Genomic DNA, 121,839 nt, shown 5'->3' with positions numbered 1-121,839 from the left:
TAGGTATGACATACAATCTAAAAAATGCCAAGAAGAGCTAATTATAATATTTTCCTGATATGCTGTAAGATATATACCATGTATAGTTAAAGTCGCTGGGTGGTGTATTTCCCACTTGGCAATTCAGATCTGCAGGTCCCTCAAAACTCAAAAGTGAATAAATTAATATGTACATGGGTAACATATTTTTTTGTCCTTTTTCATTTTTCCCCCTTTTAAATTGCTATATGTCTGCCCCATTGGGTATATAATAGAAAGTTGTGTAATAGTTTTTCAATGTAGCTCAGTCTTATTTTGCGTCCAACCACACTCTCTCTGTAATTCTTTTAGAGCTTGTCATGATATACGTGACATTTTTATCATTACTGTATTCTTTTCTTTTTTAATAATATTTCTTGGTTGAAATAATACAAACGAACAGTCGCGAACAGGATTGCATCTTTGTCTGTAGCACTTACAATTGTATCATGCTTTTAGAATTTTTGTATGCCGTGCATATATTTGTTCAATCCATTACCTCAAATTGAAAATGCGTGAATATTCTTCACAATGGCTAATTTCTCTCACATTTTCTCCATGTAAAATTCAAATTGCTTGCAATTTTACAGTGAATACAAATTATTGGATGACTTGCTTACAGCATCAATTCATTAATGGGACCTCTGATCACTGAATCTTATCGTCAAATTGAATTTTTTTTGTGAATCTGTTTTTTATGGAAACTACAGTCGCTAATTTGTGAATCTGTTTTTATAGAAACTAGTCATTAACATGTGCAATACACATAAATTTTGCATTAATGTAATAAGACATGCATTATAATTAAATAACATTTTTCCACTATCCAAAAGACTAAAAATCCAAGAAATGTTAAAGAATGAATACAAAAGAGATCTATTATTACAAGGTAAAAATCCTTTTATAACATGACACTCAATTTGTTCTAGAGCAAATTAAAAAAAAAAAATAAATAAAAAATTCCATAACAAGGATCTCAAATCTATACATGGAGAAACTCTATGATTAACTCTCAATGTGAGCATATTTGATAATTGCTACAATCATTTCTTAGAAATCTAAAACTACTACTTGCCTTTACATTTTTTGTATCACTTAAAAGTATTAGTTTTCTTGCTGGTGGACGGTGGATCAATTCTTGAAAAAAGACAATGTCTTAGACGAAGAATCCTTGATTAGGAAAGACCTATGTGAATGCAAATCTTAGTCATTGTTATGCTACTAATGACTAATATATTTTCTTGATCATAGGTTACTAAATTATGTGAAAAAAATATAGCTAACCTATTACTAGCCAATAAAGAGTAATGCATTATATTCAAAGTTATAATCCTTCTTTGTCAATTATATTAATACAATCATATTTTTATTAAAAAAAAATGTTAGAAATAAGCCAAAAATAGAACTAAAAAAAAAAAACTAATTTAAATGAAATAGACCAAAGTGGATTGAATTAGACTGATATGGACCGAAGTAGGCGGATATGGACTAAAATGGACTGAATAAACTGAATTGGACCGGATAAACCAAACTAAACATAAATGGACCGAATAGACTGAAAGGACCAAAGTGGACCGAAATATACTGAAAGGACAGAACTAGACTGAATTGGACTGAAATAGACCAATATAGTTTAACAGAAGTGCAACAACAATAGATTAGAACCAAAGCTAGCTAGTTACAGTAGCTAAGTTTGCAGATAGGGACTAGGGATTGTTTTGTTATGTAGACATGAACACAAACGTCGTTGTCTCCACCATGCTGACTACTTTGGCTATATCAATAACACATGATTGATGGAAGCTAGGTCAGTCAACCATTCAAACTTATTAGGGCATAACAATTTCCATAGTCAACTTGTTTTATTTATATTGGTTTTGTATTATGTATCAGATTTGCTATTTGGGGTCAGGTTTATTCGGGTAGCGTTGAGACTATTTGCTTTCGTAGAACGGTACTGTTTGGTGGATTGTGTAATGTGTTACGCAACAGCTTCATTGTGGGAGTGTGGCATACTGGCAATTGGCATTTACTATGTGCTTTGGTAGCGAATTTCAAGATGAAGGGGGTCGCCTCGCACCTTCCATTTCAATGTGAGGCACAATGGATACGTAATGAGTTTATGCGACCAAACAAAAAATTTTATCTCCTACTGAGAGTGATTTACTTCATACTCCTATTATAAATTTATAATATGTTATGTATTTATATATTTTTGCCTTTTATATATTTATGACAAAGGATTATTGAGAAGAGATTATTAGGTTTGACTCGTATTTGTTAGTAGGCCAATGAGTTGGGGCCTTTATGGCCGTAGTAAAGAGGATTAGAGAGGAGTGAAGTGCATCAGACAGAATAGAATAGAGCAAAGCTCATAAGACTGAGTATTTAATTAGAGTTTGTTTGTATTGGGTAAGGTTATTATATATCCACTGTTGTGACCCTATCTTCTGATATAGTGGATATATAATTAGTTGTTCCTATGGGCATAGGACACTGTTGAATTGCATAAATTCTTTTTGTTGATTTCTTTCTTCTATTTTCTTTAATTTTGCTTAAACCGATACTTTCACCATAGAGACATACGTTCCCTTGTAAATTATGATTACAAAGACCTCAATAGGCCCTCTTGGTAACAATTCTTGCAAAGTTGTTACTAAAAAGGTTTATGAGGGCAATGCGCCTTAACAACCCAAAGATGTCGCGTTTACAGCTATTGTTAAAATAAATTAGATATTTTAGGCCTTTTGAGAGTAACGTTGTTTCTTATTTATTATTATTTTTTGTGTGTGTGTGTGTGTATGTGTGTGAGGGGGGGGGGGGGGTTGTTGAGGAGGTGTGAATAAAGGGGGTAAAGAAGCAGCGAGCACCAATAAAAGGAAGTGGAAATTGAAATTCTACTTAGGTGTTAGTGTGTTACTATGGTAAGCCCTACTTTATTGTACAATCAATTCTTGAGCTAGGGCTCTTTCTTTTTCTTTTTCTTTTTTTTTTTTTAATTTTTTAATTTTTGAAAAATGGAGTCTCTCTGTAAATAAATAAATAAATAAATAAGTTCTCACACATGTGATCACTGTCCTTCACCTACATAAACTCTACTCGTGTATGGCATGAGACCGCCAAAGCAATAGTAGTGTTTGCCACTCTTCAAATCTACAAATTCTAAACTTGCAAGTGTGATGGTTCATAAGAGATTGTTTATCAATAAGACATGCCCCCTAAAAAGTAGGGTAAAGAAGTTGCAATGTTCCATCCCATATGGTTACCATAGCTTGAGGTCACTCAGGTAGGGTCCTAATAGCATTAATCAATGGACATCCCAAGTGAACAAACATCATGCAAATATTTGAGTTCAGAACGTTCACCTTAACCAAACAATATAGGAGTATATAAGCATTTGTTCTTAGACCACCGACCCTCTATATAGTACTAGAAGTTTTTATTCAATGGAAACTATTCCCATATGATATCAATACCGTCCGTCTATATCGAGCAATATTGGTTTTCTTTACCCAAACATTCAACAAAAAATGGCCGTTATATTGTTAATTAGTTCTATGATATTCACATTCTACATTGCATTAAGCCATACACAGTGACTAGAGCCATGACAATGGATTGGTCTACGTGAGACTCCACCATCAGAGTCAGCACTGTTGGAGAATGTGTGTTTCAGACACTTATCCTTTTGAAATCTTGTTTTGAAGATTTATCCTTTGAAAATTTGTTAAGAGATTTGTACTTTTGAAGATTTGATTTTAGGAGATTTTTTCTTTTTGAAAAATGTTTTAGGAGATTTATCATTTTGAAATTTTGTTTTAGAGATTTATCCTTTTAAAAATTTAGGAAATTTATCATTTGAAAAGTGTTTTTGAGATTTGTCATTTTGAAAATCTGTTTAGGAGATTCCTTTGAAAAGTTTGTTAGGAGATTTGTCCTTTGAAAATTTTATTTTAGGAGTTTTTTTTTTTTTCTTTTTTTTGCTTTTTGAAAAATATTTTAGGAGATTTATCATTTTGAAATTTTGTTAGGAGATTTGTTCTTTGAAAATTGAAGTTTAGGAGATTTTTCCTCTTTTAATTTCTTGCAAAAAGAACAAGAAACTGTGGTTATGTCCCACATTGGTTAGAAATGTATTTTCATTTATATTTATAAACCATAGCACATCTTAAATGATAGCTTGAAAGATAATGGGCTAAGGGTTAGAGATGAGGTTGGGTTGGATTTAGGCTTGTCCCAATCTCTCTTGAGCCTTCTTTTTCTTTTAGCCCAATTTGGTTCTGCCTGTTGGGCATTACCCAAGCAACCCATTGGGCATGCATAGTAACCGTTAGAGTAGCCCATGTCCTTTGCTTAATTAGCTTATAAAACCCTACAACTCACACTGTTCAATAGTCATATTTTTTTTCATCTTCTCCAGCCATATCTCCTCTCTGTTTGCTTTGGTTTGCTACGCAGAAATTTCAACTTCAAATTTTTTAATTTTTATTTTTTTAAGGAAAGGAAAGAAAATGCAAGTAAGGTTGTTACTGGACAAAATGGGCTTTTGCTCTTTTTAGGCAAATTAAATAGCTTTATATCCCTTTTCCCAAACTAATATTAGGGAAATGCCCATTTTTTAAAACTCGATTTGTGATAAATCGAGTTAGGCCTTTAGTGGCGTTTTTAAGGAGCTTATAGTAACGTTTTAAGGACCTATAGTGACGTTTTTTAACTCGGCCTCAATGAAATTGAGTTATAGGTAAAAAAATTGCCTATAACTCGATTTCATTGAAGTCGAGTTAAAAAACTCACTATAAGTTTTTAAAATGTCACTATAGGCTCCATAAAACGTCACTATAGGCTTCAGAATTTTTTTTTCCTAACTCAATTTATCATAAATCGAGTTTTAAAAAATGGACATTTCCCTAATTAGTTTGAGAAATGGGGTATAAAGTTATTTAATTTGCCCAAAAAAGGCAAAAGCCTATTTTTTCCAGTTGTTACTAGTTCTTCTTGTTTGAGTGTGTGATCAACTTGAAGAAATCATTATAGTCTAATCTTGGGGGTTGTTTATTTAGCCTTATTTTCCAACAAGCACATCGTGTCCTAGTCCTACTCCTGAGAAAGAGTGCTTTTGCCTTGCCTGCAAAATCCAAATCACAAAATCTTATATTGTTGATAGCAAAGTACGTTAACTTATAAACATTACGACATGATAGCTAAACTCACCTCTGCAACAAGTTCTCCCATGCTGTCGGTTATTTTAAAAGCTAATTCACCAGTGGAGATCTCTGGCATGTAACAACTTGCTTGAGCTTTTTCAGATAGCATGGTAACTTGATAGGACACTTCTCCTTTAGGAAATCTGAAAATTTTTCTTACTTGAAATAGTGGCTCCCCCTTGTTATACATTGAAGCATTATTGCATTTATATAAGTCCCAACGTCTAAAAACCCAAAGTTTCTGCACAAACAGTGAAACAGATGAATAAAAGTACATATGCATCAGCGCATATGCATTTCAGTTTATATAATGATTCACTAGCAAGGTCATATTCAAGTTATCCATTAATTAATTACAAACATATATAGTTTTAGATAACGTACCTTTCTAAGTATTGTAAAAAAAAACATTGCCTTGGAGATTCAAGATTCAGTTTGTTGCTGCATTTCTTGTCATAATTATCAATACGATAAACAATCTCGCCATTTTCGTTGAAAACAGTACATCCATTTCCCTGCATCACGAGAGATTTCATCCATATAGTGAATGCTTCTCTCTTTGAAGTAATATAAGAAGTAGAAGAAGCAACATTAATGGATGTGGGAACATGAATCTTGTCCATTTGAGAAAAAGTTGGACTTGAGCTATGAATAGAGCTTTAGGGCCAGCTCCAAGATACTTGGTGACTCCTGTTTAATAGTTAGGGTAGGTATATGGACGTGTGAGTGGTAGTCATGCGTAGAAAAACAAAATAATGAACATAAAAAAATAATATAACATTATTTGATCCAAACTAAGTATGGCCATACCTATTGGGTAATGGATATCCAACTCTATCCGATCCAAATATTTTGAATAATACCTGGTTCTTAATAAGTAGGAAGTAATTGGGTAGGGTTTGGATATTACTCAAAATTTTTGGGTAGGTTTTGGATATTACCCATTTATCCACTAATATTACTTATTTAACTAATTAAATCTAACTCAAACCCAATTCAACCAAATTATTATTGTAAACCTAAACCCCAACACACCCAATTACCCAATAATCAAAATTACTAAATTGCATCTAAAACTTAAAAATGACCAAAATACTCCAAAAATCTTCTAAAATTGCCGAAATGCATGCACCCTAAACTTAAAAAATGACCAAAATAACTACCGAAACATAAAAATTACCAAAATACTCTCAAACGTAAAAAATGATTGAAATATGCTTGAAACATAAAAATGACAAAATATCCCATAAACCTAAAAAGTAACTAAAATACCTTTGAAACCTAAAAAAAAGATTGAAATACCCCCGAAAACTAAAAAATAACCAAAATACCTCCTAAATCTATAAAATAACCAAAATACCCCTGAAACCTAAAAATGACCAAAATACCCCTGAAACCTATAAAATGACAATAATGCCCCTAAAACCTATAAGATGATAAATATACACCATAAACCTACAAAATTATCGAAATATCCTTGAAACCTAAAAATGACCAAAAGACTTTGAAACCTAAAAAATGAACGAAATACCCCTAAAACTTAAAAAATAACCGAAATACTCTTTAATCTAAAAAATAGCCAAAATACCCCAAAACCTAAAAAATTACCAAAATACACCCCAAACCTTATATTTACCCTTCGAAACCTAGAAAATTACTGAAATAGCCATAAAATATAAAAATTGCTAAAATACACCTAAAATCTAAAAAATGGAAAAAAAAATGCCATCGCAACCTAAAAATGACTGAAATACCCTTAGAATCTAAAAAATGACGAAAATAACCCCGAAACCTAAAAAATTACCGAAATTCCCTCAAAACCTACAAAATGACTCAAATATTCTTAGAACCTTTAATTTGACAAAAATACCCTCGAAACATCCAAAATATCACAAACGTCTATTTTGGTAATTTAATTAAGAGGTTTCAAGTGTATTTTGGTCATCTTACTGTTTAGGGGTATTTTGGTCACTTTAAAGGTTTCAATGGTATTTTGGTCATTTTAGATATTTTGAGGGGGTATTTTGGTCGCTTTAGAGGTTTAGGGCTATTTTGGTCGCTTGATAGGTTTCAGGGTATTTTTGGTAATTTTAGAGGTTTGGGGTTATTTTTGCTCATTTTAGATGTTTTGGGTGTATTTTGGTTATTTTAAAGGTTTAGGGGTATTTTGGTCATTTTATGGATTTAAGGGTATTTTGGTCATTTTATAGGTTTAGGGTGCATTTTTATCATTTTATAAATTGTAGGGGTATTTTAGTCATTTTATAGGTTTCAGAAGTATTTTAGTCATTTTTTAGTTTTCGGGGGTATTTAATTCATTTTTTAGTTTAGGGGGTATTTTGGTAATTTTTAAGTTTCGGGGGTATTTTGATTAGTTTTTAGGTTTTTGAGGAATTTTGGGCATTTTTTAAGTTAAGGGCTATTTTGGTTATTTTATATTTCAAGGGTATTTCAATCAAATTTTAGGTTTCGAGGGTATTCCAATAATTTTTTTAGGTTTGGGGGTATTTTGGTAATTTTTAGGTTTCAAGAGTATTTTGATCATTTTTTTTAGGTTTCGAAAGTATTTCAGTCACTTTTTAGGCTTTGGGGGTATTTTGGTAATTTTAAGTGATTTTTTTAGCATATTTGGTGATTTTCGGGGGTACTTTGGTCATTTTGAGATTTCATGGGTATTGTTGGTAAAACATAGTTTGTATCACATACAAAACATACGCAACAAAAAATTAACAGATTTACTTCATTCGCAATTGATAACATGTACTATGCAAATTTCAGAATTTAAGAACAAGAGAGCATACCTTGATGCAATGAAATTCAAAACTAAAGATTAGAAGTACTTGAGAACACTTTTAATCTTCACTCCAATTCCACTTATACCCAAAAAGTGTGGTCTTTCAATTAGTTTATATGTACGTGTTCAAGGGAGAATAAGAGAGTAGCTTACACTCACATACACATTATTTCATTCAAATTACAAAATTCTATATGTTTCTCTCCTTAGATATAAATAATTATCTAATTGGGCTAACTTTTTAGGCCATTCTAACTGAGTTTTAGTATGTGGCTTGGAGTGTGAACAAAAGGGACAAATAAGACACTAGCTCCAATGGATTTTGGGTCTTTTTGTCAACTCTTGACAAGCTCAAAATTATAATTAATTATATTTAATATCACTATATAGATATAATTGCACTCTAAACCTTATTAATAAATTATATCCGAAAAATTTTATTATACATTTAACCCCTTCATTAAGATATTCTTAGTAATATAAAGTCATGAATGTTGACTGCCACTTTGAAGATTACTATATCTTAATTATTGAGTATCCGGTTTAATCATTTAAGTTATTCATCATATATTTATGAAATCCAATTTCATAAATAAATATTTTAGTAGCTTCTTACTAAAGTGGTTAGGCCTAACACTTTAAATAACCAAACCCATTAAACTTATTTCAATGGAATATTTTATATCTTCGTTAAGATGTTATAAATTCCATCTTAAGAATATATTTTCCTACAACATTAAATGTGACTGCCTAACATATTGAGGCTTTGATCGTGACTTTAGATCTCACTTCTGATATATCAAAGTAATCTACACTTCATGATCATGTTCATTATTCTTTAAGGGTTGAGAGTTCATGTAAATAGAAGCTGTGAGATTTATTATTCACTTGACAATCATTGGTATAATAATAAATCTTACAGTGATCCAGTTTAATATCTCTTAACATTTAAAACATATTAACGAGAAGTCTCCACTTCCATGATCAAGACAAATCATCTTAGTTGATATGTTATAATCTTCGCATATGAAATGTCCAATTTCATTACTGACTACGAACTAAAATTCTAAGTTTACAAAGAACTTGTGATTTATATCTTCTATGACTAAATCACATAAATCACATATTATGCATCTCATAGACTATACAATAATACCCAAATATTTATGTTACTATTATTTTAGATAATAATAAAACAACTTTATTACATAGAATATAATGTCATTTATAATGTCATACATAACATTATACAATAGGATTTAAAAGGCATATATCCTAACAGGTATTTTGCTTATTTTAGAGATTTTGAGATATTTTGGTCAATTTAGTAGTTTTTTTAGCATGATTGATGATTTTAGAGATATCAGGGGTATTTTGGTCATTTAGAGGTTTTATGGGTATTTTGCTCATTTTAGATATTTTTAGGATATTTTGGTCATTTTAGTAGGTTTTGAGCATATTTGGTAATTTTATAAAAATCAGGTTTGGGTTGGGTATGGATATCCATGAATAAACAAACCAAGTAACAATTGGGTATGAATACTAATTGGGGAACAAAGTTTCTTTCCAAACTAGTTTGGAGAGAAATCCTTCAAACTTATCATATATTTTTATATTAAGTATGAATTTTGAAAATCTAATCGTTGGATTGCATATTCTTATTATATCCTTCATGCTTGCAAAATGTCAAGAAGATAAAAAATCAATTACTATGTCATCAAACAAATGTCAAAATTTCAAGTTTTTTTTTTTGTTCTAAAATTGTGTATAAAAAATAAGTTTATTAATTGAATAGTATATAACATCTTATTTAAACGGAATTTGATATACATGTTAAGAATATAAAGAACATGAAATATTTCAACGGTTAGATTTTCAAAATTCACACTTGAAAAAGAGATATATGATAAGTTTGAAGGGTTTTTCTCCAAACTAGTTTAGAGAGAAATTTTGTTCCTAATTGGTTAAGGTAATCAGATATCTATTGATAAATTAATTGGGTTGAGTCTGGGTATACCCTACCCACTGTTATCCCTAATCCAAACTTATAAACTTAAATTTTGAAGTAACATAGTATTTTTATATGTTATATTGGTCCCAATTCTCTTAAGAAATTGTTTCTACAATAAGTGATGTCAGACTTAAATAGTGAACTGAAAAATTAAAAGAAACTCAATCATTCAAATGGAATCTTCGGTTTTATGGATTAGTTTGGCCATAAGATATTCTGCCACGTTTATTACGTTTGCATGCAGATGGATGTCCAGAAAATTGTATCTACAATTATTTTATTAAGAGTAATGCTAAAGATCGTCGTTAGACATTGGTTTAGGAGCTATTTTTAAAAACATTTTATGGAATAATAAAATAATTAATATTATTAACAATTTTTTATATTTCTCATGAAACTGGTGTCAAAACTTTCCTATTGTAGTTTATGAACAATTGCCTTAAGGGCAGGGACAGACCAAGGTCCCTTGGGTCCAATTTATTTTAGTTATTAAATATTTCATTTTTGTAGTTGGGCTTCCTTCTAAAATCTTAGGCTCTCCTTCTCTCCAATTAACCTAGCTAGTCTAATCCAAATAGTAATTATCCAACCCAAAAACTTAATAAAAACAATAAAAACATTCACAATAGTAATTATATTTTAGTTAAAAAAAAAAAACTATTTTACCACAAAAGAATAAAAAAATCATGTGCTATTGGAGAAGCTAAAACTAAATTTTTTGCAACTACAATAAATTAGTATAAATTCCAATTGACTTGTATTAAAAAAAAAAAAAAAAAAAAACCAATTGACTATAGCAAGTTGTTAAAAATAAAAAAAAAAAAAAAAAAAAAAAAAAAAAAAAAAAAAAAAAAAAAAAAAAAAAAATCCTAACCAGCCTAGTATTAAAAAAAAGATTATTTTGTTTTTATTTTTTTCTTTGTTGATAGATAATTGTATCTTAATGTATTTAGAAACAAATATTTTGTGTAATTTTTTAATACCATATGGATGCTTGGATTATTATTATTATTATTATTATTATTGTAGACGACTAAATTTCTTAGTTCGAAATAAATCAAACAAGTAAAATAGTTGTACAAATGCGAATTTGTATTGATGATTGTGGTATAATTCTCTGTGATTACAAAAGAGTTATTTTTTGGTTCGATCTCCTTGCAAGACTTGTTAATTGAATTTGTGGTAATGTGATTTTGACTTAAACACAAAGTATCCTTCAATTTGGTTGAAGGATGGATCGAAGATTGCTGAAACGGAATTACAATGAATCTCTGGCTATGAGCTTGTTAGAAATCCTTTGTTCTTCACGTTCTTCGTGTTCTTCGTGTGTTCTTCGTGTTCTTGGATTTGTGGTGGAAGTTCTTCGAGGTTTTAGAGGCTTGAATCCGTAGAGCTTCACTGATTTGTGATTTGTTGATGTTTTCGGACACTTTAGGCTTGATTCCCGCAGATTTTTGGATCTAGGCGGATGATTTGGGTGATTTTCCTTCGAATGTTCTTCGTATTCGAAGTTGAAGTTCTTGAAGTTCTTGGAGGCTTTAGAGCTTGGTTCCGGTAAAGTTTCTGGACTTCTAAGTGCTTCAAATGGTTTTGATGTGTCCTCTCCAAATCTCTAGATCCCTCCAAATGCCTTAGGAAGGCTTCTATTTATAGGAGTTTTGGGGTAGGTAAGCGACACGTGACGGAGTCTGATTGGTGACACGTGGCAGAGTTTGATTGGTCCGCTTATGTCATCGCTTGCACATGCTGGATTGATTGTGTCATCGCTTACACGTGCTGGACTGATTGTGTCATCGCTTACACGTGCGAGCTTGCTTAGGTCATTGCTTACACGTGCGAGGCTGCTTATGTCATCGCTTGCACGAGCTGATGCATGATTGGTTCTTGTATGACACTTGGCAAATTTCTGTTGGCTCTTGAATAATAATAGTAAAACCTAGCAGCAGCATGTGGCGCTTTGTAATTGGCTGCATTTTGTGGACTTGGTAGTGTGACGTGTCAGCTTGTGATAGGTCGGGAATTTTCCTTCTCTACAATTATACTCCAGTCCTTACTAATTTAAAATCCTGAGTCCGTTTTAGTCTAAGGCTTCGTTTGAGAGTTCATAAGGGAATGGAATGGAATAATTATAAAGGAATAAAATGTACTTAAGTAAGTGAAATGAATGGAAAAGAATGGAATGAAATGGAATTAAGTAATCTTGATTGGATGTTGTAAAATAAAGGAATGGAAATGAATGAAAATAAATGGAATATAAGTAATCTTGTTTGAGAATAACATAAAGAGAATGGATTGAAATTATTTTATGACAATATTACTATTAAACCCCTATTTGAAAACAAATGGTTGAATATATAAGGGTATTTTAGGAGTTTTAATAAAAAATTCATTAAATCTAATTCCATTTCCTCCCATTCCTCTCAAGGGAATGAAAATTTGAGATTTTAAGGGAATAGAGAGTAATGAGTGTTCCATCCTATCCATTTCATTCTTTTCTACTTAAATTCCCAAATAAGGGAATTAACTTTTCATTTATTCCATTAAAATTCTCAAACAAAGGAACAAAAGAATATTTTAAAATTATTCTTTTCATTCATTTCTATTCCATTCCATTTCCTCCTCTCGAGGCCTAAGTGCATCTGTTAAGATGAGTTTTGTCTAATCTTTTCTACATTTTTTGACTTCTTCTAGAGTTCTAAGTATTACCAAATTACAATATAAAAATGAAGGAGATTTTCTTATTATTTTGAGGGTTTTGATGACTTGGGAACAGTAGACTTTCATCAATATCTTAAATTTGTATTGCTTGCTCCTCTTTCCAATAGATAGTTTATATAATCTTTTGCTTGATTGAACTTTATAGGTTCCGTTTCTGGACCGAATCCAGTGTCCATCAGTTAGTGTTGGTGACGAATTAGCTAGAGTCTGGGGATATGGGCAAAGCTGGCAGGGAAAAGTACCCCTTATCTTCTTTTTCTTGAAGTACCCCTTATCTTGTCTGTCCCCTTCTACCAAAAAAAATGAAAAAGGCTCCTTCCCCTATTTTATAAAAACAATAAAATTAATTTTGAATATAAAATTCGAATGACAAAATGGATTTCCAATAAAATAGAGAGAGAGGATACTTATTATAATTGAGGAAGATTGTATTTATTTTAACTAGTGAGTGAGGAGAAGTGACAACCAAACAAATATTCTTATATTCTTATGTTATTAAACGTGGGAATAACAATGATAGGCTGATAGCTCTTGTGCTGGCTTTACACAAATTCTTGATTATTGCAGAAAATTTATGAACCAAATCCCAACCTTGAAAATCAACCATTACTTTAGGGAAGAAAATACCTGCAGCTATGGTGATGTGCTTTACTAAGAAAGGATCTCGCCTTTAGCATAATTTTGTTATTCTGGATTTTTAACCTGTGCAGATTGCCCAGTTTTTAATTAGAGACTCATCGGTTTATTTTGTAGCAGACTTTGTTCTGACTTAGCAACCTTATCTGAGTAGTAGTTTGTTTGTTTATATATTTCCCTATTTTTACCCCCAAAAAAGAAAGAAAAAATTTTCATCTTCATTGGATATTGGAAGAATTGAATCATCCAATTCTACTTTCAATTGTTCGAAGGTAAAAAGATGTTTATTTTACATCTAGTTAATCACCAATCATTTATTACACGGTTAGAGCATTCTTATCAACTTTCTCATAAAAAATGTCATTTTGACACGCCAAAAACTTACTTTATCATTTTAGCACATCATTTTACAATATCTCATTTATTAGATGTTCTATTCTTCAATTTTATACATTAAAATAATATTTACTACACATTAAAATAATATATTATATCAAATCCCAGCCAATATACAAACACCTAACTTAATGGCAGTTGCCACCAACCAACGAACAACCACTGCTACAACCACCACCAACAGCACATCAACCGCCACAAACTACACCCACAATCACCGGATCTTCCAACAAATTCCAAATACAAAATCCTCAACCAAAAAAAAAAAAAAAAAAACTCAACCAGCCAAAAAAATAGAGAATAAAATCCCCAACCAAAAAAAAAAAAAAAAAAAACTCAACCAGCCAAAAAAATAGAGAATAAAACGCTGACCCAAACTCAACCAATGATCGGTGACGGCTATGAAGGTTGGCGGCGTGATTAGCGGCGAGGACTGGCGAGATCGGCGGCGAGAATTGGCGAGATCGCAGCGAGAACTAGCGAGATCGGCAGCGGCACTGGTGAGACCAAAGGAGTAATTGGTGGCAAGTTCAGAGGAGAGATCGACGAGATCGGACTTTAGGGGACGAGCGAGGATGGTGGTGGAGCTTGATTGGACGCTGGCGTGGTCTTGGTTCTTGATTGTCAATGTCCGGTTGGAAGGATTGATGGAGAGGATGAGAGGCTAAGAGGCTGAGAGAGTGAATCAGAGGTTGGGAGGATTGATGGAGAGGAAGAGAGGATGAGAGAGTGAATAAGATGTCACGGTGAGAGAAGAGAGAGAAAGATGAATAAAAAAATATTAAAAGCATATAGCATCTTCTTCCTTGGGCCTATAAAAGGAAGGGGACAACCGACACCCATTTGTACAACATTGTTCATTATATATTCCCAGATTTAGTAAGAGGTAGGCACTACAGGTTAGAACATTTTTCTGTACCTCATCATGATCCGTGATTTTTTAACCTTCTTGTCCGGCCAGAGAGTTTTTCCACGTTAAAAATCATGGTCTCTATTATTATTTTTTATTATTACCACTCTTGCCCTATTCACTCACACAGTCACACGCCATTTCTCAACAATATAATGACACTCGGATAATGGTGTCGTCAAAATTCTACTTCGAGTACCTTGTTTAACGGACCTCGTCAACCTAAGATCATAAGACTTCCTTTTAAAATTATACTCCATATTTTAAACAAATAATTTTATTTATAAGCATACAAAATTTTTAATTGGGATTTTAGAGGCTGTAAGTATGTATATAATATTGTTTTAAAATTTTGGGACCATCCATATATAAAAGTATGAAATATTTATGAATTTTTGTAAAAGTTTTGAAGCTAGCAACCATGACCGCTGTCCCTAAGATGGCTCCACCACTAAAATTCTTTTATACATTGGCTCTGTCACTTAAGAAAAGTCTGTACCTGAGTTATTGGCGGTGTGAGGTTCTAGATTAACATCAACAAAAACAATAATAAATAAAATAAAAACAAGAGGAGTTACTTTACGGGGAGGGAAAAAACTCTCAGTTAGTTTAAGAAAAACTTGTATGCACTAGACCCAAGTATTATCCTACCTCAACATTACAAGGGAGAAGAATCATTTATCGCTCTTGGGAACTTTCATTGGATATGCAAAAAATAATTGTCAAAAAAGTTAATTTTTTTTCTCATGAAAAGTTTTTAAAATTTCATAAAATCCGTCAACTTTTTTTTTTTTTTTTAATAATAAAAGTCTAGCCAAAAATAAAAAATAAAAATCAATTCAAGAGCCTGCTTCAGAAATTGAAACGTGCAGTCCTGCACACAATATTCTACTTGCCATCATTGGTAACGTGGACGAGAAATGGGATTTCCTTTTGGGATCTCAATCTTGACACCAAGATCAAGAAAAAAAAAAAATCCTCGCTACGAGCCACCGACTTCCTATAAGGAAAATTGAAATTATATATATATATATATATATCTAAATTATGTGATTTAATCATACGGTTAGAGCTTTTTACGAAGAAAAAAGAAATCAGAATAAAATAGTTATTCTTCTAAAAAAGAAAATAAAAGCACTAACATAATAATTTTTTTATTTTTTATTATTAATGGAAGACATAATGATACTGGTTGAATATTGGATAATATATTTTCCATACATGATACAACCATAAAGATTGGCGGAATCTATTTTATTTTATTTTATTTTATTTTTTAATTATAAAGAAAGATGACGGATGGAGTGAAGTGTAGAAGTATTCTTTATTATTAGATTGATGGTATCCGATTGATCACGTTTAAATTAAGCATGTAGACGGGATTTCCAGATACTGTATTTGTGTGTACTATATAATCACCTATAAGGCTATAACTAGGTACCTTAATTAAACTTTCGCTATACATATTTGACTTTTATTTATGGAAAATTCTATATTGATACTCTCACTTTTTTTTTTTTTTTTTTCTTTTTCTTTTTTGGGTATAATATGGTATTTCTAATATTTTTTTTTACTAGATAGAAATTCTACTCTATTTTAATTTAAATATATCGATGTGTGAAATTCCCTTCTGACCCAACAAATACTTATAATTGTGGAGTAACCATCGCGTCAAGAATACGTAATGGTAATACTTATAATAATTAATATCACTAAAACATCATATTCGATGGTAGTAATATCACTTTAAAATATTGAATAGCACTAATGTCAGATGCGATAGTAAAATATTATATTTGATTGTTGATTATATTAGATGATACCAACTTTCATTAGATAGTATTAACATCACATATGACCATAATTACATCATATGTTTTATATATATGTATGTATTAAAAAAAAAGGTGTCATATGTGATAGTAAAATATTATATTTGATTGTTGATTATATTAGATGATACCAACTTTCATTAGATAGTATTAACATCACATATGACAAAAATTACATTATTATATGTTTTATATATATATATATATATATGCATGTATTAAAAAAAAGGCTAACGTGCAAATTACACCCTCTAAATTTGGTAGAAATTCATTTCAATCTTTTAACTGTACTTTTGTTTAATTGAATCCTCAAAGTTTCAAATTTATTCAATTCATTCCTTCTATTTAATTTTGTCAAAAAATTTCCCTTAAAAAAAAATTATTTTCACATGAAAAAAAGCTATAAATTAATAAAAATATTTTATAGGTTTTTATGTTAGAATTAAAAAAAAAAAACATTTTTCATTAGTTAATTCCATACCTAAAGAATTTTTTTAATGAAATTGGACAAAAGACCTGTATTGAATAGCTTTTGAAATTGGAGGATTCAAANAGGAGGAACTCTCAGACTCACTACTTGAGCCTGAACCAAACACCTCGTCGTAGCCCGCTCCTTCGCGGACCGACGACTGATCACTCGACATCTACCTACAAGTGACGGGTGTAAACTAAGCACCTAGGATGACGACCTCACTTTAAAAAAGAAATTGAAAGCATGCGAGAAAGGAAGGGAAACTTACAAGTTCTGGAGTGACGGTTGAAAAAGCGACGGCAGGAACGTTGGTTGAACTGACGGAATGTGGGCGACGGACGTGCTCTCCAGGAATCAAGTGAATGAAATAGTGAAAATGAGGAGGGGGGCCACATATATATATATAAGTTAAACGCACGGAAGACGAAGCGACGCCCGCGTTCAGACACGGAGCCAATCCAAGCACGCCACCTGTCCTAGCATTTAATACTAAAAGTGTCAGCAGCAATAATTCTCTTGATCAAAGTGGCAGGTAGTGACGAATGCAAACTCCATAACCCGTCAGGTACAACCGACGGAGATATGGAGTAGGGGGCAACTGATATGGAAGAATTATAGCAGGTACCATGAGCCTAACCCGTCAGCTTCTGCTCTGGCTGACGGGTCCGTTATGATGAATGCTGTAGGCTAAGCGTCAAGGAATGCATGCTGACTAGATCAAGACAAAACCGACGGGCTGAAGTCCCCAAGTCTAACTGACGGCAATTTGGAGCCCCTAGGCTACTGAACGTAGCAAGAAGCTGACGCCAACTCAGCTGAAGGGGAAAGTGCCAGCTGACGGTTTTAAGGCCGACGGTTCTATGAAAACCATGACTTGGTCACCACGCATGGGTTTTAGGGAAATTGCTTGTATTCCACGCCCAGTATCAGAGTCCTATAAGGAAAGGATTCTGCAATCTACGCGCATAAGGATTCCTATAAGGAAAAGACTTCTACTCCAAGGAAGAAAGGTCCACCCTCTACTACTATAAAAACCCCAATACCCTCATAAGCCGAGGTACGCACAATTTACCCCTCTCTAGCACTCTAGAGTTGAAAGTTCTAACTTGACCTTCGGAGGGTATTTGGCCGGCACCACACCAGTGCTCTCTGTGAGGTCTTTTCCTTTTTGTTGTGCAGGTGTTGTTTTGAGCGTACAAGTGTCGTGCAACTCACTGGTGAGATTTTCGGCATCATCAGAATCATTCTTCAATGTCAAAGAAAAGGAAATGTTTATGGTTGTTCTCTAATTTAATTATGTGGGTAATTATAGAATATCTCAAGAATACAATATTTGCTTTTAATTATTATATTATCTCACATAAACATAATACTAAATCTCATTAACTTTTTTTTTTAATTTTTAATTTTTTTTTAGGGATAGTTTCAACCTATGACGTCCACTCTTGATAATAGCTTTTTATCATCAAACCAAGATACCAATCAATTTTTTGTATAGGTGAGAATTAAATTTCAAATTTCTTATTCAACCATCATTAATTAAATTCAAGGTAATATACAAAATTCATATGAGAAGAAAGAGTACACAATTATTATACTCTATAAGTATTCTATAATTTTCCTTGTATATATAATAAGTATTATATTTATTACTGTAGGGACTTAAATTGGATCGGACCCAGAATAGGAATGGGTTTCTAACCCAACAAGTCCAAACAATAAATTTTTAGAGAGTGGGTAAAAGAACTAGTTCCATTCAATAGAAAAGGTCATGATCATTGTGCAGCAAAGGATGCTTCAAACTAATCAAATGATAAAAACTCTCATCGGCTAGGTATTAGGGGATATCTTTCTGGCTTCTATCCTTTTTCTTCTTTTCTTTCTGTCCCCTCTAATGTCATCCATTTTCAGGTTATATACCACGTTCCTCACCCCATTCTCACCGTACACGTGTAGGTTCTATTCTGGGAACTCCTTTCTGTCCCATCCAGCACCTCCCGGAACCTTCGCTCAGCAGCCATAAGGCTGCTTGGTTACTGTTCAGGTATCACCTCCACATAAATGTGGCCAGAGAGTTAGTTGGAAAGCATTTAATGTGGAGGTATCAGCTTTAGAAGAAATTTGTTATCTCCCCCGGTTCCTCCTTTGTTCTATATTCACTTTTTAGTTCTAATACAACTTTGCGGGGTACCTTGAATAGTAAGATAGTTACATCCACCTTGGACTATGGTATCCAAGGTGGATCTTATCCTCGGACGCGTTTTGGGTCACTATATATGACTTCCATCTCTTTTACTTATACTAATCCCACAATATCTTTCTTAAACCATCCTCGGATAAGTGAATGTCCACGGACTGGGCCTTTGGGCCACAAGCCCATTTTCTACAATTTTCACATCATCTTTTTGGATAACCGACCCCACAATAGCCCCTCAAAATCTCGCTTTTTGTCACCTCGGAAAAAGGGAGATTTTGATATCTTGCCCTCACCCCTTTCGTGGACTTTCCTACTCTTCAGAACGTCTTTCTACCTGCCCAAGGCACGCTCCTGACGCTTCGGCATCAGGAGCACGCCATTGTAAATGATGACGGCTTCTTTGTCCCCCACGTTCAACAGTAAGATGTAAATCTAACAGTGGAGGATCTTCAGTATTTATGAACGGGACTTTTCCCGCTTACAATTTCTGCGCCACTATAAAGAGCTTTTCAAATCAACTTTCTTTTCAGTTACAAAAATCACACTAGCGTGTATTCATTGAACCTGTCTCTCTTTCTCACCTCTCCACGCTCTCATAAATACTGAGAGTCTGTCCGAGGACCTCCTTTTTTAAACCTGTAAGTTTCCTTAACCCTTCTTAGCCTTCAATCCTTTTTACTAATTTTTCTTCACGACTTTTAGAAAATGGGTAGGTTCAAGAGTTTGGTTGAGTCCGAAGAGGATATAGAGATATTTAGAGCTAAGTACAGGATTCCCCCAACAGTAGGCATGAGATATGCTTCCCCAGAAACGTGGGTAAACGATAGGAAAATGGGAGAAGTGGTCATCCTTATGATCGCCTTTATAGAGGGAGGGATGACTATTCCTATGGGTAATCTTACTAGAAGTTATCTTAGATTCTTTAGGTTATCTCCCACACAATGTGCTCCAAATATGTTCAGGGTGCTAGGGAGAATAGAAGCCCTAAATGCGAGGATGAATTTAGGTCTGACCCATCACGATGTGAACTGGATGTACAATCTTAATCATCTAAAGGGTTAGGGTTACTATCTTAAGTCTAGGCATCTTGAAGTAAGGTTAATCCAATACCTCCCTACATCGAATAAAGGATTAAGAGATGACTTTTTAATCTTTTCTGAGGAGTGGTATGATGGTTTACCCTATCCAACCTAAACTATAAGCCTATATAGTTTGGATTGTATTCTTTAATTCACGTTATCTCTATTTCTGACAAAATTTTCCTCCTGTTTTAATGATTTTGCAGACAAGCACGCTACCAGACCTCAATTCAGACTAGTCAACAAGGAGAGTTTAGACAGAATCTTGCGATCCGAGGTGTATGTGAACCCATCTGACGGCCAACTGAGGGCAGCACACATAATCCTTAGGTATAAACCTATTTCCAAAGCATTTCAAGCTCCCAAGTGCGTGATAAAGGCCAAAGATTCTCGGCTTCACCGCATTAGTGTAGCTTTTGAAGGATTTATTATTCCCGAGGACGTTCCGATTCATGAAGGTACCCCTTTTACTCAGCTGTTATTTGTGGCTACTCCTTCTATAGGAGCTTCGTCGTCGCACTCCATTCCTCAGGTTGGGAAGGAAGAAGAAGAAGAAGAAGAACAGACTTCAGAGGGATTCTACAGACAAATACACCTATCGAATAACTAAACTAATGGTACACTACTTCCTTCACTTCAAAGCTTATAAGGCAGCAAGTGGGGGGGTTTTCCTTCGATATGGGACTCCTAGGACACCATCCGAGGTGAATGCCAAGCATGCCTAGGTGAATGCCAAGCACTCCTAGGACGTTGCAAGGCCATCCGAGGACGGCCTAGGTGGTTGCCAAGCATGCCTAGGTAAGTGCCAAGCACGCCTAGCAGGCCTAGGACGTTGTGAAGCACGCCTAAAGTACCCACAATAAAAGGGGTACCTTAGGCGTGCTTCACAACGTCCTAGGCGTGCTTGGCACTCACCTAGGCATGCTTGGCAACTACCTAGGCCGTCCTCAGATGGCCTTGCAACGTCCTAGGAATGCTTGGCATTCACCTCGGACGGTGTTCTAGGAGTCCCACATCGAAGGAAAACCCCCCCACTTGTTGTCTTATAAGCTTTGAAGCGAAAGAAGTAATGTACCATTAGTTTATAGTTATTCGAATAACTATAAACTAATGGTACACTACTCCCTTCGCTTCACAGTTTATAAGGCAGCAAGTGGGGTGGTTTTCCTTCGATGTGGGACTCCTAGGACACCATCCGAGGTGAATGTCAAGCATGCCTAGGTGAATGCCAAGCACTCCTAGGACGTTGCAAGGCCATCCGAGGACGGCCTAGGTGGTTGCCAAGCATGCCTAGGTGAGTGCCAAGCATGCCTAGCAGGCCTAGGACGTTGTGAAGCACACTTAAGGTACCCACAATAAAAGAGGTACCTTAGGTGTGCTTCACAACATCCTAGGCATGCTTGGCACTCACCTAGGCATGCTTGACAACTACCTAGGCCGTCCTCGGATGGCCTTGCAACGTCCTAGGAGTACTTGGCATTCACCTCGGACAGTGTCCTAGGAGTCCCACATCGAAGGAAAACCCCCTCACTTGCTGCCTTATAAGCTTTGAAGCGAAGGAAGTAGTGTACCATTAGTTTATAGTTATTCGAATAACTAAACTAATAGAACACTACTCCTTTCGCTTCACAGCTTATAAGGCAGCAAGTGAGGGGGATTTTCCTTCGATGTGGGACTCCTAGGACACCGTCTGAGGTGAATGCCAAGCATGCCTAAGTGAATGCCAAGCACTCCTAGGACGTTGCAAGTCCATCCGAGGACGGCCTAAGTGGTTGCCAAGCATGCATAGGTGAGTGCCAAGCATGCCTAGCAGGCCTAAGACGTTATGAAGCACACCTAAGGTACCCACAATTACTTTTCGAACTTTGACTAGTTTTATTTTTCAATTTCGTGCTTACTTTTATGAAAACTCCAAATGATATAAAAAGTTGAGAGAGAGAGAGAGAGAGAGAGTTTTTCCTTCTAATATCCACCTTTCTGTTATAAACTAGCTTATAATTCCTGCATTCGCATCAATGCATTGAATAACAGTTATCATTTATCAATTTATATTTTTCATATAGAGTCAACTAGACAAACATTTGTAGATATTATAAATAAATGATTATATATATATATATATTTTTTTTTTCTTTTTTAAAGGCGTAATTATAATCATTTTGAATGAAAATTCATATATACCACTAAAACTATAGCCTCCACTCTTTTTCTTATTTTTTAGTTTTTAATTTTTTTTTCAATCTTCTTTTTGCTATAATCCAAATTTTAATTGCTCAAAAGAATAGAGAAAAAATGTTGAATTCAACATTATTTTTTAATAGCATTCAAGGCAATGAGGATACAAAATTGCTAATACATTTTTATACTCTTAACACTTTTATAATAATTTATTTTAAGAAATAAAATTGATTTTTTTAAACTCTATTTATTTATATTAATCTCCAAATTACATTAATATATATATATATATATTTGTGTATTTAGTTTGCTATTAATATCAATTATTATTTTTATATTAATTTTGACTTCAACATCGCCCCCCTAAATTGAATTTCTAACTTCGCCACTGATGACTGTTGTGGTTGAAAGTCATATAATTGATATATGGTGATTGCAAATGGCCATCGAAAAGTAATTCGGAGAATCATATATGTGAACAACTACAATTCATCAAATCAACTTGTTGTCTTACAGGAAAACTATACCATATGCAACAGACGTTGAATGCATCACTTGGTTTTCTGTTGTGCAAGAACTAGAAGGGGTTAACCAAAATTGGCCATCCAACCAGGAAAAAAATAAAAAAACAAAAAAAAGGAGGGGTTAACCATGTTTATTTATAAGAAGCTTACCTTTTTTCAACAAAAAATTAGCTCATGTGTAAAACTAAAAAATCTACGCTAGAACATTAGTGAAAGCCTGCTAACACTGTAATGATTTGTCGAAGTTGTAAAAAAGGTAGCTTTGACATCAACAACTTGAGCCTCTACAAAAAGACATAATTTTTTTCAATTTTACCTCTAAAAGTACAAGGCACAATCATACTTATTTTATCAAGCAGAATTGAAATCAATTATGAACAAAGATGGCAAAGCCAAAGTTATACATGCCATACTATAGTTAACAAGTGACAGTCATTGAAATTCCTCCACCAGAGTACTCTCTAACAAGTTCCTTATATAACCAAATGTTCCATCCAGCATACTGTAAAAATATGAGAATTAATTGCAAACTCTATCAAAGAAAACAAAGATTGTAGAGACTTGTAGATACTTGTCATGCTATAAGCAGACAATTGATAGTCACGGACATTCCTCCAGCAAAGTACTCCTTGACAAGTTCCTTATAAAACCAAATGTTGCATCCAGCATGCTGTAAAAATAAGACACAGATTATCAAGAGAAAGAAACACTGACTAAAAAAAATAAAAGAAAATTAATGAACATCCACCCATTGAGAATCATAATATATATATATATATATTATATATATTTGTGAATTATTAAAACATAAAATATAAATTTAAGAAAAAACAATAATAATACCTAGACCAAAAAAAAAAAAAAAAAACCTTAGAAAGTTCAGATGTCAAGTACATTAACAGAGAGGCGTACTCAATTTTTTGCTCCAGCCCTGCACAAGAGAAGCAAGCAAATTGTTAGTAATATAATTCATTCTAAAACAAGTTCACCAAATAAAGACAAGTGACGTCGCAGGAAAATGACACGTATAAAGGGCATACAACCTAGCACGACACATTTAAAATGTGGAAATGAGGTGGCAACATCAGGACTCGAATACAGAACTAGAACGTGAGGATCGCTATGGTTACAAAGATTTAAAACAAGAAGATAATTCCAGGAGAGTTATTGACAAGTATTATAGAAAGTTGAGGATGAAGCTTCACATGGAAACTGTTAAATTACCGATTGTCCCAAAAGTTTAAGCTGTTAAGAAATGGTGAATTTAATCACTTAACCATAATTCTAACAGAAACAATAAGCAACAAGACCAAAAGTATAAATAGATTCATAGAAGTAGTACACACGTCCAAAACACATTTCAATTGTTACTTGTTAGTTCATTTGTCAATCTCTAGCTTAGGATTCGGTGAAGTAGTTGTAATCTTTCAATTCAATACTGTAGCTGTTACTAATTTGCATTGATTCATAGAATGCTTTATTTCCTTGGTTGTTTCGTGGCTAAGTGTTTCCCATTGATTATAATTGTTACCTAGAATTTCCTTTGATATCCGACGTAGTTCAATCTTATTATCATTGATATTGATAAGGCAAAAGTCCTCTTAATTGAGACAAAACAAATCCATATCCTGCTCAAAACAAATTCAGATTATGAAATAAAAGCCTTATAAATTAAATTACGTACATAATCAAGATGCTATAACAAGATGATTATCAATTCATTTTTAAAATCTTGAGCTATCAATGAGCCACATCAAAGCCATACATCTGCTGCACACACCACAACTGACAGCAGCAATGTCTTACAATCCCTGTTAAATTCATTCACATCCCCTAGTTTAGAAAACAAAAACACTAGGATTTTAAGACACAAAACCAATCACAAATCTCATGGCAAAAGCTAGAAACTCATTTCGAAGAAAGTGATGGCCTAAAATATGTTTCCTAAATATAATTAGTACTTACTCCTTTAATCAAATTGAATATCAGCACTAAAATGTGAAAACTCTTGCATGCATGTAATCATGAGCCACTAAAGATGCCTAAGAACCACCACAACAATTAATATATGGCACAGTATATACACTCAGAATCTTTTTTTTTTTTTATATAGAAATGAATACACTAAGAATCTACATAAGACACTAGTAAACTGTATGATAAAGTAGATTTCAGAGTCACCTGTTAATCCTTCAAATTTCAAACATGAGACCATCTGATGGAATTTCATTTCTGGCAGGGAAAAAAAAAACACAAACCAACACATGTTAGAAACCAAGTCCCTGAATTTTCTTTTATAAATAACAAAATTTAAATTGGAAACCAGATCAAAGAATTAGATTGGAAAACAGATCATTTTACCTCGGATCAATCACATTATCACCATCAAGCAAAAGAAGGCTGCCGGTACAAATTGACGCTGTAAACCCACAAGGAAAACTCCGATTCTCTACCCTCTGGCCTGTTTTGTTTTCCATGTCATACCAAACAAGATTCATATAGTGCTCTCGTGCCTCCTCCAACAAGACCTCCTTGCCATTCTTGGAAAACATAACCGGCCAATACACAAAAATCCCAGGCACTTCACCTTGCCCAATTCTATAAATCTGTGTCCAGGAACTCTCTACCCCATATTCTTTCATCAGCCAAACTTCGTGATAAGTAGTGTCGTTATGATTCACAAGAACAGAATAACAGAGGTATCTTCCCAACACTTCCAAAGTAGGGAACACACGTTCTTCGTCGCCTGGTTGATCCGGCGCCTTATAGAACCGAAACTTCTCAGTGGCAAGGTCGAAAGCAATAAGCGACTCGATTTTAGATCGAGGAGCATCAACTAACCAATGCACAGCCCCATTCAGAGACGCAGAACCCGGATTAAACGAGAGTTTCTTGTCAGGCCATTGTTCTTCAACCTTTTTCCAAGACTGCGCCTTAAGACTATATACCTTGACTTCAAACTCCTTTAAACTCCTCTTAGCATTATAAAATTCTACGACCCTCAACACCTTATAGTCATCGTTCTGCGGATCATGGCCGAAAGCAAATGCCCTGGCGGAATGCTCGAAACCAGAAGGCTTCTGAACCGGTTCTCGAGGCAATTTCCTGTACTTTCTGATCAACGGGTTCCATATTGCGACCTCGTCTTTCTCGTCAGAGAGGCAAACCAAGCCGTCGCAATGGTGCAAGATGTGGAGCTGTAGGGCCGAGTGAATTTCAACGGCGTTTCCGAACTGGTTGTTGTCGTGTAAAGGAGCGAAGAGGAAACGTAAGAAATCAGAGTCATCGTAGTGCCGGAGGATGATGCCGCAGTCTCTGTTGGACTCGATGGAGAGCTTGAGATGCTTCTTGATGAAATCTTGGCTGCTGATTAGATGGCGCCATTGCTTAGAAATGCAGAGGAAGCGGACAAGAGATTTGACTGGTAAATGGTGTAGTATATTGAGGGTTAGCTCTAGCGGTATATGAGAATTGAAAGCGGAGGAGGATTCCATTGACAAAAGATTTTCTTGTTCAGAGAGAAGGATATGGGTTTTGGCAATTGTTTTCGCTGTTTGAGGATATGGTTTTTGCAATGAATAACCAATTTGTTTATATAAATAGTTTGTGCTAAATGGATAAGAAAGGTCAACAATAAAATTTGGAATAAACACGGCCTAAAAAAAATACACGTGATATAAAGAATTTGTCATTTAGTATTAGAAAACATGTGGACTTTAGAAGTTAGAATAGAAAGTCAAACCCATCCCCAAAAAAAAAAAAAAAAAGTAAGTAAAAACTTTTCATTTTTTANGTTTATTAGTAAGTTACTATACAAGAGCAATTAGTTAGATAATGATGTATAAAAGGCTATTTATTGTTGTGGGGACAGAGTACCCATTTTAGTCCGAGAGCACATTAATTCAGCTTTTCACATCAGTGTTGCTGCTTAATACTGTCATTTTCATTACTTGCCTAGCCCTTTCGCCCACTCTCTACAAAATTTATTGTTTTGGGCTCAGTGGGTTCCGAATCCATACCTCCTTGGGCATGGGCCGCAAAAACTGTCCCCACAATTGTAATTCAAAACTAAGCAACAAAGAATTAATTGAATTCCTCTCTTAATCTCTCAATTTTCGCTCTTTCTAAATTTTCTGCAGGTCCATAGAAACACCCTTTTTACAATTATCACATTAAGATCTTAACATGTATTCGAGGTTCTCTCTCTCCACTAGATGAATACAAACATAATCACAATAATTTCTATTAATAATTACCATAATTATCAATTTTATTAATTTTATTCTTATACACAAAATAAAAGAGAAAACAAGTAATATTTTGTTAAACTTTCTCATGCATCATACAAGTTATTAACTATATATAGAGTGTCTATTCAAATGGAATCATATACCTCATTATATTTGAGTTTGGCTCATTTAATAAACAATGTTATAAATAGGCTAAAGCTTGAGTTGTTGCTTAATCTATGCGAGGCAAAGCTTAAGTACTCTCCATTAGGTGTAATAGAAAAGTACTCTAAATAACTTCAAACACATAATTGCATTGACTAATGAAGCACAAGCAATACTATTTTTCTAAAGGATAATGAAATTCAATGCAACTGTATGTAATGTATTTTACATATGTTAATCATCTATATAATATAAAAAATGAAAAGTTTTTACTTACACAGGCTTAGGTGCTGGCCGTCGATCACCACGCTCAAACTTTTTCTTATAAAAAAGGCTAAGTGTTTCCTTACAAATAGGGGAATGCTCCTCGGCCTATGGCCGAGGAGGCCTTAAGGTTTTTCCCCCTCCCTTTGGCTTTACTAGTTCTTCTTTTATAGTTTTCATCTTCCTATCTCCTGCTTCCATCTGTTGATCGTCTATTTGCTTTTCTTCTGGTTGTCCGTCCCATCAGAGGCATTATCCGCACTCAAGTGGCTCACTCTAACCAACGTTATCCTGCCAAGGGGTTACCTCCCCATTAATGCGGCCAGGGGGGGTTGGTTGAGTGCATTCAATGCAATAGTGACAGCTTACTTTGGGGTTAACCTCTCCCCAAAATCACCTTTGTCAGGCCGAGGACAAGGTATCCTCGGCGTGGATCCAGGAGAATAAGCTTCCCCCCCTTCTCTTCAGGAATAGCTTGCGATCCTCGGCATGGGCCTTGGGCCTGCTATATGATGGGCCGAGGCCATCAGGCCCACGGACCCCACAGTGACCTTAGGAATTGCAAAGCTAATGTAGAAGAAGACATCATTAAGCCTTCCACCGATTTTGCAGACAAAGAAGATCAATTATGTGCTTCGATTACGATTATACCAAAAGGGATAAAGAAAAGGGAGATTTATCATAATAAAAAGTATAGGACGAAATCATGGATAGAAAATATGCCAAAGCCGAGTGGTGCTGGTGGCACCGTGATGGCGGGGCAAGAGAGAAAGTCGAAGAACCTTGGAGAAGAGAGTGAGAATCTGATCCAAACCACCCAAATTTGACCTATGGACCCCAAATTCGACCAAAAACCATAGCCACCTCCACCATAGCGAACCCATCCTCACCACCACCACCACCACCACCATCAAACCCACACATCCCACAACAAAAAATCAGCCACAAATCAAAAGCAACCACCATCGACTACCCACAAATCAGCCACAATACCCACAACAAAAAATCAAAGCAAAAAAGAAAACTCCAGCAACCCCACTCCACCACCGCCGCACTACACACCACCACCACCACTAGTAAACCTACCACTAAAAAAAAAAAAAATCATAGACACAATAAACCAGCATCACCACAGACCACCATAGACCCACCATGCAAAATACCCATACCAAACCCACCACCATAGCACTGCCGATCTCCATGGAACAAAACCAAGCCACCGATTTGATAGAGAGGGAGAAAGAGAGCAAACCATCGAATCGACAATGCTACCGATCTAAGAGAGAGGGAGAAGGTTTGTAGATGCGATACCCATTTGCTTCACAAAAAATGAAAAAAAAAAATGAAAACATATGGGAAGCAAACATTTTCTGTTGATCTGAGAAAGAGAGTTTGAAATATTCAGATGGTTTGGTGAGAGAGAAATTGTTGTTTGTCTGGTTGAGTTAAAGAGCCTGTAGTTTAAGTGTTGAACCCCAGTTAAGTGTGTTTAACATTTTAATTGACGTGACATGTTTCTGAGCGTTGATCATTTTCAAAAAAATCCCTACCGTGAACTGGACCCTCTCCATTTCAAAGGGAAATGGAGAGGATCCAGATCTGCACGGTATTGTTTGATATGTCCATGAAATGTGTTTTAAATTATAAGGATACTTTGGTGAAAAAAAAGGGAAGCCAACGTACACATACAAATTGGTGCTATTGTATATGGCCACACCTCCCATTTTGTTAGAAATATTATGAAGAAGGGGCATGAAACGCCTCTTGATTTTTCAAATATACTAAAAAAAAATAGCATGAATTTATAGTAAATTTAATTATGAAACAATATTTATGTATTGTTGAGGATTAAGACTTGAACAATGAAAGGGGGAAAAAAAAACTTTAATGATTTAGAGACACGGATGAATTCGTTATCTTGTCTAATGTTAATTAGAGAAACGACATAGAGATATTAATTAGAATATCATGACAAAAAAAGTACAAATTTGACTAATCTTAATGAGTTGTTGATGAGTTCATAAGAACTCATAATTAATCTCCATTTAATTGAGATTACAACTCAACACCCATTGTTTTGTTTTGCGTTTGGCAATAGCCCAAAATTATTATAAACTTATATTATTAAAAAAAATGTTAGGCCACGTCAGCACCATACTAAGCCACCTGTGTAGAATCTCCAACAAGCTGTCAATCCCTCATTGGTTTCAAACAAAAATAGTCCCTTCGTTGACAAAACGTGCACAAAATTCTAGCCAATAATCAAAGTACACGTGGCAACACAGTTTAGATTTGGCCCTATCTGATTGCCACACAACACCGCCCCCCAAAAAAAAAAAAAAAAAAAAAACTCTTTATAATCAGAACCCATCCAACACACTATCTGATTGCCACACAACACCGCCCCCCAAAAAAAAAAAAAAAAAAAAAAACTCTTTATAATCAGAACCCATCCAACACGAAAAAAGCAAGAGAGAAAAAGACTTACTGAGACAGCGATGGTGTCTCAAAAACTCATCTATTTTTCTCTCTCTGTGTGAAAGGGATATGAATTTTTTTTGTTTTGGTTTTTTGCATAATTGAAAATAAAAATTATGACGTCATATTGTCACCGGATAACCGCCGGGGCGGGAGTGTCGAACCGACCAATTCGGCTGAGCAGGATGACACGGACGGTTGAGATTTCGCGGCTCCCTCAAAAGTATTGCTCGAATCATCATGATCATCAACAACAACAACTACGGTCAAGAATGGTGTTGAGATCGAGGAAGATTGTTAGAGCGGCGATGGTGGAGGCGGTTGGACCGTGCGGCGATGGGGAGGATAAGGCTGCGGCTGCGGCTGCGGCGGCGATGCCGTGCGCGTACGCGGTGGATAATTTGTCGTCGTTGACGACGGAGGAGGAGGAGGAGAAGAGCGAGAGCGATCAGGATCGGACTGCGGAAATGGAATCAGAGAATGGAAAGAAGAAGAAAAAGGGAATGGATCAGAGTCAGAAGGTGAAGGTGGTGGTGGCAGCGGCGGTGACGGTGGTGATGGGAGTAGGGAATCGGGTGTTGTATAAATTGGCCTTGGTTCCGTTGAAGCACTACCCGTTTTTTCTCGCTCAGCTCGCCACTTTCGGGTACTTCTTTATCTTTTCTTTCTTTCGTAATTTTTTTTTCCCTGATAGTTACTACTTTCGAAGCTCATTTTGGAATTTTACTTGTTTGGAACCTCGAGTGAAAATCAATGCGTAATAACTAATAACTCATTAAAATTTTCAATCTAGACTAGTACTTCATTTTAATTTTTAATTAAGACCAAAAAAAAAAAAAAAAACTTACAAGAAATCTTGATCGTCGGATTAAACGGTTGTGGCGGGAGATTTAGATCGGCCTAAGTACTAATAAGTACTAACACATTCTATGGCATATTATTTCGTTTATTTTATTTTTGGGATTAGAATATTTAAAAGTTTTTGGAAACTTTTTTTTTTTTTTGGAAACTGGGTCTCATATTCCAGTTATGATTATTATGTATGGATGTAATAAGAGATCGTTTGGCTTGGGTGGAAAAGCTGAACGCGTTTGCGTTTCAGCTTTTTTTTTTTTTTTTTTTTTTTTTTTTTTTTTATTTTTTTTTTTCACGGGTTTCAGTTTTTTACTGTTTATGTACTGTAGCGGTTACTGTTCAATAAACAGTAGCCGCAAAGTTTGACTTTTCAACCCAAATTTACTGTTTACGAACCCACAATTTTCACTTTTCAGCCACTTTTTTTATTAAAAATGGGTCTCACGGTACTATTTACACATTTAAAAATTATTTTGCTACAGTGTTTTCAGTTTTCAGTTTTTAGCTGTATCCAAACAGGCCCTAAGTGTGTTTTAGGTCCCACGCTTTGTGAAAACATGGATAAAAATGAATTAGATAATTATTGCTTGTTATTCTTTCCATCCATGTCTGAAGTTAAGAAAACTTTTGTGTATATATATGAGTTAGGTTTAAGTTAATGTTAAACTATTCAATAATTTATTATTAAATTCATATTTTAAGAATCAACCTATTGAATTACATGATTTATATGTGCTTAACATGTATGCCAATTTTTATACTAATCGGATGTTATTTATTTTGTGATCCATAAACTCATCTTTTATGAATTATTTTAAATTACAAAAATTTGAATTTAAACAATTGATTGATAATATAACCATTAATCTTTGATCACCATGAAATTTTACAAGTATGGAGAGTATATGAATATAATGTAATCCAACGATAGATTTGTCAAAATTTGTATTTAATAATAAGTTATTAAGTGGTGTAATATCACTTAAAGTTATACCATGTATAACTTGAACCTAACTTTATATTATATATATATATCTATATATTAATAATTAGGTTTGACTAATCTATGCCCTTAGGTTTATTGTTTTATTATATATAATTTGATACTTGGGTGGTTGTGCTTTTTACATTCAAGTATAGATTAATTAAAAAAAAAGCTTATATAATATTAAATACATCGTAATTTTTTTATTTACGTTTCGTTTGTGGAAAATTTTGACTTCATTATATTAAAGAGAACAAAGTTTTTGTACACAACCTGTCGACAAACAAACCCATACAGCCAGAATTGAAATAGACAAATAGTGATCCATCTATAGGTGGATTTAAAAGGAAAAGATTTTTATGCTACCGGTTGCAGGAATTTTTATACAACTAACCACACATTATTATATTTACATGATATTTTTAACGAGTCATATGATTTACATGCGAATGGTTTTTTTTTAACAGTCACGTGGGTTTGATAAAAATTCTTTGCATAAAAAAGGTAACTCTTTCAATAAAAAACAAAAAATTTTAAAGTTTAACAACTGTGATTTATTTGTGACCATTTGTGTCAGAGCGTTCGCACATCTATTCTTTTTTTACTAAAAGAATACTGCAACCGCACTTGCCATTTGGTTCATAAAATATTTCTCACTACTATTATAAGTTATAACTAATAAACTTTTTGCTTCACTCATTCTTTAATTTGTTCTTACCAAAAAAAAGAAGAAAAAAAGAAGTAAAGATGCCATTTGAGGCTAGCACATTGCTATTTCTTTAATTTATTAATTAAGAGCATTAGCATTAACGGTGTTAAAAAATCATATTGATATTTTTGGCACCAAAAATACTAAAAATCATGCTGCACGGGAAAACCCAAAAAATTAGTTTTTGAGCTATAGTGCTCAGCCAAAGATGGCTGTGCACTGTGGCTAAGATGGTAAAAAAAAAAAAAATTATTAATAGTTATATTATTTTATTGTGTGGTGGTGGTGGTGGTGGTGGTGGTTGTTGTCGTTGTTTATTGTAGTAGGTATATTATTTTATTGTGTTGAATGTTAAAATAAAACTATAAATGTTAGATGTTTTATAAAATAATACAGTAAAGTAGACAAAGTAGTTTTTAGGATGCCCAATTTATATTTTTCGCATGCTCTTACTACACAGCACATTTGCTTATGATGTTTTTATTCTCACCCGCCACCTTATAGCATACTGCATATATAGCATATCGTACGCCTAAAGTAATTTTTTATTTATTTAATTTAATCTTTTGAAGCCACACACCTAAATGCCAAAGGATTTGTTATCTTGTATAACATGCATAAAATCCTTTAAGCACAAAATCCACTCCATGTGAGAGACGATTTTGTATATAATTATTACACTACCACTACCACTACCACTACCACTTTCACCTAAGGAAACTGTTGTTTTATATCACTGTTATACATTTAACTATACTTATATAGATGGGTCCCTTAAGTATAGAATCTACTTCTACGTGAGAGATGATGTTATATATAACTGCTATAATATTCTAAATTCTCACTTTATAATATGATTTTTATTTGAAGTTTTATAATGTGATTTATGAACTAAATAATTTTTTTTTTACTGATGGGCCATAAAATGTTTTTAAAATCAAGTGAATCAGACAAATATTAAAATTTGGCCTTTTTCTTCTTCGTGTTATTATTTTTCATGTGACCACAGCCTTGGATTCAAAGTTGCCATCATCCCCGGCGGCCAAATTTTAAAATCCATGCCGCGGGCTGCCGTGCCCAATTTCCATTTGTCTTTTGCCGTGGGCTGCCGTGCTCAATTTCCCGACTCCTACCCCCAATTTTAAACTCCACGCTTTACAAGCTGCATTGCCATATGCTTTCAAGCTATCAAAAAGGATAACCTTTGAATTTGGTTTGATGTGACACTCCAAATGCAATGAATGACATTTTAATGGTGAACATATAAGGGGTTATGTACTTACGTGTTTATATATATTGTTTCGTATTCGATGGGAGTTGAGGTGTAATAACGCCGAAAAGTCTGTGAAGGAGATATTTTTGCTCATCACATCGATAATATTATATAATATTAGTTAGAATTAATTAGAAAAATATTAGACAAAAACGTTGAAAAAAATACTAGTATTGTAACTATTGTTCATTAATTAAAATAATTATGTCAGTGTTAATTTTTATTAGTAGATTCCAATAGTTACCTATAATCAATTACTAGTAGATGTCAATCTTTTCAATAATATGGTGTATATATAAACTTATTTCACTAAGTACAAATGGGTTGTAGACACGAGGCTGTGGCTTCAAAAAAGCTTCCATTATTGTCATGGTATATACGGAAACATAGAAAAGGTTAAAAAGTTTCAACAATTCAGAAAAAGAAAAAAAAAAGAATTATATTAAAAGGTTCAACTCTTTTTGTTGTCCTATTTGGCACATAAAGAAAAAACAAGAAAAAAGAAAAGAAAAGAAAAGAACATTTGAGAAAAAAAGTTTTGAAAAGAAAGACGCAGCGACCGCGTAGTGTTAAAAGTCCAAATTGAGTGGTGGGCCCAACTTCAATAGAAACCATAGATCTATGGTGGGCCTAAATTTTGGAAAAAGAGTCTCACGTCATAATGTCAAAAGCCCACATAAAATGGTGGTGGGGGACTAGGGAGAGATGTGATATAATGACCTGCGGTTACTTTCTGCCTTTAGATTTTGATGGTTACCATAGTTTCCTGGTGGGCCACGTGGAAAATTCCAATAATAGAATCTACCACGTGTTTCTCTATTCCTTTTCAGCTGAGTTAGACCCTTGTGTTTTTGGCTTTTTGCTGCGGTCCGGCAAAAAAGAATCACATTCAATTTTGGCCAATTTGCATAATAACCTCCCGAGATTCTACAAATTACAATTAAAATCCTTGTTGTTTTGGTTCTTCCTCATTAGTTTTCTAGAAGAGTGATGTTAGTTCTGATACTAACAAATTTTACTAAAATAAGCTTTACAAATTTAGGTATTATAATAAAAAGAAAAAAAAAAGTAATTTAGAACATTCAAAATATATATGTATATTTATATTTGGTTGAAATTCGCCAATTATATTTATTATTACGTTAGTTGTAAATCTTATGTGGCAAAATTTGTAGCAATTTTAGTGTTTTTTTTTTCTCCATAATAATAACAAATGACGTATACAATGTCAAAAAAGCAACTTTTTTTTAATAATTTTTTTATAAAAGTTTCTTAAAATAGTTTACTAATTAGTGTATGTTTGGATTGCATTGAAAACAGCAGACGTGCTCGTCTGCATTTTTTTGTGTGGGTTCTGTGCATTGTTCACGGGACCCACAAGTATGGATTTCAATAAATTTTTCTTTAAAATTGGATCTCACGGCACTATTTACATATTTAAAAATTATTTTGCCATTATTTTCAGTAATAAGTGGTATCCAAACAGATCTTTAGTAGTAAAAACCTAAATAAAAATAGGAATAAAAATTATATGAGATAGAAAAAAAAATGTCAATAATTGATCTTTTAAGTTTTAACTACATGACTTTTAAATACATATACGTATATATAAGGTGGTTCAGTGGTTGTGCTTTTTATATTTATACATTGTAATTAATCTTGCTTTGATCTTTGTTTGTGGTGACATAAGTCCCTTCCTACACCTTTGAATTCTTCTTTATTCTGATTTCTTATAAATTGATCCTGACTCCTTGTTTACTATAACTGGTTTATGTAATTAATTAAGGTTGTGAGTTTTTTTTAATGTAATTAATGGAATTACTCTGAGGAAGGATTAATACTTTGCCTTCACTACTATGGACTAAGTTGTGTTTTACTGTAAATTTTTTTTTTCAGATATGTAATTGTATACTTCTCCATATTGTATCTCCGATATCGTGCTGGCATTGTTACAGATGAGATGCTTTCCTTGCCAAAAGCTCCATTCCTTGCTGTTGGTCTCTTGGAAGCTCTTGGTGCTGCTACTGGAATGGCGGCTGGAGGTAATGCTCATTTCATTATGCTTTTATTAGCTTCATGGGATTATATCTACAGACATTCTTGGTTGCTAAATTCTAAATGTTTTGCTCTATATGATTCTTATAGTACTGTCTTTCCATCAAACATTCTGGTTGCTTGAGAATTAGAAATTCAAAAAAAGAAAAACACATCCTGGTTAGTTATTTGATAAATCCTGCACATCAAGAAGCCATTACCATACTCGACATAAGATGGGTAGATTATAGAAGCTATGTAAGGCTCTTTTTTGCGTGAGGCCAAGTTTTGTAACCAAAAAGTCTGTCAAGGGGAAGGCCATAGCAAAGCACCTTGCTCAACATCCTATTAAGAAGGAACAGGAGTTTAAGGATTCTTTTATATGAGAGGTTGTTGTCACCGTAGAAGAGGGCAGGACAAGGAAATTTTTACTTTGACTGTGCACAATGTTCTATCAAATTTACCCAACTTTGGGAGTTCAACGTAGTTGGTGAAGAAACAACTGCTCTAGTGTAGGCTTTGAAAATTAATTTACTCCAAATTTCCTATATTCATATATTATCCATTGCTTGAAGATATTATATATGGATTTTTTTCATTGTCAATTAAGCATCAGTCCATGCACATTGCTTTTGTCTTAACATTTAAATTTCTATTTATTTGCTGATTGCATAATGAAATCCTTATCTACTGCTGAATCGGGGGCCTCATCTTTGTGGGCTTGTGGTTCTCTCTATAGTGCTTCTTGTTCGTTTAGTTTTCTTATATTTTACTTTTTGTTTAAGTACTTATGATAGGGATTCAATTCAAAGGATGCATGTAAATTTATCTTCGACAGCTATCTATTACTTCTTGGTTTTTGCCAAGATAATCAAGTTGTGTTATGCTTTTATTCCACATACAATAGTCATTAAAATATCATATATTTTATTTCTTGTCCTTCTTTGGATCAGCAATTCTTTCTGGAGCATCAATCCCAATTTTGTCTCAGGTAAGAGGCACTAATGATAACTTTCTTAATTTTGTTTTATATATTTTTTGACAAGTAAAAAATTTTATTCAAGTAGAAGAAATAATTCATGCACACATGACACATCGTATCTATAATAATTATTAAATATATTGATGAATTGGTGAGTTCTCTAGTCGTAGTGTTGTGTTAAAACACATTGTTTTGAATCTGAATGGCTAAAGCTTGCACTTTGTGGTTTAACAAGTGATCCAGCCAGATGGATTGCATGACAGAAATATAATTGATCATTTTGTGTCTCTAATAGGGACAATATATACATGGAAAAGAAAAATGGAAGTAAAAATTTATACCTTAAAATTACTTTAATGTATATAAGTGAATACAAGCACTAATATAGTGCATACCATATATGTTTAATAGTTTTTATATGCTACCAGGTTGCATAATTAATCATTCAGCAGTTCAGGAACCCAGTATCCACTGAATTCTGGTGGCGAAGTTTTTCTCTGGAATACCCAGTTGGGTTGTTCTGTGTTTTGAAGCCCTACATAAAAATAATATAAAGAATGGTGGTGATGGGCACAAGCATAGTGTAACTGAAAATCTATCTGGAGTGGATTGGCTCAAAATGTAGAATGCAATAACGCTTTTGCTCTGGTTCCATATTTATTTATGCAAAATCTAGTATTCATATTCCCAATAGCTCATGCAGGCTTGAGACCAACCAACAATGTTTCCTTTTCAAAACGTAGCACTGAACTTGAATAATCAAAATTATCCTGAATTATTTTGCAGACCTTTCTTGTGTGGCAAATTATTCTGTCAACTGCTTTTCTTGGAAGGAGATATAGAGTCAACCAACTACTTGGATGCTTTCTTGTAGCCATTGGTGTAATCATAACAGTGGCAAGGTAAGCCATATATATATATATATATATATCTTCAATTAAGATTATTGTCTCATGTTGATGCTCATCTATTAGCTATAGATGATCATAAAGTTTGAGAGTATAGGTTTAAGAAAAAAGACCTTGAGGCAGTAATATAAAGTGGGCAAGCTCTCAAGTTTATTGTCTGTCTCATTCATGATTCATGGGATTGTCATCTAATAACATGCAACACATCTTAGGTCCTATTGGACCAAGATATGGGCGAGATATGCTGAGAGACTATGGTATAAAGCGTTTCAGACTCTAAAACTGGTTAGCATTGTTAATAACAATGGTTCTACATCTTCATCTATTGACGCAGGTTGAAACTAAAACTTGATGCAGGATGGAAATTGAAGTACAAAACAATAAAATTAACATAAGAGTTAGCACCTAATGTTGCCAGGAGATAGAGCCAAGTGAGATAGAAAATGTAGGGGTAAGCATCAAGTAGGAGAGAACAAATATAGAAGTCAGCACCTAAGGTTGGCTGGAGTTAGACAATTGGAAAACTCCAAGAGAAACATTATTAATTAATATTGTTATCCATCATCTCTATAGGAGTACAATACTATGCTTATATAGGCTACCTAGGACTAAAAGCTAAGTTTAATTCTAATTGGCTTAGGAAATCTTATTATAAATGTCTTGGAAAATCCCAATTATAATTACAAAAATAACCTAGACTTTAGGAAATCATATAAAGTACTAATTACCTAATTAACTTCTAAGACCTAAAATAAAATATAATCAACCAGTAAAAAGATAATTGACTCCAAAAATTAAATAAAATAAATTAGAATATAATTTCCTTCACGGTTCCCACATCATCTTTGCCATTGGATCAGATGATTGAAACATTTTCTAAATAATTTTTCTAAACTCCTTTCAAAAGTTTGAAATGAACTGAAGCAAAGGGGCTGGTTGTGTCTTATTAATAATTCCATTGCCCTTATTACAGTAAATCCTTTATTGGTGAATGGTGACTAAGAAGAAATCTTAGGAAGAATGCTTGAGCAGATAAACTAAATTAGAATCCAACTTGAAAATTAATGGACATTTTTACTAACTTCAAGTATACTACATATGGTAATATTTAGAATCTTTACAAAGTAAGGTAGTAAACCCCAAACCAAAATCCATTTGCTCATAATAATTGTTATTACAAATGTCTTACAATTTTACTTTTTGATTGCTTGACTCTGTTTACTTCTCAGTGGATCTAGTGCTGGACATTCATTGAAGGAAGCTGGTATATTTTGGAGTGTTTTGATGGTAGTTTCATTTTTATTTCAAGCGGCTGATACGGTGTTAAAGGTTGTTGGCTTTTCTGACTGATTATTGAATTTTCCCAGTTTTCTACCTTGTAATGTTCTGCAGTAACAGGCAACATTTTTATCATTTGTAGGAAGTAATCTTTTCAGATGCTGCCCAACGTTTAAAGGTCTGTATGGTGGGCTCTTTTAATCTTATATGTTTCTAAATTGAAAGTATTTCTAATTTCCAACTTTTATATCATTTTGAACCATCATCAAATGATGACAACATAATGCAGGGGTAAAATATATTGCATGACCAAAAGTAACCTTACACAGTCAAGGAAATATGAGATGACTTTTTCAATTTCTCAGTTAGACAGAAATGATTTTTTATTTTTTTTTCTCATGCAAGATTCAGAAGCTACCCAATATGTTGGTGATGTTGTAATTTTAAACTTTCTGATATGTTTGTAATTATTAGTTATTTCTCTAAAAGTTTGGTTATATTGATACAATTCCGTTTTTCCTGTTATAGGGAGGTTCAGTAGATCTATTTGTTGTAAATTCCTATGGATCTGCCTTCCAAGTAGGTATCTTATGGTCATATGGGATCATTATCTTTTTTTTTTTTTAAACTAATTTCATTGTCATAACTAAATGGTAGCCTAAGGAGCTTGGATCTATGTTTAGTGCAGGCCTTCTTTATCTGCCTTCTTTTACCTTTCCTGTCAAAATTATGGGGTATTCCATTTAGTCAACTGCCAAATTATCTTAAAGATGGTGCTGCTTGCTTTCTGAACATTGGAACTTTGTCAAGTGGTAAGCTACATTTTGTTTGCAAAATTATCTTCCTAAATCTATTAGCAAGCAAAAGAAGGCAGATAAATACACCTCATTTAACACTACCAATACACTCCCTCTCTTGACATCTGTTAAGGAATTAAACAAGATTGATATCTCAAAGCCAAACTAATGCAATATAGAACCTGAGTTAATTTTGATGAAGAAAATAAGGTCTTATTCAGTGGATCATGCTTTTGCTGGGTATGGGAGAGGTTCTTGGTAGGCAGCCTTACTCCCAAGTTTTGGAGAGGTTGATTCCCGGACTCAAACTCATGAACCATTTCTTGGGAAGGGTATTTGCCACCACCAAGGTCTGATCTCTCTCTCCCTCTCTCTTCCCTAGAGTGGAACTTCACCTTTATAAAGATGGAAATCTTATAGAAGCTCTTTTAAACACCAAACCTTGGTGTTCGCTGAGTTGAATCTGAAATTTCTGCTAGACTATTAGGCTTTTAAAGGTATGGAGTGGAGTCCTGCTTGTAGCAACATTGCCGATTATATCTTCTGTACCTGATAAAATAATTCAATTAACATTTCTATTAAAACTAACGTATATAATATGTCAAAGAAGAATAGGGAAATTTGAGAATAATACATAGATTTGCCTTTACAAATGCTTGCTATTTCAATTGTAATTTGAATGCACAAGCATAGGGAAATTTGATAATTATACATTGATTTGCATTTGTGGCCAGAAGGGTTGTAATCCTCTGGGTTTCAGTTATGGTTTCACCAAGATAAATAAAGTAAATTGAATCAAGTTCTGTTCCTTTTATTTCACCCGCAACAGTTATCTTTCTGCTATGATGGAATTTCATTTTAAATGAAGTGATTCATTCAGTTACGTTCAAATTTCTGGCTGCAGGATGTGATGGTGCTCCACTGCTACCTTTGCTGTTTATTGTTGTCAACATGGGTTTCAACATATCATTGCTGTATCTGCTCAAGATCTCTTCTGCTGTAGTTTCTTGCCTTGCTTCCACATTTTCAGGTATGTCATTTGTTTTGTCAATGCAAGTCTTGTACAAGGTCAGTAAGCTCAACAGTAATTGCTTCAGAGGGTGCATTATCTGAGACCACTAATGTAGCATGGTAAAAACAAGAATTAGACACAAATGCATTATTCATCTCAAAGTCACCTTGGAGTCATAAAGCACTAGTTAGTGATTTTTAGTTGCATTAAGTACACTCCATAGCAAATATCCCTGAGGACCCTCTTGACTTGAGCAATATTCCCACTTTTTCCCTTCTCTAGAATTGGCCAAGCTTAGACAGAAGTCAATTTCAAACCCAAATCCTCAAAAATATCGAAGTTCTGTTTCACAAGGAATGTTTGCTTGTGAAACACTGAACATATTGTACTCAATGAATAATTTTAATTAATATGTTGGCCTCATCTTGGTTTTTATTTTTTATGGCAGTGCCAATATCTGTTTATGTGTTCACGTTGCCGCTACCCTACCTTGGTGGGGGGGGGGGGGGGGGGGGGGGGGGGGGGTGTTGAGAATTTGGTGTAATTTTAATGCCAACAAAAGGGCAAAGAAGAGTGAACCATAACGGTTGGATAATTGAGAAAATATTGCGTTGTGCACTTTTGTTTTTATTTTTCTATTATTATACATTTTAGGTGGGGGAAGGGGATCGAACTTTGGCCGTTTCTTTTAGAAACACTATGAAATACAAGTTAATCTAAATAATGAAAATAGAATAAGGTGGTGGTGCCATAAATCAGACAATCATACTATTACGGATTTGAGAGATAGTGTAGTGATTCCAATAACTCCTGTGGTGTTTATGTATTAGGATTCAAATCTCACCTGCCTCTCTCCTTTTACCTCGCCAAAAAAAGACAACTATACCATTAACATTTTTGTAATATTGACAATTACCATTTACTTTTACCTAGAAAATGTTTAAAATATTAATTTTGTGAATGGGCCATCTTGATTTGGCTATATCCTGAGAAACCATCCACGAAGGATATTAAAGCACTACCGGCGGTGTTATCTACTAAGACATCTATGTGAGGCAAATGGAAGTCGTCCTTAGGACAAATCTTGTTTAGATCTCTAAAATCCATACACATTCTTACTTTCCCATCCTTCTTGGGTACATGCACTACATTGGCAATCCATTTGGCTTGGTGCATGGGTTTGATGAACCCTATTTTCAACTATTTTGTGACTTCCTCTTTGATCTTAAGAAGCCATTTAGTTCTCATACATCTCAATTTCTGCTTGATGGGCACCATGTGAGAATGAATATCAATGTGATGTTGTACTATCTCGGGATCAATGCCAAGCATATCTTCATAAGACCATGCAAACACTTCTTGGAATTCTGTGAGAAATTTTTTGAGATCTCTTCTTTCTTGTTGATTTAGGGTTGAGCCAATTTTAATTAAGTGTGGATTCTCATCATTGCCCAAATTAATAGTTTCAAGAATTGGTTCTATAAGTTCAATTTTCATTTCCAATTGTTTATTAATTCCATTTTCAAATTCATTGGAATCATTTAAGCGTAGAATTTCAATACTATAGGACACATCAAAATAAGACAAATCAAATTTCATCTTATTAAAAATCTTGAAAAGTATATTGGAACTTGCATTACAAAATATCTTTTTCATGCTATTAGAAAACCCAACCCAAATCCAATTGCTAAGTTGCCCATCAGTAGGCAGGATGAAAGTAGAAGGATCACTTGGCTCCTTGGTGGTGATGGCGAGCACGTTCCCCTTCACTTTTAGCATAGCTCTCGTTGCTTTAGTGTCCATGTAGTCCATTTAGTCGACCTCTTCTTGAACTTCCTTTATTACCATAGTAGACTTCTCCTTGAAAGTGAGCTTCTCTTTAAAGAATATCTCACGGCCGAGATTCACTTTCCCATCCTTATCTACCCAAAGCTAGGGAAAGCCGTAGAAAGGAAAGTCTCCTCCTTCCTTTATAAAGTTCCAATTGAGTCTAACGGGCTTTGATCCTTCCTCCACATTCCTACTAGGATGATCCTTCTCCAAAAAGGATGGTTTGTAATGCTTCCCACTCTTAGTGATATTCGCCACATCGTCATTTGGGAACCTTTTCTTCAATTTGAACATTCCTTTGGCAAGTATCCCCCATACGGCTATAGCACTCTTTAAATTCTCATCTTCTTCATCTTATATTTCTTGGATTTCCACTGCGTTGACCTTTACACTTTTTATCAATTTTGAGAAATCGCAATCGATTTCTTCCACTTGCACCCATTTTTGATATGGGGGAGGAGCTCAATGATATTGGGTAAAGGATTCTTCCTAATGTTAGGCTTGGTGATGATATTTGGGTTTGGGAGACTTCCATTGTATATCAAATCTTGTATCTCATGTTTAAGGCGAAAACAATTGTCGTTCTTATGACCAGATTTCTAATGAAAATGTCAATATTCATTGAGGTTCCAAGTAGGACGCATAGGATTAGGCATTGGTATGGGGTCTAAAGGTTTACGAAATCCTTTGGAAGTTAGGTTCTCATATGCTTGGCAAAAGTCAATCCTAGGTCGAAAAACTCTTGGCGGGCTTTCTTTGTGAAGCTTTGATAGGCTAGAGGTTGTTGAGGTATGATGACACTTACGTTTATGAGATTGGGTGCTTTAGAGGTGGTTGCTCCTCCCTCATGTGTCTTTTTGATTGAAGGCTTGTTCTCCCCTTTCTCCAATTGCCTATTATTGATGGCATCCTCAATCCTAGTCTCACAATCACATAATTCTCCAAAAGAACTAATAGACGATGACAATAGTCTAATATTGTATGCCAGAAGCAAATTCTTAATGATTATGTTGATTTGGTCATTCTCATTTGGCTTATTAACCATCTTGGATGCTTTCCCTTTCCACCTTGTCATGTATTTGGAGAAAGTCTCTGCAACTCCTTGCTTAATGGTCTCTAAATCTCTTAAAGTTACATCAATCGCAATATTGAAAATGAATTGGTCCACAAACAATTTTACTAGCTCATTCCATACCATAGTTTTGCTTGGATCCAATCTATAGTACCATCTTGATGCACCTCCTGTGAGTGAGAGAGGGAATGCATGCAAAGTTTGCTTCTTATCTAACCTTTTCATTTCAGCAATGCTTATGTATAAACTAACATGTTGCTTAGGATCTCCAGTCCCATCAAAATTTTCTACATTAGAAATCTTGAACTTAGAAGTCAATGCAATAGGAGCCTTGGAACTCAATCCACCCATGTTGTAGAGACAATCACCCATCCCTTGAGCCTTGCGGAACATTAATTGCATCTTGTCCATTTTCTCCTTCATAGGCATAGTATTTGTGGTGAGTTTCTCAAATTGCTTGTTCCTTTCATAATCGGCCTTATATTTTTCGTCCCATTCTTCCTTTTCCTCTTCATCATGTATCTCCACATGTATGGGTTTCTTTATTTTGCTTTCTTCTAGCTTGTAGAGGTGGCCTCCCATTTTCTTGAGAGCTTCAACTTGATCTTCTATAGCCTTGTATATCTTTTGTGCGAGTGCTTCATCAATCGGAGTAGCCATTTCTTTCTGAGGTATTTCTTTTTGAAGTATCTTTTCTTGAGGTGTGAGTTCAACCTTAATCAAGTGTCTTCCGTTGCTTTCTCGAACCCAAGTTGAAGTGGGGACGTGCTTAATTGATCTTGGTGGTGCAATGGTGCTTGAAAAGAAGTTCCATTTTTATTAAGCCCATGTCTCAATTGAAAGCTTATTTTATTTAGATTTTCTTAAAAAGTCTTTAAGTCCATTTTAAGGAAGGCCCAATTACAAAATCACTTCCTTTCCTCTCATGAACCTTTCCCCTTGTTTCTCTGGGCTTGGCTTGTTTACAATAAAGCTCTCATCTTACTCTCGTGGCTTCTATTAGAATGTGCTTAGAGATTTTGAACCATTTGTCTCAAATATGGGCCAACAATGCATTCATCACCTTTGGGCTCTTCTTTTCTTAAAAGTAACCTTCCAGGTAGAATATATTGTGGCCTTCCTCTCAAGGCCCATGAATCTCTCATCATTTTGGGTCTTGGCATGCAACAAAGAGGCCTAGGATTAGGGAGATTCATATTGACTTTGTAGGACGTTGGATGCTAGGTCCATAGTATATTTGTTACCTTAGGTCAATGTTCTCCTTTTCAAGAGGCCATTGATATTGGGCTTATGATAGCAACTAGGCTATGGTCCTATGAATCTTCTAAGTTAAGATATACCTTCAGACTTTTAGGTAAGCCTCTTATATGTGAGAAATTCTTTTCTTTTCATCCCAATATCTTAGGGCATGCCATAACTTTTGGGTCATCTTTTCAAATTTTTACATATTTTATTTGTCCTTTAGAATTAGGTGAACATAAGATATATGGTTGAGCAAACAAGAGATATAAAGGGTACCCTCTTTTGATAGGATCTAAGATCTCTCTAAGTATGGGTAAGCTCCTTAAAGCTAAAGGGATAGATCAATAGGTCACTTATAGCTAGGTGGGTCATGATTCCAACCTTAGGCCTAAATGGACTATAATGGATTGGTGGCAAATTGTTAATGTACTTACCATTATAGACGACGACATAGATTGTGAGTTGGTGAGATGGACTTCGGAAGATTATGGCTTGAATGGAGCCTCCACCTTCCCACTCATCACCAACCATGGCAAAGGGACAAAAGAACCAAGTGAAAGTGTGTGCAAACAATATTAAACAAGCCTTTATCAAGATTAAGAAATGAAACACATTGGAATCAAACTCTCAATCCCCAGCGAAGTCGCCATTGTGGGCGCAAGTGCCTGCGACGTGGTGTCATCCTCGTGATTAGGCATAAATGGAGTCACCACTTAGTTTAGGTTTAGGAACCATAAATATAGCGTCCTTCATGGAAGGATTGATCTTTTACCAAAGCACGTGTCTGGAGTTTACAAATGGGGAAGGGAAGGTGTTAGGTACCCAACCTCGCTCGACCCATGGGTTGGCTTTCACTCATTATGTTCCAAATCTTAATCTCATTAAAGGAAATTTAATTATGTTATTCTAACCCCCACACACACTAGCATGCATCTAAAACACACAACATGGCATAATCATTCCCAAACCTAGCATTCGTTTATCAAGGCATACAAACACAAATCTCCAAAGGTAGAAACACCACATGGTAGAATCAAACAAGCATATTATGTCATCCAAATATGAAAGGCATAACATTCCATCCAAGAGTATTTATGTTATTTAATCAAAACAAACTTATATTCAAACCAATGCATGTTCTTGCAAATGCATGACTTAACTCATTGCATCACAGCACCTATGCATTAATGCATTTTCATATTTTATGCATGTTCATGACATTCAAACAATCTAGAATCCTAACAAATAAACAAAAATATAAAACAAAGCAAAACAAGATAAAACAAAAAGATAGATACTCAAGGATAGACAACATACGGAAAATGAATTAGGATTTTTGGGCTTGAGTATGCATGTACATACATAGGGCATGCGTGCACATCCACATCCCAATTGCATGTGTATGCATACTTTGAGTATGAGTATGCATGCACATGCAAGAAGCATGCGTACGCATACACACCCAAAACCCTAACCTAGAAACTCAGAAAACAGAAAATCTAACAACCTAACATGTTTAGAACACAAACACAAAGTAAACCTGACTAAACAAGCATATTAAAGTAGATAAAACACATATAAGAACACAAAATCAAAAGAACAGTAAGGAAAAGCGAAGGGCGAAAGTTAGAAACTTTACTTTAACACTAGAACTCTCTAGAGCTTGATTTTGATCGACCCCCTCAGTTAATCTAGTCACAACCAATTCAAAATAAGTTATTAAACTTCAGAACTCAAAGATTAAGACTAGAAAAGTTCCTAATCGAATAAAACTTGACTTGAGAGTGTTTTGTAAAAACTACCTCTTTGATTTACTATTTCCTAATGAATCTTAGGTGTTTTACCACCAGAATTCATCCCATTTATGGCTTTATATAGTTGAAAAATAGGGGTATGGGGCGGTTCCTAGACGATGTGGGCAAGGGTAGCCCAGCATTATTTGGGGCCAAAGGTGAAAAATTTATGCGAGACTTTTAATAGATAAATATTAATTAAATAAAATTATTGAATACTAATCAAATCAAGGTTAATTTGATATATTAAATTGATAGGCAAAAAACGTATTGACCCATTGTGATGAATTAATTGATTAATTAGCTAAGTTTATTAATTAATCAAATTAACATACAAAGCGTGTGGTAGCACAAACAGATCACCAATTAAACTAAGTATGCAGCGGAAATTAAATTGACACGGTGATTTGTTTACGAATGAGGAAAACCTACACGGCAAAAACCTCACTGAGAATCCACTATTATCAAAACAAACGGTTACAAGTAAAGGAATCCTAGTACCTTATACCAACTTACAGTTGAACCCTTACCCCAATACCCAATTGGACTTGTTCTGTAGTGACAATCTCTCCTTTCAATGCACGGCTCCCAGTACGTAACTAACCAATTGCGCGAATCTCAGTATACGACTTGATCACCAACTTGAGAAGGATGTTGGCTGCAGAGTTTTTCAGTTCATCTAGACGATGAAGATCATGAAGTTGCTTGGTCACAAAACCCTAAGGTGTACAAAACACAGCAACTTCTTCAAGAACTAGGGCAAACTAGATTTTCGGTCACACTTTTCTTCACATTGTGAAATTGTGCTCTTGTGCAACTTTCATCACCTTTACGGCCCTTAAAATAATCCATATATATGTTTAGGGTTGTTAAAATAGAAAGCCCAAACATACATTCACGGATTGGATGAAAAACTGAACTTCATAAATCTCGACAAATACCCTATCTATCAAGCTAGCTGTCGAGCTTTAAAATCCTGTACTTTTTGACTTGATTTTTGGATAGACTTGCATGATTTTAACACTTGAACTTGAAACCTTGTTTCTTGAAATATTAAACATATCCTAGATCTACCAAATTACAAATAAAGTGCATTTTGTCAAAAGATTAGCCAACTAAATAAAATAGTGACATATGTTCCTAACAATGAATCAAATATGTCCTAACATAAATATATAATTTGATGAATAATACTAACTAAACTAATGTTAATTTCATATAGAAAATTGAATATTATAGTTGAATCATAAATATTAATAAAAGAAATAAAAATATATTACGATTAAAAAAAAAACTTTATTTTGGATATATAACGATTAATAGTTAAGTAAAGTTAAAATTTAATTTTTAATTTTATATATTGTTTTTAAGAGAGGGAGATTGATATTATTTGGTGTGTGGCTCTGTAGGATATCAGTTTACAGGAATTAAAGTCTCAAACTATTAGGGGAGATTAATCTATAATTGATGATTTAACAAATTTGCAATATTTTTTTGAAAAATTTTAGAGTTTCAATTGGGTTAAGGTTCTATTTGTCTTGTACATTGAGAGTCTTAATAGAAATGAAAAGGAAAAATGTACTTAAAGCACTATAAAATGTTCACAATATGATGTGACATTGACTCTCATTAATGAAATTCATCAATCTAACTAATGAATGTTTAAAGGGAAATGCTAATGAGTTCTTTTAGGGCACTGGTTAATAATTTATTTAAAGAAAGTTTTTATGGGAAATGAAAAAAAGTAATTAATATTTTGACAACTTTTTTCATTTCCCATAAAAGTGGTATCATAACTTTCTTAAAATGGATAATTAATGAGTGCCCTAAAGGCACTCGTTAGCATGACCCATGTTTAAATCACTTTTTTGTGATTAGTAACATGACAATTTGTATGTCAATAGTAAAATTTATAATATCCTTAACATCACTAATAAAAAAAATGCACAACCTTTAAAAAATATAATTTTATAAAATTTGGGCCTTTAACCATTGGAAGTGGGGCCTTTTTCCCTAAGGTGAGTTTTTTTTTTTGGGTGGGGCCTTAGCCTTGGGCTAGCCCTGGATGTGGGATTTGTTCCAAACCAAGTTTTAATATAGAAAACCTTTCCTTTCATAATTTCTGGAACTTAACGCATGCATGTGTATGCGTACACATGCATGAAGCATGCGTACACATGCATGAAGCATGTGTGCGCGCATACGTGTATGTGTACATGCCCTAGGGTTTTTGTGGTCTTCATTTTCCAAAAATAGTTTATTTGGTCTAAAAATAAATTATATTTTTTTCATAAACACTTTCCTTAAGTTAATTTTCATTTGATCGGGCTTTAAACCAACCTTGGGCTTTAGAATTCTAACATCATTGGGGAATGAGGGCCTGGATCATAGGGGGTAAAAAATGTGGTGTTTACAATCTCCAAGAGTTTGAGCTCAGAGGTAGCCATTGAACGTCGTCCAAGGGTTCTAGACTAGAAGTCGGTGTTGGTGCTAGATGGTGCTCCTATCCCCTCGGATGCCAATTAGGGACTTTGCCCAAATGAAGGCCAACTATGTGGCTAATGCTGTGGAACAAGCACTCTTTCTTCCTTAGGATATGATCGAGCTAAGGAACCTCAAGAAGCATGAGGTGTTCCTGTCCCTCAAGAGGGACCTAGCACTAGTAAACTTTTTAGTCCTAGTTTTTCTTTTTTTATACTTACTGTTACTCCATGTATGCATTTTCCATACAATATTAAGCCCTGGGCTAACTACTTCTTGGTGTTTTCTTTTTGTTAGGCTGTTCAAGCATCCTATGTTACAAAGGAATGGGTGGATCATGCCATGGCTCAACTCAAGGAGGAGGAGTCAAAGAAGTTCGTGGCCACTAAGGCCTAGGCCTAGGCTGAGAAAAAGGCCAAAGAGACCCTCAACTGCCAACTGAAAGCGAGAAGGCCCAAAAGAGTGCCAAGGCTGTTGTGGCTGGATTCGAAAGACAAGCCTAAGAGCAGCGTGGTCACCTTTGAAAGGCAGAGGAGTAGTTGACCATCATCAAGGAGAACATCGAGGCTCTAAAGAAGGAGCAAGAGGGCAAAAGGAAGAGATAAAAAAGGCTGAGAAAGTGGCCTACAAGCTTGGGCAGGCAGAGACCGAAACATCACTTCAATCTCAACTTAAAGAGTTTTGTCGAGGGTATTGTCAAGAAGTCTGGGCTAAAGCTCTAAATGTGGCTGAAGTGAACTCTTCTTCGGAGTTGAGGAATCCAAAAAGGATCATCTATCTCTTTGCTCTTAAAAACAAGGGGGCCAGTTCATCTGCCCCAAGGACGAGCTCTTCTGCTCCAACTCCTCTACCTCCAATTGAAGGAGGGCAAAAAGAAAGTGTGGTAGAGAAAGGGATCAAGGCTGACAAGTAGGGACTAGGAGGGTAGGTTTAGGTTATCATTTGCTTGTAACAGGACTTATGATCCTATAACCTACCTCATTTAAGAATCTTTTAAATTATAGCTCCTTACCATATAATTAATGAAAGCTGCTTTTTTCTTTTAACATGACATGTACATAGTGTATTGTATTACTCTTTCTTTTTACTTCTTCATTTTTTTAAGGAAGAGTTGTCAAAGAATAGGCGATCAAAGCCATTGTGAATATCTTAAGGGTCTAAGAGCCACATCAATTTCCAGGTCCTTATGTGGAAATTAAATAAACCGAAAGTTCATTTAGCATTTATAGAGCTAACTTTAAGCAAGGTAGGAGTTCGGAGGAGTCAAACAACCAAGGCTTTATTTAACCCTTAACTTATTTTTAGAGCTAATTTACCCAAGATAGGTAACTTGAGGAGTCAAACCTAGCCGAGGTTTTGTTTCACCCTTAGATTATTTTTTAGAGCTAATTTACCCAAGGCAAGTGAATTGAGGAGTGCCTAGTCATGATTCTGTTTAACTCTTAGATTATTTTTAGAGCTAATTTACCCAAGGTAGGTGATTTGAGGAATCGAACCTAGCCGATGTTTTGTTTAACCCTTAGATTATTTTTTAGAACTAATTTACCCATGGTAAGTGACCAGAGGAGTCGAACCTAGCTGCCGTTTTGTTTAACCCTTAGATTATTTTTAGAGTTAATTTGCCCAAGGCAGGTGACTTGAGGAGTTGAACTTAGCCAAGGTTCTGTTTAACCCTTAATTATCTCTTACAGCTGTTTAACTCTTAGATTATTTTTAAAGCTAATTTACTTAAGGCAGGTGACTCGAGGAGTCGAACCTAGCCGATGTTTTGTTTAACCCTTAGATTATCTTTTAGAACTAATTTACCTAAGGCACGTGACTTGAGGAGTCGAACCTAGTCGAGGTTCTATTTGACCCTTAGACTATTTTTAGAGCTAATTTATCTAAGGCAAGTAACTCGAGGAGTTGAACCTAGTCAAGGTTCTATTTAACCCTTAGATTATCTTTTAGAGCTAATTTATCTAAGGCAGGTGACCCGAGGAGTTGAACCTAGCCGAGATTCTGTTTAACCCTTAGATTATTTTTTAGAGCTAATTTAACCAAGGCAGGTGACCCAAGGAGTCGAACCTAGCTGAGGTTCTATTTAACCCTTAAATTACTTTAGAGTTTAGTGTAGGAGTTGGCCTTTATTGTTTCGGATTTGGCTTTGGATCTTGACAAGCCTAGTATTAGTAATAACACACCAAGACAACATGAACTTAAACCAGACACAAAGCATGAATAATATTAAGTCTTTTCATTAATAATAACACCTATGCAAGTTATTTACATTCCATGGCTGAGAAAGTGTGTTTTCGTCCAATTCTTCCACGTGATAAGCCCTAGTTCTTGCCACTGATGTGACTCGATAGGGCCCTTCCTAGTTAGGGCCTAGCTTTCCCCATGCTGGATTCTTCATATTTCCTACTACCTTCCTCAAGACTAGGTTCCCAGGAACAAATGCTCTTACCTTGAGGCCTTTATCATACCCTTGTTTGAGCCTTTGCTGATAATGAGCTAATTTGATGGTGGCAATTTCCCTCCTTTCTTCAATCAAGTCCAGATTGGCAGAGAGGAGCTGCTCATTTCCGTTATTGTCAAATTAGTCAGTTCTCAACGTTAGGAGTCCTATCTCTAGGGGGATAACCATCTCAGAACCGTCCGTCATAGAAAAAAAGGTTTCGCAAGTCGACCTCTTTGATGTGGTACGATATGCCCATAGAACGTGGGGTAGCTCATCCACCCACTTGTCCTTTACCTCATCTAACCTTTTCTTTAACCCATCCACTATAACTTTGCCAGTGGCCTCGGTCTGTCCATTATTTTGTGGGTAGGCTGGTGTTAAATATCTATTTCTTATCCCCAATTCACAATAGTATCTTTGAAAAGCTTTGCTGTCGAACTGGAGACTATTGTCCGAGATGTGAGTGTATGGTACGCCAAATCTCGTGACAATATTCCACTAAATGAACCTCTTCATGTCCTAATCTCGGATATTGGATAGGGGTTATACTTAAACTCACTTGATGAAATAATCAGTTTCAAAGAGGAACCATTACAGTTCTCAGTTGCTTTTGAGAATGGCCCGACAATATCCAATCCTCGTTGTGCAAAGGGCCACAGACTGGAAAGAGGGTTGAGGATTCCTCCCGGTTGATGGATGTTTGGGCCATATTGCTGGCACTAGTCACATTTCTTAACAAATTCTTGGGCCATATTGTTTGGGCCATGTTTTGCATGCTAGGACACCAATACCCTTGGGTAAGAGCTCCATGTGACAAAGATCTTCCCCTTCTGTGACTTCCATAAATTCCTTCATGAAGCTCTTCTAGCAAAGCTTCTACTGCCTTAGAGTGTATGCATAACAGGTATAAGCTCAAATAGAAGCGCTTGTACAATTTTTGTTCCTCGAAAAGCTAGTATCGTGGGCCTTCCTTCTAATCTTCTTGGCCTCTACTCTGTCTTCGGGAAGTGTCCCATTTTTTATGAATGACACCACTGGGTTCATCCAGCTCGATCCGATGTGCACTATGCTTACTGATACGAGAGTTCTGTTGCCATAACTCGAGGTTGACAGGTTTTCTACTATTATGATCCATGACAAGTTTTCTCCTATGGAGGTGGCTAGGGTTGCAAGCGAATCGGCATGAGTATTTTTGCTATTGGATACTTAGTTTATGGTAAAGGTTCCAAAGCTGGCTTGTAGCTGCCTTACCCGATATTTCTTTTTTATCTATCCAAAATACCTTGCCACTTAGAATTTGTTGTAAAATTATCATGAGAATGTTGTAAACTTAACATTTTTTTTATATATTTTATTTTGATCTATAAAGAACTGAGATCTCAACAATTGTAAAAATATTGTGACAACAACAAGATATTATAATATTTTCACAATACATTTATTTTCAGTTGTGGTTGATTTCAATCTTATATTTTATTATTTTATTATTTTATTTTGAGCTATAAGAAATTGATAACTCAATAATTGTGAAAATATTGTAAGAATATTTTGAGTCGCAATATTGTGTCAGCAAATATAAATATTAAAAAAAAAGAAAAAAAAGAGAGCATAAACCAAGCATACTATGAAAAAAAAAAAATGTAATAAAATAAAAAAGGCCGGCTCAAGCAAAAGGGTGAGTTTTGCCTCATCCAATTGAATAAATCAAAGATTACTGTAGATTAAGGCTATTGGCATTTTTATATAGTTGGTAGAAATGATTGGTAAGCAAAAAATTGAATTTCCCGAAGCATTTCGATCAAATTCAAACCCATATTGGCCTACTGCATTGGCAAATTACATGAGCACTAAGATCAACATTGTTGGATTTGCAATGGACAGTAACACCAAACCTTCACCCAATTCATTATGCACATCAATATGTTCGGCTTTTGTAATCATTATAAACAGCACAATCAAAAACAAGAAGAATACGTTTCTATGGAATCCACTCATATTGTTTGTTTGTAAGCTGTAACTGGTGGATGAACATTAGGGTCATGTCGTGTGCTCTCCTTTTTATTTTTTCAAAAATTGAGGCACCTAATGAGTTTGTCTTACACTTATCTCTTCTTTGCTGATGATAGCTTACTCTTCTGTAATGCTACTATTGCTGATTGTGAAGAAATCCAAAGATTGCTAATGATGTATGAAAGGGCAACTGGGCAGCAAGTGAACATGCAAAAAACCTCATTATTTTTTAGTTCGAACACACCTGAAGAGATCCAAGAATATGTAAAGCAAAGCTTTGGGGCAGATATCATCCACCAACATAAGAAGTACTTGGCTTTGCCATCTGTGGTGGGAAGAAATACGCGAAACACATTTCAACAACTAAAGGAAAGAGTGGCTAGCAAGCTGTCGGGTTGGAAAGAAAAGTTCTTGTCCATGGCGGGAAGGGAGGTTTTGATCAAAGCTGTTGTTCAAGCAAACCCAACTCACATTATGAGTTGTTTTCTTATTCCAAAGTCCCTTTGTGATGAATTAAATAGTATGGTGGGGAATTTTTGGTGGGGGCAGAAAAATGAAGAGCGTAAAATGGCTTGGATGAGTTGGGGAAATTTATGTACGCCAAAGGCTAGTGGTGGTATGGGTTTTAGAGATTTGAGATCTTTTAACCTTGCCCTTTTAGCAAAGCAAGGTTGGCGGTTGCAACAAGGGTCCAATTCCCTATTCTATAAGGTTTTTAAAAGCAAATACTTCCCGGAGACTGATTTTGTGAATGCTCAGAAAGGCAGGAATCCTTCATATGTTTGGCATAGTATTTTAGCAGCACAACCCATTGTTGATCAAGGGATGCGTTGGCAAGTTGGTGATGGCAAAAGTATCCGGATTTGGAAGGATAAGTGGCTTCCTACTCCATCCACCTTTCGGGTAATTTCCCCCAAGACCTTGCTGCCATTAGATTAAACCGTTGATATCCTCATTGATGCAGACCGTGGCACTTGGTGAGCTGATTTGGTTAGAGAACTGTTCATAGATTTTGAGGTAGAAACCATCCTGAGCATCCCACTAAGTATTCGTCTGCCTAGGGACAAAATGGTTTGGGCTAGTACACCTAATGGAAAATTTACAGTGAAAAGTGCCTACTGGTTAGCTCAATCTATGTCAAGGGCTGATCATGTGAGTACTTCGGGTGCTAATGGACTGAGGCGGCTTTGGAAGACCATTTGGGGTGCTGAGGTGCCAAATAAAATAAAAAAATTTGCTTGGCGAGCTTGTCAGAATATCCTCCCTACAAAATCCAATTTGTGCCAACGGCAGGTGATTAATTCTAATACTTGTGAACAATGTGATAGGCGCAGCGAGACAACTAGCCATGTATTACTTCACTGTGATCTTTCTTCAGCAGTTTGGAATGCATGCGGATTGGTGATGGACAGGGACTCTTTGTTTGTGGACTGTTTATGGAAGCTGTGTGAAGAATCGGGACCATCAGCTGTGAACCTCACTCACTTCATGGCCATTGCGTGGAATTTATGGAAGAATAGGAATGGAGTCAGACATGGTGAGGCCCCAAAAACAATAAAAAATCTGATCTCTGAAGCCATTCATTTTGTTACAACTTACCAAGCTCTACAAGACCGCCCTTCCCCATTAGATATTCCCCTCCCTCCTCAATGGGCTCCCCTTGTGTCAGGCGTCTTCAAAGCCAATGTGGATGGGGCTATTTTCAAGGATCATTCCTCTGCTGGTATAGGCGTGGTTCTTCGGGATGATAAGGGTAGTGTTATTGGAGCTTTGAGCCAGATGATTTATGCTCCTTTGGGACCTCTAGAGGCTGAAGCAAAAGCGATGGAAGCTGCGGTGCTCTTTACTAGAGATATGGGGATTCAAGATATTGTGTTTGAGGGTGATTCTTTACAAGTCAGCAACTTCCTAAAGGGCAGCTCCTTAGTCCCACCAGCTATGGCAAATGTCCTAGAGGGCATTTTTTTCCATCTTCAGTTGTTTCGTAGTTTCTGTTTTTCTCACATTAAAAAGGCGGGCACAAGCCTGCACATTTGTTAGCGTAGCACGCTAAATTTGTTTGCGACTTTGAGGCTTGGGTTGAGGAAACCCCCAGCTTCTTAGAAGCTACTATTGCCCCTGATGCTTCTATTTGTATCTGAACATTTTCATTTCTTTTTTAATAATATGAAGCAGAGTTTCTCATCAAAAAAAAAAAAAAAAAAAAGTAATTACTAGCATGATTATAGGCATTTATATCTTTGATGATGTTCTTAAAGAAATTTCCAAATATACCTTAAATTTTTTAGTATCCCTTAAATCCTTAATTGTCTTCTAAATCAAAAATTGGATAACCACAAATTTCTCCATTCACTTATTTGATCTTTCCTCCTCATATAATTATATGTTCTATTAAGAATTCTTTATACACGATGAATTAAAAAAAGTAAAGTAAGTTAAAAGGGGAAAAAATCAAATAATTAATAGGAAATGAGAGGTAAAATTCGAATCACAAATATGAAACATCACAAAAGATGTTATCACTTATTAGTTTTTATCATAGAAGATGTAATTACTTATTACCACTACGTTATCACTCATATCCCTTTAAAAATTATAAATTAAACCGAAGGAGTATGTATCAATCCAAGTAATTTATAAAATCCATGTAACTTGTTGCTTTGATGACACTGGCTGAATAGGAATGCTCATATTCTCCTTGTTATCCTTAAAAATTTATCAGTCCCACCTCAAACACAGTATATAAGCAGCACGAGATACAATTTCTTCTCCATAACTATTCTAGGCTTCTAGTTTTAGCCATCTTCTGAATTTCAAACTGAGATTTACTAACCACGAAAATATATAAAAAGATATGAAGACAGCAATTTGCTTACCATGAAAATATATACAGAGATACAAAGACAAATTTTTTTCCCCACCGGGGATACATAGGTTCTCTCCGCAGGGAGACCGTGCCACTGAACTGCAAAAAGCTAAACACAACAAATGAGCACCCTAATATACTCATCATCTATATAGAATTCTCTGAACTGAGAGTTGTATATTTACATAACTAATTGACTACGTGTTGTGCCATTTTTTTTCAAATACAAATAACAATGATCGCCTACAAGCATGGTAATCTACAGAACCTAATTTAAGACAATAATGTATTCAGCCCACCAAACAGGAACCACCCTGCTGTACACGCTCAAGGTCATCAATCATGTAATTAAATCAAACTGCAAATGCACTGGCCTCTATTTTTTTATGTATCATTTAGGCAGGATGAGCTTCTCTGCTAATGTGTTGTCATAATTTAAAATCCATCTTTGCACTGGTCTGTAAGCTTGATGAGGCCAGATCGGTATCTTCCATCTAAAACATCCTTTAATTTAGTACAACCAAAGGGTTTACATTTCCATTGTATCCCTACTGGAGCTGTTGTCAAGAACAATATCAGCCGGGTCTCCAATCCAGGGCCGGCCTTCTCTCCATTTAAACTGAATTCTTAGCTTCCCATTAGCATCCACTCCAACTACCAAAAAAAAAAAAAAAAAAAAAGTAATTACTAGCATGATTATAGGCATTTATATCTTTGATGATGTTCTTAAAGAAATTTCCAAATATACCTTAAATTTTTTAGTATCCCTTAAATCCTTAATTGTCTTCTAAATCAAAAATTGGATAACCACAAATTTCTCCATTCACTTATTTGATCTTTCCTCCTCATATAATTATATGTTCTATTAAGAATTCTTTATACACGATGAATTAAAAAAAGTAAAGTAAGTTAAAAGGGGAAAAAATCAAATAATTAATAGGAAATGAGAGGTAAAATTCGAATCACAAATATGAAACATCACAAAAGATGTTATCACTTATTAGTTTTTATCATAGAAGATGTAATTACTTATTACCACTACGTTATCACTCATATCCCTTTAAAAATTATAAATTAAACCGAAGGAGTATGTATCAATCCAAGTAATTTATAAAATCCATGTAACTTGTTGCTTTGATGACACTGGCTGAATAGGAATGCTCATATTCTCCTTGTTATCCTTAAAAATTTATCAGTCCCACCTCAAACACAGTATATAAGCAGCACGAGATACAATTTCTTCTCCATAACTATTCTAGGCTTCTAGTTTTAGCCATCTTCTGAATTTCAAACTGAGATTTACTAACCACGAAAATATATAAAAAGATATGAAGACAGCAATTTGCTTACCATGAAAATATATACAGAGATACAAAGACAAATTTTTTTCCCCACCGGGGATACATAGGTTCTCTCCGCAGGGAGACCGTGCCACTGAACTGCAAAAAGCTAAACACAACAAATGAGCACCCTAATATACTCATCATCTATATAGAATTCTCTGAACTGAGAGTTGTATATTTACATAACTAATTGACTACGTGTTGTGCCATTTTTTTTCAAATACAAATAACAATGATCGCCTACAAGCATGGTAATCTACAGAACCTAATTTAAGACAATAATGTATTCAGCCCACCAAACAGGAACCACCCTGCTGTACACGCTCAAGGTCATCAATCATGTAATTAAATCAAACTGCAAATGCACTGGCCTCTATTTTTTTATGTATCATTTAGGCAGGATGAGCTTCTCTGCTAATGTGTTGTCATAATTTAAAATCCATCTTTGCACTGGTCTGTAAGCTTGATGAGGCCAGATCGGTATCTTCCATCTAAAACATCCTTTAATTTAGTACAACCAAAGGGTTTACATTTCCATTGTATCCCTACTGGAGCTGTTGTCAAGAACAATATCAGCCGGGTCTCCAATCCAGGGCCGGCCTTCTCTCCATTTAAACTGAATTCTTAGCTTCCCATTAGCATCCACTCCAACTACCTTGCCCTTACTAGCATGTGTCTCCATTCCCCAACCCCATCTCGGGGCTACTAATCCTTCTCTAAATTTGACCGTGTCACCCACTTTAAATGCTCTCACCTTCTCCACCTCCCATTCCTTGCATATCCAAGGGCGCTCCATAAAGCAAAATGAGACCCACAGCTCTCCTTCCTCCAAGCGGAAAACCACCCCAACACTCTTGTGAGTCACTTCTCCCCAGTGGTAAACTGGTGTTGCCACAGATGATTTGACCCTTATCCAATCTCCAATTTTTAATACCTCTTCCTCCACCAGTTCCACTTCTGATGGGTCGAGCATCCATGCCTTTGAGCCAGCAGGAGTGTGTGTTCTTAGTTTTCCATCTGCATCAACTGCTATTATGGAAACGATGCTTGCATGTGTATGACCTGACCACCCAAATCGTGGATTTTTTACATTGGTCTTCACTCTCACCCGTTGCCCAGTTTTAAACCTATCCACTCTTTCTAGCTTGGCAGTCTGCCCTGCCCATAATTCTGATTCCCCACAGAACCCAACAAGGACAGTGCCATCCCATACATCTTTTTTATACCCTAGTCCTTGTACAACACCAATGCTTCCAGGTTGCAGAGATTTCCATTTGCTAGCATCATTTTTAAGTTTTACCCATTCTCCAACCTCAAACATCTCCTCTACCTCAAAATCTGCAGGATCTCCTCTCCACAAACCTGACAAATTGAAGAATGAAACTCTTATTTCTCCATCAGCATTTACAGCGGTTACAACACCTCTTGAATTGGGGCAAGCTTCTCTCCACCCCCATCTTGGTTCTTTCAATCCAGTACGGAACCTAACGTGCTGCCCAATTTTAATGGGTGAAACCTTTTCAACTTCAGTGCAGTGAGCAATGAACCTACCGGTACGAAAACAAGAAACCAGCTCTAAATAAGAGTAATCCTGTATGTTGTGCACTACTGCTACACTGTCTCTCCCAACACTATTCCATTCATAATTTGGTCGTGTTCCCATACATTGCTTCATCCGAACCCAGTCACCAACTGCCAATCCTGATAACCTTTCTGCATCACTCGGAGAAACTTTCCACAAGCTCACTCTGCCAGCCACTCTTACCTAGAAAGATATTCCAAACCAATACCAAGAATTTAAGAGTCAACAACTCAATACCAGCAAACCCTGCACCAAAAATTAATAACAATAAAATTATAAGAACAATAAGCATACTCACATTAAGGGTCCCATCCATGTCAATCCTTGCAATTTTCCCTGAGGTAGATGGCGTTTCATTTGACCATCCAAGTAATGGCTCTGTGATAGATGGCATCACTCGAATCTCTTGCTCCACTTCAAAAGGTGACACCTTCTCCATGTCTGTCACAGAGCATGAGAAAATTTTGCTTCTGAAACAAAATGCAATTCCCATATCACCATCCTCCTCCAAGCTACGAATTATTCCTATACTTGTCCTGTTGACATCTTCCCACCCATATTTTGGAGAAGGTACTGAAGCTTTGACTCTAACCCAATCACCAACCTGCTCATTTTGGAACAGGGAAAAAAAATCACTCACCACAGACATTTCCGTGAGAGCTTGAGTGTACAAGTTGGGGCTAAGTAATGGATATTACCTTGAAATCCTCCACCTTTTCCATGTCTGATGGATCAGCTTTCCATGGTATGTGCCGATTTGGTATTTCAATTATCAGGAGACCATTACTCTCTATGTCACTTATTTTTCCAACACTATGATGTGTCTCACCATCCCAAGGAAATCTGGGCTCTGCAACAGATCTCTTGACACATACTTGGTCGCCAATCTGTATTAGTACAAAACATATTAATTCTAAGAAAAGCAAGGTTTTTCCCCATGCATGCAGCCAGGGTGGTGGAGGAGGTGTAAAAATCAACTTCTATATAAAGAAAAATAATAATTTCCTTACCCTAAATGGGCTGAATGACTCCACTTCCTCTGGTTCACAAAGCCATGGGCTTGCTAAGTAGCTAAATTCTATCAGAAGACTACTATCAGGTCTAATACCATACACTACCCCAACACTGCCTGGGGTCACAGCTCCAAAACCATGCTTTGCGAAGGGAAGATTGTGACGAACACGAACCCAGTCACCAACCTTGAACTCTTCAACCCTTTCAAAATCTGCTGGATCAGCTTGCCATCCCCTAGATGCACCAGTAAATCCAATACGTATAATTCCATCATCATCATCAACACACAGGACAGTTCCAATGCTGTCACATGATTGTCCGCGCAACTCATACCTGACAACATGAAAGTATATTCTTTAAACTTTGTAATAGTTAAAAGTGCACATGATGTCAGACATTTTTCTACTACAATAAGGTTTTAAAGCTAAAAACATAGCTGATCTTTATAAGAGGTAAATGCATATATGGAATTCTGCCTCTGCCAGCTTCATGACTACAATGCTATCTCTTAGTAAAATCATTACTTAAGCATCACAGCTAGGATTCCTTGGCATCACTCCTTGGAAAGGGTTGCATCACATAATATGTAATAGCAATAGTAGCCGAACTCTTCTTAAACATAATATCAAAATAACTCAAGACACCTGATCCTAGTAGAACTTGGACATTTTGAAAACCTAATAAAACTGGGACTCCTTGAGCTTATACCACTAAGCACAAACTAAATAACTAAACTCAAATAAAACCCAAAATAAGACCGAATGAACCACAGAACAGCTCATGTCCGGAAACAAGGAAAAATTCCCACAATACTTAAATAAATAAATAAAGCCAAAGAAATCTGACCAGAAACTAATTGATGCTAAACTCTAAAAGAAAAGACATGACAACACACGATTTGCTAGAAATTCTATTTGAGCTCCCAAGAAGCCTTGGCATCATCTGACATGTGTCAAATTAATACTTGGATATTAGAATTAGCTTTGGGATGCTTTTTATAATGTAATTTTTAATGGTTAAAGCCATGGTCCTCCATTGCTCAATTTTGTTTAAGAAAGATAAAAGATGTAAAAATAATCCACATTAAATTATTGGGCAAGATGGTGGATGATGCCTTACTGTATTTGTAGCCTGTAATTCCTATTAATTACAGTTTTCTCATGACAAAAAATTATTTGCAAATTTCAACAATGACTGTACCAGGAAAAGAATGACCAACCATGAAGCATCAAGCTTAAAATTTTATGCTAGTTAAAGTAATGTATCAAACCTTGGCTTTTCAATGTCAGCTTTGAGTCGCACAAGCTGTCCCCTTTCCAAAGAGAGAACTTTTATAACTTCATTTGCTAAGACATGAGCTAATCCAGTGCAAAATGATACATCAAGGCTGTCACTGTTTTGGACATACTGTACAAAGCCAACACTCCCATGCCTTGCACCTTGCCAACCATGTGCAGGGGTTTCCACGCTTCTTTTAAATTTCACCCATTCCCCCACTTGAAATCTAAAAATATAAACCAAAATACAAGATAAGTCCCTAAATTGAACATGCTCTAAGGAGCTTAACAATGATACTAGTATATCAAGCATCATCCATCAATTTTCAAATTAATACTGTACTCACATTGTTGGAGACAGATGAAGTCCCTTATTCATAAGTGCTTCCATAAGATCTTCAGAAATCCATTCTCGTGGTAGGGCTTCCAATAGATCATGCAATGTCTTACCACTGTAACCAATCAGAAACATAATAATTTAACAGTTATTTAGCACAACTCAACATCACATTTGGTAACAATGCTTCAACTATATACGATTTACTTGAAATTACATGCATGCCAAGAATCTTGATAATCACTATTTGGTTTTTTTTTTTTTTCCTTTTAATTTCATTTTTTGACTGCAAGAATCTTGAGCATTGCTTTGAGAAGAAAACTGAATCAAACACCTCTAATTATTTAATACTTGCCTGTGGTTCCTTACTTCAATGGCAGCACCTGGATACTGCAACATAACTACAATGCACTCAAGACATTCACGTATCAACTTTGCTGCATCAGCAGCTATATGAAAAGCATTGTCACCATCGTCATCCTAATCATCGTTGCCAAAAAAAAAAAATCAGTTCATCCATTTTTTAAATAAAGAAAAGAATTCATTTAAAAGTGCGACGAGGCATAAAATCTAGTACATGGGAAATGAACAAAGGATAATTCAAAAAGAAAAAACAAAGTGGAAGTTTATAAACAAGCCATATGAAATGCATACTATAGAAGAAAAGAAATTCAAGCTCTCATGCAAGGATAAAAGTATACATTTGACATATAAGATTTTGCTGAAACCGCGCAAGGTCTTTTATTTAAGATTTCATCATTTTTTTAAAGGAAAAAAGGGAATCAAGTTTAGCTGAAACTATGAAATTTTGGAAATAAGAATCCCAAGATTTTATAAAAGCTATTGTTGCATAATTCAGCCTTCTGCCAGGTAATCACAACTGATCATAAGACAGTTAATATCTGACCAATAATTTGCGGTCACCTTTGTTTAACATCCTTAAATGATTCTACATTGTGAAATAATTCAACTGAAGTGAATCACTAACATAATTAAAGCAAGAATTTTATGTTACACACCAAATGGGACTCGCTAGATGGTGAGTCCCCTTTTTGTTTTTGCTTTTATTTTTTTTCTTAGGCTGAAATGTTCAACACTGCTGGTTGATTCTTCTTTTATGCTATGTAAGTGATACTATATTTGCAAGGAACTAGCTTACTATAGCTGAGTACATTGTCCTCAGCAGGACACTAGTAAGATTACCGTAACAGCTATTTTGAAAAAGAAGGGCTGAAATTGCTATCTAGAGAGAGAGAGAGAGAGAGAGAGAGAGAGAGAGAGAGATTTATGTTACATGCGACAAGCATAGTCATTCTTCACATTTATTACATAATTCTCATGAATTGTAAAGAGAATCAAGAATTAAATTTATTTTGTTAAAAATAAACAACATTTATATTTTGCTATAATTAGTCCTATTTTATACATTTTCTAAGGCATATCCAATAAGAATGCAGGGGATGTGAGCATTTTAGACACATTTAGATATTCATCCAATAATTTGGTTAAACACTGACTACGTACAAAGGGAATGCGAGCATCTTTACCATCTTTTCTAGAAAAACATTACAAGCAACAAAGATTAAGTTTTTGCTAAATTGCATAATTAATGGAAACATACTTATCAAAAAATAATAATAATGATAATAATAATGGAAACATAACATTTAGAAATATGAGGACCAACCTGCAAATTAAAATTTGCACCAGCTGACAAGAGTAATTTGACACATGGTTTTGCACCTTTTGCCAGTGCCAAATGAAGGGGTATCGTATTGTGCACGTTCCTGATGTTCACATCAACTCCAGCGTCAAGAATAATCTACACAAAACCAAAGCAACCACTTTGAGAAAAGTTTACAAATCGAGTACCACAAAACACGTTATGCTGAAACTTTACAAGCAATTTGAAGAAAGAAGCCATGAACTGCTTTCATTTTAATTTAAGTGTTAGGGCTATTTCTATAATTTTCAGCTTTCTAGCATGGGCTAGCTCCATTGGGTTTTTGTGAGTGTGTTGAGGAGAAAAAGGGTTTTTTTTTTTTGGGGGGGGGGGGGGGGGGGGGGGGTGGTGTTGTTTGTTAAGGTTCAACATTATTTATGTTATTCTAATAATACCTAGTATGGACTAAGAAGTCAAAGCCCATAGAGTTCAAGACTACAAGTCCAACATGGGTCAAGTGTATTTATTTTTTCATTGGTTAGTTATACACTCACCTAGTGGGCCTTAAACTCACACGACTGGTGTCACTTTAGATTTCTAGAATCAGCTTTAGTTTTAATCCATTGGTCATATTATGGGTTTCTTAAATTAGAGTTAGGTATGAGGTGTTTATTTATATGGATGTAATGAATTTAATTCCATGGACACATTTTACTAAAATATCAGAAACTATGAAGTTTCAAATTCAAGGGTTTTTTTTTTTTTTTGGTTTCCACTGAGGTATAATACCAAGGAAACCCTAGGTGTGATGCCTAGAATTATATTTTTCTTCTTGTCTCTCTAATTTCCAGCAATTCATCCAGCCTTCAAGTGATAAAGCCCAACCCTAATTTATCACCAACAGAATCCTGAAATCCTCAGAATAAAGTAGTGACACAACCCATCTATTATTCACCTCAATCCCTCAAAAAAAGTCTATTGTTATTCCCAAGTCACAATTAATAGCTACGAACCAGATTTTTTTTTTTTTTTTCTTTCTCTGTTTTGGACTCCAAAAAACATATACATCTTATTATTCCATGATTAAACCTTAATCCAGCCTGTTCTACCTCAAAACCCTAACCCAAACAACCCTAATTTCCCTCAAATTCCTATGCTAGGGAAAAGTCCAGCAACCAAAAGTTATGTTACACTCTTTTCCTGCCAAACAGTTATTTGTCCAGTAAATTAAGCTTCCATAAGTTTTTGCATCATGTATCTTGTCAGCCTTATTTCAAGATTCACGAATGATCCAGGAAAGCTCCACTTAGCTAAAAGAAATCCTATGCTATCTTTAAGGCAGAACTGTCCTTAAGTACATTTATTAACTTACGCCATGACATATACTAAAACAAATATAGAGATGGTGAAGAAGCCCATCAAATCACCTTAACCAACTCAACATCATTGGCCATGGCAGCTGTATGCAAAGCTGTTCGATACTGTTGTGTGTCTTGGGCAGTTGGGTTTGCTCCAGCTGCAAGCAGTATCCTTACCAGCTCTCTGCCCTCTACACAGAATATTAACAATAGACACGTAAGTGATACAAAATTAAATACACAGAGTAAGTGAAAATAACCCTCATCTCATACACAGCACATAGCAGTTGCTTAGTAGAAAGAAAATGGAAAAAAGCTTCATATAATATATTCATTCTGATGCTTAATTCAACTAAAGATCACAAGAAGCATGTAAAATTAACTTTTTTTTATTTCATATCAAAAGCTGCAAACACCAATGGCTAAGCTCCAAGAAACCTCAGTTTCAGTGGAGTTGAGGATTCAAAACAGGGTAGCACTCATCCATTGGGTTTCATCTGTGGCTCCAGTCCTTTTATTACTTGGAGGCTGAGAGGAAGTGGGGAAGACCATAAAAGAAATTTATCAGAAGTTTTCCCCAACACTAAAAGGAAGGCAAGCTACAGCTCCCATTGCATATTAGATTAGCACAGGTACAACACATTACTTGTTCCTTCAAGACTTATTACAATAAGCAAAAACAATGTAGAAGAGAGCTTATTTGAAGACAGCAAAGAAACCTCTGTAAATAAAAAAAATTAAAAAAAAAAAAAAAACATTTTAAGTAATTTGCAGAACTTAAGAGGAAAGAAGAAGGCTCCAAATAGAACTTGATAGAAAGCTTAACAACACAAGAATTTAAGAGTGTTCAAAAACAGCAAACCGTGTCAAATCACTTTTACCTGTCTCGCGATCTTTCTTTAGAGCAGCTGCCAGACATAGTGCAGTCCCAGCTGGACTTGGAATGTCAATCGCTTCAGAAATCTCTCTGGGTGATGTGATTTCTGCCCACCTCTTAACTACAGCCACATTTAGAGTTGCTATACACAAGTGTAGAGGACTGGGAAAAAAAAAAGGTAAATATCAAAATCTAATGGTAGGAAAGACCAACAAAATGAAAAAAAAAAAACAAAAAAAAAACATTATAATCAAAAATATTTATTCTATTAAAATACCTAGAGCTAGCATTGTTGTTGTTTTTTTGATGGGTAATATAAACTTTTATTAAAGAAACAAATGTAAAAAAAATAAATAAATAAATAAAAAGGAAAGAGGAATCTAAGAAGTATACAGGTATTTTACCCAAAGATTTCTTATGGAAATCATCTAAAAAGATAATCAATAAAATCATTTAACATAGGCGGTCTACTCGGATCCAGTGACAATCAATAGAATAATGATTCTATGAGTTGAGATTTAAACCCCTGTACAGATGCTTCTTGATCTTCAAATGACCTCCTTTTCATCTCCCTTCAAAGGAAAGAGGAATCTAAGAAGTATACAGGTATTTTACCCAAAGATTCCTTATGGAAATCATCTAAAAAGATAATCAATAAAATCATTTAACATAGGCGGTCTACTCGGATCCAGTGGCAATCAATAGAATAATGATTTTTATGAGTTGAGATTTAAACCCCTACACAGATGCTCCTTGATCTTCAAATGACCTCCTATTCATCTCCCTCCAAATATGCCACATTAAGCAACAATGAAACACATTCCATACTTTATTTCTAAAAGTTTTTGGACTATGTTCCCAACCTTGAAGCAGATCTTTCACCACCTTAGGCATTATCCAATTCACTCCAAAGACTAGGAATATTAAGGTCCATAATTCCATAGGACAATGAAGTGGCAAATCAGTTTCCTCACTGTTCTTACACATGACACACCAATTTGCCAGCACCATGCCCCTCATCACTAAGTTGTCTACAGTAAGAACTTTCCCCAACTTGCAGACCACAAAAAAAATACCAGACCTTGTCAGGGATTTCAAAACCTCAAGATTTTCTACATCTAAAAATGTGAGTATTGCCTTTTCCATTAGATAAACATGAACAGAAAACCTCAACCCCCCCCCCCCCCTTTTTAATAAGTAAGATTGAAGTTTTATTGGAAAAGGAGGGTTCTTCTACATAGTTTTTATTTTCTGTTGTACATATATTCTCTGCCTACTTCATTTTCCTAATGAAGTAGATTTCTATTAATATAATTCTTCTTACCTACAAAAGAATTGGGAAAAGAGGATTACTTCATGTTCACAATGATGAACACAAAGAATCTAATAAAAATAATCAAACAAAAAACCTAAGAGCTCAAAAATGGAAGTATAATGTGCAAAACACCAAGCCCAAGCCCACTTAATAGGCTAATTATGAATGAAGATTTCAATTACTCAATGGATCACTCAGAGTCTTCAAATGTGAGAGAATTTTGTTCCTTCCACGCTAACCACATCAAACATGACGTCTTCATATTTCAAATGTCTGACGAATGTTTTCCAAGTCGATTCCTCCAACCAAATAGAAGGTATATTACTGTTAAAGGCATCACTCATTGAACCCCAAACATCTGAAAGACTTCACTCCACAAAGCATACACAACATCACAATGGAGAAGTGGTCCACTGTTTCCCTGCTTGCTCAACCACTTTTTATCTATCAAGTTCAGTTTCAGCTCTGATTCTAACAAATCGTTTAGATGAGAAAATTCTTGTGAATTCCGGTGTATAAAATAAAGGAAAATTGGTATCTTCCAACATGGTTGGGAAATGAGATGATATGACAATTGATAGTTTTAGAAATTTTATCAATATTCTGGATTTTCTTGAACACCATCAAGTGCTGTATAAAGATGAAGTCCCCAACCCACCCCACCCCCCCCCCCCCCCGCGTGCGCGCTCCAAAAATAATCTTAACTAGGTAAAATTACAAATCAATCTTTATAAAGAACTGAAGACGTTGGATGAGTTAAAGGTTTTATGCCAACGCAGTCTTTTTGAGTGGGCTCGTTGTTGGGGCTTTACTGATTCTTCGTCTCTTTCAGAGTTTATATTTTCCCTTAGATTATCTTTCTAATTTCCTTATCTTTTGTTTTGCTCTTTGTTTCTTCTGTTTCTTGTTGTTCATCATCATGAACAACTTGTACTTTTCATTTTTTCTCTTTAATATCAGTTCTTTGATTACCTATCAAAACAAATAAAGAACTAAATGGTAAATCACAAATACCAATAAAATCATTACTTATAAAGCTATTAGCAACATGATGAAAAAGTGTAGCTGATTTTCTATTTATTAAAATTAAAAAATATATGTTATAAAATAAAATAAAGTGCAAAAGGAGATTCAAACCATTAACATGGGGACAACTTACAATGATAGTGAAAGGGGATACTCTTTGTTTTTCTTATAAAATTGACAATTAAGAAGAAATAGATATTGTGTTCTAGATTTGCAAGTATTTTACTATTCTATTAGCATTATAATATTGAAATTTTATGCATGCATAATCATTTAGAATCTTGACAAAGTGTTCCTACTTAAGATAGGATATCATACATCACCATTTTGTTATTATATTCGTAAAGGCATATAGCAAGTTTCACAGCTTTGATTCTTACGTTAATCCTTTTGAATTCAGAGCACCCATTGATTTGCAGCCCCCATTTTCTAGTATTACAATAGCACAGTCTGTAAATTTTTTGGAGACGGCAATATGCAGTACAGTTTCACCATCATCATCCACTGCATTGGGATCAGCTCCCGCCAATAGTAATTCCTGTGATTGTCATGGAACATTTGAGAAAATATAGAAGCAACATAAAGGGAGTAAGTACTCTTAAACCATTTCTGGCTAAGTGAAAACTTACACGCATACAATCCGGTTGCCCATAATATGCACAAACATGAGCAACAGATCGACCAAGGCCTTCCATTGACCTAGATATGGCATTAGCTGATTTTCTGATGAGAGCGCGTACACATTCTGAGGACCCAACTGCTAAAGCAAACACTATTGGAGGATTCCCATTTTCATCAGGGACATCCACATCCACATTTCCATACTCCAAAATAGCATCAACAATCTGAGGGCAACCCCGTCTACAAGCCAAGTGCAGAGCAGTTTGACCATCAGAATTATGTGCTTCCAGCAAAGAAATGATTGAACTACTATTATTCCCTGATGCAGACTTAGCAAGCAGATCCCTACATATGCAGAGAAGAAGACATTGGAGGTTCTGAACAATGACAATGATTCTTGAGTACATACATATAGACTACAGTAAAGGAGCTGTATCAAAATTGACTAACCTAACACCATCCAGATTCCCTTCAGATACAAGTTGATGCAGATGGTTGCTTTTAACACTGGAAATGTCCAAAACAGATGTAGGGGACAGTTCCAACATATCTATTCCAGGACTATTAGCTGGTTCGCTGGATACCACAAAAAGAAAAAAACAATAAAAACAGGTTTCATATAGCCAGAGTACACATTCTTTAGACTCAAGGTAAAACATAAACACACATGCTCTCACACCTAGGGTACATAATTCATAAAATCCAGGCAAACAAAAACACACGCATTTTCCATCTTTGCAGCATATCTTCAGAAAACTTAAAGTGAGATAGTTATGTCAAAATAGACAAATAACATAACTTTCACATGAAGCCCTTGCATTTTGATCTTCGATCATTGATGCATCTTTCACGGTCCTATCTAGATTTGATGTTTTATACTCATTATGATTCATATAGTGTTTTTAATGGACTCAATCACCAATGGTAGCACAAGACTGTTGGTAATTTCATGACATGTTACTCAATGGGATCATTGTTGCCCTGGCTTATGCTTCAGCAACTTCAACTACTCATTAGAATTTACCATATTCTTTTCTTCTTCTTTTTTTTTTATTCTTTTTTCATACATAAAGAATTCCAATGGATAAACCTTGAAGCATCAATAACAATGCAGGACAGTGAAATTGCTTACTTATTCTGATTTGCAGGACAGTGAGGTATTCGTTGCAGATGCCGAAGAAATATAGCAAGCATTGCATGAAATGTTGGTCTTTTTGATGCCTTGAAGTGTAAACACTCACCAATCATTTTCCACAAATCTCTAGGAATCCCTACACCTACAACACTTGAGTATTGTGGAGGTGGCTTGCCTTCCTTGACAACAGCACGATAAATTTCTTCAGCACTTAAACCATCCCACCTGCACATATCATCTTAGGTAAGTAAAGAGAATTCTTATGTCTCATAAGTTACAGGAAATTATAAAAACACATACGGAATGGAACCAGTGCACATCTCAACCAGGGCACAACCAAAACTCCAGGCATCTGATTCTGCAGATATATGACTCACATCATCCCTGAATAAGTGCAGTGACTTCTTTAAAGGCTCCCACACCTCTGGAGCTGTGTAATGTGGACTCAATAATGTACAATCAATACACCAATGCATTTTTGAGAACTCAACCTCTGGACCAGGTCGAGCTTTTCGGCAAGAAGGTTTCTTCAAAATTATTGGAAGCCCATAATCAGAAACCACAGCACGGCCACTTGCATCTAGAAGAAAATTGGATGGCTTTAGGTTCATGCAAACAACACCTGCTGCATGGAGTTCAGCCACACCACGTGCAATGTCTGCCCCGTATCTGCATCCAAGAAATTCAAAGAAAAACAATGATAACAAATAGTAACCAGTAATTTAGTGTAATCCTGGATGAACTGAAAGGATAAATAAATATCTGTAATTATGAGAAATGACTTTTGTAAATTTGAAGCAGGAATTCAATAAAATATTTTCCAAACAATTATAAAATGGGAATGACAAAAAACAGTACAGTAATTTATAATTGTAAAAGATTCCAGAATAAAATAAAAGAAAAGGCAATAATTCACCAGCCAGCCATTAGCAAAAACTAGAAATTCAATGTAATATTCACACAAAAGCATTATGTAAAATTTCTGTCATAACCTCACCCAACAAAACAAATCTCTCAAGAGCTTCATAAAAAATTTTCGGCTAAAACATATCCTCCTTCAATCTAATATATAAATTTTATACAAAGCAAAAGGCACCTTAAACAAATGGCGTCAATTTTTAAAGTAACTATATTCAAAGAAATTCATGTTAATTCTTTATTCTTCTATCTTCTCATTGGTAAAACTCTTCAGCTCCCAAATTTACAAGTTCAAGAACAGTCCGGAGTCAAACAGGTATTAGTGCAAATTAAATTGTTCATGATAAAACTGCCTAGTTTTGAGTGAAGCATATTTCTTTTTATACAGGTTTTTTTTATCATATATTACCAATTTTGTTAATACCAGGGTCCCAGACTAATACAAATTTCAAAAGCTAGAGCCATTTATAGGTCCTAAATTAAAAAAATTTAATTTAGAACCCCAACTATAGTAGTATTAACCTTGGAACTATCCATATCTCCCCACACTAGGGCAAATGGAATTTCCTTACTCCCTCAGTATGGAAGGTGGATGGTGCCCCAATAATTGGATCCAAGCATATCCCCACCCCTACTGTTTTGTCATTGATTAGTGCAAGGCATTCATACTCCCTAAAAAGTGTTGTGTTCCTATTGAAAAAAGCGATTTGGGATGCCATCTATGGTAAAGAAATTCTAATAGATTTTACGTCAGTGCACTGTAACCTAGGAAGCACGGACGCTGATACAATTACGGGTGCGACACAGTGACACAAGCAATTTCTGGAAAAATATCAAAGCTGAAATTTTTGTTCCAGACTGATAAATTATTAGTTGGCCCAAAAACTTAAGCCATTACGAAATGGTGATCCAACTGAAATTGCATTTAGAACACAACTAAAACAATCCTCACTAACTTTTATCCAAGCAAGCATGTAAGGGAGAGCTTTTGTAAATAACCTAATTCACAAGTAACTTTCAAGAATAGCTATGCATAAGCTACATACCAAAATTCAATATATATATTTTTTTCAGATCAAATCCAAAGGCTTCAAACACATAAACTAAGCTCAACAATACACAAAATAAGATCAAAGCAACGAAACTGAGATCAATTACTTGAGGATTTGCTGAAGAGTAAGGCGGCCACCACTCCGTCGCATCTCCGATTGAACCGAACCGTAACATCTCTCCATAACAAGGCAGAGATGATCTTTCTCTCTCACCACTCCATGAAAAGCGCACACGTTTCTGCACCACACCGAAGCCAATCGAAGCTTCTCGAGCTCACCTTCCACCCAATCACAGTCCGCCACGTCGCCAACCTCCACTCTCTTCACCAGCACCTTATGCCTACACCGCTTGCTCACCTTCCTCAGCTCCCCTAACCACCTCTCCTCCCCAATCCCCTTCACCAACCTCATCTCGTGATCCGAACACAAACTCCTCACCACTCCCGTCCCTCCGCCGCCTCGGCACCTCGACGGCGACACCGACACCGATTCCGAGTCCGATTCATCGCCGCTGTCGTCGTCGTCGTCATCATCGGAAGATAGTATGGGGAGGAGGGAGTAGTTTTTGGGGAGAGAGAGGACGGAGTTACCGAGAGTGGAGAGGTGGCGGCACTTAGGGCAAGAGAGAGTCGGCCGCGGCGGCGCCGATGCGGTGAACATGTGGGAGAGGCAGTGCTTGCAGAAGCAATGGCCGCATTGGAGCAAGAGAGGCGCGTGCGAGTCGTCGTTGTACTGAGTCTGGCATATAGTGCAGCTCGGGATTCTAATTTTCGTCTTCGATTTCTTAGCCATTATGAATTTGGAATTTTGAAAGATAGATAGATAAAAACCAGAAACTTGAAAATTGTAGTGAAATGAGGAAGAAGAAGAAGAAGATGAAAGAAGAAGTGAAAAAAGGCCGATGGTAGAAGTGGACTTTTTCCGTTTATATACGGTTCGAAAAATCTACGCTTTCGGTAGGTGGGCTTGAACCGTGTGTTTGCCACAACAGCAAAATAAAAGAGAAAATGGGACCCACTTTCTATTTTTGGTTTTTTTTAATGTCATTAACATCGTAGAAATTATGCGATATTATTATTTTCTAAAATTAACTTTTTTTTGGGTAAAAAAAAAAATTAACAAATTGATTGTAACCTATGATTATTATTTTATTTAATATTATTAATATTATTATATATTTTGACAATTTAATTGTTAGATTGTACTTTATTTATGCTGTTAATATATTTGCTAAATTTTGTATCAATAAGATATTATTTACTATATAATTTAAGATTGTATTTTATATTTAATTTTAAACTAAAAATTTTACAATTTAAATAATTTATTAAGAACATAACTATTGATTTTTAATTTTTAAAAAAATTTTCAAATATGGATAATATAATAAATTGATTTTTAATTTTTAAAAAAAATTTCAAATATGGATAATATAATAATAAAATGTAATCAAATAGTAAATTTGTCAAAATTTATTTTTTATAAAAAAATATTGAGTAAGGTTGTAGTATAAAGTTACAACTAATTTTGTAATTAAATTTTATCTTTAAAAATAATAATAATAATAGAAGATCGGAATCTACTTAATCACATAATTTACTTATGAATCACTGTAATGTAATATAAGCTTTGTAAGTTTGTATGTGTCTTCAAAATAAAATCTAAATAATAAATAACAAAATTCTGGTTCATATAATTTTAAAATTTTTTGTATTAAAAACACGCAATATTATTTATTTATATTTGATGACTCGTTTTCAAAAGCGTGTAATAAGTCCACAAAGTGATCACCACAATTTTGAGTTTCTTACACCCTGGTGCCTGCAGGTCGTGGTCGAGGAGGAAGAATAACAATTGGTTCGACTCATTCAACCTGGGAAGGCATATCTTATCGTACCTTTCATGACAATAGCGCAAGGGGTATGTGTATGACTCAGTCCATGGTCTCCTTTTGTCTGTAAAATCTTTTTAGAGATATAATTAAAATATTTTTTGTCCAAAAAACAAGAGAAAGAGACATATAGCAAATGGCCAAGTATAAAATCAAATCCTTCTTTTTACCCAAAAAAAAAAAAAAATCAATCAAGGGTGACATATATTATACATATTAGCCTTGTCACATGTGTGAAAGTGTCGTGCGATTAGTTTTTTTTTTTTTTTTTAGTTTCATAATTTTTCATTCATTCTAATTTGAAGTTTCTATGTTTTCTCATTAATATTGCGTATTTAGAACTACTATTACAACTAGAGTGTAGCAAAAAAAAAACCTTGTGTTTTTATTTTATATATATAATTTTTATTTTGACAATCTAATTTATAAGCGAATAAAGCAATTGTATAGTCAAAAGGAGAGTGACTATATTCTTTAGGCAATATTTTACTGTGAGTTAGAGTTGTATTTTTAGTTTTTTACTGGATTGTCATTTAGTTTTGTCTCTATTTAAACATAAAGGTATATGAACATTTTTTAACCCAAAAAATGAGGATTTCAAATAAGAGAAGTTCCTTAAATAGTAGTATAGATAAATAATGAGGTTTAGGAAGAGTTGTGTGAAGACAATCAAGTCCTCCAACCTGAGGATGAGTTATATTTTTATTTTCATACAACAACCTGAGTTTTTAGGGAGTTCTTTACAACTTGGGGCTAATCCTAATGGATGCAAAAGGGGTGTTCTTTACATAGACAAATAAATAGGCAAGGGCAAGAGGCTGAATTTTAGATAGATGGGATGTTGGCTAATTTGTCATGCATTGAACAAATAAAAGATGCAATGAGGTGGGAGAAGCTGGAATTGGTAGAATAAGCTTAAAACCGACCGGTTCTCTTTGGGAAACTCGGGCCTAGCTAGTGGAGGGGGAGTCATTTGAAACCACAGTGGGCACTAGGTGAAAGGCTTTACTCGATTCATAGGTGGATGTGGAATTGTGGGCACTAAAAGATGGCCTGAGGCTTTGTGTCAATCTAAATTTGGGGGGGGGGGGGGGGGAGGGGGGGGGGGGGGTTTGAGGTTGAAGTTGACATTAGCTAGGTTTGTTTTTTATTTGATTACTAAAATCCATATTGACAACTTACATCATGCTTCTCTTATCATGGATTGCAAGAACCTTCTAAACTAGCTATACCAAAGGGTGAAGGTCAAGCATTACCAACTAAGTTGATGATGACTTGGCTAAGAAAGGAGCCCAAAACCAAGAAGATTTTGTTGTTTATAGCATGTACTATGACAGGCTCTGGCCAAACTCTATTATTTCTATTTAGTTTTTAATGTTATCCAATTTACCAAAAAAAAAAAAAAAGAACAAATAAAAGATGCATGTATCACTGCATTCCCAAATACTGATTTAGATCATGCTCCTATGATCTTGAGTCTTGGACATGTTGAAATTGTTGCCTTTTAGGAAGAAGAGGAAACCCTTCAAGTTTGAGGTAATCTGGATGTTGCATCATGATTGTGGTGGTGTAGCAAGGAAGTCCTGAATACTCAACGTAAATAAAACAAGAGTGAATAACAAGATTTCAAGACTCAAGCTAGGAGAATGGACAATGCAATGCTCCTATACTGAACCTCCTCTTTTTCTTTTTTTCTTTTTTTAATTTATTTTTTTATTTCAATAGTTGAGAAGGAGAGATTTGAACTCTGAATGTTGAAGACATCAAGAGGTGTCAACCAGTTGTGCTACAAAGTCCTTAACTCCTATACAAGGCATTTAGAAGGTAATTATGGATAATTTCAATGGAATATATATATAGAGCAGCATACACATTCTCTATTTTTTTTTTAATACAAGATAAAAATTTTACTCTAGCTTAGTTTAAATGCATATGTGTGTGAAACCCCCTTTTAGAGATTTGAATCCCGGCCCTTACCCCACACACTCCACGAGCACACGGTGGTACATTCTCTATTATGAAACATATTTGGAGTCAACTTCAAACTATTGATATGCCTTGTTTAATAACAACAACAACAACAATCTTAGTCCCAAAAATTTGGGTTTGGATATGAATCCTAACGAACTAATCATGACCGGTCACATGTATTCTTTTGCATCGTTTTATTATATCCGAAGTTATACACTATATTAACTCCTTAATTGACATGTCATTTTTTACTACTTTATATTAATGTTACGTTAGGTCTTCAACTATCAATTATATTTATATAAATGTTTACTTTTCTTCACTTCAAATGACAATGCCGGCAAATTTTATTCAAAACCAGCTTATGGTCCTTAATGCATTTAATAAATACAATATTATATTATATGTACCTTTGTTTAATACGCAAAATTTTGTCACTAGTGAAAATATTGTGTAAAAAATAGCAAAAATAAGAAAAAGAAAAAAAGAGTGGTAGTTTGTTGACTTATTTGTATGATTTTTTTTTTTTTTTTTTTAAATTTTAGCTATTAACGTAATTTTTGTTACGATGCAATGAATTTATTTAATATTAGTTAGTAATCCATGCAATCTGATAAAGTTGATTTTCTCTCTCTTATTATGTACATATAAATATGAAATTTTATAATTATAATAGTTATTAATGGATATTTATTTTGGATGTGTTTGTTAATGAGGTTTGGCTTACCCCATTACTTTTTTAATTGTAATATCTTTTTGTTTTAATGAGAGACTGCTACATCATCCACTACCTAAATAAAAATGTGGAGATTAAAACCTACCACTACTTAGTATTGTATATTTAAAATAAAAGGACATGTTCACTTAAAAAAGTACTCGTGGTAAACCAAATTCTTATTAATGAATGATTATATATGAAATTTGATAATTATGATAGTTATTAATAGGTCTTTATTATGATTATATTTTTGTATGGAACTATTACATATATAATTATGATAATTATTAATAAATATTGTAGGGTTCAATTTCTTTACGCAAACCCAAGGACAATTAATTTGTAGAGTATGGGTCAAAGAACTATAGTTGGCAAGGGATTAATAGCAAAAGATTATCACTCTTTCAATTATTCATTGATCAGTTTGAATACATTCCATGGTCTGTTTCAAATCCTCTCCCTCTATTATATAGCCACTCTCACCCTCATCTCCACCGTCCACGTGCTCCCCATCTATGAACTTGCTCAAGTTCCTGTCACGTTAGGCAGCTTCTTTTCATCTCTGTGTGAGTGGCGGTAGGTTAGGAGGCACTGTTCAGAGGTCTTCTCCACATAAATGCGGCCAGAAAAGCTGTTGCAATGCATTGAATACGGTGGCAGCAGCCTTTCCCTCAGATATTTCCTCATCCTTATCGTTCCTGAATATGCTTTGAGCTTATCTTGATCAGGTGGAGTTCTCGGACAATCAATCAGACTTTTCCCCTACTCAGTTAGTCTCCGATATCATATCAAAGTAAAACATCTTCCTCGGACAGGTGATGTCCTCCTCGGACTGGAGATATCCTCCTCGGACAGCGATGATTCTCTACCAGGAGGATTCCACTTCACTCTGGGCCCTGCATTCTCCGCATCTTTCTCTTCGGATGTGAAACAGTCCTCTCCTGGGTATTCGGCCCATTAACTTGGGCCTGACCCCCTTATCCCCCACAAATATTTATTGTGATTATGTTTTTATATAGAACTATTTATTATATCATTAAAAGAAAATATGATATGACAAGGTTTTAATTATGATAATTATTTGTTATGATTATGTTTGTATATAGAACTATTTATTATATTATTTTAAGAAAATATGATCTAACAAGGTTCTAATTGAGAGTTTAAAATTTAAATATTTATGAAAGAATTTAAACTCATTTAAAAAAAAAAAATTAAAATATTGATAGGTAAAATTATGATAACTCAAAAGGATATATAACAACTAAGACCCGTGTAACTCAACTAGTTGGCGACTCCTTATATTTCTAAGAGATCCACGATTCACATTGACAAATTCTTCCTCTCCATTGTAATTATTGAATTATCCAAAAAAATAAAAATATTATGAAATAAACTAAAAGTCACAAATTTTCAATTTTATAGAGGATAATAGGAGAGGAGGAGGTGAAGTTTAGATGAGACATCAACAAATGTTGCTACTAGCGTTACTGCTAGCCTGTTACCTGAAACAGGTAACACTTTTAAAAATAGCCTTAACATTAATAATAATACAAACACATATTTTTTAAAATAATTTTAAGGGTTTGGAACCCGAATAATGTATGCCTTTAAGCGATATATTAATCATTAATTTTAAAAAATCTTTTATAAAAAAATTTAAAAAGTTGTCAAACTTTTTAACAACTTTTTTTTTTAATTTCTTAGTTTTAAAAACAGTTTTAACAATTTTTTTTTTAAAATATTATTATTTTTTGGGTTTTTGGAAATATCACTATTTAACCCAACAGCCACACCCAGTTCCTTCACTGCTTGCTAAAAGAATCAGCTCCTACAAATTGCTCATACAACGCCTCTATTTCTCTCGAAAAAAAATCAAAGGAAGCAATGTTAAGAGCTTGTCATCTCCCACCAATAGCAACTCCAGCTCTGTGTGCTCTTAGACTCTCTTTGATTCCTTCTCTCCATCTCTCTTCGCCTTCAAACCTTCACAGGGCCACAACATTAGCACCATTTCAAACCTCTGCCCCCCAAACCTTCACACCCACTTCGCCTTATCGTTCTCCTTGGAGCTTGAAGCGGGTCTTTCCCATGCATCCATGCCCCAAGGGCGCAGGTCTGTCATTCTATCAAAACCCATAATTTACTTCATGGTTTTTCAGTCTTTGTTGCTTTCATTGTTCTTGTTATCTATCTTATGTTTGATGTTGTTGTTGCTTAAATTTCTCAGAATCCGATAAAGTTGTTTTTTATTTTATTTTATTGGTAGGGGATTGTGCTTTCTATTATTAAATTTAGTATCTTTTTTTATATATATTGTTTGGTGTGTAAAAGGTGCAAAGAGAAGAGTTGGGCCATTTTCCATGATTGATTGATATATTTTAGGGGTTATTTTACAATATGCTTAAAAAATCAATGGTGTTAGTGGTACACATTGTAAAAGTGAGTTATCTTTGGTAATTCTATGTATTATTTCAATCCCATTTCATCATATAAACTCTCATTTGCTTTCTTCTAATAAGTAAGGTGTAGAGATTGTTGGATTCTCCACCAAAAAAGTTTTGCATTTAATAACTTTGTTTAATTTATCACTCTTTGATGAAAAAAAAATTAAAAACTTCCACAGTATGTAATTTTGTGAATTTTTTGAAGGACAAAGTTTGACTATAAACTTGGTTGTACTCACATGGCTACAACTACAACTCCTACTTTAAAATTAATATGACTACGTATTTTGAAAATCTAACGGTTGGATTACATGTTTTTTATGTTCTTAGCACATACATCAAATTTCATGCTAATTGGATGTTATTTACTATTCGATTCATAAAATTATTTTTTATGCATAATTTTAGACTACGAAAACTTGAAATTTAAATATTTGATTGTTGACACAGCTGATGATCTTTGAGCTTTTAGAAGAAAATGTAATCTAATGGGGGATTTGTTAAAATTCACATTCAACAACAAGATATTGAAGGAGTTGTAGCCATTGGCTACAACCAAGTTTGTAGCCAAACTTTTTTCCTTTTTTGAAAGCAAGGAGTTATATATTCTATTCCCTTTCAGCTTCATTTAGTGCCGGGAGTAACTCTGAAGGCAGCAGGGAGATATTGGTGCAGCACTTGCTTGTTAAAGAAGATGACCAAAGGCTTTTGTTGGATCTTCAGCAGAGAGTTTCAGGAGGTTTGTTTCTGTGCAGTTGTTGTCCAATTAAATCAAAATTCAATCACTGTCTAATACATGAATGTTGGATATCACAATTGGCTCAGGAGATCTGAACTCCTAATCAAAATTAAAGCAATTGATTATTTGATTACCAGACTGATATTTTTAAAGTTTAGAGTTGTTTAGGATATTGTATGTTGAGGATTTATAGTTGACCAAAGTTTGGGACTAAGGCTTAGAAGTTGTTGTTTTTGTATAGTTGTTTTGGATGTTGTTTTCTAGAATTATCTTTCTTACGCTACGATGTTCCTATTGTCATTTTTTACATTCAGGTGAAGACCTTAGTGATCTTGCTGTGGAGTACTCAATTTGTCCATCTAAAGAAGAGGGAGGAATGCTTGGTTGGGTGAGAAAGGGGCAAATGGTATGCTGATGAAATATATAATTGTCTTGCAAATATTTCTAAATCGTAAGGGACAAATCCTTGAGTAAATTGGGGAACTTTTCTTCTTGCACACTTGTGGTTATCTTAGGTACATTTGGATAATGCCATGGAGTTGCGTGATGTCACTGATGTGTAACTATTTTGGATTTGAGATTTTGCAATATTTAAGTAGCTTAGGAGTTCACTTTTCTTTGAGAGTGCAAGATATATATATATATATATATGTATGTATTTGTCATTTTATTTATTTATTTTAAAAAGCCTTAGCAAAAATCAATGTCAAATTTTTGAATACAATTATAGCCACCTAAAGGCATATCCATAATAAATCATGTTTTCTAATAGTTATTTAAGACTAGGTAGGATATCCTTTGTCTTGCATTTCATTTTCTCCCATATATTTGGAGTACAATATGTGCAGCACTGTACAAATAAAAGAAAATAACTGAAGAAAATTTTTGCAAAATTTATTATTAGAATGAACTTGGTTATTGTAACATCAGAATCTAGTCAATCTTCATTGCAAGTGGAATCAATTTTGTTTGCTGCTTAGATCAGAAGAGCACTGCCTTGATATTTTATAATTGTACTTTAGTAGTTGATGGCATGCATGCAAAATGACCATGATGATGATATATTGATATGTTACTATGTGACACTGAAAAGGATGATGCATAATGTAAAATTTCAATATGTGGATTGGAATATAGAATTCATTTTGCATTAGATATTTTGTTGCCTTCGCCAAAGTGATGTGCCAGATCTTTGATGATGGAATGTATTAGGTGCCAGAGTTTGAGGAGGCTGCATTTAATGCACCTTTAAACAAAGTTGTAAGGTGTAAAACAAAATTTGGATGGCACTTATTGCAAGTTCTCTCTGAGAGGTATGTTCCAAAAACCCATCTCTAGTTGCATATGGTTGCAAGTGTTGGTTCTCATTAGGCATGCCCTTATTTTCTTATGTATTTGCACCTTGTCCTGCTAGGGAAGGATCCTTACTCCAAGATATTCAAACTGAGGAGTTTCATGCAAAAATGCAAGATCCCAATTTCTTGGAAGAGGCACAATTGATTGATGTTCGAGAACCTGATGAAGTGTATGCTTACTAACTAGAGAATCGTTATTTTTTATTTTTTATTTCTTTTGAAGTTCTATAACTGACTAAATGCACTTCCAATCAGCATGTTGACACTGTAGTTTGGATTATTTACAAATAGTCACAGTATGGTCTAGTTTTCAGACTTTTGGGAGTTAGTAGGTGACAAGAAAAGTTGGTATTCATTAAAATACTTTGTATTCATCATTGTGAACGTGAAGTAATCTTCTCTGTTAATAAAAATGATTACATATCAAAAAAGGAAAAGAAAAATTGGTATTCAATAGCTGATTCTTTAACATATTTCAATTCTAAGCAAACCTGGTGGCACTACCTTTTGTTAGCATAATTCATGAGTATTTATAACTTATCTAAAATAAGTCGTGAATGTTTATAGTCAAATCGACTCAGCAATACTATTCTTGTTGGGTTGAAATAATTTTCTCTCACAATAATAGAATAATCAAGGAGCTCTTGGCTTTGGTAGTGCATATTATCTCTCTATAAATATTTTGCTAGCCATGTGTTTGTGTTTTCACTGCTCTGACTCCTCTCTTTGACAGGGCCCGAGCTTCTTTGCCAGGTTTTCAGGTTTTTCCTCTCCAACAATTTGGAATCTGGGGACCTGAGATAACTACCAAGTTGGATCCTCAAAAGGATACTTATGTTATGGTATGTAGACATTTTCAGATGCAAAAAGTTATGGTATGTTGACACTGTAGTTTGGATTATTTACAAATAGTCATTGTAGTTCAGATGTGGGAAGTTATGTAGGACATAATAACATACAAAAAAGCTATACAGACTTTTCATAATTGAATGCAAAAGATTTCCTCCAATTTCTTCAATAAAAAGTGGAGGATGATGTCTACTCTTGTATGTAGAGTAGTGCTTTTTCTCTTGTCCTTGCAAGAAAGTGATGCTCTATGTTGTAGCACTTGATGCCTCACTACTGGTCCTGCAGGTGAGGTAGCCACTCCTCCTTTTATCCTGATTCCCTATGGTCTCATAAGTAGAGTGGTTTGGCATTTTGTTATGCTTTAGACTTTGTCAAAATATAAAATATGGTAAAAAGATAATATGAGAAAGGAAGAATAAGAGGGTTTATTTCCTCTGCTCCAGTATTTCCATCCTTCATGCCACTCAAAGAAAAGAATGAAAAAAAGAAAAGGAAAAATCAAGAAATGAATGGAAATAGGAAGAGCTGATTACTCCCATTCTCAAGAACTTGCACCATTGCTTAGAAATACAAAATTTATGCAGTCTGATGCTTTAGCTAGGTTGTTTGCGTTTCTATTATTATTATATGGGTTTCTGATTCACATCTTGGTTTTTCAGTCATTGACTGTTGTCATGGGTGTTGATCCAGTTGGAACCTCTTTATATTTATGTTTTAATTATTATGGAGGCAAAAGAGAGCATAAAGCCAGCATGTATATTTGGTCAGGGCAAGGGTAGGTACAGAAAAATATTAGGGGTACGTTTGGTAGACTGTAACAGTAATTATAATAATATAGGAATAAGAATAGATATTACAAGAAATGCAAAATGTTGTAATGTAATGCTTATTACTATTCATTTGTTTGGTAATAACACAATAATAGTTACTGAAGACAATGGAATGAAAGCATTTTTAATCAAACTCTAGATATATTTTAGGAAATATCTTACTCATATAATTATATTTCCTAAAAAATATATATATATATTTTAAATTTGAAAGAGAGATTAGTTATTTTTTTATGATTTTTTATTTTTATTTTTGTTATGTGCATATGGAAAGTTTATTTATTTAGAAATATATTAATTGTAGAAATTAATACACTTACTAAGGAATAGCTATTACATCTTTTTTAGAAATGAATAGTTATTCCTCATTTTAAAGAATAACTATTCATAAGGAATGACTATTCATTGTAATAAAAATATAACCAAACTACTGAATAGCTAAATCATAGAAATAACTATTACAGTACAGTATCTATTACAGTCTACCAAATATACCCTAGAAGTTTAGGGAGATCAATTAATGTTAAATGCTCCTAAACAGCATAAAAAAGGCCTGTAAGAAATTTTAAAATAGATATGAAATAAACCCTATGACCATTAAATTACCAATTCTATATCAGAGGGCCTTAAACGAACATGACTGAAACAGGCTCAGTGCTGGTCTATGTTTTGTAGTGGTGTATACAGCATAGTAGTGGAGAGTACCAATGTGGAGATCTAAATGCTTCACTTCTAGGTTTCAGATTGCACCACTTGACTGTTAACACCTTTTACAATCATTGTTGGACAAGGCTAAAAATTACAGCTAATACAGAAAGGGAGGGGAATAAAGAGTTCAATCAAACTCATTATGAATCTAAAATTCATATCAACACTCAATTTTAAATATGTTTTCTTACAAAGTTTATGATAATCAATGAACAATGTTGATTACTTCTACCTGTAAGGTAATGCTTGATATCTATAAGTTTGTAGCTCATTTTCAAGTTATTGTCTTTTTAATATATTAATATACTAGTTGGTGGTGTTACATAACAAAATTTATCCCTCAATTTTTAGTGAAAGAGATAGATCATTAGTCAAAAGGCCCAGAAAACTAAAATCTTCCCCTTGAGTTTCTAGAAGAAATTTATCAGTAAGTTAGATTGACTCAAAAAATAAAATGTTGAGAAGTGCTAGCCAAAAGAGTCCAGTATGGTCAAGATGGCCCACGAGTGGCTTCGATTTTAAATGAGACAGTTTGTAGGGATCCTGTTTGCCTGTTTGCTTACTGTTACTGGACATACTGGCTGTTTCTGCCAATACAAGATGGTATTTGCAACTATGCCTTCCAGTTCAAACCTGGGAAACGACCATCAGAGAGGGATAGTGAGAAACAACCTTTTGGTTGTTGATATTTCTGGTCTGAACCTGGGAAAATCTCCAGATCCCACGTTCAGACTGGAAGGTCCATATGGAATGCAAGGTATTATCCCTCTATATATATAATACTGACAAATAGGAGTGTTAGTCAGATTGGGAATTTTCCTTGTTTTCAACTTGTCATGTATTGTAGTTAGTAGAAGTTTATAATGAACATTTCTAGAAAAGAATTTCATGCATTGAGGGTAACAAAATATCCCTTTTCACGTTTACCTATATTGTGGGAAGAGGCTCATCCCTTTGCACACTCAGTTCCAACTTCCAAGCCTGGAAGATTGAGTATTATTCCCTTTGGTTAACAGACAGCAAAGACTTCCGTTTTCTTCATTTTACCTTTTTATTTTTTTAATTATCAGCACTGGGTAATGACCCCTTCTAAAATTGCTTCATATGAGTTTCTCAGCTTTCATCTTTTAAGGAATAACCCTGTGTGATCCATTCCAAGGATGAGTTTAAGTTTACATGTTCCTTTCGTTGTCCATGTTCATTGAATGTGAATCCTTGCTTGCTTCATAACAGCATCCGTTTATAGAGTACTAACAAATCATGTCTTGGACTGCAGTGTCACCATGGCATGCGATCATTACAAGTTGCCAAGTGGTTGCAGACACAGGTACAACCTTTTCTTTTGTAGTCATTTACCATGAATGATTTTTTTTTTTTTTTTTCCAGTTCTTTGGGCACCTCATGAAAATGGAATCGTGGTTTCAATTTCATTGCTTTATAGCACCTAATTTCTACTTGCATATTCAGGACACATTAGGACATTACTTTAAGGTCATTAGCTAATTTTTATTATTATATGATTATGATATGCTGCCTATAAAGTAGAAATAAACTATTTAAATGTACTATGCCCCTTCATTTATTTAGTTCCAATTTTTCAGGGTTTTAAAAGAATATTTAATGTATCCGGGGAATCCATGCATATGCTGTCAAGGCTGATCAGTCCATTCCTACTTATTGAGAATATACATTCGCTTCCATCAAAGGAGTTGCCTTTTTCACCTTCATTGGTTCTCTCTCTCTCTCTCTCTCTCTCCCCCCCCCCCCCAACTTTTTCTCTTTCTACATTATGTATTCTAAATACATGTTCTGAAATTTTGTCAACATCCCTTATAAAGTAATAATTTATGCAATCACTCATTTCTTTTAATTTTTGTATATACAGCAGTTATGATTTCTTTGTGCTCTTTGGTTTTTCTTGGATTTGATGGATCTAACCTGCACTCTAACCACCAATTATCTTGTCTGGGATTTAATTTCTTAGTATTGGATTTGTTTGACGAGTTTCTTGCTTGTTATTAAAGAAGTAGGCGAGTGGATAGAGTTCGCAAGTGTTAATCCCAAACAGTCCTTAAAACGAGTACTTAGCCTCAATTATAATGCCTATTTAGGAAGCCAAAAAGGAGGACAGGATCATGGAACATCAAGGTTTTTTTTTTGGTAATTTTAATATTGGGAAATGTAGTGGGTGGATTGGTTGTTTGATATTTGCTGAAAATTGACAATAATAAGTAACAGGAAAAAAACTAATCTGAACGTACTACAAGTTTGGTGTTCACTCTTACCATGAGGCATTTAGATACCTCAATGATGTAACTTTCCCTCTTGGAAAAGTTTTTGAGTCACCAAGGCTCCAAAAGTTGCATTCTTTATGTGAACATGTGAGGGAAGATTTTAATATGGGATAATCTCAATAGAGGAATTACTATGATATATTGGGGCTGCACGTGTAATAGAAGTGATGAGATTGTGGACCGTTTTCCTTTTGCACTATGACATTGCATATGAAATGTGTTCCTTTGTTTTTTGGTTTTACCTGAATTTGGGATTCATTTGGGTTATGCAAAGAGTGTAGCTGATCAATCATGGAGAAAATGGTTTGGTAAACATTTGTCTTTTTTTTTGGAATTTAAGATAGGAATCATTGAACTTTTGACGATGTAGAGATCTTGGCTTGAAGCCTTTATGTCGTAAAATCACTTTTTCATTTTGTTTGTAAAGGAAAATGCTAAAATTACTTTTTTTACATGAACGTTTACAAACTATTGATGTTGTAAGTGGTTATTGGTAAGTTAAAATGTGATGACAATCATGACCTCGGATGTAAAATAGTTCGTGGCGGTAGCATTACTCGTTTCTAAATCTCTTTCTTCTTAATTTTTAGGAATACTTAATGTATACTTGAGGGTATATGGAATTTTTATTTTTATTTTTTTATTTCTATATCAATAAACCTTATTAATAATCCCAAAAAAAAAAAAAATTTTATTACAATTTATCCCATGAGGTTTGACTCAATCACAGTTTACTAATTTAGTTAACAAACTTTCAAATACTATACTTGAATTTCTTAAAATAGAAAGATTTCTTAAAATGGAATTGTTAGGATTTCGTTCAAATTTACATATTTGAGATTTTGTAGATAAATTTATCCCTTAATTTCTTCTTCCTCTTACCTTTCTTTTTTGAACTTGTCCACCTTCCTCTAACTAATATTAGAATATATCGGAATTTTTATTCCATTGAAAAGCAACGAATATGGTCGGTTAGGTTCATTTATCTAACCCATTAAGGTAAAATAAAATATTACATTTTTAAAAAAGTGGTGTATCTGCCTTTTATTTTCTTTATTCTATATTCAAATTCTTAATTTGAGAATTTTAATATAGAAAAAAGTACGTACTTATATTTACATGTGGTAGTGTTTGGTAAGTTGTTTTGAATATATAATCTAGGTATAAAATACATCATAGTTGGGTTTGGTCATTGTTTTCTATTTATATATATATAAAAAAAAAGTAACTATTTTTACTCACACACATCACATCACTAAAAAAAAAAAAAAAGTAACTTTGTGTATTCAAAATATTTAAGGTTTGGTCATTGTTTTCTATTTATATAAAAAAAAAAAAAAAGTAACTATTTTTACTCACACACATCACATCACTAAAAAAAAAAAAAAAGTAACTTTGTGTATTCAAAATATTTACGAATATGCTACTATATTTGTATTTATAGAAAACGAAAACACTAAAAAATTGTATTTATTTTTGTATTCAAATCCGACTTTTAGGATACTGAAAATGAAAACTGAATACAAATGTTAAAACCAAGTCAATTTTTTAGTGGTGTGGCCCACTAAAAACTGAAAATGAAAACAAAAAACAATGCTTTTTATTTAACTAACCAAACATGCCCTAATTGATATGATTTTTGAAACTGATGATGCATTACTCATAAAATTGCTCGCATATCCTATGCATGTAGGGTTTATCTTTTGAATGAAATCTTAATAATATTATTTTTGCCCAAACTTTAGATGTTAAATGTAACATTTGGAAATTTGTGGTAAAATTTTCATAGGGCTGAACTAAAAGGGGTAACAAAAAAATACTATCACCCCTAACTTAGTTTAAGCTTCTTCTCCAATACAATTTCGTTTAAGCTTATATACTCACCCAAAGTCTCGTTGCTTACAGGATTAGTTAAGAGCTTTTTAACTCAACTAACATCTCGTCTCGTGATATTTCTAATGGTAGGGTTAAAATCCTCATTTTCCATTTTTGTAGCTATAATAGTAACTATTAAATTATTATAATAAAAAAATGCAGGATTAAGTTTAAGTCCGGCCATTAATGGTAAGCTAAGGAGGTGAGTCGATTTTAGTTTTTGCTAATGAGAAATCATAAAAGTTTTAAATTATAGACTTTACCACCATTTCTAATATTTCAAAAATTCATGACTTAACATAATTAAAAGTCACTAAAGTTTAATTGCCAAAAAGAAAGAATGTCATCATATTTTTCCTTATCTCAAAAGAAAAAGATTAAAACATAGTGCATGCACAAACCTCAAAAACTATGTCTCACACACACACACACACACACACACACACACACACATATATATCAAGATTTGTTTTAATATGGTTCGATTTTTGAAAAAGTCTATTAGTTCCCATACAAGTGAGAATAAAACTTTAGATTAATTCCAACATTTTTTTTTAGCTTATTTCCAGTACTTTTTTAACTGAAATTTCTTTTTATTTTAATGAGAAACTGTTATATCACCTACTAACTAAATAAAGGGTAGAGATTAAAATTCATTACCATTTGTTATTGTATATTTAAAATAACAGGAAATGTCCAGATAAAAAAGTACAGAAGGTAAATCAAACTCTCTATTATCACTAAGAGTCTATTTGCATAGGCTATTGCCAAAACCGGTGTTTTTTAAATAAGCGGCATGAATACGTGAAAATCTACGAATCACACGAATCTGAAAAAGCACAAATAAGTTGATTTTTCTAAATCGCAAAAATATACTGTTTTAAAAACGCAAATTTTACTAAAAACGTGTGTTAAAGCTTTTACAACAACCTATTTAAACGGGTTCTTAGTAATCCATGATATTCTTTTTGTCTTTATCTTTCTTTTTTGGTAGATTTTTTTCCATTCACTCTGATTTTGGTAAATAATTTTTAAAATAAAAATTTTTTTTGGGTACATATTTAAGTTGGTTGAGACTTGGGACTTGCACATTATTTTATTTTTATAGTTTATACATAAAATTCACAGGTATGGATGACTTGTAATTCTATTCCCTCGACATCAAAAGATTATTCTAAGAATACGTCTTTGTATCTGCAAACCACTTTACCCTTACACCTTGTTATAGCCAATACCCAACAGACAAACAAACCGTTTTCCCCTCCTACAAATCCTCTGAATCCTTGTGCCAAAAGAAAAACCAAAAACAAAAGAGAAACCCTAGCTGGTCTCCCACATCTAAGACAAGCCAAAGACTATTTCAAAACAAACCTGCCCCTACAATTCCTCACAATCAATCCCTCTGTAATTCCTCTCAACAATCCCAGCTGTACCCCATATAATATTCCACACATTTTTTTCTCTTTCATTTTTTCTTTTCCTCTCTTTCTAAACAAACATTCTTCATCTCCCTAAAACCTAATACTGCCTGCCCTGGCCACTCCACACCAATCCTCTTTTTTTCTCTCTTTTTTGAATGCAATGGGCAACTGTTGCTCTCAAGGCAAGAACAACGATGCCCCACCCAAGATCGAAAAGGGAGAATCCATCCCAAGTAACAATCAGAACGATGTAGGCATCAATGGCACAAACTCCACAACAAGCCATGCAAAGCCTGTTTCTTCTATTGCCCCGGGAACTCCTCCGGTGCCACCTAAGGCTGCCCCGATAGGCCCCGTGTTAGGCCGGCCTATGGAAGATGTCCGGTCCTTGTACACCATTGGAAAAGAACTCGGCCGAGGTCAATTTGGTGTCACACATTTGTGTACTAACAAGGCGACAGGCGAGCAACTAGCTTGTAAGACCATAGCCAAGAGGAAACTTGTGAATAAGGAAGATATTGAGGATGTTAGACGAGAGGTTCAAATCATGCACCACTTGACGGGTCAGCCTAATATTGTGGAACTCAAAGGTGCTTATGAAGATAAGCATAATGTTCATTTGGTCATGGAGTTGTGTGCTGGAGGAGAACTTTTTGATCGTATTATTGCAAAAGGTCATTACACTGAACGTGCTGCAGCATCGTTGCTTAGAACAATTGTTCAAATCGTGCACACTTGTCATTGTATGGGAGTCATCCATAGGGATCTCAAACCTGAGAATTTCCTCTTGCTGAATAAGGATGAGAATTCACCACTCAAGGCTACGGATTTCGGTCTATCCGTTTTCTACAAACAAGGTTACATAAAATTTAATCATTTCTCACATATCCTGAATTTTTTGTTCTCATATTTTGAATTAGATTTTTGGTTTTTTTAATGAGTGAAAATCACAATCCCCTTTTTCTGATGGTAGGAGAAATATCTTAGGGGCAACTAGTGAATGATAAATGAAAGAAAAAATTTTATTTAGGCTAATTGGTAATTGATGCTGAATTTAGTGATATGAAATCATTATTTATTTATTTATATAATTGTTGGGGAGTAGGATTTGAATCCTAGAGGCCTTAAGGGTTTTTTAGGGGAAAAAAAAAGTCTCCAGTTAAGTTACAAAACTTTTAGCATATAGAATCATGACCATGTAAGTATTTTTAATGTGTATATACATAAGTATGAAATGTTTAAATTGAAAATGCTTGGTTGATAGTAATCTAAATCGAAGGTCATTTTTTCTTTTGATCTCTCAAAAAATTATAGTCCGTAATGGTTACTTATGTGGGTGTATTAGAATAATTGTTTGATTATATTCACATTTTCTTAACAAGTTATTATAGTAAGGTGGTGCTGAGTTTGAATCATGCATGTCTCACTATACCTCTAATTTAACAAGTTAAAAAATCCCAAATGACCAATAGGATTGAAATAAGCATATGAATTCTTATGTGAATACAATAAAAGAAACAGTAACTAGGGCAAATATTTGAAAAAGGATGACACTGCAGATGGTGCAACGTGCAACATTTAATAACAATGCTTTATTCAATTTTTTACAGGAGAAGTATTCAAAGACATTGTTGGTAGCGCATATTACATTGCACCTGAGGTCTTAAAGAGGAGATATGGACCAGAAGTGGATATATGGAGTGTTGGTGTCATGTTGTATATCCTTCTATGTGGTGTCCCTCCTTTTTGGGCTGGTAAGTCATTTTCTTCTTCATATGTTTTTCTTTCTTTGGCCACCATTACCATAGCTATGGAATTGTGTTTAGATTGAAACTAACTAAGAGAAAATTGGTTTGATCACAGAAGCGGAACAGGGTATTTTCAATGCTATCTTGCGTGGCCACATTGATTTTACAAGCGACCCATGGCCCTCCATTTCACCTGCAGCTAAAGACCTTGTCAGGAAAATGCTGAATTCAGACCCCAAGCAAAGGTTGACAGCCTTCCAAGTTCTCAGTAAGTATACTTGAAATTCTAAAAAGTTATCATTAATGCACAAAATGTCATATATGTATTGCTAAGTTCTTACAAATGTAACTGATAAATTAGCATGTTTTGTGTTTTCTAGATCATCCATGGATCAAAGAGGATGGAGAAGCACCTGATACTCCTCTTGACAATGCAGTGCTGAATAGACTCAAACAGTTCAGAGCTATGAATAAGTTCAAGAAAGTTGCTCTTCGGGTATTCTAGCTTTGTTTCTCTGTTTGAAATAAGATAGCATGTTAAAGCTTGGGATTTTGATTAATTCCATTACAACGACAACCAAACCTTAATCCCAAAATCATAGTACTATTCTTCATGTATGCGCATGGACATGCTTCAAACAGTTGGACCTAAAACTAAGGCCACTTGCTATTTGAATTTATTTGTTGTTCATCATCATATTGCTAATTTTGTCAAATTTTGTAGGTCATTGCTGGTTGTTTATCAGAGGAAGAAATCATAGGATTGAAAGAAATGTTCAGGGGTATAGATACTGACAACAGTGGAACCATAACACTTGAAGAGCTAAAGCATGGACTTGCAAAGCAAGGGACAAAATTATCTGAATATGAGGTCAAACAATTAATGGAAGCTGTAAGTTCTCTTTTCTATTTTATTTATTCACCTTTTGCAACTTTCTACTTTATTTTTAAACTCCCATTAATTAGCATTGCTGCAAAGGTAATTATGTATAATTTTTATAAAAATATTTTTTGTGGAATTAAAGGCACTTTAATTTTTTTTATTTTTTATTTAATGAAAATCAGGCTGATGCCGATGGTGATGGGACTATAGATTATGATGAGTTCATCACAGCAACGATGCACATGAACAGGATGGATAGAGAAGAACATCTTTATACTGCCTTCCAATACTTTGACAAGGATAACAGCGGGTAAATATATCATTCATTAATTTCACAACCTTTGTAAAATTCAAATTGTAATTTTTATGAGTGATTTGCTATAACTATTATAGATTTTATTATAAAATTTTCAAATGATGAATTTTTTTAAAATACAGAATAAAGAGAATTATTTATTATGTTATTGACATGATATTAATAACATTTTAATTGAAACTTTAGCATTTTCTAATTTTTAAAACAATATATGGAGGTCATTCATGTTATAACTGTGAAATATTCAGGTACATCACAATTGATGAGCTAGAGCAAGCTCTCCATGAATATGGCATGCACGATGGAAGAGACATAAAGGAAATCATTTCTGAAGTTGATGCCGATAATGTAAGTAGCAAAGGGAAAACCTTATATTGCTAAAGTATTAAATTTATTATCTTGATTAATATTCAAAATTTTTTATTATTCGAATGTTTGCAGGATGGCCATATCAACTATGATGAATTTGTGGCAATGATGAGAAAAGGAAACCCAGAAGCAAACCCGAAGAAGCGACGCGATAATCTAAATCTTTGAATTTGCAATGGTCCATGGTGAGGAAAAGAGAAAGATTGCCATTTGTGTCACCCTAGTTTTTTTTTTTTTTTTTTTGGTTTTTTTGAAGAAGCAAAGTGGGTGAAATTTCAATTTTGGTGGAAGGTCATGTACATTATCTTTGGATAGGTGAAGGAAATGTGAGGGGGTTATGGGTTGAGGAGTGGCTCAAGAACAAATATATTGCTGGCATTTTGAGGGTTAAGAAGTTTGAAAAGGGTTTGGTTTGGTCAATTCTCTCCCTATTGTGAAATTGTGACCTTCCAGAAAAGTCAGGCTTGATAATTCTATGGGCCTTTTTCTAATGGATCTTTCTTATACGCCATTAGTGTAGGCATAATTACTGTTATTGTTGATGACTTGCTAATGAGAGATTTGATATTCTTTGTATGATATTTTTAAAGTTCAATGTTTGTGAGCTTCCAAGTGTGTTCCTCAAATAAATACATGAGCCTATTTGCAAGCATTGTTTATCATGATTTGATATACAGTACATCAAACTCCACAATTGTTTTTGCTTGAAATTAAGTACCAATTAATGCAGAATTTTTAAAAATTCTAGTGTCTGTCATAAATTAACCTAGTATCGCTAAGCATCACTTTGTCACTAAGCATCACTTTATAAACAAATGAAACGATAATGGTGTTATTTTTTTTTTATTGAAAAAGATATGTAAGTTTTAATAGACCAATACAAAATTACAAATACAATTCTAGTAAAATTTATAATAGTTAAATTTTTTTAATAGATGTTTTAGCATTTTCCTATTACTGTATTACACGACATATTGAACATGTTCATTGGTAATTCTTTCCGTGTTGTTCTTATTTACACCCCTTTTTTTTTGTATGCATATGAGAGTCATGATAGTTGTCCCTTTATCCTTTCTTTGTCATCAAACAATTTAACAACTTGGACTCTAATTTTCAATAGTTTACTAATATAATCTCTTGTGAAAGTATTAAGAGTCACATAATAGGAAATTTTTATGGTATTCCTGGAATACGGAGAAATGAATTTAATGAGTAAATCCCACTATAAATGTAAAAGGAGGAAGCATCATTTTTCGTGCTCCCGAGTACCCAAAAATTACTCTATTGGGATAAGCTCGAGTAATTCTTAGGTACTCCTGGAGCACGGAGAATTGTGCTTACTCCTTTCACATTTATGGTAGGTTTACTTATTAAATTCATGGTGGGGATCACCATGAATATAAGAGGAGACAGTATTATTTCTTTGTACTCGAAGTACCTAAGAATTTTCCATCTCAATGATTCGAAAGGAGGGACAAAAAGATATTGATTTTTTTTTTTAAACGACAGAAGGACATTTCTATGATTAAAAAAAAAAAAAAATCCTATTTATGGCGCATCCTTACTCCTAGTAGTTAGCCAGTTAGCGCCATTGTGTTTTTCCTTTTCTAAATGACAACGAGAATATGTGAATATTTTTTTTTTGAGAATATGATGAATGATCAATGTAAGAGAAAAAAGAATGTATAATTAGAAAAAGAAAAAAATTTATAGCATAGTTATAGAACCATTCACTTTATGAATCAAGCACTCAATAAAAAACCGCAGTTTCATGATAATAAGGTCAATGAGTAAATCCCTATGGTATTAACTATTAAGACATTCCCTAATTAGTGAATTCAAAAAAAGGAAAAGAAAAAAAAATTACATTCTCTGAGTTGTGGGATTTATTATTTACAAATATTTCCATATAAAAGTCATGACAGTTGTCCCATTAGACTTTCTTTGTCATCAAGCAATTTTAACTCTAATTTTCTGTAGTTTACTAATACGTCCGTAATTAACGAATGTATTACAGTGTCACAGAATTTAATCATATAAATGCTTCCAAAAATAAAATGATTTTCCCACTGTTCTGCCTTTGTGTGTATATATATGCCTTTCATGCTTTTTCAATCACACAATTGCCAGCACCATCACTTTACACTAATATTCCCACAAATTTTCATATACATTCAGCCAGCAATGACAAATTATACTATTTCTTCCAAGCCCAGCTTCAACTTCTCAGCAAAATCAAACATGATCGCAATACACGATGATAAATTGGCAAAGATTATTGCAACGACAGAGGCGAGCCATGGGAATAATGGCTTTTGGAGCACTCCATGACATGCATAATCCTAAAATGAATATGTCAAACAGCTCTTATCCCTCCTTCAGCTCCAACTTCCCCACAACATCAAGTATGATCATTATACCTGATGATGATGATGTTGAGCAAGAGAGAATACCGCTACAAAAGCAAAAGCAAGCACTGGAAATATTGGTTGTAGAAATTTATATGCCAATTATAACACAAATATTGTGGCACGTACTGCTTCTCACATGCCTTTCAATAGATCAACCCTAGGGGTTCATCCCAAATCTAAGATTCATAAACGCATCAAGCATAATTCCTGGTATGGCCTGCACATCAAATTCCATCTATGATGAATCTAAAGCCTAGTCCGGTTTTCATGACCATGCAACCTACTTAAGTTATGGTGAACTCACAACCTCAGAGAGAGAAATGGAGTAAATGGAAATCTTCAGTGTAGCAATGGAAATATGAGTTTCAATGATTTTCATATATGCCAGTACTGCGAACAATGGAGAGGTTGGTCACAAATGTCATGAAGGAGAACTGCAAGAACTGGACTTGTCCCTCAAGGTGTGATTAATGAGTTCTACTAATGCTATAATCCTCTATCTCAATCTTCTTAAATTTATGTGTAGCATTTTTTTTTTATTGCTGTTTTACTTATAGATATGAAGCTTTGGCATAAAAAAGAAAAAAACAAAAAAGAAAGAAGGAGATATGAAGCTTTTAGGTTAATTTGTTGGACTCAGGATAAACTTATGGGTTCATCACATTTTATATTGTAATTTTAAAGTTTCTATTTTGATAAATTTTTGTGGCTTCTAATGCAAATTATTTATACAAATTTCAACCATTGGCTCGAATATTATGTGAAATTTACTTAAAATTTCTTTTAAATAAAAATGTTTCTCTAAGAAAATTATCTTCTCCTTTTCAAAACAAATTGAATGAGTCCATTTGAAGGTTAATATTAACATTTTAAGAATCTACATGTAGTGATATAAATTAATTAAAAATTTTTTGATTTAGTAAAATAAATTTTTAAATAAATGAATGTTTAAAATACATATTATGTATCTAACCATGAAAAAAAGTAGTAGCATTAGAAAAATGTTTGGCTTACTTTCAGTATTTTTTAAAGTGGAATCTCCTTTTGTTTTAATGAGAAATTGTTACATCACCTATTAACTAAATAAAATGTGGAGATTAAAATCCGCTGCCACTTGCTATTGTGTATTTAAAACAAAATAACACTTTCAGTTAAAAAAGTACTGAAGATAAGTCAAACTCTTAGAAAAATATTGAACCAAGCGATTTTTTTTGAACCATTTAATTTTTAAATAAAAATAATTAAATTGGAACTTTTATGTCTGAACCTTTAAATCTTTTTACTTTTAGAATATAAATAATTTTGAAGTTGTTAAAAGATTAACTCTTTTTTGATAATTCAATAACTGGGGAAATATCAGAAGATGTTAATCTATTGAGTTACAAGACTTTTGGCAACTAAAGATCAATTCAAGTGTTCTATTTGAAATCATTTTTATATATAATAAATCATTAAACTCTTTATTTGAATAAAAAAATATATTTTATTAATTTGAAATTTTAAGTTGATTTTTTTTTTTTTTTACCGTTTATCATCAACTTCATTTATTCCATAAATAAATAAATAAATAAAAATCTTCAGTTGCCTGAATTTTTACTTTGCTTATATATATCTAAAATATGTTAATCCCTAATCTAATAGTGGAACCAATAACATCATCATAGCAATTCATATTATTCTGATAATTATAGGAAAAAATTACCATTTCATCATGAAATTGATTTCCTCATCACTTTGTATTGAAATGGAAAAAACTACTCTTTTCATCACGTAATAGATTCTCTCAATTTACATTGAAATAAAGACCATCTTCATTCATTTGAGTATATATAGTTCACAATTATTGCAAATTGAGTATCAATTTGCCCAACTTGATTCGGACGATCAATATACAGCTAGCTAAATTATAATATTACAGCTACAAGCACCTTATTTACGAAATTTTATATTCGCAAAATTGATGAGTCCGTGTAAATAAAATAAAATAAATACACAACTAAATATTTATCCCAAGAAAAAAAGAAGAAGAATAGATTACGGCTAAAGAAAAAACAAATAAATAAAATTGATTCCCAAAAATTGACCAATTATATATTGGTAAGCCTTTTTTTTTTTTTTTTGGAGAGAGTTTCAACCTATGATATCCGCTCTTGATAATAGCTCTTTATCATTAGACCAAGATACTAATCTGTTTTAGATGTAGGCAGGAATTGAATCTCAGATCTCTTATTCAACCATCAGAAACTTTACCAGTTGAGTTAACTGTAACTCATTTATATATTGGTAAGCTGTTGTGATAATGGAAGTAAATACAATCAATTTTCTCTAAGCTCGTTAGGAAAAAAGGTTCACACAACTTATCACGTGGCAATTTGAAAGAAAATCTACTTCTATTATTTAATGAAACATTTAATTTAATACAAGTGTATGATTTGATAAATCTCCACATAATGAATGGAAAGAACTTCCTCCCAATGTGAAGGAAAATTAGTCCAAAACAAAAAAAGAATAGTAAAACTTTTTTTTTTTTTGGTGGTAATTAATAGTGACCAAGGCAAGAACTAAAGGACACACAAAAACTGAATTAAGACATTTATTTTAGTAAGGTAGAAATTTTGATAGGACAAGGTCACGCTTTTTTTTAATGTATGAGGGTGAAGCTTTGCTAAAATTTTAGACCATTTAGTGATAAGAACAGAGGAATGGAATTTGATTATCTAGCTGGTTTCGAGGTCAGCTGGTCCTCCAGAAGAAGAGAGATGGGACAGAGAAGAATTAAGAAGAAACTGAAAAGAAACTGAATTAAGGGAATGCTTATTTCATGCCTCAGTACAGTCCAGATATCTTGGTCTTATACCCTTCCCGCCCACTAACTAACTTTGAAATGATGTAACTAACTAATGCCAGCTGTACTACTAACCAATACAATCAGTTATTACAATCAATCAACACTACAATCAGTTGCACTTGATATAATCCTAACAATACCCTCCCCTTTAAAACACCTTGCCCACAAGGTGTGGAAACTGTTGTTGCAGCAAGTATAGGCTCTCCCAGGTAGCATCTTCCACTCGCTCACCTTGCCACTGAACTAAGACCTGAGTAACAGACCTGTTCCGCAGATGATGAGACCTCTCTTGCAACACAGCAATAGGCTCTGGCTTGAGAATGCCCTCAGAATCCACAGGTGGTAAAGAAGGCAAAGGCACCACATGTTAACCCAACCTTTGCTTTAAACAAGAAACATGAAATGTGGGATGAAGTCTGGATTCAGGTGGCAAGTCCAATTTATAAGAGACAGTACCAATCCTCTGCAATATCTGGAAAGGACCATAGAATCTAGGTGATAGTTTTCCCAAACATTTCTGTCTCAAGGACATTTGTTTGTAAGGGTGCAGCTTAAGATAGACCCAATCTCCAACTTCAAATTCTCTCATAGTCCTGTGCTTATCAGCAGTAACCTTCATTCGCACCTGAGCAGCCACTAAATTTTGCTTCAATAATACAATCAGTTGCTGTCTACTTCTTAAATGCTCCTCTACACTCTCTACTTTTGTAGTGCCAGGAATGTAATCCAAGAGTCTTGGTGGAGGAAAACCATACAATGCCTCAAAAGGTGTCATCTTAAGAGAGACATGAAAATTGGTATTGAACCAAAATTCTGCCAAGGGTAACCACTCCACCCAAGAATGTGGTTTGTCTGCAGCAAAGGCTCTTAAGTAATGCTCCAAACTCTTGTTAACTACCTCTGTTTGGCCATCTGTTTGGGGGTGATAAGCAGTAGACATAGCAAGTTTAACCCCTTGAAGCCTCGTTAACTCTTGCCAAAATTGTGAAGTAAAGATTGGATCTCTGTCACTGACAATAGTGGCAGGTAAACCATGCAATTTAAAAACATATTGCATATAAAGTTGGGCTATGGTCACAGGATACTAACAAATTTCGACCCTTGATACCAGTTGTTAGGATTATATCAAGTGCAACTGATTGTAGTGTTGATTGATTGTAATAACTGATTGTATTGGTTAGTAGTACAGCTAGCATTAGTTAGTTACATCATTTCAAAGTTAGTTAGTGGGCGGGAAGGGTATAAGACCAAGATAGCTGGACTGTACTGAGGCATGAAATAAGCATTCCCTTAATTCAGTTTCTTTTCAATTTCTTCTTAATTCTTCTCTGTCCCATCTCTCTTCTTCTGGAGGACCAGCTGACCTCAAAACCAGCTAGATAATCAAATTCCATTCCTTTTTTCTTATCAATTGGTATCATAGCACTCGTTCCTGTGCTACCATGACTGAAACCAGAGCTGCGGCCATGAGTACAGTGAATGAAGCTATTGCTTCTGTTCGTACTTCTTCTGATCATCATAACAGAGACATCCAAGAAATGCAAACGATTCAAAGCATTCACACCAGGATAATGAATGAGATGAATCAGAATATCAATTCAATGAATCAGAATATCAATGTAATTTTACAAAAATTGAATTCAATAGATGTGAATCAAGATCCTTCGCAGAGAAATGTGCAACCAAATTCCATTCCAAGTTCTTCAACTTCGTCGTTTGCCAAGTCTGTGAGGTTGGATTTCCCACGATTTTCAGGTAGTGATCCAGCTAATTGGGTTTACAAGGCGAATCAGTATTTTGTGTACTATCAAACTCCTATTACAGAGAAGCTACTGATAGCTTCCTTTCACATGGATTTGGAGGCATTGATTTGGTTCCAGGAAGTAGAGGAGGCCAGGGTGTTCACGGATTGGGAATCCTTGGTACCAGCATTGCATGTGAGATTTGGAACCAATGCCTACGATGATCCTATGGAGGTTTTGACCAGGATGAGGCAAACTTCAACAGTGGCTGTGTATAAGGCAGAATTTGAAGCTGTCTCTAATCGAGTCAAAGGTCTTTCTCCCTTACACAAGCTTAGTTGCTTCTTGAGTGGTTTAAGGGATGAAATAAGGTTACCTGTAAGAATGCTCAACCCTCAGTCCTTGAATGAAGCTTTTGGATTGGCCAAAATTCAAGAAGAATATGTGTGGAGCAGTAGGAAGAGCACAAGGAATCATCAAGAACCAGGTAACACTTCAATTCTTGGTTTGCCTAAAAATAATGCATTGTTAGACAATAAATCAAAAGTACCAGTTAAGAGACTTACTCCTGCTCAAATGGATGAAAGGAGAAAGAAGGGGTTGTGTTATAATTGTGATGAAAAATGGGGGCCTGGGCATAAGTGCAAAAGTGTTAAATTGTTTCTTTTAGAAGGGATTGATATAACATCGAAGGTGCAATCTGGAGTTCAAATTACAGAATTAGATAAAGAGTTCTGTAGGAACAAACTAATGGAACAGGAAGAGGATGTGGGGATCACCTTATATGCTTTAACTGGGACTCCTACACCGGGTACTATGAGGGTTAGAGGTAGGATTAAGGGCAGTGGGCTGGTGTTATTGGTGGACACAGGTAGCACTCATAACTTTGTGGATGCATTAATGGTCTCTAATTTGCAGTTAAGGATTGATACCTCAAGAATCTTAGAAGTTAAAGTAGCTAATGGCACTATGGTAAGAACTCAAGGTTTTTGTAGTAGTGTACCAGTGTGTATACAAGGAGTGTTAGGATTATATCAAGTGCAACTGATTGTAGTGTTGATTGATTGTAATAACTGATTGTATTGGTTAGTAGTATAGCTGGCATTAGTTAGTTACATCATTTCAAAGTTAGTTAGTGGGCGGGAAGGGTATCTGGACCTCAGATCAAGCTTGGAAAAAACAGTTGCTCCATTCAACTCATCTAACAGCTCATCAATGACTGGAATTGGGAACTTATCCTTGATAGTAATGTTGTTCAATGCCCTATAGTCAATGCACATCCTCCAAGACCCATCTGCTTTTCTCACTAGCAAAACAGGAGAAGCAAAAGGACTAGTGCTGTTTCTGATTGACCCAGCAGTCAATAACTCCCTCACAATGCTTTCAATTTCATTTTTTTGATAGAAGGGATATCTATAAGGTCTTTGGCATACTGGTTGAGAGCCTTCCATGAGGGTAATCTGGTGCTCATGACCTCTCATAGGTGGTAAACCTGTAGGAGTCTCAAACACTTGTCCAAACTCCTGCAACAACAACTCCACTTCTGCAGGTATACTTTCCTCCAACAACCCCTCAGCTGCAGAGTAAATATGAAGCAGCAATCCCTTCCTTACTGATCCTTTAAGTAACTGGTGACAATCTATGAAAGAAGTGCCTGAAGAAGGACTTAATCCTTGCAGCAAGACCTGTTGATCCTTGTAAGGGAACTTCATAGTTAACAACTGGAAGTCCCATTGTATTATACCCAAGGTACTCAGCCATTGAGTGCCCAACACAGCATCACACCCTCCTAAGGCGAGCACATGAAATGGAACACAAAGACCTTATAGATATCCCTTCTATCAAGGGTCGAAATTTGTTAGGATTTAGTTGGTTAGGTATAATGCCTAAAAATAAAAAAACCTCATATCTAGAAAATTGAGGGAATGCTTTTTGTCTAATTTTGCCATGTAAGTAAGAATTATAATGGAAAAGTTATGGAAGGATGATACAATTTCAAGTCAAGAGTTTTATAATGTTTTCAATAAACACGTTAATGGTTCAAATCCTCCCTCTCATATTGTAACTATTGAATTATTAAGAAAAAAAAGAAGAACTGAATTTCAAAAATTAAAATAAAATCCAACCCAAATTTTAGGGACTTAATTTTTTTGGTTTTCAAAAACACTTTTTGAGGTTTTAATTAATGTAATATATATATATATATATTTTTTTTGGATGAGAAAGTTAATTAATGTAATCTAATAGTAAAGTGTAAACAGGATTCTGATCTAATTTTATTTCAAATTTTTATGTTATTTAATTAATTCAATCTATATGTAAACGGTAATTTAATTTAACAACTGTAATATATATTTATGTAACCTATTTCATTGTTTTTAAGGTTAATTAATTAATTTATATCTACGGTAATTTAATGTAGGAAGACGTTGACACTTGACATAGTAATATCATATATATATATATATATTAATAGCTAAAGCATAGAGAAAATTCAATTAGATTCTGATTGGACTTTAATTTCAATTTTGCGTCACGTGTCCCATATAATTTTTAATTTTGTGCCAAGTGAATTATTGAGTGTACAAATTCAATTAGATCCAAAATTAGATTTCAATTGGAGTCCAATTTTCTACCACGTGTCTATCTAAGTTTTTATTTTTGTGGCAATTAAATTATTGAGTGCAAAAATCGAAGAGTCTAAAACTAATTAAATTCTAATATATATATATATATATATATGTAGGGGTGTTAGGCTCAGGAGCCCATATTTATGTATATATTGGGCCAATGGCCCAATCCGAGGACATTAAATAATCCGAGGATGGGAAAATACTTTCACGAGGAACCGTATTAGTAAGTGAAGAGGTGAAATCCGATTGAGGTCGTCCAGAAAGGTGGTCCGAGAAAGAATCCCTCCTCGATTGAGCAGAGCTGAGGTCAGAGGGTGTATTCAATCAAATTAACTTGAAATATATTTTAGAAATGTATAGTTTAAAAAAGTATATAAGTTAATACTATGTATAATTTGAACCTCTTCTAAAAAAATTGTATAATTATGATTATTTTTAATTATACCTGTGGGGGGAAAAAACCCAGAGCTACTTAATGGGCCCGGGACACCCTGTTAAGAACTATTATATTTCCGAGGAGCAATAGGTGGTTGGGGCGGCCCATCTAAAGCAGGAACCCCAGAAGTAAAAGAGGAGTACCGTCCGAAGAGGTCACTACTGGTCCCAAGACGTCTTACTCCTCGGCCATAAATAGCCTTGATCAAACAAACGTGTGAAAGGTCCGAATAATCTTCTTAACAATCCCAATGATAATGATAAGTTCTGGGTGGATCCGGAGATGATTAGAACTAAAAAATATCTAAAGGAAAAGCTGCTACCACCGTATTTAATGCACTGCAACAGCTTTTCTGGCCGCATTTATGTGGAGAAGACTCCTGAACAGTGTAACCTCGGCTACCGCCACTCACAAAGAACTAAAGTAGACACATGACATGACACGCACTTGAGTAGATACGTAGATGAAGAACAGGTGGACGATGGAGACGATATGAGAGAATGCTATATAAAGAAGAAGGGTCCCTGATAATAGGGGACGAAGGGGAGAGAAAAAAGAGAAAGAAAAGCTTTACTGTAGCTCTGAATGTTGTAATCACTGTTCACTTAATAAAACATCTCTTCGGACATTCATCCATGGAGTTGTTCAGGCAGTATTTCATGTTATCATCACTCCAATTAACCTAGCCAACCATTGTTTACTTCATAACCAGCCTAGCTCTTTGCCCACTCTCTACAAATTTATTGTCCTGGGTTCGCTGAGCCTTCAACCCATACCTTTTGGGCTTGGGCTACAAAAACTGACCCTACAATACCCGTGCATATGCATGAGGTTACACACTAGTTTATATAATTTTCAAATAAGGGACGAATTCAATAATCTTATAACTTAACTGATTGACACTTCTTGATATTTCTAACGAAAATATATAGGGTTCAAATCCGGGTGAAAAAAAAAAAAAAAAAAAAAAAAACAAACAATTATTTGACAAAATTACCAAGAGCCTTGTATAGTCTTGTACTTGTACCTCAATATTTCTAATGGAAATGTCTAAAAGATAAGTCTCCCTTCTATTGTAACTAATTTATCAAAGGAAAAAAATTAATAAATAAATAAATGGACTGAAATTAATTCAGTCCACCCTTGCCCAACCCACATAATAATATCTTCAACAAAGGAGCACATGGGTTGACCGTTGGAAATCAATTTTGTCACCAAATGATGGAAAATGATTGAGTACTCAATAATTATTAATTACCCCCAAATGATGACATTGACGAGGACCAAAATTTGTTGAAAGATTCACTAAAACCAGATTTTAAGGGAAGTGAAAAAGTCCAGATTGCTCTCCCCACCAGCCTTAGAAGTCTTGTATCATGACTCTTTATCATTATAATTGAATGAATATTTCCCTTTCAAAAAAAAAAAAGTCCAGATTGGATGCTCAGGTTTGACAACTGAGAAATTAAGAACTCCCTCCAAATTAACTACACATGTAAATAATAACTCCAAAAATAATTGATACGAAATTGTCACAACAAACCTACAGATGAAAATTACTCTGCAGAAGTAGTGTGATTTGATATGAAATTGTCACACCAAAACTACATATTACAATTACTTTCCTCGAGAAGTGAGTTTGTACTTTGTAGTTTGTATTGTCCAATCGAGTACCTGACCTACTTGTCGTGCTTTTATTAACTTTTTTTTAAGAGAGTTTGTGTCTACTCTTGATGATAACTTTTTGTCATCAGATCAAGACACTAATCAGTTTTTAGTGTAAGTAAAAAGTAATTGTAAGGGAAGTGAAAAAGTCCATATTGGATGCTCAGGTTTGACAACTGAGAATTTAAGAACTCCCTCCAAATTAACTACACACATGTAAATAATAACTCCAAAAATAATTGATATGAAATTGTCAAAACAAACCTACAGATGAAAATTACTTTGCAGAAGTAGTGTGATTTGATATGAAATTGTCACACTAAAACTACATATTACAATTACTTTCCTCGAGAAGTGAGTTTGTACTTTGTAGTTTGTATTGTCCAATCGAGTACTTGACCTAATCGTCGTGCTTTTAATAACCTTTTTTTAAGAGAATTTATGTTTATTCTTGATGATAGCTCTTTATTATCAGGTCAAGACACTAAGCAGTTTTTCGTGTAAGTGGAGATTGAATTCCAGATCTCTTATTCAACCATCAGAGATTTTATCAGTTGAACTAATTGGAACCTACACACTTTTAATAACTTTAAATTATAATAAATTGCAAATCACCGTACACTTTATATTTTGGGATAATTTAAATTATGCCGCTAAAATGTTTGCCAACTTAATTAGTATGAAAAATGATTCTAAAAAAAATATAATTGTTATGAGTAACTTACCACCAACTACCCTCTTTTCACTGCACCCTACCATTCAAAAGGTCAAAACACATGCAGTTTTGTAGGCTACCACTCTACTATTCTTATAGCATCTGCACGGCGGCCTAAATCCTAATATCCTATTTTTTTATTTTATAGTAAAATATTTTTGTTTCTAAAATTCTCAGGCATTGCCTCACCGTTTCCACAGTTGGATAATTCTGATCAGCTCATACAAAATTTGTTATCTATTTAAGTGTAAAAACATATTTTTTTTATTATACATGCTCACTTTTCAAAATATTTCATGCTAAATTATTTATTTTACACTATATTTCATTAAAATATCAAAATTTTAATTGTTTTTCTTTTTGCACCTACAATAACTACCATTCACTATTTCATTCATCCTCAATATATGTAAAAAAGAATAAAAAATAAATACAAAAATAAATCGTGCCAGTATAATTTTAAACGTTTATTGTAATAATAATGTATTTTTACACAATTTTGCATGACCTAATGTGAGTGAATTTTGAGTTTGATTAGCTAACATGACGTTATTGTTTTTCCTATTATAGAAGCATTAATGCAAAGGCTCTAAATGCTTCTCTATTGCTGTTTTTTTTTTTTTTTTTTTTTTTTTTTTTCGCTAAACCTCTTTCATTTAAAATCATAACCGCATACCTTCTCATATGTGGAGCTGTTCTTGAAGGCGATTCCTGTTGATCATTGAATCCTTGAAGGCAGGTGGCAATGCCATCGCTTTAGTGGAGCTGCTAATTCAGGATGCCATTGCATTTTCCAGTTTTTATTCAAAATTGCTATACTCTCATTGTAGAAGAGAATGCAATAAATTAGCACATAATTTAGCTAGATATTCCATAAATGTCTCCGACTATGTAGTTTGGATGGAGGAAGTTCCCAATCCATTGCTCTCTATTGTTTAGCATGATTTAGCCAATTTGGCCAACCAAGTTCAATAATTTTTCAAGTTCATTCTCACAAAAAAAAAAAAAAAAAAAACCTGCATATGATTTTGTATTATTTTATTTTATTTAATATGTCATATTTATTTATACAATATATTTGCATGTGTCTTATAGTGTGCTAAATTGTTGAGAAATTTCTCTATGATTATAATTTGTTGGATTATTGTATTTATCTCTAAAAATACATATGACAAACATTTTCGTATTTTTATGCGAGATTTTTAAACATAATTGCATTATACGCGTACTATATATGTACTTTTTTTTTTTTCATATATGTATTTTTCTTTCTAATTTTTAAAATGATGCCAAATTATATACATTGATATAGTTTATTGAAATTTTAAAATATACTTTTTTCATTTATCGAATGTTTGATTTTTTTTTTTTTTTTTTGTGATTGATGACACAAATTATTATAATATTCTTAACATTACTTTACAATTTTGGAACTTTTTATAATAAGATGGGCCTTTTTATAAATGAAAAAAATGTTAAAAATTGGGGGCCTTAGACCTAGGCCTTTAAGCCGCCACTGATTCTATTATTTATTTAAAATATCCTGACAAAATTAAGAAAAGACAACCGATCTGTTTTTTTTTTTTTTTTCCCTTCTCCGAGTTCTCCCTCCAAATTCCCACGCTAAAAGCAATTATCTAGAAAGTGTAAATGCAAACATATGAATTTACAGACCTTTCTTGTATGGCAAATTCTTCTGTCAATTGTTTTTCTTGGAAGGAGATATAGAGTCAACCAAATACTTGGATGCTTTCTTGTAGCCATTGGTGTAATCATAACAGTGGCAATGTAAGCCATATAGATATATATATCTTCAATTAAGATTATTGTCTCATGCTTATGCTCGTCTATTAGCTATATTGATTCATTTTCTGTTTCTTTAAGGATTGTAAACTATGTAGCACCGATATAGACACAATATGTAATACGGTAACACGTCATTTTTAAAAAAACTAGGATACAATACTGTAAACACAAAATCACAAAATCTCAAGTTTGAAAATCATACAATTGAATATATTTCACAACTATAAATTTGTATTGATGAATTTGTAGGTACAATTCTCTATACAATAGAATAATTCTCTGATTTGATCTCTTTCAAAAAGTCTTTAATTCAAGTATTACGTCGATGTAGTCTTGACCAGAACACAAGATGTCCTCCACTTGGATTGGAAATTAGATTGAAAGTTCTTTGGAACAAAATTGCGATGAATTTCTAGCTATATGCTTGTTAGAGATTTCTTGTTCTTCATGGGTTCTTCGAATGTTCTTGATCTTCGAAGATTTGTGGTGAAAGTTCTTTGGGAATTTAGAACTTGAATCCGATGAAGTTTCGATGGATCAAAGTCTTGAAGTTTCTAGAGGCTTTGAAGCTTGATTCTAGTAGAACTTTGAGACTTGTATGAGTAATTTGGATGAATGTTCTTCAAATGTTCTTTGTCTTCAAAGATTTGTAGTGAAAGTTCTTCGGGGCTTTAGAGACTTGGATCCATAGAGCTCCACTAATTTGTAGTCTCTTGGTGTTTATAGAGACTTTTAAGCTTGATTCCAATGAACTTTGAGATCTAGAAGGATGACTTGAATTATTTTGCTTCAAATGTTCTTGAGATTCGAAGGTTGAAGTTATTGGAGGCTTTGGAGCTTGATTCCAACAGAGCTTCAAATCTTCTAAATGTTTTTGAATCCCTTCCATAAGATTGAGGTGGATCTCTATTAATAGAAGTCTTAGGGAGATGTAATGACTCGTGACTGACTATTATTAATGACATGTGTTATAATTTAAATAGAGGGATTTTGTGTTTTGTTCTCCAAGGAACACATGACATTATTTAATTAGCCATAGTGCTTTAATTTAAAATAACACATGGCAGCTTTTAATTAAATTGCTTATGTCATTTAAAATAACATGTGTTAACATTTGATTGGTTATCAGGTATTCTTTGTAATTTTTATTCTTCGACACTTGGAATATTGTCAATAGTCTCTGAATAATGATTGTGGAACCCACTAAGTAGCACATAGAACTTTGTAATTGACTGTTTTAAACGTACTACGTGGACTTGATGGATGAAGTAGCGATTTCTGATTGGTCGGAATTTTTTACTCTCTATAGATATGTTGAGGGTACAACAATTAATTAATTAATTCATATTTATTTTTAGGTATCTATATTTTATATTTGGAATAAGTTATGTTTATTTTGAATTTAAAAAGTATGTAACAATAATGAAATGTTTGAAAATGTATCAAAAATTAATTCAAAGACAATAACATATTGTTTAAAGTATGAACAAAGAGTTCAAAGAAACTAGATGCCCATAAAAAGAGTTCAAATAAACAATATTTAAAAACAACATAATTAAAAAATGGCTTTTTTCTACTAGAGTGCGTGCTTGACATGTTTGAGTCCGTATTGGGGCTATGTTCGTATCAGATACGTGTTTGACGCCAGTACATAGGCAATTTTGTCATGTCCGTGCTTCCCAGATTGTAAAGTTTGAGAGATATAGATTTAAGAAAAAGGAAAAAAAAGAAAAAAAAGAAAAAAAGAAAAAAGAAAGATCTTGAGACGGTTATATAAAGTGGGCAAATTCTCAAGTTTATTTTCTGTTTCATTCATGGTTCATGGGATTGTAATCTAATAATATGCAACACATCTTAGGTCCTACTGGAACAAGATATGGGTGAGGCATGCCAAGAGACTATGGTATAAAGAGTTTCAGACTGGTTAGCATTGTCAATGACAATGGTTCTATATCTTCATCTGTTGACGCGGGTCAAAACCAAAACTTGATGCAACATGCAAATTGGAGACAGCACCAAGTGGGATAGAAACCGTAGGAGTAAGTACCGAGTAAGAGAGAACAAATATAGGAGTCAGCACCTAATTTTGGCTTGAGCTAGACACTTGGAACATTCCTAGAGAAATTTTATTAATCAATATTGTTTTCCATCTCTAAGAAGTGCAATATCGTGCTTATATAGGGTACTAGGCTACTAGCTAGGACTAAACGCTAAGTCTAATTCTCATTGATTTGGGGAGCCTTATTCTGAATGATTTGGCAAAACCCAATTATTGAATTATAAAAATAACCTAAACTTTAGGAAATCATATAAAATACTAATAATCTAATTAATTACTAAGACCTAAAATAAAATACAATTAACCAATAGAAAAATAATTGACTCCAAAAATTGAGTATAAATAAATTAGAATAAATTTTCCTTCACAGTTCCCACATCATCTATGCCATTGTATCAGATGATTGAAACATTTTCTTAGTACTTTTGCTGAACTCCTTCCAAAGCAAATGTGCTGGTTGTGTCTTCTTAATAATTCCATTGCCCTTATTATAGTAAATCCTTTATTGGTGAATGTTTTTTTTTTGGAGAAACTTTTATTGGTGAATGTTGACTAAGATAAGAAGAATACTTGACCAGATAAACTAAATTAGATTCCAATTTGTAAAATTAATGGGCTACCACGGTACCACCTTCTATTTGTATGGCCATCCGAGGTGGTGTTGGTCTTCCTTCAAGTGTACTATATATGTTAATCTTTAGAGTCTTTATCAAAATCCATTATTTGCTCATAATAATTGTTATTACAAGTGTCTTACAATTTTACTTTTTGGTTGCTTGACTCTGGAAATTCATTGAAAGATGCTGGTATATCTTGGAGTCTTTATCATATCATTGCTTTTTATTATTTCAAGATCTCTTCTGCTGTATAGTCTCTTGCCTTGCTTCCACATTTTCAGGTATGTCATTTGTTTTGTCAATGCAAATCTTGTACAAGGTCAGTAAGCCCGACAGTAATTGCTCTAGAGGGTGCATTATCTGAGACCACTAATGTAGCATGGTGTACGTGCAAATTAGATTTAAGCTTATATAGAGGAATAAAATAAGTTATCTAACAGTACATCTACATGAAAAAGCTTTTAAGTGACAAAGATTCTAGCTTTGACATGACACACGTTAGAGAAGAAGAAAATGATAGTAAGAAAAAGGGACACAAGATGCACGTGGAAAATCCTAAGAAAGGGATGAAAAACCATGATTTGAGCAAGCATGGAATGTTTTTGCTCTGCTCAGATTTGTATTATGTGAGGAAAAGAGGTCACTCTTGTACAATAAGGGTGTTATTCCTTAAAGACAGACTTTGTTTTCTCCCTTCCCATCTTATCACCTTTCTACTCTTTTCTCTTTATGTCTACTTGGGTTCTTACCTTGAAATACAGCTGCATGTTCCTTTTATAATCTGAGGAATATGACTAAGTACAAGGACATGTGTCAAGTCATCATTTCTTTATTTTGGACTTTTTTCACAGCTCTGGTATTATCTGTTGACTAGAGGATAGAGATTGTGCTAACGTGGCATGGGAGCCTGTGGGTAGGTGACTTTGCCACTGCTGGGGAAATAGCCCCTGAATATTGAAAGGGACATCAGGAGCACTGTGAATGATACACGTGTCTCTGAAGTGGTCCAACATGTATTCAACCAATAAGGGGTGTTCTCATAACTGCTGACCTTTGAAAACCACTATCTCCTTTTTTGTGAGTGCTTGAGTACCATGTTAGGTGTATATCTTACTTCCTTCCCAAGTAAGGGTCATCAAATAGCCCATGGTCTACAGCCGACCCAGAAACCTGACAATCCACCAGGCTAATGGGCGGCTCGACCCGTTGTTATTGAGGCCCATTGATAGCACACTAGCCTAGTGGGTCAAGCCGTGTGCTAGTTTTTATGCCCATGGGTACCCAGTAGGCTAGCCCAATAGCCCAACCCGTTGCCCAGCCCATTAGCCTAATCCATTAGCCCAACCCAATAACTCACAATTCATAACAAAAATATATAGGAAATGTATAAAGGATTGATCTTGAGATATTATATATGAATTTCTTAAGAGAACTCCCTCAACCACTAAGATACTTAAAGTAATTGTGCTAAACTTAGTTTATTAAATATATATTTTTCTAGTAGTCTAGCAAATTTGAATTAACTATTTGACATTTTTTTAATTAAAGATAAAAATAAAAAACTATTTAAAGCCTTAATAAAAAAAATTAAATAGATTTGATTGTAAAAAAATTTGTAATTAAGTATTAAATTCTTTAATTCTTTCCTTTAAAAAAAATAGATCGATTATTCCCTTATAAAATATTGATTCTTTCCTTATAAAAATAATAAAATAATATGTTAACACAAGCACATGGTAGCCCATTAGGCCCAACCCGATAGCCCACCTCGCTAAAGACAAAATGGGTATTGCCCATGGGCAGGGTCATGGGCTGAGGTTTTCTCTTTCAGCCCAGCCCGACTCGGCCCGTTAACTAGTTAATAGCTCATTATGCTCAGCCCATTATGCCCATGGGCCAAGTAAAAATGGCCGGGCCAGCCCGACCCGGCCCATTGACGACTCTTATTCCCAAGGTAGTCAAGCCTTTAACATGGACGAAGAATAGGATCTTTTAGCCAACGATTCATCTTCCTTTGCTCATAACCATTCCGCGTGTAGGGTCGAGATTCAACCACATATGCACTCTCTCACGCCTTAGTGGTGTAATGTACATTAGCCCCCTAACTGTCAATGGTGTTTAATGGCAAAGGTCTTTGATAGTCACATTGGTTCAGGCATTAACACATTGATAATCATACCTTGTGACATTTGAGCATGGACACGTGACTCGCAGGGGTGCTTTTTAGCCGTTTTGGCATCTCTTCATTTCTTGCGTTTAGGCAGACAAACATTACTCCTCATAGATGCCATGTCTCTTCACTTAACTGCAGTTGGAGATTTAAATAAGAAATGTTTCTTCTTCATTCTTCATTCTTCATTCCCTTTGTATCTTCAAACTTTCTCAAAAAACCTTAACCCCCACGAAAATGTCTAACTTTTCTTCCGTTGGTTCTAACTCCCTAAAACATACCTCCAACTTTTCTAAGAGCGCTTCAAGCTCTCCAGACAACAACATTCCCTCCCTACCACCAAGTCCTATGCATCTCCCTCTCCCTCTTCCCATATTCTCTCTATCTCCTTAAGGCTTCATCCATGAAGAAGTTGCTCCCTTCAACTAGAGTGACGAAGAAGAAGAAGACTCGGAGGAACTTCGGCTGAGGGCCGAAGAAGACGCTGAAGATGCAGCATTTGCTGCCTTCATGAGAGCCCCTTCTAGGCACAAGAGAAGACGTAGGCCCTCTCAATCAGGTTTGGAATCTAGCGCTTTGGACCTTTCTGATTTAAAGGAGTCAGACTCTTCTGATGGCTCTGACTCGGGGGAGGATAAAGGCCAAAAAGAGGAGGAAGAAGAGGACAATGAGAATGAGGAAGAGATGGAGTATCTGGCTCCAGACTATCCCCAAGAGGACTCTGGGGATGACTTGGATGTTTTCTATTGTTTAGCCATCTATTGGCTTAGGTTGTAAAACTTTAATTTCTTTTGTTTTTATTATTTTTTGTGTTTTTATATAGGAAAGGGGGTGATAGGCCACCAAGGCCAAATTATGTAAATCCCTTTTTCCAATTTTTGTAAAACTTAAACACAAAAGAATATATATGAAAAAGGAAATTTTATCTTATAATATGTTTACTGTTCATTTACATTTATGTTATGCTTTACGTTTATTTTATCACACAAGAAATTTCTACACAAAGACATAAAAATGTAAACATGTCAGTTAACAAAATGAAATGAGACAAGATAAAATGAACCTTTTGGTGAAGGGTCATGCCTTTACACTTTGTCTGTGAAGGTGGTTTCCTTGTTTTCAGCACCATCAAATGCTCCTTTATTAGAAACTGAGTTCTTTCATTTTGTTGACACGTGTCAATTTTGAAAAGATATTCCGTTTTTTGAACAAGCTTCTTTTTGGAGGGAAAAGGGGTAACTCCTCAAAGTATAAAAGAAAAAGAAATATTTCCTTCCTTATTTCTCTCATTTTTCCCTTGTCTCCTTCTTCTTCAACCTGAAATCCAAAATTCTTCTCAGATACCAAATCATGGGGGTAAAACGTGGCTTAAGATCTAGTTTTGCAAAATTTTCAGAACCTTCCCCTTCAAAGAGCAACAAGCCTCTTCTAGGAGGAAATGAAAATCCTTCCATATCCATAGAGGAACAGTGGATTATTCCTTCTTTCTTTGAAGACTATCTATTTGATAAAAGTCTTGATTGGGACTCAACCCCTTGTTTTGAAGACCCTCTCCACGAATATGGCATGCATGATGGAAGGGACATAAAGGAAATCATTTATGAAGGAAAACCTTCCATTCCTAAAATATTAAATTTCTTCTCTCTTAATTAATGTTCCAAAAATTTTATTTATTTATTCGAATGCTTGCAGGCTGATGAAAGTTTTAGGTGTCACATAATATATCATACGTGCTTCCAAAAATTAAAGATGTACTTGAGTTTATCTCAATGATTTGAAAGGAGGGACAAAAGGAATTTGATTTATTTATTTATTTATTTTTTAAGGACAGAGGGACATTTCTATGATTCAAAGAAAAAACATGATGCAGTTTTTACCTTTAAAAAAAAATCCTATTTATGCCGCATCGTTACTCTTAGCAGTTAGCCAATTAGCACCATTGTGTTTTTCCTTTTCTAAATGACAATGAGAATATGATGAAGGATCAATGTAAGAGAAAAAAGAATGTATAATTAGAAAAGAAAAAATTTTTTTTTTTTGAGAAGTAGAAAAGCAAAAACTTTATAGCATAGTTATAGAACCATTCCCTTTATGAATCAAGCAGTTAATAAAACACCGTAGTTTCATGATAGTAAGGTCAATGAGTAAATCCCTATGGTATCAACTATCAAGACATTCCCTAATTAGTGAATTTCAAAAGAGGAAAAAGAAAAAAAAAAAAAACCTTCTCTTAGTTGTGGGATTTATTATTTACAATATTTTCCATATAAAAGTCATGACAGTTGTCCCATTAAACTTTCTTTGTCATCAAGCAATTTTAACTCTAATTTTCGGTAGTTTACTAATACGTCCATATCTAATGAATGTATTACAGTGTCATAGAATTTAATCATATAAATGCTTCCAAAAATAAAAAGATTTTCCCACTTTTGCCTTTGTGTGTGTGTGTATATATAAAAGCCTTTCATGCTTTTTCAATCACAATTGCCAGCACCATCACTTTAAACATTATATTCTCACACAATTTCATATACATAGAGCCAGAGCAATGACAAATTATACTAGTTCTTCCAACCCCAACGTCAACTTCTCAGCAAAATCAAATATGATCGCGTACCGCGATGATAAATTGGAGAGATTATTGCAACGACAGAGGCGAGCCATGGAAATAATGGCTTTTGGAACACTCCATGACAAGCATAATCCTAACATGAACATGTTAAACAACTCTTGCTCCTCCTTCAGCTCCAACTTCCCCACAACATCAAGTATGATCATTATACCTGATGATGATGCTGGGCAAGAGAGAATACTACTACAAAAGCAAAAGCAAAAGCAGGCACTGGAAATATTGGGTTATAGAAATTTATATGCCAATTATAACACAAATATTGTGGCACGTACTACTTCTCACATGCCTTTCAATAGATCAACCCTAGGGGTTCATCCCAAGTCTAAGATTCATAAACCCATCAAGCATAATTCCTGGTACGGCCATGGTGCACATCATCAAATTCCATCATCTATGATGAATCTAAATCCTCTTCCAGTTTTCGTGACCAAGCAACCTATTTATGTTATGGTGAGCTCACAACCTGCCACAGAGAGAAATGGAGTAATTGGAAATCTTCAGTGTAGCAATGAGAATATGAGTTTCAGTGATTTTCATGCCAATACTGCTAACAATGGGGAGGCTGGTCACGAATGTCATGAAGGAGAACTACAAGAACTGGACTTGTCCCTCAAGCTGTGATTAATGAGTTCCACTAATGCTATGATCATTTATCTCAATCTTCCTTTATGTGTAGCAGTTTGTTTTATTGTTTTACTTATAGTTATAGATATGAAGCTTTGGCATAAAAAAGAAAAAAAAAACAAAAAAGAAAGAAGGAGATATGAAGCTTTTAGGTTAATTTGTTGGGCTTAGAATAAACTTAAGGGTTTATCACATTTTATTTTGTAATTTTAAAGTTTCTATTTTGATAAATTTTTGTGGCTTCCAATGCAAATGATCTATACAAATTTCAAACTTTGGCTCGAAATTATGTGAAATTTACTTAAAATCTCCTTTTCAAAACAAATTGAATGAGTCCAATAGAAGGAGGCCAAATCTTCTGTCCTATCTTTTCTGCTCCACTCTATACTCCACAAATAAATACTTGTCACGTGTTTACCTAATTAATTAAATATTACTGTTTATTAATAATTGTAGTATTAATAAGTCAATAATGATAGTATTTAATTAATTAGATGAACACGTGGCAAGTATTTATTGATGAAGTATAGGGTAAAACAGGAAAAATGAGACAGAAGATTTGGACTCCATTAGAAGGTTAATATATATTGTGACAAAATTTAGCTACAAATTAGGGTACAACCTTACTCAATATCTTTTTGTTAGATGTGAATTTTGCTAAATTCACCATTGGATTACATCTTTTTCTTATATCCTTCATGCTTGCAAAATTTTTAGAAAATTAAAGATCAATAGCTATATCATCAATAAATTATTAAAATTGCAAGTTTTTGTAGTTTAAAATTATGTATAAAATAGAAGCTTATAGATCATATAGTAAATAATATCCGATTGACACAAAATTTAACATATGTATTAAGAGAGTAAAGAACCTACAATTCAACGATTATAATTTTAAAATATATAGTAATGTTTATTTTATTGAGTAATATTGTAGCCTTAGGCTACAACTAATTTTATAGCTAAATTTGCACTATATATTAACATTAAGAATCTACATGAGAATGTAGTGATATGACAAAAAAATAAATTATAATTTTTTATTTAGTAAAATAAATTTTTATATAAATGAATGTTTGAAATCCATATTATGCACTATCTAGTATCTAACCAAGAAAAAAAAAAGTAGTGGTTTTGGAAAAATATTGAACCACACGATTTTCTTTGAACCATTTAATTTTTAAATAAAAATAATTAAATTGACACTTTTATGTCTAAACCTTTAATTCTTTTTTTTTCTTTTAGAACATAATTAAGTTTGAACTGGTTAAGATCAACTCTCTTTTGATAATTTAATAAATGGGGAAATATTAAAAAATGTCAATCAGTTAAGTTACAAGACTCTTGGAAATAAAAGATCAATTCAAGTGTTCTATTTGAAATCATTTTTGTATATAAAAAATCATTAAACTCTTTATTTGAATACAAAATTAAAAATAATTTGAAATTTTAATATACTTGCCTATATTTATGTTTAAGTTGAATACTTTTATTTTTTTTCTCAAAATTTTTTTTTTTGAATACTTTTTTTTTTTTTTTTACCGTTTATCATCAACTTTATTTATTCCATAAAAATTTAAAAAAAAAAAAAAAAAAAAAACTTCAGCTGCCTGTATTTTTACTTTTTCTTAGATTAAAATAAATTAATCCTTAATCTAATAGTTGAACCAATAACATCATCATACCACTCCATATTATTCTGATAACTATGGGAAAAAAATTACTATTTTATCATTTCCTCCCACTTTGTATTGAAATGGGGGAAAAAAAACTACACTTTCATAATGTAAATGTAGATTCTCTCAATTTACATTGAAATAAAGACCATCTTTATTCATTTGAGTATATATATAGTATTGTTTCAAATGGAGTATCAATTTGCCCAACTTGATTCGGGCAATCAATATACAGCTAGATAAATTATAAAATTACAGCTACGATATCCTTATTTACGAAATTTTATATTCGTAAAATTGATGGGTCCGTGTGAATAAAATAAAATAAATACACAACTAAATATTTATCCCAAGAAAAAAAGAAGAATAATTGATTATGGCTAAAGAATAAATAAATAAAGAAAATTGATTCCCAAAAATTGACAAGTCCATCGGAAGCAATCAAATAATAATTAAGCCAATTAAAAGTCAAAATATTAGACCTGAAGTTTGATGAATAATATATTGGTAAGCTGTCGTGATAATGGAAGTAAATATAAATCAATTTTCTCTAAACTAGTTTTAAAAAAAAAAGATTCGTACAACTCATCACGTGACAATTTGAAAGACAATCTACTTGTATTTATTTTTGCTTTTGCAAAAGTACTTGTATTATTTAATGAAACATGTAATTTAATACATATGTATGGCTTTATAAATCTTCACATAATGAATTGGAGGAAATCTCTCTCAGTGTAAAGGAAAATTAGTCCAATATGAAAAAAGAATAGTAAAACTTTTATTTTCTTTTGGTAATTAATAGTGACCTAGACAAGAACTAAAGGACACAAAAACTGAATTAATACATTTATTTTTAGTAAGGCAGAAATTCTGATAGGACGATGTCACGCTTTTTTTAATGAATGATGCCATGATGGTGAAGTTTTGCTAAAATTTTAGAACATTTAGTTGGTTAGGTATAATGCCTAAAAATAAAAAACCTTAAACATATCTTATAAGCTAGATAATTGAGTGAATGTTTTTGTCTAATTTTGTCATGTAAGTAAGAATTATAGTGGTAAAGTTATGGAAGGATGATACGTTTACAGTTTTTTAAGAAGTAAACATAAAATTTTCAAGTTAAGAGTCTTGTAGTTCAACTAACATCTTAAAATGTTTTCAATAAAGACGTTCAAGGTTCAAATCCTCCCTCCCATATTGTAACTATCGAATTATCAAGAAAAAAAAAAACTAAATTTCAAGAATTAAAATAAAATCCAACCCAAATTTTAGGGATTTAATGCTTATTTTTTTTTGGTTTTCAAAAGCACTTTTTAAGGTTTTAATTAATGTAATCTAATTGTAAAGTGTAGACAGTATTCTAGTCCAATTTTATTTCATTTTTTAGGTTATTTAATTAATTCAATCTTTATGCAAATAGAAATTTAATTTAACAACTGTAATATTTATGTAACCTATTTCTATGGTAATTTAATGTAAGAAGATGATATCGGGTTCCGTTGACATTTGGCAAAGTAATATCATATTTATAAAGTTTTCAAATAATAGACAAATTTAATAGTCTTGTAACTCAATTGATTAACACTTTTTGATATCTCCGCCAAAAACATATAAGGTTCAAAGTCAAAAACATATAGGTATCGCTTGGGAGGAGAGAATGGAATAGAATGGGAATGAATGAAAAGAATCAATTTATAATATTCTTCCATTCTCTTGTTTGAGAGTTTTAATTGAGGGAATGGAAACTTCATTCCCTTGTTTGGGAGTTTAAGTGGGAGGGAATGAAATGGGTGGGAGGGAACATTCATTCCTCTCTATTCTCTTAAAACCACAAATTTTCATTTCTCCCAAAATTGAGAGGAATGGGAGGAAATGAAATTAAATTTAATGATTTTTTTACTAAAATTCCCAAAATACCCCTATATATTCAACTCTTTATTTTAAAATATGGGTCTAATAGTAATATTGTCATGAAATGATTCCATTCCATTCCCTCCATGTTACTCCCAAACAAGATTACTTACATTCCATTCATTTTTATTCATTTCCATTCCTTCATTTTAAAACATCTAATCAAGGTTACTTAATTCATTCTATTCCATTATTTTTCGTTCATTTCCCTTACTTAAATACATTTCATTCCTTTCCATTCCCTTATAATCATTCCATTACATTCCATTCCCTTCTCTTAGGCTCCGCTTGGGAGAAGGGAATGGAATGGAATGGAAATGAATAAAAAGAATAATTTTAGAATATTCTTCCCTTCTCTTGTTTGGGAGTTTTAACGGAGGAAATGGAAAATCCATTCCCTTATTTGAGAGTTTAAGTGAGAGCGAATGGAATGGGTAGGAGGGAATACTCATTCCTCTCTATTCCCTTAAAATCTCAAATTTTCGTTTCCCCCAAAATTGGGAGGAATGGGAGGGAATGAAATTAGATTTAATGATTTTTTCACTAAAACTCCCAAAATACTCCTGTGTATTCAACCATTTATTTTAAAATAGGGGTCTAATAGTAATATTGTCATAAAATGATTCCATTCCATTCCCTCCATGTTGCTCCCAAACAAGATTACTTACATTCCATTCATTTTCATTCCTTTCCATTCCTTCATTTTAAAACATCCAATCAAGGTTACTAAATTTCATTCCATTCCATTCTTTTCCATTCCTTTTCCTTACTTAAATACATTCCATTCCATTCCATTCCTTTCCATTCCTTTCCATTCCCTTATGATCATCTCATTCCATTCCATTCCATTCCCTTATGAACTTCCAAATAGAGCCTTATGAACTCCTAAGCGGAGCCATAAGGTTCAAATCCCCTCTTTTGTTGTAACTATAGAATTTAGGACCCACCAAAAAAACACAAAATCCCACCCAAAAAAAAAAAAGAATTTAGGAAAAGAAAAAACAAATAATTGATGAAATTACCAAGAGCCTTGTATATTCTTGTACTTATACCTCAATATTTCTAATGGAGATGTCTAGAATTTAAGTCTCTCTCTTACTATTGTAACTAATTTATCAAAGGAAAAAAAATTTAATAAATAAAAAGATACCAACATAATAATTTCTTCAACAAAAGATCACACGACAGTGAGATGACCGTTGGTAATGAATTTTGTCACCTAATGATGACATTGCGACGAGAACTTGATTTTAAGGGAAACGAAAAGGTCTAGATTGGATGCTCAGGTTTGACAACTGACAGATGAAAAATTATTGTGTACTCTGGAAATACTATAAATATGTACTTCTTCCTCTCTAAATACGTACTTCTTTTTTTCACATGAATGGTGGGTTCCACTAATTAAATTTATGGTAGGACCCACCATTTATGTGAAAGGGGAGAATACGCATTTATGGTACTCTGGGAGTATTTAATAATTTTCCCTGACAGATTAAGAACTCCCACCAAAACTATACACATGTAATTATGTAAATAACTCCAAAAATAATTGAGGGTATGATTGATATGAAATTGTCACAACAAACCTGCAGATGACAATTACTCTGCAGAAATAGTGTGTTTTGTTACGGAAATTGTCACAACAAACTGCAGATTACAATTACACTCGTCAAGAAGTGCGGTTTGATATGAAATAACTCTCCTGAAAAAGTGTGGTATGATATGGAATTGTTACAACAAACTACAAATTGCAATTACTTTACTCAAAAAGTACTGTGGTTTAAATTATAGTGTTCTACAGATGACAATTACTCTGCCGAAATAGTGTGTTTTGACTTTTGATATGGAAATTGTCACAACAAACTACAGATTACAATTACACTCCTCAAGAATGAAGTGCAGTTTGATATGAAATTACTCTCCTGAAAAAGTGTGGTATGATATGAAATTGTTACAACAAACTACAGATTGCAATTACTCTACTCAAAAAGTACTGTGGTTTAAATTATAGGGTTCTACAAGTTTTATGAAAAAAAATGAAAAAATGATGGACTTTTTTTACCACATTTTCAATTTTTCATAATTTTTTTTTCTAAAATTAATAATTAATATAATTTCTAAGAGCACACATTAACTAGATCCTAAATAATAAATAATTAATATATGCCCTAAGTTACCCAATAACAACGAGATTGATATGAAGTGTAACAAATATTATAATAGAAAGTACATTACTTTCCTAAAGAAACCAATCATGCATAAAAAAGAAAGTACGCTACCATTACGCCCAACCCAAATTTTTTCTTGGTAGTGATTCCTCTAATTAAAACAAATACTTTCTCTCAAAAAAATTAAAACAAATACAATTAATTCCTCAAAAAAAAAAAAAAAAAACAATTACAATTACTACTTCAAAAAAAAAATGACTATCATTAAATTACGTATTGTTATTAAAAACCTTGTAGTTCAATTGACATTTCCTAACATTTTTAATAGAGACATCCAATGCTCAAATTCTCCTCTCCTGTTATAACTATAGAAATTTAAATACATATTGTTAATTATTTTAATTAATTTATTTAATTGTTAACAATTTTAAAACAGTTTAATGTTATATTATTTCAACTTTCTAATTAAAAATCAAATCTATTACTTATCTTAAAAAATGTGAAGAACCTTTTGAACAATGTTTTTGTTGTTGAGCACTCATATTGGTGAGTTAAAACATTAGAACACTGCTTTTGATAAGTAAGCAGAGCAAAAGATAGAATATTCACTACAAAAGCAAAAGCAATAAATGGAAACCTACTTATGTTACGGGTTTTACATTACATCCTTACAAAATTTAGACTTTTTTTAGAGAGATTTAACTTATGGTATCCGCTTCTGATAATAGCTCTTTATTATCAGACCAAGACACTAATCAATTTTTGGTGAAGGCGGGAATTGAACCTCAAATTTCTTATACAATCATCAGAGACTTTACTAGTTGAGCTAACTAAAACCCACTACAAAATTTAGACCTTAAGAACAAATGTACAAAATTATGCATTTTATATAATAATGATCATTCATTTAATTAGAAACAAGTTCTAAAATAATATAATAATAACTCATTTAGTTATTATTTCTCATATATATATATATATATATGATTCATGATAAAAGGGTACAACGCATGAGATTTTTACTAATTTAAAATAAATTAATCCTTAATCTAATAGTTGAACCAATAACATCATCATGCCACTCCATATTATTCTGATAACAATGGGAAAAAAAAAAAA

The 121,839-nt window shown here is 33.9% G+C and overlaps 7 protein-coding genes and 1 long non-coding RNA gene across 10 annotated transcripts; 4 read left to right on the top strand and 4 right to left on the bottom strand.

Annotated features, from left to right (window-relative positions):
- Positions 1–3,582: 3,582 nt before the first annotated feature.
- On the bottom strand, positions 3,583–5,845 carry LOC112038227 (protein LURP-one-related 4-like). Its single transcript, XM_065778146.1, has 5 exons — positions 5,637–5,845; positions 5,230–5,365; positions 5,093–5,143; positions 4,402–4,468; positions 3,583–3,671 (listed from the first exon to the last, which is right to left on the bottom strand). The coding sequence occupies exons 1-5, from the start codon at positions 5,843–5,845 to the stop codon at positions 3,583–3,585; spliced, it is 552 nt and encodes a 183-aa protein (XP_065634218.1).
- A 7,941-nt stretch (positions 5,846–13,786) lies between these two features.
- LOC136069309 (uncharacterized) lies at positions 13,787–14,819 on the bottom strand. Its single transcript, XR_010630520.1, has 2 exons — positions 14,114–14,819; positions 13,787–14,053 (listed from the first exon to the last, which is right to left on the bottom strand). It is a non-coding gene; the product is annotated as an uncharacterized LOC136069309 (long non-coding RNA).
- Positions 14,820–23,372: 8,553 nt separating this feature from the next.
- LOC112000253 (F-box protein CPR1) lies at positions 23,373–26,518 on the bottom strand. Its single transcript, XM_024032350.2, has 4 exons — positions 25,331–26,518; positions 25,151–25,201; positions 23,864–23,900; positions 23,373–23,639 (listed from the first exon to the last, which is right to left on the bottom strand). The coding sequence occupies exons 1-2, from the start codon at positions 26,461–26,463 to the stop codon at positions 25,162–25,164; spliced, it is 1,173 nt and encodes a 390-aa protein (XP_023888118.2). The 5' UTR covers positions 26,464–26,518; the 3' UTR covers positions 23,373–23,639; positions 23,864–23,900; positions 25,151–25,161.
- Positions 26,519–30,084: 3,566 nt separating this feature from the next.
- LOC112039580 (protein CLT3, chloroplastic) lies at positions 30,085–54,007 on the top strand. 3 transcript variants are annotated; one of them, XM_065777692.1, is made up of 10 exons: positions 30,085–30,751; positions 35,824–35,969; positions 36,915–36,952; positions 37,730–37,845; positions 39,081–39,180; positions 39,272–39,307; positions 39,658–39,708; positions 39,818–39,941; positions 40,831–40,956; positions 53,926–54,007. In XM_065777692.1, the coding sequence occupies exons 1-10, from the start codon at positions 30,222–30,224 to the stop codon at positions 53,979–53,981; spliced, it is 1,323 nt and encodes a 440-aa protein (XP_065633764.1). In that variant the 5' UTR covers positions 30,085–30,221; the 3' UTR covers positions 53,982–54,007. The 3 variants fall into 3 exon arrangements, with proteins under 3 accessions (XP_065633764.1, XP_065633760.1, XP_065633768.1); XM_065777688.1 differs by lacking the exon at positions 53,926–54,007 and adding an exon at positions 49,654–50,402; XM_065777696.1 differs by lacking the exon at positions 53,926–54,007 and having other exon boundaries at positions 39,813–39,941; positions 40,831–40,944.
- Positions 53,984–54,748, top strand: LOC136069517 (uncharacterized mitochondrial protein AtMg00310-like). Its single transcript, XM_065778140.1, has one exon. The coding sequence runs from the start codon at positions 53,984–53,986 to the stop codon at positions 54,746–54,748; it is 765 nt and encodes a 254-aa protein (XP_065634212.1).
- A 3,244-nt stretch (positions 54,749–57,992) lies between these two features.
- Positions 57,993–73,101, bottom strand: LOC112039543 (E3 ubiquitin-protein ligase KEG). The gene is made up of 16 exons (XM_024072421.2): positions 72,300–73,101; positions 70,524–70,892; positions 70,221–70,448; positions 69,539–69,664; positions 69,097–69,433; positions 68,848–69,005; positions 66,131–66,288; positions 65,319–65,440; positions 63,916–64,050; positions 62,584–62,708; positions 62,239–62,343; positions 61,885–62,118; positions 60,611–60,947; positions 60,299–60,487; positions 59,899–60,204; positions 57,993–59,783 (listed from the first exon to the last, which is right to left on the bottom strand). The coding sequence occupies exons 1-16, from the start codon at positions 72,983–72,985 to the stop codon at positions 58,545–58,547; spliced, it is 4,854 nt and encodes a 1,617-aa protein (XP_023928189.2). The 5' UTR covers positions 72,986–73,101; the 3' UTR covers positions 57,993–58,544.
- A 5,468-nt stretch (positions 73,102–78,569) lies between these two features.
- Positions 78,570–85,571, top strand: LOC112039570 (rhodanese-like/PpiC domain-containing protein 12, chloroplastic). Its single transcript, XM_024072459.2, is given in 9 exon segments — positions 78,570–78,889; positions 79,843–79,959; positions 80,274–80,365; positions 81,172–81,272; positions 81,374–81,484; positions 82,048–82,156; positions 84,978–85,028; positions 85,303–85,327; positions 85,330–85,571. Coding segments are annotated over 9 exon segments (888 nt in total). The 5' UTR covers positions 78,570–78,660; the 3' UTR covers positions 85,383–85,571.
- Positions 85,572–89,231: 3,660 nt separating this feature from the next.
- On the top strand, positions 89,232–93,204 carry LOC112039541 (calcium-dependent protein kinase 17). Its single transcript, XM_024072417.2, has 8 exons — positions 89,232–90,148; positions 90,902–91,045; positions 91,155–91,307; positions 91,420–91,535; positions 91,764–91,931; positions 92,105–92,232; positions 92,487–92,586; positions 92,680–93,204. The coding sequence occupies exons 1-8, from the start codon at positions 89,452–89,454 to the stop codon at positions 92,773–92,775; spliced, it is 1,602 nt and encodes a 533-aa protein (XP_023928185.1). The 5' UTR covers positions 89,232–89,451; the 3' UTR covers positions 92,776–93,204.
- The last annotated feature ends 28,635 nt before the right edge of the window (positions 93,205–121,839 follow it).

Source organism: Quercus suber, unplaced genomic scaffold (genome assembly GCF_002906115.3).
Source record: "Quercus suber isolate HL8 unplaced genomic scaffold, Cork oak 2.0 scaffold_10, whole genome shotgun sequence".
Classification (NCBI taxonomy): Eukaryota; Viridiplantae; Streptophyta; class Magnoliopsida; order Fagales; family Fagaceae; genus Quercus; species Quercus suber.
This window is presented reverse-complemented; position numbering and strand designations above follow the sequence as displayed.

Coding starts and splice junctions, on each gene's coding strand:
- LOC112038227 (XM_065778146.1), bottom strand. CDS start 5,845: ATGGACAAGATTCATGTTCCCACATCCATTAATGTTGCTTCTTCTACT. Junction 5,144..5,229: donor TGGGAGAACTTGTTGCAGAG/GTGAGTTTAGCT, acceptor TGGATTTTGCAG/GCAAGGCAAAAGCACTCTTT. Junction 3,672..4,401: donor AAATATGACTATTGAACAGT/GTGAGTTGTAGG, acceptor ATTCTCCAACAG/TGCTGACTCTGATGGTGGAG.
- LOC112000253 (XM_024032350.2), bottom strand. CDS start 26,463: ATGGAATCCTCCTCCGCTTTCAATTCTCATATACCGCTAGAGCTAACC. Junction 25,202..25,330: donor GATAATGTGATTGATCCGAG/GTAAAATGATCT, acceptor TTTCCCTGCCAG/AAATGAAATTCCATCAGATG.
- LOC112039580 (XM_065777688.1), top strand. CDS start 30,222: ATGACGTCATATTGTCACCGGATAACCGCCGGGGCGGGAGTGTCGAAC. Junction 35,970..36,914: donor TACTGGAATGGCGGCTGGAG/GTAATGCTCATT, acceptor TCTTTGGATCAG/CAATTCTTTCTGGAGCATCA. Junction 39,181..39,271: donor CGGCTGATACGGTGTTAAAG/GTTGTTGGCTTT, acceptor TATCATTTGTAG/GAAGTAATCTTTTCAGATGC.
- LOC136069517 (XM_065778140.1), top strand. CDS start 53,984: ATGTATGAAAGGGCAACTGGGCAGCAAGTGAACATGCAAAAAACCTCA.
- LOC112039543 (XM_024072421.2), bottom strand. CDS start 72,985: ATGGCTAAGAAATCGAAGACGAAAATTAGAATCCCGAGCTGCACTATA. Junction 60,488..60,610: donor AGTCATTCAGCCCATTTAGG/GTAAGGAAATTA, acceptor GTACTAATACAG/ATTGGCGACCAAGTATGTGT. Junction 60,205..60,298: donor AAAAGGTGGAGGATTTCAAG/GTAATATCCATT, acceptor CAAAATGAGCAG/GTTGGTGATTGGGTTAGAGT.
- LOC112039541 (XM_024072417.2), top strand. CDS start 89,452: ATGGGCAACTGTTGCTCTCAAGGCAAGAACAACGATGCCCCACCCAAG. Junction 90,149..90,901: donor ATCCGTTTTCTACAAACAAG/GTTACATAAAAT, acceptor AATTTTTTACAG/GAGAAGTATTCAAAGACATT. Junction 91,308..91,419: donor GACAGCCTTCCAAGTTCTCA/GTAAGTATACTT, acceptor TGTGTTTTCTAG/ATCATCCATGGATCAAAGAG.